Here is a 144,179-nt window from a genome sequence, read left to right as displayed (position 1 = left end):
GAAGTCTTCAAGGAAGACAGTAAGTTTGTGATGGTTGTCCTTTACCTTGTTGTTTAACTCTGTATTCGAATATTGCAGCTGCAATAAACTTCTTCTACAACCAACAAGTTTCGGACTCGCCATATTGGTGACCCCGACGTGATCTGGACGATCACCGACTGAGCAGGAACCCGACGCCTCGTTGACGATGACCGAGCCGGGCACACCGGAGTCAAGCGCGGGAAGCGTTCATCTTCCGTTGTTTTGGACGCACGCACCGCAAGCTTGGTTTATCCACACTGAGGCTCAATTTCATATAAAGAAGGTGTCGGACGAATCCACGATGTACTACTACCTCGTCAGCGCTCTATCGCCGGACACAACCAAGCGCGTGATGCGGTTCATCGTGAATCCACCTGCGGAAAACAAGTACGAGGCCATGAAGAAAGTATTACTGCGAACCTTCGGGTTTAATAAGCATGGTGGTGCGGCAAAACTTCTGCACCTACCAGATCTTGGAGACCAACTGCCTTCCGTCCTCATGGCCGAAATGATGATGCTAGCCGGTGAGCATACGGATTGCCCTATGTTCGAACAGGCATTCCGCGAGAAACTTCCCGAGGATGTCCGACTGCTGCTCACGGATTGTTCTTTTAAGGACCCCGAAGCATATGCAGCGAAAGCGGACGCGCTCATAGCGGCAAAAAACAAGGCAAGTGGTTCGATCAACAAAGTCTCGACATCAGTGACCACGCCACGGCGACGGCAAGATGGCGCCACGTCTCCCGCCAATTCTCTGAAAGCCCGCCAAAAAGATCCGCACAAGCGCGGCTGGTGCTATTATCACCTACAATGGGGTAACGAATCCCGCAACTGCCGTTTGCCTTGTACCTTCGCGGGAAATGCCTCGGCCGATCGTACATAGGGGCAGTTACGATTGGCCAGAACCGGTGCCTCTATGTCCATGATCGATTCACGGACACAGAATTTTTGGTAGACACGGGAGCCATCGTCAGCATAGTGCCGCCGACCGACCTCGAAACCAGATTGGGTAAGACAGGTCCCACCCTCATCGCGGTTAATGGCAGCCCAATTCGCACTTTCGGTACACGGAAGATGTCCCTTGTGTTAGGCCTCCGCACGTACGAATGGCCATTCATCATAGCCAACGTCAAACAAGCGATCCTGGGCGCAGATTTTCTCTGGGCTTTTTCACTGGTTCCTGATGTCCGCGGTAACGACCTCCGACCCTCCGCCGAAGATGAGCACGTCGCTCCGACAATCGCCTCCTCGCCCAGCCCTACTGTCCAGGCCGTCGTCGCGGCCCCCGACTCGTATGCTGCGATTCTGGCAGAGTTTCCAGAGCTGCTCGTCCAACGTTTTGACACGCCTTCGGCTAAGCACGGTGTGGTCCATCACATCCGCACCGAAGGCCCTCCCGTTTTCGCTCGGGCCAGGAGACTACCGCCAGACAAACTGGTGGTGGCAAGGGCGGAGTTCAGGAAAATGGAGGAAATGGGAATTGTCCGTCAGTCTGACAGCCCGTGGGTCTCCAAGGCATCTGGGGGGTGGAGACCATGTGGCGATTATCGGCGTCTCAATGCTGTCACCACGGCTGATCGCTACCCCATACCGTACCTACAGGATTTTTCATCTGGGCTGGAAGGAGCGGTGGTGTTTTCCAAAATCGATTTGGTGCGAGGATACCATCAGATTCCGGTGTGACCGGAGGACATACAGAAAACTGCAACAATTACTCCGTTCGGGTTGTTTGAATGGTTGCGTATGCCTTTCGGTTTAAAGAACGCGGCACAGGCTTTCCAGCGACTGATGGACCGCGTGGGCCGGGGTTTACCATTTTTGTTTATTTATTTAGACGACATCCTGGTCGCCAGCCCCTCCGTGCAGGAACACCAGGCCCATTTGCGGACCGTGTTCCAGCGGCTCCAAGACCACGGGCTCATTATCCAACCCTCCAAATGTCAATTCGGCCTTCCTGCTCTTGATTTTCTAGGGCACAGAATTACCCCTGCCGGCGCCTCCCCTTTGCCCGAGAAGGTGGAGGCTATCAGGGCATTTCCCAGGCCCACCACAGTAAAAGGGCTACAGGAGTTCGTAGGCATGGTTAATTTCTACCATAGGTTCGTTCCGGCAGCTGCGCGAGTCATGCGCCCACTCTTCCAATGCCTTGCAGGGAATCCGGTAGAGTTGTTGTGGTCCCCGACCGCTGAGTCAGCTTTTACAGCAGCTAAGGCAGCCTTGGCAGACGCCACCATGTTGGTCCATCCGAGCCCCTCCGCCCCCACGGCCCTGACGGTTGACGCCTCTGAAGTGGCGGTGGGCGGGGTTCTGGAGCAGCAGGTCGGTGGCCGTTGGCAGCCTTTAGCTTTTTTCAGCCGGCAACTAAATTCGGCCGAGCTGAAGTATAGCGCATTTGACCGAGAGCTTCTGGCTCTCTATTTAGCTGTTCGTCATTTCAGGTACTTCCTCAAGGGCCGCCCATTTGTGGCATTTACGGACCACAAGCCATTAACATTTGCTTTTTTGAAATTGTCTGACCCATGGTCGGCCCGCCAGCAGCGGCACCTGACTGCTATCTCCGAATTTACCACCGATGTCCGTCATGTCGCGGGTAAGCTTAATGCCGTTGCTGACGCCCTGTCTAGACCTGCTTTTCCCCCTATTTCGGCGGTGGACTGCGAAGTGGATCCCCAGGAGCTTGCGGAGGCACAGCTCCTAGCGGATACCGTTTCGGCTTACCGGTCCACCACTTCGGGATTGAAGTTGGCCCAGGTAGCTTGTGGGTCGGAGGGCACGAAAGTCTGGTGCGATGTTTCTCTTCCCCGTCCCAGGCCGGTAGTACCGCCTTCCCTTCAGCGCCGGGTTTTCGATGCCATTCATGGGCTGGCGCACCCGTCTATCCGCTCCACCTCTGCCTTGGTAGCAGCGAGGTTTGTCTGGCATGGCCTGCGGAAACAGGTAGCGGGGTGGGCACGTTCCTGCGTGCCCTGTCAGACCGCTAAAGTCCAGCGCCACGTCCAGCCCCCCGTACAGGATTTCGAGGTCCCGGCTGTTCGTTTTTTCCACATCCACGTGGATTTGGTCGGGCCTTTACCTTCCTCCCGGGGCTACACCCACCTCCTCACGGTGGTGGATCGGTTCACCCGGTGGCCAGAGGCTTTCCCATTGTTTGATATTTCGTCCGCGTCTTGTGCTAGGACTTTGGCCCTTCATTGGGTAGCTCGTTTCGGGGTCCCGGCAGTTATTACCACTGACAGAGGGCCACAGTTCACTTCGTCCCTCTGGGCCGCGCTGGCAGAACTGTACGGGTCCAAGTTACAACCCACGACTGCATATCACCCCCAGGCAAATGGACTCGTAGAAAGGTTCCACCGCCAACTTAAGGCGTCCCTCAGTGCAAGGCTTGAAGGCCCGGACTGGGTAGACCAACTCCCTTGGGTTCTTTTGGGCATCCGGACTGCTCCTAAGCTAGATCTCGGTGCGTCGTCCGCAGAGCTAGTATATGGCTCGACACTTCGAGTACCCGGAGATCTGTTTCCTGACCCTTCAGACCAGCTGCCTACAGTCCCATCAGTGTTAGCATCTCTCCGGGAACGGGTGGGCTCCCTGGCTCCAGTTCCGACTTCACGTCATGGGTGTCCCATGGTACATGAACCGTCTTCCCTGAAGGACTGTGAGTTTGTTTTTTTGCGTAAAGATGCTCATCGCGCCCCGTTGCAGAGGGTCTATCAAGGGCCGTTCCGGGTTTTGCGTAAGGGAACGGCTACCTTCACCTTAGACATGTGCGGCAAGAGTGAGCTCGTCTCGGTGTCCCGGCTCAAACCTGCCCATTTGGATCCGGATCAACCAGTCCTGGTCGGTCAAACCCCTAGGAGAGGCCGACCTCCGTTAGTTCCGCTCAGTCCAGGACCCCCCGTTCCGACAGTTCCTCCAGGACCCCCCGTTCCGGCAGTTCCTCCAGGACCCCCCGTTCCGGTAGTTCCTCCAGAACCTCCCGTTCCGGCTGTTCCGCCAAGTCCGGAACCTCCGGCTCCTGTGGTTCAGGCTGTCCCTCTCCGTACTCGTTATGGTCGCGAAATCCGGCTCCCTGCTAGGTTCCGCACCTCGGGTTCTGGGGGGGGTCATGTAGCGACCATAGAGAATGGTCCAGGTCGTCGAACCCTCGGATTGGCCAGCGAGGTCACGTGGGAACGCGACCATGGGGATTGGTCCAGGGAGCGACATCGCTGATTGGCCAGCGATGTCATGTGCGCGTTTGGCACCCGATTTAGTTAGTTCGGCGAAGTCTTCAAGGAAGACAGTAAGTTTGTGATGGTTGTCCTTTACCTTGTTGTTTAACTCTGTATTCGAATATTGCGGCTGCAATAAACTGCTTCTACAACCAACAAGTTTCGGACTCGCCATACCCTCATACTTTGCTCTCTCTGCTCTAGATCTTGAAGCATCACAGCGTGCTTTTCCAAAATGCTCCCAAATAGCTTTATAAGACTGCCACATTGCCTTTACAGTTTGGTAAGACGAAGCAACCCATCTTACACTGAAAACACGACCAATTTTCAACAGTTGACAGTGAAGAGCTTCAGCACATGCAGTTAACTCATCCTGATTTGTAGGAGACCTATGATATAAGGATTACAATTTATCACAAAATATCTGAAAATGATTCAAACCTGCAACTTCATTTATAGCATCACCTACACTGAGTTCAAGCCTGTGACTGGCACAGTGCCAAACAGTTGCATTAGGGAGTATAAGAAAATAACTGCAGATGATGGTACAAATCGAAGGTATTTATTCACAAAATGCTGGAGTAACTCAGCGGGTCAGGCAGCATCTCAGGAGAGAAGGAATGGGTGATGTTTCGGGTCGAGACCCGTCCTCAGACTGATGTCAGGGGGGCGGGACAAAGGAAGGATATAGGTGGAGACAGGAAGATAGAGGGAGATCTGGGAAGGAGGAGGGGAAGAGAGGGACGGAGGAACTATCTAAAGTTGGAGAAGTCGATGTTCATACCACTGGGCTGCAAGCTGCCCAGGCGAAATATGAGGTGCTGTTCCTCCAATTTCCGGTGGGCCTCACTATGGCACTGGAGGAGGCCCATGACAGAAAGGTCAGACTGGGAATGGGAGGGGGATTAACCAGCCAATCCCCATCTACCAACACTCTCCTCCGCCTAGCAGAGCTGGTTCTTACCCTTAACAACTTCTCCTTTGACTCCTCCCACTTCCTCCAAACCAGAGGCGTGGCTATGGGCACTCGCATGGGCCCTAGCTACGCCTGCCTCTTTGTCGGGCACGTCGAACAATCCCTGTTCCGGGCGTACACCGGCCCTATCCCCGAACTCTACCTCCGCTACATCGACGACTGCATTGGTGCTACCTCTTGTACCCATGCAGAACTCACTGACTTCATACACTTCACTTCCAATTTCCATCCTGCCCTTAAATATACCTGGACTATCTCCGACATCTCCCTCCCGTTTCTGGACCTCACCATCTCCATCACAGGAGACAGACTAGCGACGGACATTTACTATAAACCCACTGACTCGCACAGCTATCTGGACTACACTTCTTCCCACCCGGTCCCCTGCAAAAAGTCTATCCCCTACTCCCGATTCCTCCTTCTACGCCGCATCTGCGCCCGGGATGAGGTGTTTCACACTAGGGCGTCAGAGATGTCCTCATTCTTCAGGAAACGGGGCTTCCCCTCTTCCATTATAGATGAGGCTCTCACTAGGGTCTCTTCTACATCCCGCAGCTCCAGTCTTGCTCCCCCTCCCCCTACTCGCAACAAGGACAGAATCCCCCTCGTTCTCACCTTCCACCTCACCAGCCAGCGGATCCAACAAATCATCCGCCAACATTTCCGTCACCTACAACGGGACCCCACAACTGGCCATATCTTCCCATCCCCTCCCCTCTCTGCGTTCCGCAGAGACCATTCCCTCCGTAACTCCCTGGTCCACTCGTCCCTTCCTACCCAAACCACCCCATCCCCGGGCACTTTCCCCTGCAACCGCACGAGATGCAACACCTGTCCCTTTACCTCCCCCCTCAACTCCATCCAAGGACCCAAACAGTCTTTCCAGATGAAACAGAGGTTCACCTGCACCTCCTCCAACCTCATCTATTGCATCCGCTGCTCTAGATGTCAATTTATTTACATCGGCGAAACCAAGCGCAGGCTCGGCGATCGCTTCGCTCAACACCTGCGCTCGGTCCGCGTTGGCCAAACTGATCTCCCGGTGGCCGAGCACTTCAACTCCCCCTCCCATTCCCAGTCTGACCTTTCTGTCATGGGCCTCCTCCAGTGCCATAGTGAGGCCCACCGGAAATTGGAGGAACAGCACCTCATATTTCGCCTGGGCAGCTTGCAGCCCAATAGTATGAACATCGACTTCTCCAACTTTAGATAGTTCCTCCGTCCCTCCCTTCCCCTCCTCCTTCCCAGATCTCCCTCTATCTTCCTGTCTCCACCTATATCCTTCCTTTGTCCTGCCCCCCTGACCTCAGTCTGAGGAGGGGTCTCGACCCGAAACGTCACCCATTCCTTCCCTCCTGAGATGCTGCCTGACCCGCTGAGTTACTCCAGCATTTTGTGAATAAATACCTTCGAGTTGCATTGGGGTAATCATCAAGAAACAGTTTTGCAACCCCTGCATTTTGTCCTAACATTACTGATGCACCATCAGTTACAAGTGATATCACATTTTCTTTTAGGTACTGTATTGAAACACCACCTCTTTGTAAGCAACTTAGAAGCCCATCATATATAGATTTTGCATTTGCACCAAGTTTCATATGTTCTAAGTCAAAATAGAATGATATAGGTTGGGAAGATTCACCAACTGCTGCTCTCAAGCAGACTCCCAGAACAGTTTTCCCATTAATAGTAGTAGATTCATCAATCATAATAGACATTTTAGATTGTTTTGAAATTATATTTTCCACCACTGTCTTTCGCATCTGGTTCCCTATGTGGTGAGAAACATCTGCACATGACTTACGAGAGTGTAGAACGTACCGTACCCTAAGTCGATGCCGTTTCTTTCTTGCAGTTCAATATCAGAAGACATATGTACAATATTATATATAGTTCTAAAAACCTGTTTTTGCTTTGTCCTTTTTCAGTGACATATACACTACATTTTCGATTGCTTTTTTTTCAGCTGTTTCATTGATTTTTTGGCATCTGATATGAGCTTCACTATTTTTGTGCTTAAAAATCTTTTTTCTTAAACTCATTAACTGTTTTGCTTTGTCATCACTCACTCCTACTGCTTTAACACTGCACTACTCACGAGACTCACGATTCCTTGTGTTCGTTCAAGTCCAAGATGACACTTGCTGCATACACTACATCCTAGTTTTCTGTTTTTAACAATTAGCCAGGGATATTCTTGCTTTTTGTTTAAGTACATTTCTTGTGTCCAACAGTCTAGAAGATCACATTTTTCAATATCTTTTGAAATGTCTTCACATGCAGCATCAGGCGAAACAGCTGCATCAGTGACATTATCATTTTCAAGTAATTTTGCCTTCTTTTCTGGCTGAGTGTTTTCATTATCATTTCTTTCTTCATCGATCTGAAGACGCTGTCTTTCAAAGTTTCTCAGTCTGCTCATTTTCACAGGGGTACACAAATCTGAAATTTATAGATATTTGAAAGTGATTTGATAGTGATATATTAAAAAAATTGATAGTGATATGTAATAAAATATTTCCGCTTGCACTATTGTTTGGCTAAATAAAACCACCCACAATAAAATATTCACCACTCACGATTTAGGCTGGAAAAAACTATAGGTACTACTTATTTAATTTTCTCCCCATCCATTCTAATTTAACTGAAACAACTGAGGCACAGCGGCAGAGAGGCACAGAGTCACAGCGGCAGAGCAGCAAATAAAATAAGGTGGAATAATAAAATAACGTGACTTTACCTGAGCCCGTGCTCACGGTCGGGTAGCCCTGACAGTGAGTTAAAGAAATTCTCCCTTGAATTTTATTCAAAGGAACGTGGTGTCATTAATACATGGTCAAAACACAACTACATTTACTGAGGAATGTGGATCGATGTATTAATGACACATTGTATAACTATTACCTGTTAACTACTGGCAGTTAACAAGTGCTAACAGTGGCAGTTAACAATTCGAATCTTTCTGCAGTACTTATTAAACCTGAGCTGGAAATTGAAAGCTAGGGGAACGCTATCCCCCTGCGTACCCCCCCATTTCCATCACTGGACAGAACACACACACACTAAACTCCAGCTCTACACACAATACAATACAATACAATATATCTTTACTGTCATTATACAGGAGTACAACGAGATTGGAAATGCACCTTCCGTATGTTGCAATACATTAATTAGCTAATCAGTATAAATCACTGCTGGCTGGTTCAACTGGCTCTCAGCCAGAAATTTCACAGCATCAAACAAATGCAACACTCCCAAAACGCAAGTAGCACGTTGACACTTGATGCGGACACATGCCCTAGAACTTGGCTCTGAACAAAGTCCAGTAAAACATATGAGTAAAAAAAAAAAGCCTCTATTAATATCTGATAAATGATTCACAAAGTAGATGATTGGGAAACACAAAGTACAATTACTCTGTTTGTCTCTTTCGTGAAGTGTTATTTGTAAGTGTTGCAGTTGGCACTGTCAGACAGCTGAAATAAGGCCAGAAGACATGGGGCCACAATTCGGCCATTCAACCCATCGAATCTGCTCCTCCATTCAATCATGGCTAATCTATTTTACCCTCTCATCCACATTCTCCTGCCTTCTCCCCTTCATAAATTAGTAAGTTCAAGGAGCAGAATTAGGCCATTTGGCCCATCAAGTTTATTCTGCCATTCAATCATGGCTGATCTATCTTTCCCTCTCAACCCCATTCTCCTGCCTTCACCCCTTAACCTTTGACCCATTTACTAACCAAGAACCTTTCAATCTCCACCTTAAAAATACCCAATGACTTGGCCTCCACTGTCGTCTGTGGCAACAAATTCCACAAGTTCACCACCCTCTGACTAAAGGGCACAGTGAAAGGCGAATACAACAGTATTAGATGAAATGTGTGCATGTGAATATACCATGCAATATTACAAAACCAGAAAGAACAATAAATATCTCGGACTAGCTTGCAGTGCTGGAGAAAGTTATTTGCATTAGTGAAAATAATTGTTTTGAGGTGCAAAGGCCATGACATGTGGAATTTTAAGAACTCTTATACTGGCTAAGAGAATCGGACGGAATATTTTTTACAGAGAGAGTGTGGATTGGGATTGTGGTGATTGGTTCAAAGGTCACACGAGCAAATTGGGCCGTAGGACCTGTTTCCATGCAATATAAGTCTATGGCTCTATCTATGACTCTATAACTGGATCTTGGGTTAGCCTGGGATAAATAATTAGGGTAAAAACTGGACCTCAGGTATTGAAAGAAAGAGGATTATCTACGTATGGAACTCGAATGATAATGAGCCTGGAGTGTTTATTGTATTAGTGTGAGGGTTGACCATGGAGAATTTACAAAGTCCATCTGAAGAATGGACCATGTGGTCCTGAGAGAGGATGAGTATTGGTCCTGGAGTATTTATAGACTGGGTCTGGTACATTTACAGCCCATACATGTATGGGCTGTGGTACTTTGTGAATTAGAGCAAGGATTGAGCCTGGACTACTTATAGCGTTTGGTTGAGGCTTGGTCACAAAGTATTTGGAGAGTTAAGATGAGAATTGTCTCTTGAATATTTATGGAGACTTGAGGGTGGGTTGAATTTCTGTGAAGAGAATGTGAGCATTGGACCTGGAGTGTCTCGGTGTGAGATTTGTGGTTTGAGTATCTGTAAACAGAGGTGAGAACTGAGACGGAATCATTTGTAGAAACAGGGTGTGGATTGGGCATGGTATTTATAGAATCAGCCTGACATTTGGGTTCTGTTTGTTTGAATGCTGGAGGCACTTTTCATCCAGATGGTGAAGTAGGTGATTGGTCGTGTAAGATCTACCCCCTGATAGACAAACTGATTAGTTGATCCAAGGGGGATGTTTAGGGTCGGGACCCTTCTTCATTTCCTTCTCCCCTTGTTGATGGAACTCATTGCTGGGCAGTGTTTGGGTCTGGGGGCGTGTTCTGAGGTGCACCAAGCCAGGCCCACCGGAAATTGGAGGAACAGTTCCTCATATTTCGCCTGGGCAGCTTGCAGCCCAGTGGTATGAACATCGACTTCTCCAACTTTATATAGTTCCTCTGTCCCTCTCTTCCCCTCCCCCTTCCCAGATCTCCCTCTATCTTCCTGTCTCCACCTATATCCTTCCTTTGTCCCGCCCCCCTGACATCAGTCTGAAGAAGGGTCTCGACCCGAAACGTCGCCCATTCCTTCTCTCCTGAGATGCTGCCTGACCTGCTGAGTTACTCCAGCATTTTGTGAATAAATACCTTCGATTTGTACCAGCATCTGCAGTTATTTTCTTACACCATGCCAGCTGAAATCAGTTCAAATCACAGTTCCAATAGCTAGAATATGGCTACTGTTTCTCTGGTGTTTTTTGGGGGTATTTTTCCATTCGCTATTTAACATTTGCAGGGCTTCGTGTTAAAGCTCTCCAGAGGGCGATTGTTTTGTTTTTTCACAGTCTAGTCGCAGAGTCACTGTGTGACAGAATAAACAAGGGTTGTGTCCAGAAAGCTTCTTTGCATTCATTCATTTTTGTTTCTATATCTGAGACACTGCACTGTACTGGATGGTCACCATCTGTACCAGACACCATCTGCCTGGTCGTGGAGCATTTACAATGGAAGAACCAATACATTTTCCATAACAACAACCAAAATTATATGACCATTTTAACTCTTCCCTCTCTTTATCTCCTCCATGACAGAGTAGGAAGAATCTATTTCCCATGCCGGAGTATATGGATTTGTTTAGAAAGGATCTGCAGATGCTGGTTTACATCGAAGATAGACACTAAATGCTGGAATAACTCAGCACATCAGGCAGCATCTCTGGAGAGAAGGAATGGGTGACATTTCGGGTCGAAACGCTTCATCAGTCATCCATTCCTTCTCTCCAGAGATGCTACCTGTCCCGCTGACACTCCAGCTGTGTCTATCTTCTATGTAGATTTGTTAACTGGTGGAAAGATTAGAGGGTTAGTGAGAAGAAACTATTGACCCAAAGAGTGGTGTGTGCCTGGGTCCCACAGTGGTGGAGGCAGAAGCTGTGCTGTTTTTAAAAGGCACTTTAATAATCACTTGCAGTGTCGTAACCGATAAGACTCTGGAAGACACAAAATAGCGGAGTAACTCAGCGGGTCAGGCAGCATCTCTGGAGAACACAGGTAGGCAATATTTCAGGTCAGGACCCTTCTTCCCAACCTGGAACATCATCTATCCATGTTTAGTTTAGTTTAGTTCAGAGATAGTTTTGTTTAGTTCTCCAGAGGTGCTGCCAAACCCGCTGAGTTACTCCAGCATTTTGTGTCTTTCTTTGGTATAAAACAGCATCTGCAGTTCCTTGTTATTTCACGTCAGAGTCTGGACAGGGAACTGGGAAGTTGGAGTAACCTCAGCAGTTCAACCTTTGTCTGCCATTAACACAATGGGCTGAATGGCCTCCATCAGTACTGTATCCTTCATCGTTGTATGATCATTTGCCCAGACTGTCTCTTCTCATCTCTTCTCACTCTCTTGCTCTTCTTATTACTTCCACTTTCCTTCTATCATTTGTCTTTCTCACCTCTGGAACGAGCTGCCAGAGAAGGTAGTTGAGGCAGGTACTTTAACAGCATCGAAAAGGCACTTGAATGGGTACATTGATAGGAAAGGTTTCGAGGGACATGGGCAAAATGTGGGAAAATGGGACGAGCTTAAATGGGCATCTTGGTTGGCATGGATGCATTGGGCCGAAGGGCCTGTTTTTGTGCCGTATGACTCTGTTACCTCTGTCACAAACCCCTTCTCTATTTTAGTTTAGTTTAGTTTGGAGATGCAGTATAGAAACTGGCCCTTCAGCCCACCCAGTCCACACCGTCCGTCGATCAACAGTTCACACTAGTTCTATGCTATCCCATTTTCACTCCACTCCTTACACATGAGGGGCAATTTACAGAGGGCCAATTAACCGACAAACCCGCACGTCTTTGGGATGTAGGAGGAAATCGGAGCACCCGGAGGAAACTCAGGTAGTCACAGGTAGAACACCACACAGCAAATTCCACACAGACAGCACCTGAGGTCAGGATCAAACCCGGGTCTCTTGCGCTGTGAGGCATCAACTCCACTAGTTTTGCCACTCTGCCGTACAACCCAGTTTTTCCTCCAACCCCCACTCCCCTCCTTCCCTCTTCACGACCCCGGTTCCTTTTCTTTCTCCTCCTGGATTCCTCGGTTTGTCTGTTTACAGATCCTTCTTTGTTGTGATTTAGTCTGTATTCACCAGGGATGAAAGGATACAGCCCAAAAACAGTGCATAAACAGAGCATGGACAAAACAAGCTGTGCCTTTTGCATATCGCCCAATGAGGTATAACACATGGGTCGACAGTGTGCATTTATGGAGCTTTGTGACCAGCAGAGATGAGGAAGAAATATCACCTCCTGCTGTTATCTCCAGCACACGGGCAAGTGAACAATCCCCTCCATCGCCATCCCTTCATCACCAGGAGCTGACAAAACCACAGTAGACCAGCAGTGAGATTTTTCCATTCACGACTTATACAAGCCTCCTTGCAGAATAAAAGCACAGAGCACTGCTACTTCTATTTACAAAACCATTGTTGCAAAACCAGGTTTAAAAGGTAGACAAATGTTTTTATGCACAGCTTTCTTGTGGAACCCTGCAACTGTGCGTGCTCTGTATAAACTAAAAACAAGGCACTTCAGTGGACTAACATAGAGACGTGGTCCCATTTGTGTAAACCCCCAAAACTGAATAAATCAGAACTAAAAAGGGCGGCACAGTGGCGCGGCTGTAGAGTTGCTGCCTTACAGCGTCAGAGACCCGGGTTCGATCCTGACTGTGGGTGCTGTCTGTATGGAGTTTGCATCTTCTCCCTGTAACCACGTGGGTTTCCTTTGGGTGCTCCAGTTTCCTCCCAGGAAGGAGTGGGGTAAGGGTTGGGAGGATATAGAGCAGGTGTGTGTGATAGAGGTCATAGAGACACGGGCTCTAGGAAGCAGGCCCTTCTGTCCAACTCATCCATGCCAACCAAGAAGCCACATTCAAACGCCCCATTTTACCATATTTCCCCATATCCCTCTAAACCTGACCTATCAAAGTACCCGTCAATGTACCTGATTTCTGTAAATTGCCCCTTGTGTGTAGTATGCGAGACTGGAAAAACATGGAACTAGTGTAGAGGGGGTCATTGATTAGCGTGGGTTGAAGAGCCTGTGTCCATGCTGGATCTCTAAATTAAAATCAGAAAATGCTGTAAACCGGCATTTTTGGTCCAATTTGTGTGCTTGTTCTTGAGCTAAATTTCCCCTTTCATGCAATTTGCGGTTCCTTTTTAAAATGTAATTTGAGGGATGCCTGTGTCACTGGCAGGGGAAACATTTATTGCCTTTCCTTCTTGCTTTTGATGAGCCTTTGAAACACAGAGAAGACCAGAAGGTAGTGGTGAGGCATCTCATTGAATTCCAGCAGTCCTTTTGGTGATGGTTTTCTCACAGTGCTGTTGGGAAGGGAGTTCCAATGGGTGATATGGAGGGATAACTGTAGGTGATGGTTCTCCCACAGCTTGCTGCCCTTGGCCAGTTTGGCGGTTGTGGTCACAAGTCTGGAGGGAGCCGTCAGACTAACTGGGAAAGTAGAAGCACAAGGAACCGCAGATGCTGGAATCTTGTGTAGAAGTGCTGAAGTAACTCAGCGGGTCAGGCAGCATCTCAGGAGGACATGGACAGGTGACATTCCCAACCCAAAACGTCGCCTATCCATGACCTCCAGAGATGCGGCCTGACCGGCTGATTTACTCTAGCACTTTGTGTTCTGACGTGGAAAGGAATTGCAGTGGATTTGATAAAGGGTACGCACCACAACCAGAAGTGCACCAGTGGTGGAGGGAATAAATGTTTATAATGTTAGAGGCACATCAATGAAACGGGCAGCTTAGCTCTCTGCGGTGCTGAGCTTCTTGACCATCATACAGGCAAGCGGAGAATATCCTGCAATACTTTGGGATTGTGCCTTGTAGATGGTGGAAATGCCTTGGATGTTTGATGGGGAGTCTCTCAATGAAGGATTCCCAGTGCTCGAGCTGTTCTTGTAGCCCCTGTATTAAAATGGTTGGTCCAACTGAGTTTCTGGTGGATAATGACCCCTGGGATGTTAATTTTCGGATCTCGGTTGTACTCTCAACTAACTTGATTAGTAAGTGTGTTAGGGCTTATGGTGAGAAGGCAGGAGAATGGGGTTGAGAGAGAAAGATAGATCAGCCACAATTGAACGGCGAGTAGGGCAGAATGGCTGAATTCTGTTCTGATAACATGAATTGGTTTAATGGTGGCTGTAATTCCATACAAGGTAAAAAGCTCTGCACTTATTTCAGAGAAAAGAATGAAAAACGTCCAGCAACAGCTTGTAGTGAACAGCCGGGGAGTTAATAGAACTCAAATGTGGTGAATGGCCACGGCTAAAATCAGTGCAAAGGGAGGTCAGTGGGTTGGACATTAATCCTGCTGCCCACAATGGCTGCCGTATGGCTGCCCACAATGGCTGCCGTATGGCTGCCCACAATGGCTGCCGTATGGCTGCCCACAATGGCTGCCGTACCTGAGGGATTTGAGTTGGAAGGTTTTGGGTTCAAATCTACTCCAGAGCACAAAGGTCTAGCACTGAGGGAGACTACACAGTTGGAGGTGTCAGCTCTTGAATGGGAAGTGAATAAGAGAGCCCATGAGCTCTCATAGACGTATGTGGAAGGTCCCATTGGAACAACGCGAAGAGCAGCCAATGAGTTATCCCTGGAGTCCTGAGCAACATCGTCCGTGCTCTGTTAATGCCTTGCTGCTTACGGGAGCTCACTGTGCAAATTGGTTTCCGACTGAACGAGAGTGACTGCATCAAACCCTTGCGCTGACCTCCTAATAAGTGCCTCAATAAAAGGGATACTTCATTGTCAAGATTCAAGAGAGAAAATCAAGAGTGCAGGGGGTGAATTACAGACGCTAGTTTATTCCGAAGATAGCTGGAGTAGCTCAGCGAGTCAGGCAGCATTTCTGGGGAAAAAGAATAGGTGACATTTTGGGTCGGAACCCTTGTTTAGACTGAAAATAGAGGTGGGGGGGGGGGGTGGGGTGGAGGGGGGGGTGGGGTGGTTGAACTAGAAGTGGGAAAGGCAGAACAAATCAGCAACACATGACCTGAGGTCGGGCGGAGACCATAATGGTCCATTGCCCCATTGTTGGCTGGAGAAGGTATGATAAGAAGAAGGATACAAGGATGCGAACAGTGAAACTGCTGGGATAACTAGGGTGGGGAAGGGGAGGGAATGCAGGAGTTATTTGAAATGAGTGAAATCAACGTTCATACCGTTGAGTTGTAAGAAGCCCAAGCAAAATATGAGGTGCTGTTCTTCCAATTTGCATGTGGCCTCACTCTGACAGTGGAGGAGGCCCAGGCCAGTGAGGTCAGTATGGGAGTGGGAAGGGGAGTTAAAATATTTGGCATTGCGTAGGCCAAGGCAGACCCAGTGTAATTGTTCAGCGAAACTATGGGCCAGGTTTTGCTGATATATAGCAGTGCCCACACATAGAACAACTGATACCATAGCTGAGGTTGGAGGAGGTGTAGGTAAACCTCTGCCTCATCTGAAAGGATTGTCGGGGTCCCTAGATAGAATCGAGGGAGGAGGTATATGGGCAGGTGTTGCATCTCCTGCAGTTGCAGGGGAAAGTACCTGAGGAGGGGGGTGTTTTGGGTGAGAAGGGACGAGTTAACCAGAGAGTTGCCGAGGGAACGGTCTCTGCGCATGGTGGAAAGGGGTGGAGATGGGAAAATGTGACCAGTGGTGGGATCCCATTGGAGGTGGAGAAAATATTGGAGGATGATGTGTTGAATGCGAGGACTGATGGGGTGAAATGTGGGGACTAGGAGGGCTCTGTCCCTGTCACGACTAGAGGGGTGTGGAGCAAGCGCAGAGCTGCGGGGTACAGAGGAGACACGTATTCGGGCCTGATCTACAATAGAAGGGGTGATCCGACGTTCCCTAAAGAATGGGGGCATCTCGGATCCAAGTGAAGTGGTGTGAATGGGTGATCGATAGTCAGTATGGATTTGGTGGGCCGAAGGGCCTGTTTCCACGATGCATCTCTAAACTGAACCAAAATGAATCACTCCCTGATTTATCCATTTTTTGGGCAGGACGGTAGTGCAGTGGTTGGGAATGCATAGAGCAGCAGGTAACACTGGGCCAGGGACAGTGGCACTTATTGTTTACTCCACCATCTCAGGAGTCACGTATCTGTGTCAGCATCGAGTAGGAATGGGATAATATGTCCACCCCAACCAGCCAAGCCTCAACACGTGCGATCGAGCTGATGAATTGCTTGGCTCGCATCTTGAACGTACGAGCATTTTCTTTATAGTGAACCGCATCATGGAGCTTGAAGAATGCGCGAGGCCAACAAGAGGTGATATCAGCCGTGATGCAGCACAACTGGTGAAGGACATTGGCAGAAGCTTTTGTAAGCTGTATTGTAACAACAAGGAACTTCAGATGCTGGTTTTATACCAAAGATAGACACAAAATGCTGGAGCAACTCAGCGGGTCTGGCAACATCTCTGGAGAAAATGGATAGGTGACATTTTGGGTCAGGACCCTTCTTCAGTCTGATCTATTCACACACCCATTTTTTCCAGAGATGCTACCTGACCAGATGAGCTACCCCAGCATTTTGTGTCTATCTTTGTCAGGTAAAGATGTTTTGTTTAAAGATATAACAACAAGGAACTGCAAAAGACACAAAGTGCTGGAGTAACTCAGCGAGTCAGACAGCTTGTCTGGAGAAAATAGATAGGTGAATAGATCAAACTGAAGAAGGGTCCCGACCCGAAATGTCACCTATCCATTTTCTCTAGAGATGCTGCCTGACCCGCTGAGTTTCTCCAGCATTTTGTGTCTAACTTTCTAAGGTGAAATATGTCTTGTTTAAAGATGTAATAACAAGGAACAGCAGATACTAGTTTACCAAAGAAAGACAAAGTGCTCAAGTAACTCAGCAGGTCAGGAATCATCTCTGGTAACAGTTAGGTAACATCTCCTATCCATGTTCACCAGAGATTATGCCTGACCTGCTGAGTTACTCCAGCGTTTTGTGTCTTTCTCTTGTTTAAAGATGCTGTACAAAAACTTTAAATAGATGCCATGAAAGCTACGAATTTAGGATAAGGAACCAGAAACTGGTGAAACAACCACAGTGTATTATCCCATTTAAAGGAACGAATCTGGCTTTATAATTATATTTTGAGATAAAACATGGAAACAGGCCCATCGGCCCACCAAATCCATGACGATTACTGATCACCCCTTCACATTAGTTCTCTGTTATCCCACCTTCACCCATTACACTAGGGTTAATTTACAAAGGCCAATTAACCTACAAACATGTTCGTCTTTGGAATGTGGGAAGCACCCGGAAGAAACCCACGAGGTCACAGGGCCAACATGCAAACTCCATACAGAAAGCACCTGAGGTCAGGATGGAACCTGGGTCTCTGGGGCAGTGAGGCAGCAGCTCAACCAGTTATGTTTCATTTTTCGACTGCCCTTTGCACAATTGGCTTTTTTTGTGGACGGGGAAATTCAGTCAATGCTGTTGAGCATGCACAACCTGACCCTTGATCTTGCACGTAAAATGACTGTATTGATAGAATTGGTATCCAAGCATGTCAGAGAATTCTACCCAACACAAGCAACTGGTTTAGTTACAAGCAATAAACAACAGCCTGAGACTGCGAAACCGAAGCTGAAGCAAACTGGTGGGACCAGATCAGTCAGATCCTGTCATTCCAATGGCATGCACTCACCTCAGCTCTGTTTGTTTAGAGCAGACAAGAGTTGCAGTTGGCAAAGGAAAGATCACGTTTTGACAGCCTGTTGAACCAAGGGTAAGACGAGCAATGGAAACAATTTAAATGGCAATTCAAAATGACGACAGATAGGAAGACGTCACAGTTTGGGAGCTCAGTCAGACAAGGAAGCCATAACCAGACTTAATTTTGAGTTGAAACACAAATTGCTGGAGTAACTCAGCGGGTCAGGCAGCATCTCTGGAGAAAAGGAATAGGTGACGTTTCGGGTCAAGACCCTTCTTCATAACGAAGAGAAAGAAAGGGATATGATCTATTGTAGGCTCCACCTTTTCCTGGGATATCATGGGGTCCACCTTTCCTGGCCATATCCCTTCATTATCACCTCTTCCACAGCCAACAATGGACCACTGTGGGCTCCGCCTTTCCTGGGTCATTGGTGCTTTTCATACCTCTAGCTTCCCTCTCCTCTCACTCTCAGTCTAAAGAAGGGTCTCATCCTCAATCCTTTTCCCCAGAGATGTTGCCTGACCCGCTGTTACTCCAGCTTTCTGGGTCTATCTTTGGTGTAAACCAGCATCTGCAGTTCCTCCTACACACATGACTTTTGAGTTTAATTTGTTCGTCAGGAACCCATAAATGAACACAGGCATTGACACTGTTGTCTGTTAACAAGTAAAAAAACATTTGCAAATTCGGCGGGATAATGTTAGCAGATTTGCAGCAATCTCTAGTTTTTCCTTAATAGGTTGTAGGCCATGGGCCTCAACCATCACAACATATTCTAGTGAACCCTTACAGGCATTAGTGGCCATGGGATGCCCAGCACCACACCATGGACGCATTACTGTACCAAACTATGAAAACAGGCCCACTTTAGTAGGGAAGCACAAGCTGAGAGCTGCCGAGCTGCTTTGGAAGAATATTTTCAGCACCGACACTTCAACATTGTAAAGGAACAAAGATACATTTGAAGATGGCTCCACCGATGCCACAGACCAAGCCAGATGCAAAGCCAGTCAATTACCGCACAAAAGGACACTGGAGGAACTCAGCGGGTCAGGCAGCATTTCTGGAGAACATGGACAGGTGACATTTCGGGTCTGAAGCAAAGTCCCAACCTGAAATGTCATCTATTCATGTTCTCCAGAAATCCTGCCTGACCCGAGTCACTCCAGCACTCTGTGTCCTCTAATGTAAACCAGCATCTGCAGTTCCTTGTTTCTACAATTGCCATATAAATCCTGTGTGCTTTAATGGTTCAAGGGGAGGAGCAAATGGATTGACTAGAACAGAATGACGTGTTTATGGACATACACCAATGAGTGGGCCATGCCAACAGTGGTTGTGCCTAAAGCAGATTTTTAAAAATGAGGTTATGTGGAAGGTTTTGTTTAGTTTAGAGATACAGCGTGGAAACAGGCCCTTCGGCCCACCATGTCCACGCCGACCAGTGATCACATGTACTCTAGTTCTATCCTATGCACTAGGGACAGTTTACAGAAGCCTATTTACCTACGTCTTTGAAAAGTGTGAGGAAACTGGAGCACCCGGAGAAAACCCATGTGGCCACAGGGAGAATGAACAAACTCCACACAGACAGCAGCCATAGTCAGGATCGAACCCAGGTCTCTGGCGCTGTATGGCGGCAACTCTACCACTGCACTGCTGTGCCACCCTTAAGTATAAAATCACACAAATTAACTTTTAGATGATGAACAATAACTGGTGTTTACTTCACAAGACTTATATGGCCCAAGACTGATTGAGCAAGATCAAAGATAGTCACAATATTGGGCCTATCTTAGTGTAGACTCGTTTGAACTTTGATGAAGATAGTAGGATTTGACCATCAACATATTCTGCTCCACAGGATCAAAGGTTTGCCCAGGATTTTTCAGGTAACAATAGAGAAACTCTTGCAAGGAGTGGGTCATTTTATTTGTAAAGAAGATAATTTTTGATTGCCAAAAGCTCAGAGAAGAAAATGTTCTGATTTTTGAGGAAGTGTTTAGGAAATTATTTAAGCTTAATGTGAAATTGAAGTAAAGGCACGGAGGAATTGCATACCTTGGTGTAAACTATTAACTTTTATGGACTGTATTTGCTTGCATAGGGTTTTGTTTTGCACTGTGGCTATTATTATTTTTTTTGTTATTATATATCATGTATGTGTAATGTGTTTACAGGCCTGCTATGCACATACAAATAAGAAATTCATTTTTCCATTGTCGATAAATTGGTCAATTAAACATTCTTGACTCGTGACTCTCTTGAAGGTTGAGGCCAATAGTCTGTGGTAACTTAGGGTCATAGAGTCATACAGCGTGGTAACAGGCCCTTCGGTCCAACTTGCCCACACCAGTCAACATATCCCAGCTACACTAGTCCCACCTGCCCGCATTTGGCCCATATCCCTCCAAACCTGTCCTATCCATATACCTGTCTAACTGTTTCTTAAACGTTGGGATAGTCTCTGCCTTAGTTACCTCTTCTGGCAGTTTGTTCAATACACCCACCACCCTTTGTGTGGAAAGGTTACCCCTCAGATTCTTATTAAAACTTTTCCCCTTCTCCTTAAACCTCTGTCCTTTGACCTCAATTCACCTACTCTGGGCAAGAGACTTTGTGCATCTGCCCGATCTATTCCTCTCATGATGTTGTACACCTTAATAAGATCACCCTCCATCCTCCTGCGCTCTAAGGAATAGAGTTCCAGCTTACACAACCTCTCCCTATAGCTCAGACCCTCTAGTCCTGGCAACATCCCCGTAAGGAAAAAGTCAAGGAAAAAGTAAAGGCCCAAGCTCGAAACTACGAAGGCCGTTGCTGGAGACGCTATCGTATTACCCACAATTTGTTGCTCATCTTGTGATGGTGCTCATATTATTGTATCACTTGGTGAAAAAGGATGAAAAATGGATGTGGAGCAAAATAGCACCAAAGTGCAGAAGATGACTGCAAGAACAGCTAAGCAAATCATTCTTCCCTTGTTTCATTTTTATACGCTACACACGCTGAACTGGCATATCACAGTGAAGGTGCAGTAATAAGCCATTGATGGATTACGGGCAAAATAAACTATTTGCCTTTGTTTCTCAACCTCCAACAAACAATTGTGCACAATCGAGAGGGAAGTAGCTGGGATAGTTTTACAAATCAAGAAATTCTATCTGTTTTCCCTGGACAAATCCTTTTCCATGGTACCAGATCATAAACAGCCGCAAACGATATTATGTCTCAAATCAGTGATTTCTATTATGGCAGGAATTAGGATGTGAAGGCGAGGAGTCTTCCAATTGCAGCATGACTATAATTGAGTGCAGGAGTTCCATGCAGAATGTCATTGCCAGTGTTCTGTAGCAAATGGTATAGGGTATCATAGCAAGTCGAGCAATTGCCTCACAGTGCCAGAGACTTGGGTTCAATCCCAACCTCAGGTGCTGTCCATGTGGAGTTTTCACGTTCTCTCTGTCACCTCATGAGTTCTCTCCAGGTGCTCCAGTTTCCTCACACATTCCAGAGACATATGGGTTGGTAGGTTAATTGGCCATTTTAAATTGTCCTTGGTGCACGGGTGAATGGTGGGGAGTTGATGCAAATGTGGAGAGGTAAAAAGAAGGAATTAATGCAGAAATAGTGTAAATGGGTAGTTTACGGTCAGCAGGGACTCAGGGGGCCGAAGGGTCTGCTTCATTGCTCTATGTCTCACTGCCTCCGTGACTGTGACTGTGAAAGCAAAAGTGCGATTGGCACCTTATGTGTGGTTGATGAGGCCTCTCCAGTAAACGCATCTGAAAGTACAAGACAATTGGCAGATGCACCCAGTGTTGAGAAAGGTCTATGAACAGACATGGGAAGGATGAACAGAATTAGACCAGATGAGGAATTGAAACTGTTCCACTGTCTTCACTATGAGTTGTCATATGGGAAAGGGTGAAACTAGTGGAATCATGAACAAGCAATTTCAACAGCATTGAGAGAACATTATTTTGACAAAACGTAGGAATGGTTAACTCCAACACTGTCACAGGAAGATAGACACAAAATGCTGGAGTAACTCAACGGGTCAGGCAGCATCTCTGGAGAAAAGGAATAGGTGATGTTTTGGGTCAAGACCCATCTTCAGACTGAGAGTCGGGGGTGAGGGGGGGGTGCGAAACTAGGGATATGAAAAGGTTCAGAATAAATCAGAGCCAGCACCGATGACCAAGGAAAGGTGGAGCCCACAGTCATAGAGTTATAGAGTCTTGCAGTGATACAGTATTAAAACAGGCACTATGGCCCAACTTGCCCACACCGGCCAAAAGTGTCCCAGCTGCACTAATCCCACTTGCCTGCGCTTGGTCCATATTTGTCCAAACCTGTCCTATCAATGTACCTGTCTAACTTTCTTAAACGATAGGATAGTCCCACCCTCAACTACCTCCTTTGGCAGCTTGTTCCATACACCCACTACCCTTTGAGTGAAAGATATACCCCTCGGATTCCTATTGAATCTTTCCCCTTCACCTTGAACCTATGTCCTATCACTCATGACCATATGAGTTACAATTAGGAGCACTCCATCAGTTGATCCGGCACCAACTCTGTGCGAACAAGAGGCTCTTATAAACCAGTTACCATGCTCGAGTTAAAGCTGTTCATGTAAAAAAAGTTATTATTAAGTGAAATGTGTATGTTGATCATTTACTTGTACCTCACTGTTGAAAGTGTATAAAGATTTAGGGAACAGAGTAGTATATCTATACACATGGATGTAACATATTCATATTATACTACATTGACTATCGAGCATAGAAAAGTATAGCACAGGAACAGGCCTTTCAGCCCACAATATCTACGCCGAATATGATCACAAGATAAACTAATCTCATCTGCCTGCACATGATCCATATCCCACCATTCCCTAAATATCTACGTTTCAATATAAAAGCCTCTTGAATTCGACTATTTTATTTGCCTACACCACTACCCCTGACACTCCATTCCAGGCCTCGCCACCCTCAATGTAAAAAAACTTGCCCCACATGTATCCTTTAAACTTTGCCCATTTCACCTTAAAGCTATGCCGTGTGTATCTTTGTGTGTAGATAACCTATACTCTGTATCTATGGGTGTAGGTGAACTGTGATCCTCTTGGGTAAGAGTCATGCGACATGCAGTAATGTAACAATGTAATATTGACTGGAATACTTCAACACCTAGCTGGTACCAGGAGCTTGTAGATTCAATGATCAATCAGGGAGGAGTTCTGCCATTTAAATAAACCACAACCTCTTTTTTATACACACACTATATACACCCATATTTCCACCCTGTACATCATTGCCTTGGTCTGGGTTCTTCAAGCAGTATCTGTTATCTCAAGCTATCTTGAAATTATTGGAGTTTGTTCCCAATAACCTCTTTAAACTCCCTATTCATATCAGTATGCTGTTACACAGGGCAATCATGTTTCTCTTCTCAAAGAAAGGCAAAAAAATGCTGGAATAACTCAGTGGATCAGGCAGCATCTCTGGAGAAAAGGAAAAGATGACATTTCAGGTCGAGACCCTTCTTCAGACTGAAGAATTCTGAAGAAAGGTCTGAAGAAGAGTCTCGACCCGAAACATCACCTATCCATGTTCTCTACAGAAGCTGCCTGGCCCGCTGAGTTACTCCAGCATTTTTTTTGTCTTCCTTTGGTAAAGCAGCATCTGTAGTTCCTTGTTATGATACAATGTTTCTATTCTCCCTGACCCCCCCACTCCCCTAATTAATTAATCAGAAGTGAAAAGAATTTGGGAAATCCTGCGTTTGTTGGATTCTCATGTACCTGGAATCACTCGAAATAATGGATCTGCACAGAGCGATTATGAAGGAGACTTCCCATTTGCCACAAGCAATCTCACTTAAAGGCAATAACAATGTTTTATGTAGGATGTATTGATGAGTAGTGCTGACATCACACACCCTTGTCGAACTCCTGTCTTCACCTGGAATGTGTGGTTACTATTCCCTACTCTGCAAGAGAATTTGGCGTAGAAGCTCTTAATTACTTCGACTATGTGCTGTGGGATCCCATACATTCGTAATATGCCCCAGAGACTGTCCCGGTGGATGCTGTCAAATGCTTTCTCGAAATCAACAAAGCTGATGTATGTCTGTCCCTGCCACTCTGTGCACTGTTCTATAATGTTTCGCAGGGCAAATATCTGGTCAATGCATCCCCTCCCACCACGAAATGCTGCCTCTCATCAATATTGCTATTGACTGGGTGATGCGTCAGACAACCAAAGATCAAGCAAGAGGCATATGATGGCCCCTCTTCTCAACATTGGAAGATCTTGATTTTGCTGATGACATAGGTCTGGTCTCCCACACTCACAAACACATGGAGGAAAAATCATCCCGTCTTAGTGACTTTGCACAATAAATTGGCTTGAAGATAAACCAGAAAAAAATCTGAATTAATGACACTAAATATCCAAAACCCCTTACCAATCCAAGTGAATGGAAATGACCTTCTCATAACTGAGGAGCGTATTTACCTTGGTAGTAAAGTCAGATACGATGGCGGAGCACAAAATGACATTAAGAACCAGCTGAACAAGGCTAGGAATGTTTTCAGAATGCTAAATAATGTATGGTCCCAGCAATACAGCACCAAGACCAAGCTGAAGATATACGGGAGCTGTGTCCTCTCCACCCTCTTATATGGCATGGAATGCTGGAGAATGACAGTGAGTAACATCAAGCAGCTGTCAGTCTTTCATACTACGAGCCTGAGAAGAATCCTTAGATTATTTTGGCCAAACACCATATCCAACCAAGATCTCCTTGCTCAATGCCAGCAAGAGAGTATGGATACCATCATCATGAGAAAGCGCTGGAACTGGATTGGCCATATACTGAGAAGAGAACCAGACAGCATCCCAAGAATAGCCCTGCACTGGACACCAGAAGGGAAAAGGAAAAGAGGGAGACCCAAAACCACATGGCGTCGAACTGTAGAGGAGGAAATGAAAACTATGGAATTGACCTGGGGTAGTGTCCAGAAACTAGCCCAGAACAGACAGGAGTGGAGAACCTTCGTTGTTGCCCTGCATGCCAGGAGGCATAATGGGCAGTAAGTAATAGGTAATGTAGGATGTAGTTCAAAGGTACTGGCAGCTTCTGGGGGATACCTAACCTAAAAGGCCATTCTTTATATGTATGCTGAAACAGCCGTGCAGTAAATCATCGTTATTACAGATCTCTTTTTAACGGATTTTGATTATAGCGCATGGACCTACCGACTTTCAGCAGGCCGGGCTGCTGACGCCAGCCTTGGCCTGCACCATCTCCCGACCGCTACCAGGCTGGACCTACTGCCACCACCACCAGCCCACACAGCTTCCACGGCCGCTTCCAGTCCATGCCTGCCGCCATCATCGCCACTGCCACCCCCTTACCTGCACTCCAGCCGCTCCGCCCATCCTAGCCTCTCCCCCGCCGCTAGCAGGCTGGGGCCGTCAACCAAAGATAATAGAGCAGAGCCAGACAGACCACTCGACCCTGAAAACCGTAGTATGTCACGGCGCCATTTTAGTAGGCAGAAACTTGCAGAAACATTTAAAAAGAATAATAACAAAAATCTGTGAATTGATAGATGAGATGTATTCTGCATTTTTATGGTATCATCACACATACTGTTCCCCCAAAACACTGATTACACTGCGAGAGGCATAGCGAAAGGCAGATTTTGCCTACTAAAATGGCGGATGTTTGCGTACTACACTTCAGTATAGGCGATTTCAAAGGAGTGGTCCATCTTGTTCCTCTAGTGTCTTTGACGTCAACTCACCTGGATTCCAGTTCCAAACCGAGAGTCGGAAGTAGGGTCTTGATTCGAAACGTCATTCATCCATGTTCTCCAGAGATGCTGCCTGACCTGCTGAGTTGCTCCAGCACTCTATGAAACGTCATTCATCCATGTTCTCCAGAGATGCTGCCTGACCCGCTGAGTTACTCCAGCACTCTGTGGCCTTTCACATATTAACCAGCATCTGCAGTTCTTTGTTTCTACTTATGCAATGAAACTCCAAGACTCGGTAACTCCCTACTCGGTTATAGTGGACAATCAGCAACAACGGACACCATTCTTCCATTATAACGATGGTTCACTGCTTTCACAAATGATGGATTAATATGCTTAATCATAACTCCTCCCACCAACTTGGAATGCAGCGCAGTCCAATGGAAATCACTGACCGTAAACAAGAAAGCAAGCAACATTTTCCATCCCTAGGCCAGAAACAACACAACTCATTGCAACATTGGCAATAGTCCACTGACTGAGGTTAGCTATTTGGGAAATAATTGGTGTTGAATTCAAGACATCCTGAATCTGCTGGGGAGTCCAGTGATAAATGTGTGCAAGACAGTCAGCTGCCATTTGCAGTCACATCCAGCAGTGAAATTAGTGGAGATAAATATGCCGAGGGAACACTGCTGGTGCACCCCAGATTCTCCTCTGCATTTCTTAGTATTTACTCCATTCTGGTGTCCGATCCTAACTCTGAGTCAACTTCAGTCAATTAAGGAGATTGCTGATTCCACAGCCACGTACCAAAACTCGAGTTTAAAAAACTCAGTCTGAAGAAGGGTCTCAACCCGAAACATCACCCATTCCTTCTCTCCAGAGATGCTGCCTGTCCTGCTGAGTTACTCCAGCATTTTGTGTCTACCACTTGAGTTTATACCCTGGGGTGCCAGTCCAGTTCAGTTAGGTCATATTAGGCCATTCGGCCCATCAACTCTACTCCGCCATTCAATCATGGCTGATCTATCTCTCCCTCCTAACCCCATTGTCCTGCCTTCTCCCCATAACCTTTGACACTTATACTGATCAAGAATCTATCTATCTCTGCCTTAAAAATGCCCACTGACTTGGCCTCCAAAGCCTCCTGTGGCAAAGAATTCCACAGCTTCACCACCCTCTGACAAAATAAATTTCTCCTCATCTCCTTTAAAAATGACCGTCCTTTAATTCTGAGGCTGTGGACCTCTAGTCCTCGACTCTCCCACTAGTGGAACCATCCTTTCCACACCCACTCTATCCAAGCCTTTCACTATTCTGTATGTTTCAATGAGGTCCCCCCATATCCTTCTAAACTTGAGCGAGTAGAGGCCCAGTGCCGACAAACGCTCACCATAAGTTAACATTCTAGTCACAGCAAGAGTTCTGCCAGATTGCTCCATATCTGGGTTGTTAGCCAGCCCTCGACTGCTTATTCTGCTGATTCAAATGGACATCGAAAGTACCATTGCTTTCAGATGAGAATGGGGAATTTGTCAAGTGTTCTGACTAATATCTTTCCTTCATTTCATAACACAAGAAGCTTGATGTCATTGATCTTGTTCCTGGTTGTTGGAACTTGCCAGCAGAGAATGGCTATCATGTTTACCTGCAAAACAATAGTCGCAGGATTTTATAAAGCAAGTTGTTAAGACAGTCTAAAACCAGATATTATCATTCAAATGAAAAGCACAATTGAATTCATAACCACATCCTACAACGTGGGGTTGCTATGTGGGACTTTGTTTGTGTGCGCAGTTCATTGACGAAACCATTGTTAGAACTTCTCCGTAGGTTTGATCCCAGCCTAATTTCAAGCTCAGAATTATACTGCGGAAGAAAGATAGAAACATAGAAACTTAGAAAATAGTTGCAGGATGAGGCCATTTGGCCCTTCGAGCCAGCACCGCCATTCATTGTGATCATGGCTGATCATTCACAATCAGTAACCTGTGCCTGCCTTCTCCCCATATCCCTTGATTCCGCTGGCCCCTAGAGCTATATCTAACTCAAAGATGGACCATGGGTTTCTAAGGCTTTTGCACCTGAAGGATCACAAATGTATGCATTGTTTAATTAATTTACCAATGTTATGTTTTCAGAGCTTTTACCAATCACATATCAAACACAAAAGTCTTCTACTTTGTACAATTACCGCACGAACCACCAGACTTAGGAGCAGCTTCTTTGTCTCTGTTATCAGGCTTCTGGACGGTCCTTCCAAAAGCTAAGTTACTGTCTGATTCATCTCTGTCCCATTGTGGACCTTGGACTTTATCTATAGAACTGCTGCACTACTCTGGTGAGGTAGACACAAAAAGCTGGAGTCACTCATCGGGAAGGGCAGCATCTCTGGAGAAAATAAATAGGTAACATTTCGGGTCAGAAGAACGGTCTCAACCCAAAACATCACCTATTCTTTTTCTCCAGAGATGCTGCCTGACCTGCTGAGTAACTCCAGCTTTTTGTGTCTATCTTCAGTGCAAACCAGCATCTGCAGTTTCTTCGTACAATACTAAGAACTATATTCTGTATCTTCGTCTTTGCTCTACTTAGTATACTTGAGTTTGACTTGATTGTATTTGAACTGATTGGATAGCATGCAAAACAAAGCTTTTCACTGTATCTCTGTACACGTGACAATAATAAACCTAAATACTAAATCTAATGTTTATTGCGGTGGAAACTCCAGGTCACAGAGACGTAGAGAGATAAAGGAAATGGACCCTTCAGCCCATCAAATCCATACCAATCATTGTACATCCATTTTAGCTAATCCTTCATTAATCTTACAAAGTGCTGGAGGTACTCAGTGGATCAGGCAGCATCTCTGGAAAACATGGATAGGTGACATTTCAGGTCGGGATTCGAAGAAGGGTTCGGACCCGAAACGTAACCTATCCGTGTTTGCCAGAGATGCTGCCGATCCATGTTTGCCAGAGATACTGAATTCTTTCAGCACTTCGTGTTTTTGCTCAAGGTTCAAGCATCTGCTTGTTTCTCCTGCATTAATCCTGCATTAATCCTATTTTTTAATGCTTCCCATGTTCTCAATGGGCATAATTTGTGGTTGAAATCCTGCCCCAAATAAGGATAGGCAATAAATCTGGCCCTTTTCAGCAATGCCCACTTCTGAACAAAAAACTGAGAACTTAAAGATATTGCAGTATTTAATTCAGGTAATTGTCATGGAGCATGGAAACAGGCCCTTCGGCCCAGCTTGTCCATGCCAACCATGGTGCCCTGGGAATCTGGATGGGTGATCATATTAATGAGGCCGGCCACGTACTGCTATTTAACTTGAGTTTGAGTCTGAGTTTAGTTTATTCTCACGTCTACCAAGAAGGGACAGTGAAAAGCTTTTGTGTGTTAACCAGTCAGCGGAAAGGCAATACATGATTACAAATGAGACGTCCACCATGTACAGATACATGATAATGGTAATGACGTTTAATGCAAGATAAAGTCTAGTAAAGTCCGATCAAAGATAGTCCGAGGATTTTGCATGAAGTTCACAGGGCACTAGTTGAAATACTTTTTACTGCTTATTTTAAAGGTTTAATTTGATAGTCTTTGACATTCTGCTTCTTTTGGCCACAAACATTTTGCCATAACCTTTCATATAAAATATGCACATGAGCCCTAACCTGTCAGTGCAAGCTGTTGTGTGTTTATTGAAGAGCTTTTAAAATAATTTGTCCACCGTTGCCTTTCATTATCCCATGGGTAGTGTCCTCATTGACACACTTACGTATAAAATGCTGCTTGAATCATACATTTACAGAGATGCATCCATGTTATGTGTAAGAGCCAGAAATATAAGCAAGTGTGTTGCAATATGAAAGAGCATGGCACAAGAATTAGTGAGTAATACATTAAGGCATTGAATTGCCCAGAAAATGCCTGGCAGTGAAAATCTTCAGGTATTTCATAATGCTGTGAATTTAAATATCTGCAGAAGTTGTAATTCGATCAAAACTTCAAAACCGAGTTGGCACTAAAAAACAATCAGTTCATCTAATGAGTTAAATATATTTCCGATCAATACGATAACAATGAATCTTGTTTGTAAGACACACCTGCAAAAAAGGCACTGCAAATCTGTCCTTCTGAAGGAATCATGACGAATTGATTATTTATGAATGTGGCTGGCTGGAAATGATTACATTCCAATAATCTCCTGTAGCAATTTAATGAGATACCACAGCTGTTTCATCACTGAAATGTGTGTTTGTTTTTCGAAAATCTCTGGGATGGAGAGCGTCACCATTCCAATACTTGTTCCGATTACACGATGATATTCACACTGAGACAATGAGTAAAATTGAATCACTTAGTGTAAATTATTCAACAATCCACAATTAATTATTTGACATTAATACCTTTATGTAAAGAGATATGATGTCTATTCAATGGGCATTGAAAGGAAAACACAGTGCAGATCTGTCAACTGGACAATACAAGGGGTGAGTTATTGTAAACTATACTCTTCCCCCCCACCCCCCCCCCCCACCCCCCCAAGAAAGTACGGTTAGAACTTATTTTAACAATATAAATATGGCATCAGTGAATCACAAAATGTTAGTGGCGCTCAAGCATTTCTGCAGTGTCACACGACACAAGATTATATAATATAGGCTCATGGAGTCATAGAGCACTGAAACAGGCCCTTCGACCAAGATGCCCCATTTACCCATGTGTGGCCCATTGTCCTTTAAATCTCTCCGATTTAAATGTATTTTAAGTGTTGCTACTGACCCTATCTCAAATGCCTCCTCTGGCAGCTCGTTCCATCTTCATACAATCCTCTGTCTGAAATAGTCACCCCTCAGGTTCCTATGAAATCTTTTCCATCTCACCTAAACCTATGCCTTCAACTTCTCGATTCCCATATACTGTGCATTTGCCCTATCTATACCCCTCAAGATTTTATATACCTCTATTAGATCACCTGGCAAAATTTTCTAAATTTTCTGTGCACCCTTTCCCGCTTAATGGCATCTTTCTCATCGCATGGCATCTGTGTGTGTTAAATATGTTTAAACATAAATAACTAGATCCCAATTCATACCAGAAATCATTGTTTAACCTTGTAGCCATGACCCAAAGAACATGGCAGCCAACAATCTAATTTAGCTTAGTTTTGAGATACAGCGTAGAAACCAGATCACTGGGGGAAAACCCACGTGGCCACAGCGAGAATGTACAAACTCCATACGGACAGCACCGTACTCAGAATTGAACCCAGGTTTCTGGACGGCAGCAACTCTACCGCTATGCAACAGTGCCGCCAATGTAAACAGAGCAGCCAATATGTACATTATATCTCAGAAGTGCTGAAACAAGGAACTGCAGCTGCCGGTTAATACACAAAAGGACACAGAGTGTCGGTGTAACTCTGTTGGTCAGATAGCATCGCTGGAGAATGTGGATAAATGACATTTTGGGTTGAGACCCTTCTACAGATTAAATATCCCAGACATACTACTGGGGTAATCGCCAAATTGATTTGAGTGACAATAATCATGTGTCTATATTTGTGTCATGTTGGCTGAACAATAAATGTTCATCGTATGGGCATAGGAAATATGGTATAAATGTAAATTGTCCCCGGTGTGTGTCGGATAGTGTTAATGTGCAGGGTATTGCTGGTCGGTGCCGTGTGCTGTATCTCTAAACTAAACTAAACTAAACTAGAAGGCATAACTGCAAGGTGAGAGGGGGAAAGTTTAATGAAGATATAAGGGGCAAGTTTTTTTTTACACAGAGAATGGCGGGAACACATTGCCAGAGGTGGTGGTGGAGGCAGATACGATAGTGGCATTAAAGAGGCTTTTTAGATAGCACATGGAAGTGCTGGGAATAGAGGGATATGTGCAGGCAGATGACATTAGTTGAACTAGATATCATGTTCAGCATGAACATTGTGGGCTGTTCCTATGCTGTACTGTTCAGTGTACCCTATGTTTCCTGTACCGCCCCAGTCATCAATCTGTGAATATGTGGAATTCTTTTGGTGGTAAATCTGTGGAATTCTGTGGAGGCCAAGGCTGAGGATCTTTTTAATGCAGATATAGATAGATTCTTCATTAGTAGGGGTGTCAGAGGTTAAGGGGAGAAGGGAGAAGGGAGAAGAATGGGGTTAGGAGGGAGAGATAGATCAGCCATGACTGAATGGTGGAATAGACTTGATGGGCCGAATGGCCTAATTCTGCTCCTATCACTTATGAACTCATGATCTAATGATCACCATCTGTTTTAATCCAACTTCCCCTCCTGTTTCCATCCACTGACATCACACCCACAGGCTTCTTCCCTCTCCACCCCTCTTCTGGTTCCACCTACCATTCACCTCTCCTCTAATGGATCCCATTATCACCCTCCCTATTTATCAGATTCCAACAGCCTTTGTGTTCCTGATTTTCACCTTCCAGCAGTTGTCTCCACCTTCACACTCCTCTCCCCTCACCTGTCTCCATTTCCCTTCCTATTTCTCCCCTTTCTCTTCTCTTCTACCTGTCTCCATCCATCATCTCCTGCCTCTTCCTTCCAATTCCACCCCTTTTCCTCAACTACTGTGCTCCATTTGCCTAAGATTTCGGTATTCACCGTATTAATGCTTTTTGTTAAACATCCATTTTTTTCTATTTTTCTCCTTTCTTAATAGTGAGATAACATTTGCTACCTTCGAATCCGAGGGAAGTCTAGAATCGGCTGAATTCAAATATTGGTACAATCTGCATACGTTCCTAGTTTTGGCAACTTTAGAAGCCTCTCCTTTGATTTAATACTGTCTTTAACTTTTCAATTCATGGACGACTTTTCTTTGAACTCAATCTTCTATTTTTTACTCTCACATTTTAAAATTTAATTTCGCAATCTAGTTACCTTGTTATCTTCGGCCTTCGTAATTTGCTTTAATCATATTCAAGATTCTGGTTTCAGGTACAGGAAAAACCACCAGCTATTCTTTCCATAGTGCTGCAGGCTTCTTTAAACTTGCCGAAGAGGCAGATGTAGCCTGAATATGAATGTCTCATCTAACAGGCATTGGAAAAGAAAGTCAGCCTTGTTTTAGAGCACATGGTATTGGGGGTAGGGTGTTGACATGGATCGAGAATTGGTTGGCAGACAGGAAGCAAAGAGTAGGAGTAAACGGGTCATTTCAGAATGGCAGGCAGTGGTGAGTGGAGTGCCGCAAGGCTCGGTGTTGGGGCCGCAACTATTCACCATATATATTAATGATTTGGATGAAGGAATTAGAAGTAACACTAGCAAGTTTGCGGATGACACAAAGCTGGGTGGCAGTGTGAATTGCAAAGAGGATGTTAGGAGGATGCAGGATGACCTGAACAGGTTGAGTGAGTGGGCAGATGCATGGCAGATGCAATATAATATAGATAAATGTGAGATTATCTACTTTGGCGGCAAAAACAAGGAGGCAGATTATTATCTCAATGGTGTCAGGATAGTTAAGGGGGAAGTGCAGCGAGACCTGGGTGTCCTTGTACACCAGTCACTGAAAGTTGGCATGCAGGCACAGCAGGCAGTGAAGAAAGCTAATAGCATTTTGGCCTTCATAACGAGAGGATTTCAGTATAGGAGTAAAGAGGTTCTTCTGCAGTTGTATATGGCCCTGGTAAGACCATATCTGGACTATTGTGTACAGTTTTGGTCTCCTAATTTGAGGAAGGGCATCCTTGTAATTGAGGCAGTGCAGCGTAGGTTCACGAGATTGATCCCTGGGATGGCGGGACTGTCATATGAGGAAAGATTGAAAAGACTAGGCTTGTATTCACTGGAGTTTAGAAGGATGAGAGGGGATCTTATAGAGACATATAAAATTATAAAAGGACTGGACAAGCTAGATGCATGGAAAATGTTCCCAATGTTGGGGGAGTCCAGAACCAGGGGCCACAGTCTTAGAATAAAGGGGAGGCCATTTAAAACTGACGTGAGAAGGAACCTTTTCACCCAGAGTTGTGAATTTGTGGAATTCTCTGCCACGGAGGGCAGTGGAGGCCAAATCACTGGATGAATTTAAGAGAGAGTTAGATAGAGCTCTGGGGGCTAGTGGAATCAAGGGATATGGGGAGAAGGCAGGCACGGGTTATTGATTGTGGATGATCAGCTATGATCACAATGAATGGCGGTGCTGGCTCGAAGGACCTCCTCCTGCACCTGGAATAGTCTCCGCCTGCACCTATTTTCTATGTTTCTATGTTTGCATTTGCTGCATCCAGAAAATGATATCTTAGAAGATAGACACAAAAAGCTGGAGTAACTCAGCATCTCTGGAACGAAGGAATGGATGATGTTTCGGGTTGAGACCCTTCTTCAGACCTGCACCAGAGAAATATCCTTGCAGTATCTGTCCAGTGAAACTGGTCAGAAACTATGTTTCATTGAGTGAGTAAAGGTCTAACCTACGTTTATCACAAAATGCCCCATTCATCGTGAACCTAGCAAACATTCATCCAATGCTTCTGAGATTCTGTTCTATTTAAGTCAATAGAACTGAATGGAACTGAATTTTGGAAAAGGATTGCCAGTATAATACACCAAATGGCAGTATATTACACCTATATATTGTAATATATGTAGGTGTAAAATATATTACATTATATATAATATATAATAGGTATATGTTATATCCATATGTAATACACACACACACATGCGTGTGTATTACATTATATATATATATATATACATGTAATATGCCATTTTATGTAATATGCCATAATATATATATATGCCACCAAGAATGAAATGTCACCCTGTCTTCTTTACTGGTGCTGCCTACTTCTCTGGAGTGTAATTTGAACCTTTGAATTCAGAGGGGAGAAGGCTACAGAGTCAGAACTTACATAGAATGTAAGAACATGTTGTAGGTACATCCCAAATAACCCCTCAAGCCTGCTCCACCCTTCATTAAGATCATGGCTGATTTGATTGTTGTCCTCAACTCTATTGACCCTTTGTAGCCCTGTAGTCCAAGCATATCTATTGAACATATTTAATGACTCAACATTCACAACTCTTTGGGGCAGAGAATTCCAAAGATTCATAAACCTCTGAGAAACAAAATGTCACCTTATCTCAGTCTTAAATTGATGTCTCTTTATCCTGAGGCTAAGCCCATCTTCCTGCACCAGAGAGATATCCTCACAATATCTATCCAGTGAAACTGTTCAGAAACTATGTTTCATTGAGTGAGTAGAGGTCCAACCTACTTTTATCACAAAACGTCCCATTCATCGTGAACCTAGCAAACTTTCTCTGTACTGCCTCCAAGGCAAATATATCCTGCTTAAATAGAGATAAATGGTAAATGTTTAACAATTAATACTGATAGAAGGTAAATACCACAAGTTCCTTTCACAACACATTGTATTTATTGAATGTAATTTTACTCATTAAAATATACAAGGTGTTGATCTTGTAAATTGATTTCATTAAATCCAACACGTTTGTGAATTATTTGCAAAAATAAATAAATGGGTGGCACAATGGTGCAGCAGCCAGCCGAGATGCTGCCTCACATCTCCAGCAACCCAGATTCAGTTCCGACCTCCGATGTTCTCTGCATGGAGATTTCCTGCTTTGCTTATGACCATGTGGGTTTCCTCTGGGTGCTCCAGCTTCCTCCCACATCCCATAAAGATGTAGGTTGGTAGATTATTTGATCTCTGTAAAATACCCCAGGTAAAATAGAATGGGATTAGTGTAGGTTTAGAGTAGAGGGCCCGATTTTATCTTCTCCCCAAAATCCACAAACAGAACTGTCCTGGCAGACCCATTGTTTCTGCCTGTTCATGTCCCTCCAAATTAATTTCCACCTACCTCGACTCTATCCTATCCCCACTGGTCCAATCCCTCCCTACCTTTGTCCAAGACACCTCACATGCTCTCCGTCTCCTCAATAACTTCTGTTTTCCAGGCCCCCACTCCCTCATCTTTACTATGGATGTCCAGTCACTCTACACCTCCATCTCCCACCAGGAGGGTCTTAAAGCCCTCCGTTTCTTCCTTGACCGCAGAACCAGCCAATTTCCATCCATCAATACTCTCCTCTGCCTAGCAGAACTGGTCCTTACCTTCAACAACTTCTTCTTCGACTCCTCCCACTTCCTCCAAATCCAAAGCGTAGCTATGGGCACTCGCATGGGCCCGCCTATTGCCTGCCTATTTGTAGGGTTCGACGAGCAATTCCTGTTTCAGACATACACTGGCCCTATCCCCAAACTCCATCTCCGCTGCTTTGATGACTGCTTTGGTGCTACCTCCTGCACCCATGCAGAACTCACTGACTTCATCAATTTTACCACTAATTTCCATCCTGCTCTTAAATATACTTGGACCATCTCCGACATCTCCCTACCGTTTCTGGATCTCACCATCTCCATCACAGGAGACAGACTTGTGACCGACATCTACCACAAACCTACTGACTCACATAGCTATCTTGACTACACTTCTTCCCACCCTGTTTCGTGTAAAAACTATATCCCCGAGTTCCAATTCCTCAATCTACGCTGCATCTGCGCCCAGGATGAGGTGTTCCATACAAGGGCATCGGAGATGGCCTCATTCTTTAGGAAACAGGGGTTCCCCTCTTCCATTACAGATGGGGCTCTCACTAGGGTCTCCGCAATATCCCGCAGCTTCGCTCTTGCTCCCCCTGCCCCTCTTCGTAACAAGGACAGAGTCCCCCTTGTCCTCACCTTCCACCCCTTCAGCCGTTGCATACAACATATTATCCTCCAACATTTCTGCCACCTCCAACGGGATCCCACTACTGGCCACATCTTCACCCCTTTCTGCTTTCCGCAGAGACCATTCCCTCCGAAACTCCCTGGACCACTCGTCCCTTCCCACCCAAACAAACCCCGACCCAGGTACTTTCCCCTGCAACCGCAGGAGATTCAATACCTGTCCCTTTACCTCCCCCGTCGACTCCATCCAAGGACCCAAACAGTCTTTCCAGGTGAGGCAGAGGTTCACCTGCACCTCCTCCAACCTCATCTACTGTATCCACTCTTTCAGGTGTCAACTTCTCTACATCGGCGAGACCAAGCGCAGGCTCGGCGATCGTTTCGCTGAACACCTCCATTACCAGAGTGAGGCCCAGCGCAAATTGGAGGAACAGCACCTCATATTTTGCGTGGGTAGTTTACACCCCAGCGGTATGAACATTGACTTCTCTAACTTCAGATAGTCCCTGCTTTCCCTCTCTTTCCCCTCCTCCTCCCAGTTCTCCCACCAGTCTTCCTGTCTCCAACTACATCATATCTTTGCCCTGCCCCCTCCCCTGACATCAGTCTGAAGAAGGGTCTCAACCCGAAATGTCACCCATTCCTTTTCTCCAGAGATGCTGCCTGACTCGCTGAGTTACTCCAGCATTTTGTGTCAACCCAAGAAATTGCAGATGCAGGTTTAGACCAAAGATAGACACAAAGTGCTTGAGTAACTCAGTGGGTCAGGCAGCATCTCTAGAGAAAAAGGATGGGTGATATTTCGGGTCTGAACCCTTCTTCGGGCTGGCAGTCTGAAGAAGGGGTTCCCACCCAACACATCACCCATCCTTTCTTTCCAAAGATGCTACCTGAGCCACTGAGTTACTTCAGCACTTTGTGTCTACTGGACACTTGCACATGGTCTCAGTGGGCTATTTTAGACTGAGACTGAGAGTCAGGGGAGAGGGAGTCTTGAGCGATATGGAGGGGTAAGGTGTGAAAACGACAGAGCTCGGTTTCTTGTCCCAACATTTAGTCTATGGCGACTGGAAATTCTGGAGGCATCTGTGTGCAAGGGAGGATAGGACGGATGTTGGGTGCTGAAGTTGGGGGCATGTTGCCCAGGGTTGGTGCTGAAGTTTGGGGCATGTTGCCCAGGGTTGGTGCTGGAGTTGGGGGCATGTTGCCCAGGGTTGGTGCTGGAGTTGGGGGCATGTTGCCCAGGGTTGGTACTGAAGTTGGGGGCATGTTGCCCAGGGTTGGTACTGAAGTTGGGGGCAAGTAGCCCAGGGTTGGTGCTGAAGTTTGGGGCATGTTGCCCAGGGTTGGTTCTGGAGTTGGGGGCATGTTGCCCAGGGTTGGTACTGAAGTTGGGGGCATGTAGCCCAGGGTTGGTGCTGAAGTTGGGGGCATGTTGCCCAGGGTTGGTACTGAAGTTGGGGGCATGTAGCCCAGGGTTGGTGCTGAAGTTGGGGGCATGTTGCCCAGGGTTGGTGCTGGAGTTGGGGGCATGTAGCCCAGGGTTGATGTTGTTGCGGGGCAGGGTGGGGGGGGTCAATGTGTCGGGGGCACGCTTTGGGCGGGTTCCCGCGGTGGGGAGGCGGGCCGGCCCGAGTCAGGTGCATGTCGGCGTCACAGGCTCATTACAGCGAGGCAGTAGCAGTAATAGTAGTAGCAGCGGCAGTGGAATGCGAGCGGGTGAGGTGAGTGCGGGGCCAGAGCACAGGTCGGCGGGCAGCAGCATCGGACAACACACACACCTCGCCCACATGGAGAAGCGCTACTTCAGCATGGCCGAGGTGCAGCAGCACGCCACGGCCGAATCCTGCTGGATCGTCCACGAAAGCCGGGTGTACGACGTGTCCGCCTTCATCCCGAGGCACCCGGGCGGGCAGCAGCTGCTCGTTCAGCGGGCGGGCAGGGACGTGAGCCGGGACATGGAGGGGCCACCGCACCGCCACAGCACCAACGCCCGCCGCTGGCTGCAGCAATACTACATCGGGGAGCTGAAGCGTGAGGAAGAAGAGCTGGAACAATTCAGCCAGAAACAGAAGGTAAGGGATTTGTATATATATTTTTTAGAAAAGGATAAAAAACAGTTATGAGGTCCACTATGAATATTGTCACTAATATTCCCCATTCCTCCCCAACCCCATTCCTTCTACACAATGTTATCTTTCTGAGGGAATGACATCTTTCCGAGGTCGGATTGACTATTTCAAAGATATTAACTCGCTCCCTTCCACTTCTGTCTTCGCGCCACAAAGTAACGCAAGTATGGATTAGAAAGTAGCAAAAAGTAAACACTCCATGTGGAGCAGCGTTGGTGGTGACTGCAGAGAGACGTGTTAACACTGGCACAGCTGGGGTGTGTGTACCTGTGTGTGTACCTGTGTGTGTGTGTGTGTGTGTGTACCTGTGTGTGTGTGTGTACCTGTGTGTGTGTGTGTGTGTGTGTGTGTGTACGTGTGTGTGTGTGTGTACCTGTGTGTGTACGTGTGTACCTGTGTCTGTGTGTGTAGCTGTGTGTGTGTGTAGCTGTGTGTGTGTGTAGCTGTGTGTGTGTGTACCTGTGTGTGTGTGTACCTGTGTGTGTGTGTACCTATGTGTGTGTGTACCTGTGTGTGTGTACCTGTGTGTGTGTGTAGAGGTCTACCGGGGGAAGAACGCAACTGAAGTAGTGCACTTCTGTAAACAACATACATGGAAGTTCTAGTTGTTCTTTTGTAACCTTTCGAGACCGTCAGCGTGTTATTTCTTTTTTTGTTGTTGTTGTTCGAATAAAAAAAAACCCGCACCTGCTACAGAGTACCTGGAATGGGACGGGTCCAGGCTACGTGTGGGGAAAATAGACGAGAGAGCAAGCTTTCCTGAGCTCTCGATCAATGCAGATGTTTAAAACCCAAATGAAGTGGGCGAGCGAGTTTTGATTTGAATTTTCAGACCGAAAGTATCTCGTCAAGGGGAATAAAAACTTAAGCATGTCATACAGAGAAAAGGGGAAATTGGATTTTTTTTTAAAAAGCAGCAGCAAACCGGGCTGCATGACATAGCCATGCTCTGGGATGAGTGGATATGCACTTGTTCAGGCTGTGGAGAAACAGGTGCAGTAAAAAAAAACAACTGCTTTTTTATGAAAGGGCGTTGACCGGTACAACTAAACCGGTTCAGCAAGTACGTGGTGGGGCCCACGGCTCACATTTAGTTTCCCCTCCCTTTCCTTGTCCCCGTCAAGTTTTTTTTAAAGGGGAGGGAGAGAGAGGATAAGAGAAGAGAAATTTAAAGCATTTTATAATTGCCGTGTCGGAATCGGCGGTATCGAAATTCCAAAGGATCTGGTCACAGAATTATAACTATAAGGAATTGGAGTCAAGGGCGTGGGCTACTGCTAGTTTGATTAAATGTATCTTGGTCTTGAAGTGTCGCTGTGTTACACTTGAGCTGTTTGCAAGTCTAGGTGCGAGAAATTGATTCCCAGTACTTGCGTTGGTATCTCCCGCCTTAGTTCGTTATACTTTTATTGTAGAGCGAATTTTAACACGGGGGCGCTGTATAATTTTACGGCCCTTTGATATAGTTAGACTAACGCTTTGTGGATTTTCCCAAATTGATTAAAACTAATAAGAATTGAATGTGTAGGTTATTTTATAAAACTTTTATGGGTACCACATTCTTGCTAAATTTGCAAGTATTGTAACATTTTTCCTTGAGTATCCAATTCCAAACTTTATAGTTAACTTACTTTTTTTTCAGGCAGAGCATTGAAAATTGCCAGGTGTGTAGTAGGAAAGAAAACTGCAGATGCTGGTTTAAATCGAAAGTAGACACAAAATGCTGGAGTAACTCAGCAGGTCAGGCAGCATCTGGAGAGAAGGAATGGGTGACGTTTCGGGTTGAGACCCTTCTTCAGACTGATGTCAGGGGAGGGGGCGGGACAGAGATGGGATGTAGAAAATTGCCAACGCGATTGCTATTTTAAGTGTTTTTCTTTTCGGACTTTGGTTATTGACACTCTGTTACTGGTTATTGACACTCTGTTTCTCATTTATTCCACGCATTATTTACCGTTTTTGATCACCCCTATCGAATCTGTTCCGCCAATGTTCAGGAGAAAATAATGCCAGCTTCTCTATTCGGTCCACAACTTATCCTCGGAGCATTTTATTAACTTAATTCTGTGTTCCATCTGAGGCCTTGTCATGCTTTTTTCTCCAGGTGAATTGAACCCCGTTTCACCAGCTGGTTGAAGGCGCGGTTGACCGACAGAAGTTGCTTAGCGTCAATTAAAGCAACAGTCAAACTGGTGGAATGTGTTTGACGGCAACTTCCATCCTTTCTTTCCCAATCCTTTACTGGTATTGCTAAGGAAGTTGCCTATTTTTAAAAAATTTTAGTAACACCAATCCTTGAACGTGGCAGAACTTTAGCGTAAATCCAGGATTCTCCAGGCTCCTGCTTTTTAAAATGAGGTTAAATTCAGGTGATATACGGCATCTCCTCATTGTTTCTATTGAAATTGTTGCACTACTCTGCCACAGATTTCTTCTGCATGATCGCCCAATTTAGTAGTCACATGAAACCCGCTTGAAGTAGTTGCTCTCCTTGCAACTGATACCTTTTGATGTGTGTGTGCGCGTACAAGGAATGATTCAGTTCAAACCCAGAAATCACTGCTGGCAGTGGGCCAAGCTATAAAATGTACACTTAGACCAGCAGAAATAAAAGACAGGTTGTTTTAATATAGAATGGAATGCAGAAACTAGTCAGCAGCTCATCTGATGGGGACGAATTGACGTTTCAAATTGGTGACTTGTGAAAACTCATTGTTTCTGATCATTGCCCTATAACATAAACTCTTTATCCACAGATGCTGCCTGACCTGCTGAATATTTTTGTATTCTCAAATCTGGGTGTTTATTTTGCAGCCTTAATTCGTTTTAAGGAGGCAGTATTAAGTATTGAAATCAGGGTGGCATAGCGGCAGAGATGCTGCCTTTCAGTGCCAGGGACCCGGGTTTGACCCTGACTGCGGATGCTGTCTGTACAGAGTGTGTGCGTTCTCTCCGTGACCTGCGTGGGTTTTCTCTGGGAGCTCGGGTTTCATACCACGCTCAAATGTATAGATTTGTAGGTTAATTGGCTTGGTATAATCATAAATTGTCCTTAGTGTGTTTGGGATAGTTAGTATGTAGGGACTGTTGGTCGGTGTGGACTCGGTGGGCCAAAGGGCCTGTTTCCACGCTGTATCTCTAAACTAATACAAAAGACATTGGGGCAAGTTGCCATGAAAAGCTCACTGGTCCATGTGGTGAAAGCTGGTGGATTGACGATAGTAATTTGGTGACCAGTTGCTGCTTTGTGTAATGGAAGCATGTTCTCCATTAATATTTTTTTGCTTTGCAACACTAGCCTCAAAATACTGAATTTGTAACTAAATTCCACAATAAGGATAAGATGTGCAACATACCTACTCGCTCCTGCTAATGTAGAAACAAGGAACTGCAGATGTGGTTTACAAAGAATGACACCAAGTGCTGGAGTAACGTAGCAGGTCAGGCAGCATCTCTGGAGAACATGGATGGGCGGCACGGTAGCGCAGCGGTAGAGTTGCTGCTTTACAGCGAATGCAGCGCCGGAGACTCAGGTTCGATCCTGACTACGGGTGCTGCACTGTAAGGAGTTTGTACGTTCTCCCCGTGACCTGCGTGGGTTTTCTCCGAGATCTTCGGTTTCCTCCCACACTCCAAAGACGTACAGGTATGTAGGTTAATTGGCTGGGTAGATGTTAAAAAAAAAATTGTCCCTAGTGGGTGTAGGATAGTGTTAATGGGGATCACTGGGCGGCACGGACTTGGAGGGCCGAAAAGGCCTGTTTCCGGCTGTATATATATGATATGATGATATGAGACACTTTAGGTCGGGACCCTTCTTCAGACTGAGGTTTAGATTCGACAGTCTGAAGAAGAGTCCCGACCCAAAACATCACCACTCCATGATCTCTGGGGATGCTGCCTGACCCATTGAGTTACACCAGCACTTTGTGTCCTTCTTCACTACTGCTAATGGCTGTGCCACATATAACATATAACATATAACATATAACAACTACAGCATGGAAACAGGCCTGTCCGGCCCTACCAGTCCACGCCGACCATTCTCCCTGACCTAGTCTCATCTACCTGCACTCAGACCATAACCCTCCAATCCCCTCCTATCCATATACCTATCCAATTTACTCTTAAATAATAAAATCGAGCCAGCCTCCACCACTTCCACCGGAAGCCCATTCCATACAGCCACAACCCTCTGAGTAAAGAAGTTCCCCCTCATGTTACCCCTAAACCTTTGTCCCTCAATTCTGAAGCTATGTCCCCTTGTTGGAATCTTCCCCACTCTCAAAGGGAAAAGCCTACCCACGTCAACTCTGTCCGTCCCTCTCAAAATTTTAAAAACCTCTATCAAGTCCCCCCTCAACCTTCTACGCTCCAAAGAATAAAGACCCAACCTGTTCAACCTCTCTCTGTAGCCTAAGTGCTGAAACCCAGGCAACATTCTAGTAAATCTCCTCTGTACCCTCTCCATTTTGTCGACATCCTTCCTATAATTTGGCGACCAGAACTGCACACCATACTCCAGATTTGGCCTCACCAATGCCCTGTACAATTTCAACATTACATCCCAACTTCTATACTCGATGCTCTGATTTATAAAGGCAAGCATACCAAACGCCTTCTTCACCACCCTATCCACATGAGATTCCACCTTCAGGGAACAATGCACAGTTATTCCCAGATCCCTCTGTTCCACTGCATTCCTCAATTCCCTACCATTTACCCTGTACGTCCTATTTTGATTTGTCCTACCAAAATGCAGCACCTCACACTTATCAGCATTAAACTCCATCTGCCATCTTTCAGCCCACCCTTCCAAAAGGCCCAAGTCTCTCTGTAGACTTTGAAAATCTACCTCACTATCAACTACTCCACCTATCTTAGTATCATCTGCATATTTACTAATCCAATTTGCCACACCATCATCCAGATCATTAATGTAAATGACAAACAACAGTGGACCCAACACAGATCCTTGGGGCACTCCACTAGACACTGGCCTCCAACCTGACATACAATTGTCAACCGTTACCCTCTGGTATCTCCCATTCAGCCATTGTTGAATCCATCTTGCAACCTCACTATTAATACCCAATGATTTAACCTTCTTAATCAACCTTCCATGTGGAACCTTGTCAAATGCCTTACTGAAGTCCATATAGACAACATCCACAGCCTTGCCCTTATCAATTTCCCTGGTAACCTCTTCAAAAAATTCAAGAAGATTAGTCAAACATGACCTTCCAGGCACAAATCCATGTTGACTGTTTCTAATCAGGCCTTGATTATCCAAATAATTATATATATTGTCCCTAAGTATCTTTTCCATTAATTTTCCCACCACAGACGTCAAACTAATAGGTCTATAATTGCTAGGTTTACTTTTAGAACCTTTTTTAAACAAAGGCACAACATGCGCAATGCGCCAATCTTCCGGCACCATCCCTGTTTCTAATGACGTTTGAAATATTTCCGTCATAGCCCCTGCTATTTCTGCACTAACTTCCCTCAATGTCCTAGGGAATATCCTATCAGGACCTGGAGACTTATCCACTTTTATATTCTTCAAAAGTGTCCGTACCTCCTCTTCTTTAATCCTCCTAATTTCCATCACTACTCTACTTGTTTCGCTTACCTCACATAATTCAATATCCTTCTCCTCGGTAAATACCGAAGAAAAGAAATTGTTTAATATCTCCCCCATTTCTTCCGGCTCAGCACATAGCTGTCCACTCTGACTCTCTAATGGACCAATTTTATCCCTCACTATCCTTTTGCTATTGACATATCTGTAGAACCCCTTGGGGTTTACTTTTACATTACTTGCCAAAGCAGCCTCATATCTTTTTTTCGCTTTTCTAATTTCCTTTTTAAGATTCCTTTTACATTCTTTATATTCCTCAAGAACCTCATTTACTCCCTGCCGCTTATATTTATTGTATATCTCCCTCTTTTTCCGAACCAAGTGTCCAATTTCCCTGGAAAACCATGGCTCTTTCAAATTATTATTCTTTCCTTTCCACCGAACAGGGACATAAAGACTCTGTACTCTCAAAATTTCACCTTTAAATATCCTCCATTTCTCTATTATATCCTTTTCATAAAACAACAATTTCCATTTCACTCCTTTTAAATCCTTTCTCATCTCCTCAAAATTAGCCTTTCTCCAATCCAAAATCTCAACCCTTGGTCCAGATTTGACCTTCTCCATAATGATATTGAAACTAATGGCATTATGATCACTAGACCCAAAGTGCTCCTCAACACATACCTCCGTCACCTGACCCATCTCATTTCCTAACAGGAGGTCCAACACTGCCCCTTCTCTGGTAGGCACCTCTACGTATTGCTGCAAAAAACTATCCTGCACACATTTTACAAACTCCAAACCATCCAGCCCTTTAACAGAATGTGATTCCCAGTCTATATACGGAAAATTGAAATCACCCACAATCACCACTCTGTGCTTACTACTAATATCTGCTATCTCCTTACATATTTGCTCTTCCAATTCTCGTTCCCTATTTGGCGGTCTATAATACACCCCTATAAGTGTTGCTAAACCTTTCTCATTTCTGAGTTCCACCCAAACAGCCTCCTTAATCGAGCCTTCTAGTCTGTCCTGCCAAAGCACTGCTGTGATATCCTCCCTGACAAGCAATGCAACACCCCCACCTCTTGCCCCTCCGATTCTATCACATCTGAAACAATGAAATCCTGGAATATTTAATTGCCAATCGCAACCCTCCTGCAACCATGTTTCACTGATCGCCACAACATCATACTTCCAGATGTCAATCCAGGCTCTAAGCTCATCCACCTTTCTTACAATGCTCCTAGCATTAAAATATACACATTTAAGGGACCCATCATTTCTTATTCTCAGTTTATTTCTTTTCCCTTCTTTCTCTCCTACATATTGGGTCTGAGTGTTTCCCTTTTCTGCCTCCTGCCTCACACACTGCCTATTAGCTATCTGTGTTTGAGTCCCTCCCCCCAACCGTACTAGTTTAAAGTCTCCGCAGTTATTTTAGCAAATCTCCCCGCCAGGATATTGGTTCCCCTCGGGTTCAGATGCAACCCGTCCTTTTTGTACAGGTCATACTTCCCCCAGAAGAGGTCCCAATGATCCAGAAACTTGAAACCCTGCTCCCTGCACCAGTTCCTCAGCCACGTATTTATCCTCCACCTCACTCCATTCCTATTCTCACTATCGCGTGGCACAGGCAGTAAGCCTGAGATTATTACTTTGGAAGTCCTTTTTTTTAACTCTCTTCCTAGCCCCCTGAATTCTCCTTTCAGGACCTCTTCCCTTATCCTACCTATATTGTTGGTACCTATATGTACCACGACCTCTGGCTCCTCTCCCTCCCCTTTCAGGATATCCTGGACACGCTCAGACACATCCCGGACACCGGCACCAGGGAGGCAAACCACCATCCGGGTCTCCCGACTGCGTCCACAGAAACGCCTATCTGACCCCCTCACTATAGAGTCCCCTATTACTACTGCTCTCCTCTTCCTTTCCCTACCCTTCTGAGCAACAGGGCCGGACTCCTTGCCAGAGGCCCGGGCACCGTCGTTGCCCCCAGGTAGGCTGTCCCCCCCAACAGTACTTAAACAGGAGTACTTATTTCCAAGGGGTACAGCCACCGGGGTACTCCCTAGTCCCTGCCTCTGTTCCTTGCCCCCCCCTAACAGTGACCCACTTGTCTACCTCTCGTGGTCTAGGAGTGACCACCTCCCTGTAACTCCTATCTATAACCTCCTCACTCTCCCTGATCAGACGGAGGTCATCAATCTGCCGCTCCAGGTTCCTAATACGGTCCCTTAGGAGCCCCATCTCGTCACACCTGGCGCAGATGTGGATGTCTGGAAGACTATCAGACTCCCAGATTCCCCACATCTGACACCCAGAACAAAAAACTGCCCTGGCAGTCATACTCTCCAAACAAAGCCCCGCGCTCGGTTACTAAACCTACCGCCCGGCCGCTACTCCAACCGCTCCAACCGCCCACCCAAAAGAACTGATTGATCTCCTGGGAGAGGCGAAAAACCAGATAAAAAACCCAGGCCAATTTGGGAAAAAATCCGGGAAATTCCTCTCCGACCCCAAGCTAGGCGATCGAAACTAGTCCGGGAGATCACACAGGTCTTACTCCTTACTATCCCCACACAATCCCCACACAGTACTTCCCAAGCAACACAGCTAGGTGCTGCTTGCTGCTACTGCTGATTGCTGCTGCTGCTACTGCTGATTGCTGCCTCTGCTGCTGCTGCTGATTGCTGCTGCTGCTGCTGATTGCTGCTGCTGCTGCTGATTGCTGCTGCTGCTGCTGATTGCTGCTGCTGCTGCTGATTGCTGCTGCTGCTGCTGATTGCTGCTGCTGCTGCTGGCAGTTACATAAATTGTAACTGGTTCTAGAAAGCTTCTCACTTTACTCTTGGTGTTTATTGTCAAGTATTTATTGTAAAGTGCATAGTGAGATACAGGTACAATGAAAAACCTTGCTTGCAGGCGCATAGACTCATTCAACACAGGAACACATTATATACAAATGATCCAAGACTGGGGAAAAAAGGTATACGTGCAAAAAATCAATATCTTTAATTTTAAATAGTGCAAATAGATGATAATTTTCTGATTTTTCTAGAATTTAATTTGAAAATGATAACTTAAAGGGATAGACTAATATCTGAACATCTTATTGACTACATTTGTTAAGCTACAAATATCTTGTAAAGAGCTTTGTTTGCATGCTATCCAATCAAATCTGATAATACTATACATAAAGATCATCAGGCCAAACTCGAGTATTCATTCATGGCGAGGGGATTTGAGTATAGGAGCAGGGAGGTTCTGCTGCAGTTGTACAGGGCATTGGTGAGACCACACCTGGAGTATTGCATACAGTTTTGGTCTCCTAATCTGAGGAAAGACATTCTTGCCATAGAGGGAGTATAGAGAAGGTTCACCAGATTGATTCCTGGGATGGCAGGACTTTCATATGAAGAAAGACTGGATAGACTCGGCTTGTACTCGCTGGAATTTAGAAGATTGAGGGGGGATCTTATAGAAACTTACAAAATTCTTAAGGGGTTGGACAGGCTAGATGCAGGAAGATTGTTCCCGGTGTTGGGGGAGTCCAGAACAAGGGGTCACAGTTTAAGGATAAGGGGGAAGTCTTTTAGGACCGAGATGAGAATGTTTTTTTTCACAGAGTGTGGTGAATCTGTGGAATTCTCTGCCACAGTAGGTAGTTGAGGCCAGTTCATTGGCTATATTTAAGAGGTAGTTAGATGTGGCCCTTGTGGCTAAAGGGATCAGGGGGTATGGAGAGAAGGCAGGTATGGGATACTGAGTTGGATGATCAGCCATTATCATATTGAATGGCGGTGCAGGCTCGAAGGGCCGAATGGCCTACTCATGCACCTATTTTCTATGTTTCTATAATGGGTAGAATGAGGGGAAAGATAAAGTGCACAATATTGTTCTCAGCATTGTACCATAACTGTATCAGTGGCAAAGTCCCATGACTGCAATGAAGTAGAGGAGAATTGGAGTCTGCTCTATCTTATGAAAAGACTGTTCAGAAGCCTGAATACAGAAAGGAAGAAGCTCTTCCCGCTTTTGGTGGCACTTGTTTTCAACCTTTATCTTCTACCCGATGGGAGTGGGAAGAAGGAATAATCGGCTTGGAAATGGTACTTGATTATATTGGCTGTTTTTCCAAGGCAACGTGAAGTGCAGATGGAATCATTGGTGAGGAGTCTTCTCTGTGTGGTGGAGTCGACCGCATCTACAATGGCCTGCAATTTCTTGCGGTCTTTGGCAGAGCTGGTACCAAACCAAGCTGTTATTTCTTCTGCAATATGCATCATGAACCTTGTCTACTATTGCTTTACCTTCTCCCCCTCCCTTCTGGCTTATCTGATAAAGTTAATGTTCTCTAGATGTTTGCATCTTTTTACAAAGATTTTGACTGCCATTCTTACCATGGTGCTCCAGTTATTTGCAGTACCAAGGAGATAGTTGCTAAGCCTTTCTCGGTAGGTATGTTTCATTGTTCAACAATACGTGTCTTCAGCCTTGTGGTAACAGCATGACACATCAATACTTTTCTATGACAGGCTTTCATTTTCCTACCATTATATAATAGTGATGATTTATGTAGATGTGGGCGTTTCACACAATGATAAACATTTTCAAGTAATTCCAGACTTTGATGTCTATCCAGGCTTAAATCCTTTTCTTTTATCAGTTCTGGTAGAATATGCATTGTTAATAATAAATGGTGTCCGATGAAATGAGTCCTTTTGGCACTTGATCTGTGATCAGTCTTGAACGTCTGAGCATCACCTGATACACCAACTGGGTGGGAGGATGTGATCTACAATGGCACTCCCTAAAACTGCTTTGGTTTCTTCCCACAGCCCAAAGATGTACAGGTTTGTAGGTAAATTAGCTTGATACAAATGTAAACTGTCAGCCAAAAACACTCCCAACAAGCCAGATTATCTACCAATGGTAATGTTCCAGCATCCCAAACGTCTGCCATTGACTGGAAACTCAACTGGATTAGCCACTTGCACCGGTTATGAGTAGATCAGAGGATGGGATATTCTGCAGGGAGTGTTTTCTGTCCCTCCACCAAAACCTTCCTACCATTTACAAAGCAAGCTGGGAATGGGTGGAATATTCCAGTTCAGCACAATCAAAGCTCACATCATCCAGTGCAGCAGGCTACTTGATTGTCACCCCCTCCAATACTCTGTATTCACTCTCCCTGACACCTCTAGAGCTGCAGTGGGTGCAACCTGCAAAACTGCCCTTTTCTCACAGCACCTTCCCAAAGCCATAACGTGTATCGCCAAGAAGGTCATAGGATCAGGTTTATGAAATTATCATCTGCAGGCTTCCACTAATTTGTGTGGGAAATAAATGATAACTAAGGCATTCAAAGAGACTTTTTGTGTGTGTGGGGTATGTGTGGATGAACTTTCATTTTTTACTCTGGTCTGCATATTTTTATTGGTTCATTGCTGAACTTACCCCCCCCCCCCCTCCCCCTTGCTGCTTTGTGAGGACTGGAAGAAGTCTGAAAAAGGGTCCTGACCTATTTATGTTTTCCAGAGTTGCTGCCTGACCTGCTGAGTTAGTCCAGCACCTTATTAAGAAGTAAATTCCTGAGGAGTTTGTAGTGAAAATTGTAAAATCCACATTCACCTTCACTGTCTTGGCAATTTTATTTCTTTTGACACCTGTACTTGTTTCTTTTGACAACTGTACTAATCACCCAATTTTATTTGGGTGAATGAGGGCAGGGCAAGGTGAAGAATTTGAAGCGGAGCATGAAGATTTTAAATGAACTCATTTAGGTGCAATTGTCAGACTGCATTTAATTATTACAAAGAGTCCACTTTGCCCTTGAGGGGATTCCCAGATAAGGTGATAGGATCAGTCACTATAGAGCCTGTTGTTGGTGAAGCAATGGCTTTTGCTGAAGAGAGCCAAAACCCATCAACTGAATCTTGAGCGGGTAGGTAGATACTTAATTCATAGTCAGAGATTCATGGAGGAATGTAGCATGAAAGCAGGCCCTTTGGCCCAAAAAGTCCATCACACCATCAAGCATCCATTTTCACACTAATCCTCCCCTAACCCGTTTTATTCTTGCCTCGTTCTCTTCAATTCCCTCCAGATTTACCACTACCAATTTACAGTGGCCAGTTAACCTACCAACCCACTTTATTAGAATACGGGAGGAAACCATATCAACTGAAGAAATAGGTGCAGCTAACAGAGCTGCAGTAACCCCAGTTTATTTCTGTCCTTCAACACCGTGCCTACGTGGAGTTTGGATATTCTCTGTAATCTTGTGGGATCTTCAGGTGCCATGGTTCTGACGAAGTTGTCAACAGTGCACATGGCTAAGGGTTCATGTGGACAATGAGCTCTATTCTGGGTGACTAAGATTCTGACTGATTGAAACTATGATGGCATTATAAGGGGCACATGGATGATGTGATACCAATTTGGTAGCCTTGCCCCAGTATAAATGTGACAGACTTATTCTGCTCATTAGCTCAGGGGCTGATGTGTTTAGGGTTGTTGGCGGGAAGAGAAAATACTCGGCATACAATGCACGAGATCACACTTTTTGGGGCATCCTTGGGTGCACATGTGTAGAACTACACGCAGTACCCCAAGATGATCCTGAACTTCCAGTGTCTGTAACTAATTCCCATTTCATTTCCAATTAGACCTTTGTCTTTGACTAACAGTGGAACAAATTTAGGAACCGATAATAAGCTTGGAGATTATTGCCTTGGAGCAATGCAATCTTCAGTGCTTGACAATCCATTATTTCTCCCAAACACCATTATTTTTCATTAGCCTTTTATCAGCAAGCACCATCACCTCATGCTACTCACGTCTGCCCTCCGCCTCATTGCAGAACTTTCTGTTCTCCACCTGACTTTTTTTTCCTGCAATTTTTATTTCAGAATTTTGTTTTTTTTTAACCTTTTTTCAACGGGGTTGCATTTTCATCAACCCAAAACAATTCTTTCCATACAGATGTTGCCTGATGTGAATTATTCCACCATTTTGTTTGGTCAGTCATCATACTTCTGCTTTAAGATTGTTTGGAGAACTTATTGTTGCTTGCAGATTTAAGTCAACCTTTAGACTTTCCCCACCAACCCTTTGACGAAAGGTTTTATCTGATTTTTCTTTTTGCGTTTGATTGGGTTTATCTTGATTAGAAGTCTGTGTAGATCTGTTGTTTGAATTGCTTGAATTTTTGTGGTTCTATAATGGGTTTGTTTCTCAGCACTGCGGCATCTCCCATTTTAATCCAACTAAATGGGAACGTGAACCCATCAGTGAAAGATTGGCAATAAATATCCGGGTTGAAATTGAGGCTCAGAGCAGTTGGTGTTTCCTTGTGTAAGAAAATAACTGCAGATGCTGGTACAAATCGAAGGTATTTATTCACAAAATGCTGGAGTAACTCAGCAGGTCAGGCAGCATCTCAGAAAAGAAGGAATGGGTGACGTTTTGGGTCGAGACCCTTCTTCAGACAGTGTGGTGGATATTGCAACTTCAGGAGAAACAAATTGTCACAATATTGAAGCTGGTGTGCACAAGGATCATGGTGTGTGGTTATGACGATAGGTAGCCCAAATGGGCTGCTTTCCTGCATGTTATTGTGCTGCATTTGTTATTGGAGTTGCTCTCGTAGAAGTGTAGTGTATTACACACTGCAGCACAGCTTATGGTTGCTGCTCGCCGAACCTCAGACCTGGGTTCAATCCTGACCTTGGGTGTTGTCTGTGTGGAGTTTGCATGTTCCTTCTGTGACCACATGGGTGCTCTTCCTGCCTCCCACAATTCCAAGGGCATGCGGGTTGTGTTGGCCGCTGTAAATTGCCCATTGTGCGTAAGGAGTGGGTGCATAAGTGGGATAACGTTGAACAAGTGTGAGCTTGGTCATTATGGATGTGGTCAAGTCAAGTCAAGTCAATTTATTTGTATAGCACATTTAAAAACAACCCACGTTGACCAAAGTGCTGCACATCTGACTAGGAAAAAAAGAAACATACAGTGGCAGGCAGCCAAAACACAACGGCGCGGCCATCTTGAACAAAATGTTAATTCAATCACCCACAGTCCAACAATAAAAGCACTAAACAGGCACCCAAATTACCCAACCCCAAAAACCCCCCAAAACACAGTCCAACAATAAAAGCATTAAATAGGCATTCAAATCACACACCCTAAAACCCCCCAAAACACAGTCCAACAATAAAAGCATCAAACAGGCACTCAAACCACCCAACCCCAAAAACACACAAAAAAGAAACATCCATCAAAGAAACATCCATCACAGTGAGTCTCCTCCAGTCCTCTCTCTCCTCACTTGGTGGGTTGAAGAACCTGTTTGCATGCTCTGCTCTTTCAATCATTTATGTGAATGTGCCCTGTGAATGAGGAACACCTTTTTTAATCTTCGAGCAAGTAGCTGAGTCACTGAATGCCAGTTATAGACCTGTCCTTTCCACTGAGTTTATTGAGCAGGCACAGTTAAATGTCATGTTAATAGTGACTTCTTCAACCTTCTGATAATATCTATGGTATCAGCAGCATTGCTTAATGTCAAGGGGAGATGGTCAATGTCCAGGTTCAGGAATAGCTTCTTCCCTACACAACCATTCAGCTGTTAAACACTACAACCTCGAATAAGCTCTGAACTACATAGACTATTATTGTATGTGTTCGATATGTATATATGTGTATTTGTGAGTATGTATTCACACACGCTGAACTTTTTAAAATTCTCTCATATTGTTTACAGTGTACTATGTTTACATATTCTGTTGTGATGCTGCAGGTAAGAATTTCATTGTTCTATCTGGAACATATGACAATAAAACATTCAACTCTTGACTCATTGCCTGATCCTTGTGCCATGAAAATATTAATGACCACTTAAACCAGTCTGAAAGTTGTCGAGATTTTGCTGTGTCATGGCACAAATTATTTCATTGTCAAGAGCTGCACATTGTGCAATCCTCAATGCCCCTTTTAACTTTTTTTTTTATGGAAGGAGGGTCATTGAAGTTGTAGCACCGTGAGCTTGGAATGCAATTCTGAGGAAACTTCTTGAAAGTGACATTTTGTTTCCTGACACAACTATGAAACAATGTTGGAAGTACTCAGCAGATCATGCAGCATTGGATAGAGTGGGTGTGGAGAGGATGTTTCCACAAGTGGGAGTGTCTAGGACCAGAGTTCATAGCCTCAGAATTAAAGGACATTCCTTTAGGAAGGAGATGGGGAATTTCAGTGGGAGGGTGGTGAATCCGTGGAATTCATTGCCACAGAAAGGTGTGGAAACCAAGTTGATGGATATTTTTAAGGCAGAAATAGATAGATTCTTAATTAGTACGGGTGTCGGGGATTATGGGGAGAAGACAGGAGAATGAGGTTAAGAAGGAAAGATAGATCAGTCATGATTCATTGGTGGAATAGATGATGTACCAAATGGCCTACTTCTGTTCTTATAACATGAATATCTGTGGATGGAAATAAACTGACACCGTTGCATGTATGCTGGGTTTGACTCCCAAGTTCCCAACCTTATCAGTTTATTGATTTAAATTTTATTTGTCCAGGTGTGGCATTGAGAGAAAAATTATCTTTGCTGTTATTCTAATTTTCCTCTTTGGTCCAGTCTTTAGACTAACATGTAAATTGTTCTGGAGCCAAGTAGCTCTTTATGGAACCAAATCTGAGCAAGTGAGATAATGATTAATTATAGTCATCAAGTGATTGCTGATGATATCTTCCATGTTCTCTTACTGTGAATAAAGCTGGGCAGTATTTTGCCATCTAAAATTTATCCACAATGAGCAAGATAAAATGATAAAATGGGCAACTTTCCACATGTTGTTGGGTACCAGAACTGTGTTTGCTGGAATGCCTTTCAGTGCTGTTTTTGGCAGTTGCATCTTGACTACTTAATAGGTCTAGATGCTGAACTGCATTTTCATCTAAATATGTCTATCAACACTAATGTATTTGAAGAAGGGTCTCGACCCGAAACGTCACCCATTCCTTCTCTCCCGAGATGCTGCCTGACCTGCTGAGTTACTCCAGCATTTTGTGAATAAATCTAATGTATTTGTTCTTGGTTGTAATACATCTTTGGAAAAAAATAGCATTGTGTCGTTTGCAGCTTACTTCACGTTGGGCAAGGATGCAAAGAATTGGCTTTCTTATCAATTTAGAAAGCACAGCAACAAATTCTCATCCCTTTTCACGTGGCAAACACTTTCCATTGTGCTTTAGGAATACTGTAAAAAAAATACTGGAATTAAGAGGACGTGACTGAAAGCTTGGTTTGATTTACGTTTTAAAAAACCTACATGATGCAGTGGGATAGTTTGTCATTTTTGCAGTGCGTGGTATTAATATTGGACTGATTCTATCTTTGAATAAGCAAGTATTCCAAAAGTACCAATTTCCGGGATGATAGAGATCAAGGAAGCTGGACTCCATAGAAAGATTTTAAAGTTAGTGAGAATTTTTAAGTAAACTTTGTTTGCCAAATAAAAGGCTGAACAAGACTTGATGTGTTTGTGGGTTGTGGAGATGCACGTTTGTTTTTTATCCTTCCAGAGGATAGTTACTTGACTGACATTGTTATCTTTCAGATTACTAAACTGTGCAATGATTGAACAAGTTGAAGAATCCTCTCTACTCTATGGCCCCATCTGATGCACACTGATTCATTTCCTCTGGCTTCACATTTCACACCTTCTGTCCGTGTCTCCTCATCTTACACTTTTCTGTCTTTTCATCGCTTGCCTTTGCCAGCTCTCCGCCCATCAAAAACAGTCCTCGTTCTGTATCCATCTACCACTTGCCAGGCTTTGTCTCTCCCCAAGTAGTCCAAGCTTCGGAGGGTTATGTTGTGCAAGAATTATTACTAACCAGCTTGGTTTAAGGTTCTTGCTCTTCAAACAGCCTTTCCCCATTCATCCAAAAAGCTCAGCTGCTGCGGTGAATGTGCCAGTGCATATGATACGTCTGTCTCTGAAAGGTGGCTCACTAAGTCGTGTGTGCACGTGTTTATTGCATTTATTCAACGATGGCATTTATTGAATCTGTAGCTTACTTGCCATTAGCTAGTGCCTCGCTCGTGTTGTTTCAGCAAACTGATTTGAAAGCCTTACTTCAGTAAGTACATTTTTCACGCTGATTGGGATCATGTTGCTCATGAAATGACTTTGTTTTGCTGTGGCTTCTTTTGGATTAGGGCGTTAAAAGCAGCCTTTATTCATGCAGGGACAAAATGCCACGATTTGAAGGGCAGTGATCTTTACCCTGAGTCCTGTTTATACTGATTCATCAACTGACTCCAATCAGGTGGCTCCTGTGAAAGATTTGTGGGCTGCGATATGGTGATTTAGTTCTGGCAGCTCATGCAACACTTGCAAATCATTCTAGGTGGTTTATGTTTGGAGTTCCACCATGTGGTAATCCATCAGGTACTCTGTTTTGATTTCCCCCTTATCCAAAAGACCTGTTGCTAGGTTCATTGACTACTGTAAGTTATCCCAAGTGTAGGTAAGTGGCAAGTGAACCAAAGATAAGTTGATGGGGATGTGGGACAATAAGATGTAAATCTACAGGGAAATGGAGGAACAGGACTGATACGAGTGGTTTGTTGGAAGCTGGAATGGTCCAAGTGAAGCTAATGGTCAATGCCTCAGTAGTGAGTAAATAAGACGTATTGTAACGTTTTTGGGACCAGTCTTCAGCAGAGCACTAAAATTAATATTTATTTTGTTTATGTAAATATGTGCAGTGCAGATAATGGTTGGTAAATATTTTTAATATTTACTGTTCTAGCTGCATACTCTTTGAATAATGCTGGATATTGTCACATTGTTGATGCTTCTGGTGCTTTGCATTTGCCATCTCTTCCCGATGTTGGTATTCTGACTCTTGTCTCAGCAGACAAAAGCAACCTTTATCCATCTGGCCGCTGCAGTCGGCCTCTGAATTGGAGCCACTGTTGAAAGTTGTTTACAGGCCCCTTGCAGATCACAGATCGGGCATCAATATATCAAAATGGCCTTTATTTCAAAGGCAGCGTCTTAAAAGAATCAATTGTGCTCTGCTTAAACTGATTCTTCATTTGGTTGCTAAATTCCCCAATTTAATGCCCCCCTTTCCAAAGAATCAGCCCCCTTGTTTTTGTCCCAAATGTGGGCGATGCCTTTCAAGCATCTGACAATGCACCAGTTGTAAGTCCTTCCATGTTATTCACTGTTTACCACTCAGCCATTCTGCAGTGGCTGTAGACTTTTGAAATGGAAAATGCATTTGTCTGAAAAGCATCATTCACATTATTTGGGACGCACAAGAAAATGCTAGAATATTGAGCAAAAAAATCTGTGCTGAGGGAAATTGGGCGGGGATAATGTGTCGAGCAACATCTGTGTGGACGGAAAGGACAGATGACAATTTATATCAGCACTTCAGCCAAGAACGGTCCCAACCTGAATTGCCATCCGTCCATTCCCACTGCAGATTCTGCCGAGTTCCTCCAGCACTGTTTTGCCCATCGTATTTACTCTGTTCTCTCCAATAATCAATTTCTGTATTAATTTGGGTTTGTTTTCCTCGTGTAATATTTTTCTAGATGAGCCTCAAAGGTGTATTTAATTTGATATTCATGGAATATCACATAAATGTGATCCATGAGTACTCTAGTACATATATTTTCTTTGTAGTTAAAACCTGTCCTATGTACCTGCTATGTCCACAGAATTAGTGTTGAACACATTAATTTTCTCCTTCTTCACAAACTTTCTCGAGGTTGAGCCCAGATTGGATGTTTTGCAATTGAGAGTAGAGTAATGCTGCCTGGTTCTACATTTGTACCATGTAATTGGGAGAGTTTTTAGAATGTTATCAGGATCGTATAATCGAAGGCCAAAATCTGGTATTGACTTGGAGTGGAGGATGGTCGTGGAGAATGTAAGAAGTTGTAATGACCACAAGTCGTTTATCTTCATATAAAGTTCTTTATTAGCCATGAGCATTGGAGACTGCAGAGAAAGAGTCCCACGTTCACAAGCATCTCGATTGTTCCAACATCTTATCAATAAAGCTACGTCCACCCATGTGCAAAACACATACCACAGGATGTCAGTCTGAAGACCCGGCCTGGATCAGGAATATAGTGACCGATCTATAGAGGGGAGGAGAGAATGGCTAAATTAATACAGTTGTGTGGATTGGTACAGAAACCTAATGGGTCAAATCGCGCAAGATCTAGCAGATAAACTTTGCAGCTAACAATTCTTTCAATCCACAACATCTTGTAGGATCTTGTGTGCAGATTGTCCACCTGCCTTGGTAACGAGGTTTAAATCTAAAGAGAAATTCATCTGAAGGTGTTGAATTCAAATGTCCATAAAGCTGTTCAAGCTTTGTTTTTCTGAGTTGGAGGAGGTGCTCATTAGATTTAACATAACCCCTTGTTACCCTTGTAAAACGTGCTTCTGTTGAACCCTACTTTTTTTTTGTTGCAAGCTATGCCCCATCCTCCCATCGATCTGCTTTTTAAAAATTTAAACTGGTGGTGCTTTGTTTATTTAACAGCAATCAACACATGATTTGATTCAGTCTAATAAGTGCGGCACAGTGGCGCAGCGGTAGAGTTGCTGCCTTACAGCACTTGCAGTGCCGGAGACCTGGGTATGAAGCTGACTACGAGTGCTGTCAGTGCGGAGTTTGTACGTTCTCCCTGTGACAGCGTGGGTTTTCTCAGATCTTCGGTCTCCTCCCACACTCAAGGCGTAGAGGTTTGTAGGTTAATTGGCTTGGTATAAGTATACATTGCCCCTGGTATGTGTAGGATAGAGTTAATGTGCGGAGATTGCTGGTCGGCGTGGACTCTGGGCTGAAGGGCCTGTTTCCTTGCTGTATCTTTAAACTAAACTAAAAATTTGAAAGGGAGCATTTTAAAACTGGTAACATAATGTCTCAGGCCACACGCATAACATTTAAAACAAAGTTGACACCAAGCCATAAAATTTACTGCATACATGCAGAATCTTCATAAAAAGTTGTTTTTTTAGGAAGCGTGTTGATCGCCTTGACCAGTCATTAGTGATTAGAAATCCCGGATGATTGATGGCAGAATTGGAAAGGCAAGAGTTATTTTGTCGGTGCAGTAATGTTAAGTTGCAAGTCCATTTAAAATACAATGGGTAAGGTGAGAGTCAACTAGTAGCTGATGTAGATCATTATACAAGGAGGGATGACTGAATAAATCTTGGGGGAAGGAGTGGGGGGGGGGGTTGTTTGTGAGATCAAAGGGTTTTAACCAATAAAATGCAATAAAATAATCGAGAGGTTAACACTCAAAGGGATTTCATTTGCAGATGGACCACAAATTGGGATTATTGTAAATTGTTGTTTCATGGTCCATGTGGACACGGGGCCAAATGGTCTGTTTCCACGCTGTATCACTGATTTATTTTAGCATATACACAAGAGGAGGATGCTGATATACTGCAAATAGACATGGTGTGAATTTATGGTATGTTGCTTATCTGCAGCCTGGTATTTCCCAGATAGTTGCAAGGCAGAGTGAAGGAGTTGGTGGTGAGATAGGGGTGTGGATGGGATGAAAGACGGGATTAGATCTCAATATTTTAGCATTTCTGCAGAGCTATAGAAAGAAGGAGGAATTGGGCAGATTGGGAAGGATACATGGTTGAAAATGAAGGTGCTGGTAACTTAACGAACTGACATGTTTTTGAATGATGCTAAGCTGTGACCTGCAGATGTAAATGACACCAAGAATAGACCTTTGGTTGATACAGGAATATTGTGGGTGAGGAAAGTATACTCATTGCAGGTTGTTCTTTATCTGCTTATGACTAAGAATAGGGTCTGACCCTCTGATTTGGAATGATGTTTAAGCTTCAAAGCTGTAGTTGACGGGAAACTGATTTTGCTTGAGATAGTCTGGAATATAACATTGCGGTAAGATAAAGAATGCTTAAATCCACCAGCTGCCTATGTGCATAGATCAAGGCTAGTACCACAGCAGCATAAAAAATAAATTTGGATGTTGTAATCTGTATTTATAACATTTTGGTTCAGCTTGATATAAGGGTTCAAAAGGTTCAAAGGTCAGTTTATTGTCACACGTACCAATTAAGGTGCAGTGAAACTGAAATTACCATACAGCCATACCAAAAAAAAGCAACAAGCCACACAACTACATAAGTTAACATAAACATCCACCACATGTATAGCAGTAAATTGGATGAAATCTGTGTTCCAAAGCTGTTAAACTGGGAAATGTAGAAACTCTTTGAGTAATTTAACTCAACTGCAAGGTCCTCTGTCATCTTCCCTGGACTAATGCTGAGGAATCAATGATTTGTGAATTTGGTCGCATGAAATGAGGGATCTTTTGAGCAGATTAGAGTATGATTAACAACCCCGGATATGTTAGTGCACAGATAATCCAGATAAGCATTTACAAATTCTAGTTTCATATTTCATCATCATTGTATATCCTTTGCTGCATACCATGTCTTTAATATTTTTTTTATTGTTTATTTAACTTTCTGTGAGGCAACCTGGCGTGATTGCTGTTCAATTAGCTTGGTGCTGCCATTGTAGCTGGATGCTGAAATCAACTGATGCCAGGAAAGGGGGAGGCAATAGAGGTTACTGGCTCATTGTGCACTTCCTTCAAGGTTACTTGTGTTGGCTGTTCTGTTTGCTATTTAGTCTGATCCTGTAGTAATTATCATTGTCCATTCACCTACTTTGGTTATGCTTGTTTACTAATTGCACTGTAGACTTGTATTCTTATGTTTGGTAAATTAGGTAGTTGGATTGTAAAACTGCCTTCGCTTTAACTCGGTGGGCATAAGCAATATATTTGATGCTGTAATGCTCATTTCAGAAAGCAAAATGGTTTGTTTGACCCTTTTTTTTAAAACTAAACATGGGTAATTGTACGTTCAAGATAATGGTCCATAGAGAATTACAGAACAAAAATTGGCCGTGAAGCTCACAGAATCATCAAGCATATGAACACGGAAAATGTGGACAAATAAATAGTTAACATTTCAGATTCCAGATCCTTCAGTGCTTTCAATCTGAAACATTGCTGTCTCTCTCCTGCAGATGAAGTCTTACTCGCTGAACGCTTCCAGCATTTTCTGACCTTCAGATTTCAGACATTTTTTACAATCGTTCTTTAGTATGTTAACCATATTTTATTCTCCCTACTTTCCCATCATCTCTTCCCCTTACCTTGATTCCAATGCTCGCTTAGTTGGGACAATTTGCACTCTCCACCTAACACTGATCTTTGGGATAGACACAAAAAGCTGGAGTAACTCAGCAGGTCAGGCAGCATCTCTGTAGAAAAGGAATAGGTGACGATTCGGGTTGAGACCCTTCTTCACTCTTCCTTTTCTTGGGATGCTACCTGACCCGCTGAGCTACTCCAGCTTTTTGTGTCTATCTTTGGTTTAAATCAGCATCTGCAGTTCGTTCCTACACATTAATCTTTGGGATGTGGGAAGCAACAGGTGAAAATGTACCAAATGCGATCAGGATCATATTGGAGTGACTGGAGCTGTGAGGCAGTAGCTGTACAATCAGTGCCCTGGTATCACTCCAATCTGGATTTGTATGATTATTGGCATTTTTCCAATTTGGGGAGTGTAGAGGATGCAGAAACTACGTATATACTCTGGATGCTCAGCGGCTAAAAATGATCAATAGCAAAATATTAGAACAGCACGACTAGTTTGGTGGGTAGTCAGTTTATCTCCACTTATGAAGTAATATGTTGCTGTGATATGAACACTGTGGTCTGGATGCTGGGATGCTTTCAGGGCTGGGTAAAGAATCTGTACCTGGAAGAAACATCTTAATTTTGCTTTGCCCTGACTTTGAATTGCACAGCCACGAAGTTGACCATCTCCAGTGCAACATTGATCTTGCGTTTTCTGAGGCAAAGTGATTTGGATCGCGATCCCGTCCTTACACAGACCTCGTCCACTGCACTAGCTAATGGGCAACAATGATTCCCTACCCTCCTGTATGCTTCAAAGACCACCTCCAACAGGCACTGCAAGGTACCACTGCGGTATGTTTCTGTAGGCAGTGCCTAACACAAGGCTCTTGGAACATTGTTCAGTCATGGCAAAAGATTACCAGGACGACTAAAATTCAAAAGTTCTCAACACTTCAGGGGGAGGAAATATAACACTCGCCAACTTGTGGGTATCTTCTTTCATGACAATGTGCAAATCCTGTGATGGTCTCAGTAGCCATCTCTGAACATATCTGTGGTGGCCGTCACTGGATATTTTTACGGCAGAGATTGACAGATTTTTTATTAATAAGGGTGTCAGAGGTTATGGGGTAAAGGCAGGAACATGGGGTTGAGAGGGAAGGATAGATCAGCCAGTATGAATGACAGAGTAGACTTGATGGGCCGAATGGCCTAATTCTGCACCTAGAATCTATGAACCCAGAACTGACATGGAAATAAATCATCTGAAGATTGTTCATTAAGCCATTTATAAAATTGAAAATGGATTGGTTGAGGGCTTCAATTATATTTTTGGTTTCATGTGCAGAACATTTTGTGATCCTTGTTTGTAAAGTGCTTCTGTGCTCATCTCAAAGCAAGCTTTACAACGCTGCCAGGATAGAGCCTTTACAATGGATTGAAGGATTCTTGAGTATTCGGTCAATGCTATCATTTGCAAGTCTGTTACTTACTGGGTGTTTTATTGAATTTTTAAATATGTATAAAGTAGAAGTAGGTGGAGAATGCAGTGGGTGTATTTATACTCTAGCTCTGGTATGCATCTGTTTCCTAATCAGTTTGCAAAAGCCAGTTTGGTTTGTGTCTCCAATTAAATGTTTGGAATTTTTGGAACTGTATAAACATCCAGCATTTGAATTGAAGCGTGTATTGATCCAGTATAACGATATAAATGGTTTTGTTGCCTTGTGTAAACTGCTGCATATCTGTGATGTGATGGGTAAATATTTGAATCTTGGTGATAATGAAGGTTTAAATTTTTGTAAATACTGTTCCTCCGTTGCATCGTTCTAAAAAATTGTTTCTTGTCTAAGTAGACCTAAGTTGCATTATAAAGGGCCATTGTTCACTTCTCAAAGGGCAAGGGATGAGGGGGAAACAGTTTATGGCTTTGTAATTGTGTGGTCATTTAAGTTTACTTCAAAGAAACAATGCAGAAACAGCCCCTCCGGCCCACCAAGTCTGTGCTGACTAGCGATCCAGATACACTAACACTATCCATCACACAATTAGGGACAATTTATAATTGCACCAAGCCAATGAGACTACAAACCTGTACATCTTTGGACTGTGGGAGGAAACCCGAGCCACCCGGAGAAAACCCACGCAGGTTGTGTGGGAGAATGTACAAACTCTGTAGTGATAGAACCCATAGTCAGGATTGAGCTTGGGTCTCTGGCGCTGTCAGGCAGCAACTCTACCACTGTGCCAGCGTGCCGCGGCCTTTAATAGTTTTGGTAACTCAATGTTTTGGACAGTCTCTCAGGATCAGCAATAATTGAGTTCTTCTCATTTGGTGTTCTGAAGTGACTAATGATTTCTACGCCAGATGCGAAGATTCTTGAGAGCAAGTGTTGGCTGTGGATGGATGGAGCAGTTGGATGGATTGTGTCGGATACATGGGAAACAAACGATCCATCTCCACCTGCCCCTGTTTAGTTTTGTTTAAATCCAGCATGGAAACAGGCCCTTTGGCCCACCGATTCCACACCAACCTGTGATCCCCGCACACTAATACAACCCTACACACACACACACACACACACACACTAGGGACATTTTTTACATTTATACCAAGCCAATTAACCTACAGACCTGTTCATCTTTGGAGGGCTTGGTGGCTTCTCGGGTGTATATCTATCAGTTCAAGCAGCATTGGCGAGGGATTCCTAAGCTGAGGTTGCAATGAGAACTGAGTCTCATTGTTCAGGATGTTGCCAGAAGAATGGATGATATCAGTAGATAGATGCAAAACGCTGGAGTTACTCAGAGGGTCAGGCAGTATCTCTGGAGAAAAGGAATAGGTGACCTTTCCGGACAAGATAACTTCATTCTCGCCAAAGATAGATACAAAATGACGGAGTTAGCGGGTCAGGCAGCATCTCTGAAGAAAAGGAACAGGTGATGTTTTGGGTCGAGACCTTTCTTCAGATGATATCAGTCATCTGGCTATGTTGCTGTGGATTTGGAGGATTCTGTGGAGGTGGTGTTGGTAATACTTTTCCACTACTTTTGACGTGCTTGCTGCAAATTCATATCCCTGTTAGAGAAGAATGGAGTTTTCTGCTACTTGATGTGCCTTCAAATCCATGTTGCCTAAGTTGGCAAAAAGATGGTGTTGTATTTCCTAATTTCTTTCTTTACCAGCTGTGACGTGATATCTTGTGATATGCAAACTAATGTAGGTTTTCCAGGGTTTGGTTATCAGGGTGGGGGCGGTGTTATATGGCAGGAGGAAGTTGAAGGACTTTGGTCTTTCGGAAAGATATGTGGTTTTAAGCTTTGGATGCAATTTAGGGGTGGTGCCTGCCAATTACAAATGACTAAATAGCCAATAAAAGTTAATTTGTAATAAATACTCCTTGGACTTATCAAACATCAGCCCATCAGCCTGAAGAAGGGTCTCGACCCGAAACGTCACCCATTCCTTCTTTCCTGAGATGCTGCCTGACCTGCTGAGTTACTCCAGCATGTTGTGAATAAATACCTTTGATTTGTACCAGCATCTGCAGTTATTTTCTTATAAAACATCAAGACAATGGAGATGGCAGATGACATTCATTAATACCGCTTATTCATGCAATCTTCATGAGATCTTCAGGACTCTTCCTCCCATCACAAGTGTAAAATTGTGTTGAGGTTATGATGTTAGAGCAGTTCAGTCTGATTTTATTGTTGCAGATGTAGAATCCAATAACAAGTGTATTGGTAAATAAAGAATTCTCTCTGGTCCATTCTAAGTCCATGGAGCATAACATGTTCCCAATGGGGACTGTTTCTGCTGAGCAAATGTGGGTGAGGGGGTGGGTTTGCTGTTCACAGTGCTGGGCCAGATGGGACCATTCTGGCTGCTGGATAGGGCCCACTGTCTGCTTTTGGTTCCAAGTTGGTACTCCAGTCATCAAAAGTCATCGCTCGGCCTGGATGAAATGCACAGTTAATTGAAAGTTGATATTCTATGTAAACAGTACTTTGATCTGGTGCACATCTTGTAGATTTACTCCTTGAATACTATTTTTGATGTTGCGTTCGGTAGTTTGGCAGTTTGGTTTTGAGAAGTGATCCTCTTAAGAAAAGGATATGACTGTTTTTTTTTAAAAGTGAAAAGGACTTGCAACTGAAGCTCATAAGTTCAAGGAGCAGAATTCAGCCCATCGAGTCTACTCCACATTCAATCATGATTAATCTATCTTTCCCTCTCAATCCCATTCTTCTACCTTCTCCCTCATCCCCGTGACACACAGACAAATCTGGACACATGGTCTGAAGAAGGGTCTCGACCTGAAACGTCGCCCATTCCTTATCTCCAGAGATGCTGCCTGTGCTGCTGAGTTACTCCAGCATTTTGTGTCTACCTTTGATTTAAACCAGCATCTGCAGTTCTTTCCTACACACCCAGACTAATCAAACCACTTGATATGATGATGGGCATGATTTTACTTGTTCATGTCATATCCTCGTCCACTGCATGAGAGTTCATCAGGGCTTTTGAGCTTGGAAATCTAACATTTTGTCGGGTTCCCCTGATCCTTTTGGCACATGTATCCTGCCACATAATGTCTATTTTGCTCATTGAAACTAGCATTGAAATACATTTAGTGATCTGAGGACAGACTTGGCGGCCAACAAAAATAAAGACCTGGCGGTCTACGGGAACGATGATCCAAGGCCACCTGTGGCAGCAGTTTTGTTCGCCGCTGCGAAGGACCTGGCAGGCCACTACCTGCAAGGGAAGCCCTGAAGACCAGAGGGAGCAGCTGGCAGCGACAGACGTGAGGAGTGGACCGGCAGGAGAGGGACTCTCCAACACCTTCAAGGTCGGCTGCAGGAGGCGACTCCTGGGGCACTGAGGCGGTCGGCAGAGCAGAGGGACAGACATAAGGTCATGGGCCTGCAGCAGCCTGGGGCTTACCTGGAATGGAGGCACTCTGGTACTTCCAACACATGGACCAGACTTTGGACCTGGACTGTTTATTTCCCTTGTTAAAGGCGTCAACATTTGGTGACTGTGCATTTATGGTTGTGCAAAAGAATTCTGCTATGCATGTGTGACCATGAACAACCACTGAGTGAGGTGATTGGAGTCTGTGACTTCTACTTTGCACAAAAGTGGCTAAATCTTGTCACAGCCATTGGCAGCACACACTTGCATTTTCAAAGGTGCAGTGAGCTCTTGTATCCTTAATGTGCAGTAATCCTAAAGACCAAAGTGGCAGGCAGGCTGAAATAATGGAAATGATCAATTGGTGCTGTTGCAGCAGTACATAAGTTCTCAAATGAAAAGGCTCTGTTGTCCTGAAGAATCCAAAACTGAATTCTATGTACAACTAGTTACAATATCGGTATTCTTGAAGGACACATGTGGCAATAATTGCAACATGTTAAATAAAGTTATTCCAAGGATAAAATGTGATCAGGGTCAAAACTATTTGCGTACTAATTGGTTCTACGTGCATTTCAAATGTTCATAAATGGCTTTTAAATAGTTTTAATTCTATTATGAATTGATGGTGCTCTGTATTCTACCTCCTAAGATTTGGAATTTCTCCACCTACTTTTCTCATTTAGAGTCGTAGAGTGATGCAGTGTTGAAAAAGGCCTTTCAGCCCAACCTGCCCACACCGGCCAACACTAGTCCCACCTGCCAGCATTTGGTCCTCCAAACCTGTCCTATCCATGTACCTGTCTAACTGCTTCTTAAATGTTGGGATAGTCCCATCCTCAACTACATCCTCTGGCAGCTTGTTCCATACACCCACCACCCTTTGTGTGAAAAAGTTACCCCTCAGATTCCTATTAAATCTTTTCCCCTTCACCTTAAAACTGTCCTCTGGTCCTTGATTCACCTACTTGGGTAAGGGATTCTGTGCATCTACGCGATCTATTCCTCTCATGATCTTATACACCTCTATAAGATCACCCCTCATTGTCCTGTGCTCCAAGGAGTAGAGTCCCAGCCTACTCAACCTCTGCCTATAGCTCCGACCCTCTAGTCCTGGCAACATCCTCATAAATCTTCTCTGTACCCTTTCCAGCTTGATAACATACAGAATAGTGAAAGGCTTGGATAGAGTGGATGTGGAGAGGATGTTTCCACGAGTGGGAGAGTCCAGGACTAGAGGTCATAGCCTCAGAATTAAAGGACATTCTTTTAGGAAGGAGATGAGGAGAAATTTATTTAGTCAGGGTGGTGACTGTGGAATTCTTTGCCACAGAAGTCTGCGGAGCCCGTCAGTGCATATTTTTAAGGCAGAGATAGATAGGTTCGTGATAAGTTCATGTGTCCGAGGCTATGGGGAGAAGGCAGGAGAATGGGGTGAGGAGGGAGAGATAGAACAGCCATAATTGAATGATGGAGTAGTCTTGATCGGCTGAATGGCCTAATTCTACTCCTATCACTTATGACCTCATCTCCTCTTCAATACTTTTAAAAACATGCACATGATCAACATTCCTCCATTTGCTGCCTGTTCATGTTGCAGTCTATATGATTCTTAAACATTACTATTGCATCTGTTTCCAGCACTTCCAGAGTATTGCAGGCACCTGCCACTCTGTTCTTAAAAGTAAATTACCTCTTACATCTCCCTTTTAACTTCCTCCTCTCAGCTTAAACGGTGCCTTCTAATGTTTGACATTTCCAACCTGGGGGAAAAAGACTCTATCTAGGCTAAGTATGACTCATCATTTTATGTGCTTCTATTAGGTTGCCTCTGTCTCTAACGCTCCACAAAAAAACCAATCCAACAACCTCTTGAAATATTTACTCAGTACCACAAATTAACTTTATTGACCATCTAGTTATGATCAACTAATTTTAAACAATAGAATAAGCAAATGGGGCTGTTTTAATTTTTAGCTGACTTAGTTTTGCACTTGGGCACCTTTTAGGACAACTGATAGTTTTGAGCCTTGTATACGTATGTTTTCAGTAGTGAACTATTTGAATCTTTAACCTGTTGAATCTCAAATGTGCAAAACGTTTTTAAAGTTTCAATAAATTATAGGAATTTGTGTTTGACCTTCATTACCCGTTGTGTCCAACCTTAGCAAAGGAAATAGGACCAAATGGTTTGTTGAGATACTTCCAAATTGGGAATGAGCTGGGGTTAATAACCCCACCATTAGGAGGGGGGAAAGAAGCAGAATAGATGTCTGGAGAATTGAAGACAAAGGAATGTTGTGAATATTGGGAGGCAAATGTATGAAAGGGCTTTAATTGAGATTTTGGTTATTGCTCTGACTTTGAAGCAAATCTGAGAGAACTGTGCAGTGAGCACATTGGTTTGCTTCTTTGAGTAATGTCAACCTTGTCTTTTGGTGGCCATGTCAGTTTAGATAATACAGTTTGCTAGAACATTACCTGCAGCCATTTGAGGTTAAAAAAAGGTTTGACCTTTTGGTGGACGGTCAATTGCCAGTATTCTGACACTTAGAATTGAGGCTGCAAATTGGAAATCACTATTTACTTTCTGCCTTTGAAAGTGGCATTGCTTGTGGCTTGTTCGATCGTGCTGGCGTGGATTAAACTTGCAGTTAGCCATCGTCTCTTTGGATGCTGACCTTTTGCTTTGTGGTTTTAAATTTAGAGCTGCACTCTGAGTGATCACTCTGGTCTTGAAAGGTTTTTAACAGCAGGTGCCTGACGTCGTGTTGGAAGTCTTATCTGTAAAAGGGTTCTGTTGCATTGACGTTTGTCATCTTGAATGCTAGGCTAAAGCTGTTCAAGGTGTGGCTCGCTGGCTTGTGGCAAAATGGGTTCGATTTGAACAGGCCAGAGAGTTTCAGCTGACGTGTAGCTCACAAACAAAAAGGTTAAGCAAAGCTTTCTCAAAATAACTTAAGGACCAAGATCGGTGCTGTACATCTGTTGGAGTCTAATTGTGGTCCCTCTGCTTCCCAGTGTAATTCCCTTGGCAAATCAGATTTTTTATTAAAGTCTATGCAGCTGATATCAGCTCATTAGCATTTGTTACCAGGCAATCAATCCTGCAGTATGCTTGGATACATTTAATAGTTTTCCAATAGTGTTGCATGTAATCTCATGCTTGGAGTGATTTGAGTAACATTTTATATGACCATGATGCTGGACAAATCCAGATATTCCATTCTAGATTTCTAGTTGAATAGTCCTAATAGGAACAACGCACAAGGGGTGCATTTTCCTTTCGTTGGAAAGCGAAGACAATTTGAGCTGTCTGATGTTTTTGAATGCTGATTCAAAGGTGAAAAGTTTCCAAACCCGTCAGGAATGTATTATTTTTATTGTGAAACCTTGAGGTCATGCAATCTCTAAATCATTTACTTCGTAAAATCTTTCCTCGCCCATGTATAAGATCATGAGAAGATTAGATGTGGTAAATGCAGAGCCTTTACCCAGACAAGGGGAATCGAGAACCAGCGGACATAGCCTTAATGTGAGGGGGAGAAAGATTTAATGGGAACTTGAGGGACAACTTTTTTGTGCAAAGGATGGTAGGTATATGGAATGAGCTGCCAGTGGAGGTAGTTGCGGCAGGTATTATCACAACATTTTAAAAACATTTGGCCAGGTACATGGATAGGATAGGTTTGGATGAATATGAGCTAAACGCAGGCAGGTGGGACTAGTGTAGATGGGGCATGTTAGAAACATAGAAAATAGGTGCAGGAGTAGGCCATTCGGCCCTTCGAGCCTGCACCGCCATTCAATATGATCATGGCTGATCATCCAACTCGGTATCCTGTACCTGCCTTCTCTCCATACCCCCTGATCCCTTTAGCCACAAGGGCCACACCTAACTCCCTCTTAAATATAGCCAATGAACTGGCCTCAACTATCTTCTGTGGCAGAGAATTCCACAGATTCACCACTCTGTGTGAAAAAAGTTCTCATCTCGGTCCTAAAAGACTTCCCCCTTATCCTTAAACTGTGACCCCTTGTTCTGGACTTCCCCAACATCGGGAACAATCTTCCTGCATCTAGTCTGTCCAACCCCTTAAGAATTTTGTAAGTTTCTATAAGATCCCCCCTCAATCTTCTAAATTCCAGCGAGTACAAGCCGAGTCTATCCAGTCTTTCTTCATATGAAAGTCCTTCCATCCCAGGAATCAATCTGATGAACCTTCTCTGTACTCCCTCTATGGCAAGAATGTCTTTCCTCAGATTAGGAGACCAAAACTGTATGCAATACTCCAGGTGTAGTCTCACCAATGCCCTGTACAACTGCAGCCGAACCTCCCTGCTCCTATACTCAAATCCCCTCGCTATGAATGCCAACATACCATTCGCTTTCTTCACTGCCCGTTGCATCTGCATGCCTATTTTCAATGACTTGGTGTACCACGACACCCAGGTCTCGTTGCATCTCCCCTTTTCCTAATCGGCCACCATTCAGATAATAGTCTGCTTTCCTGTTCTTGCCACCAAAGTGGATAACCTCACATTTATCCACATTATACTGCATCTGCCATGCATTTGCCCACTCACCTAACCTATCCAAGTCATGTTGCAGCCTCCTATCATCCTCCTCACAGCTAACACTGCCCCCCAGCTTCGTGTCATCCGCAAACTTGGAGATGTTGCATTCAATTCCCTCGTCCAAATCATTAATATATATTGTAAATAGCTGGGGTCCCAGCACTGAGCCTTACGGTTCCCCACTAGTCACTGCCTGCCATTCTGAAAAGGACCCGTTTATTCCTACTCTTTGCTTCCTGTCTGCTGATTGGCGTGGGCAAGTTGGGCTGAAGGGCTTGATTCCACACTGTTTGACTCTGTCCTCCTCCTACCTCTGTTTTCTCCCAAACATTTCGTATCTTGACAGCATTGCGCTCTTGCCAGTTTTCTGCCCATAGGCCATCTTCTCCAAATGAATTAAATCTGACTTTTCTGAGGAAGTATAACGCTGGGAATTTGAAACCACCTTAAAAATGTTTGTTTCACCTGCATGTAGATTTCAAGGGTTTGACGAAGAGAATACTTTGACCTCAAAAGATTTGTGGCGTAGAGCAGTTATAAGTTGTGCGGGGACATCTTTTAGTGCGATGACTTGCAGTGTGATTTATTGTATTCTCTATGCCTTAATGTGTTTACAGTAGCATTTGTATTTTTCCATTCTACTCAAACACGTTTCCATGCGTCTTCAGCGAATATGCAGAGTAAACAATTGTTTTAATATTTTTGAATTTAGTTCCAATGTGATTGAAGACCCCCGGGTGGCATTTTAGCCGTACGGGAACACCACCGATTTTCCAGTAACTGATGGTCCGTCACTCCTAATCCTGACAAAATTACGAGAGCACACTTGAAATTCATACAATCGCCAGCGGCCACAGCCTCAGAATAAAAAGAGGTACCTTTAGAAAGGAGATGAGGAGGAATTTCTTAGTCAGAGGGTTGTGCATCTATGGAATTCATTGCCACACACGCCGTAGAGTCCAAGCCATTGGGTCTTTTAAAGGTGCAAATTGACAGATATTTGATTAGATTGTCAGGAGTTATGGGCAGAAGGCAGGAGATTGAATTGAGAGGGAAAGATAGATTAACTATGATTGAATGGTGGAGTAGACTTGATGGGCCGAATGGCCTAATTTTGCACTTATAAACCTGTGAACTATTTCACTGGTTGGCCACGCATAGCATTGTGTGTGGTACACGTTCTTTCAGGAGTACAACTTTTGCTGTACCACCTAAATTCCTTTTGCCATCATAATTATTTTCCCCCTGAACATCGTATAGATGATGGTTTTTGTTAAAACGCAATATTGTTGAATATGAAGCATTCAATGGTTACATTTTAGCCGTTGTACTTTGTTCTATGTTTAAGGTAATGCAGTAAGTTCATCCATTACCTGTTGCTATGTTGGCGCAGAATAACTAGTTCCATACATTCTTGTAAATTACTTGCTATGAAATCCATACTTTGACGTTGCTCAAACATCATAACCAAACGTGTGAAGATCTATTGCCCTAAAGCCCCAGAATTGTGCACAGACGGTCGATCACAAAATTCTGAAAGAAGCGTGATTGAACTCACACTGGGTGTGAGTTGCAGACCTGTTTCTTGGGCCTTCTGAAGATTTCATATTTAGTTGGGCATTTTAAAACAATGACATTAAGAGTAATCTTTGGCCGATGACAACTCTGGTAATGTGTTTCACTGAGTTGGTGAAGTGAGCTCTGAAGCCCAACTTTTGCATTTGACAGGTATCCCAATCCATTAGGTGAGGCCACTCAAATGTAAAGAGAAATTGCAAAATAGTCGCTTTAGTTTTTGCAGTATGGAAATGCACCAGTACATGGAAATGCACCATGTGGCGCGTGCCCTTTTGGGACACGTTCCTCTGTCCCGAGGGGGTTAATTGTTTACATCTGCGGCGGTTATCATTACGTGATCTCTTTTGGTCCGGCAAAACAGATAATCCAACAAAGATCTGGAAACAAGGGTGCCAGAAAATCAGTGGTGTTCCTCCCAAATAGAGGCTTCATGTCTTAAACCTAAAAGTTGTTATTGGCTTTTTGGGATTTAATTCAGAAAACTATTACTTGCGTGAGAGGTGCATGGGATAACTGGAGTTTCCTCTTTAGCTGAAACTCTGTCTTTGTTTCTCACCACAGTTTCTTAAGACATTTTCTTCTTGGGCACTTCTCGAGAACTAGAAGTGTTTTTACAACCGCAGACAAAAGTTTCGTTTTATTGGTACTTGTGATTGAATGTTATTTACCAGTGGTTATCGCCATGTACCAGAGTACTTGAATATGAATCATCTCTTGCACCTGTGCCTATATAATGGAAATATCTACGATCAACTTGTTTTTCCAATTTGTCAGCCCTGGAGTATTAGAATTTCAATAAAATCATTTTGCAAGCTTCTGCATGTCCCTGTGCCTGTTGTATGTTGGACCTTGCAAGCGGAAACGCTTGCATGCATGTCATTTATTTGGTAGGAAAACTGTCCATGGTTCTCTAAATACAGTGCTGGGCTCTAGGGAAACTAGATTGTGATAGCAAATTGGATGCCTGCATAAAATCTGCGAAAAATAAAGGAACATAAAGTCATCCCCAAAGTAGAAGCGGTTTTCTTTGTGAAAAATCAAAATAATTAGGTGTTGAGAAGATCAGGCAGTATTACCTAGAAGAAGGCCCTTTGTCAGAAATTGGTAAAGAAAAAAAACTAGTTTTGAGCTGCAGCAAAGGAAAGGAGTGGGATGGATTGGATAGGGACATCCAGTCAATGTGATGTTGGGGGTGTTTGGGTGAAAAATGGGACCAGACGTAAGACGAGAATGCAGACATCTTATTCACTCTTGAGACCATGGCTTGATCTTTGACTTGCAATGTAACTTTTCAAAGGCTGACAGGATCATAATTTTGAACAATTCTGGAGACTACATCTTCAGACTAACGGGATGTACTGTGTGCTGTTTCTTGTATGATGTCTTAACGAGAGGACAAATATTTTGAGGGGGAGACTATCTAGAGTGGAAATGTTCTCTTTTCGTCAATTTTAGTTTGCACGAGCTAAGAAAAATTTAAAGCCTGAGCTTAAAGGTTCATCACTTCAGTTTTACACTCCAATGTCGAGAGATAATTTTATTGTGCACTTATTTCCAGGCAGTATTCAGTGAGCAATTGGAGTAGTTACCAGGGCAAGATTGGGCACTATTCTCTTGAACACAAGGATGGATATTCAGAAGTGTTTTAAAGGACTATCCAATTTTTAGTACCTCAAAGTCACTGATGAATTGGGAATACACAGTGCAGCAAACCATAAACACCTGGAGATACAACAGATTTTTACACTGTTACTAAAATGTGATTGCTGAATGCGAACAAAAAAAAGTCATTGGTAACTCATCTGAATTTTGACCTATTTCTCAAAGTCTACCCATCAATCTAGACAATTGAAAAATCATTGCCCACATAAAAGTTTAAAATTCCATTCAAGTTACACAGACACAAGTGTGGGCACTGCTACCACAGAGCAAGAAGTTAGATCCTAGTAAAGAGATTTGTTTTCATCTCTAGCTAGTTACTGAATTGGGCAACAAGAATGTATTGTCTGCATCTTTTGAGAAAATATTTCTGGTTAATTCATTACGTGTTGCTTCATTGAAGGGCGAGGCATTTTGCCTGTAAACTGACCACAGGTGAGTAGTTCAACAGGTTCTGGACAATTCTGGAAAAGCGATGATTAAAATAATTATATAGATATCTAACTTGGGTATTTCCTTTTAAAGGCCAAACAGCTGAGTAATTTCACCAAACTATCAACAGGGAGTTAGACGGCAATGGTCTTCAGCCCAACAATAAATTTCTCCTTTGCCACAAATCCTTCACTCTGACTATTTCAGTTTGAATGAAGTGCAACAAAAGCATCTATTTTGATCCAGAATCCATAACCACTATCACAAGGACTCCCTATCGCCACAGCACCATATCCTCAGGAACTTTAGATAGTTCCTCTGTCCCTCTCTGTTTCTCTAGCAGTCAAATTGTCCCCTCCCCTTCCCAGTTCTCCCTCTATCTTCCTGTCTCCACCTATTTCCTTCCTTTGTCCAGCCCCCCTGACATCAGTCTGAAGAAGGGTCTCGACCTGAAACATTGCCCATTCCTTCTCTCCTGAGATACTGCCTGACCTGCTGAGTTACTCCAGCATTTTGTGAATAAATATCCTCAGTTGTATCGCAACCCTCTGGTCAATGCAAATCGACCAGCCCTGGAGGGTGTTACTGGTGGGAACATGATATTTGACAATGAGAATGACGTCACTTCACCTTTCGGCTCTATCTTGACAGCAGCATAAAATACAATAAACCCACATTTTTACAGACTCCTTTATAACTGAGGGACTGGTGCAGAGAGCAGGGATTTAGATTTCTGGACCACTGGGATCTCTTCTGGGCTAGGGGTGACTTGTACAAAAGGGACGGGTTGCATCTTAACAGCAGGGGGACAAACATTCTGGCAGGCAGGTTTGCTAGTGTGACACCTGTGGCTTTAAACTAAGTAGTGGGGGGGAGGGGTTAACAAATTGTGAATATGAAGATGAGGTAAAAGGGAATACAGGAGATATTGCAAAAGACTCTCGGAAGAATGGGAACAGAAGTTCTAGAGGGGAAAAGAAATTAAGGGCAGGGCCAATTGTGAACGATGTGAGAGGGGAGATAAATACAGAAGTTAAAGTGTTGTACTTAAATGCGCGTAGTATTAAAAAATAAAGTGGATGAGCTTGAGGCTCAGTTAGTCATGGGCAAGTATGATGTTGTAGGGATCACTGAGACATGGCTACAAGAGGACCAGGGCTGGGAACTGAATATTCAGGGGTACACAACGTATAGAAAAGACAGACAGGTGGGCAGAGGGGGTGGGGTTGCTCTGATGGTAAGGAATGATATTCATTCCCTTGCAAGGGGTGACATAGAATCAGGAGATGTTGAATCAGTATGGATAGAAATGAGAAATTGTAAGGGTAAAAAGACCCTAATGGGAGTTATCTATAGGCCCCCAAACAGTAGCCTCGACATAGGGTGCAAGTTGAATCAGGAGATAAAATTGGCGTGTCAAAAATGTAATGCTACGGTGGTTATGGGAGATTTCAACATGCAGGTAGACTGGGAAAATCAGGTTGGAAATGGACCCCAGGAAAGAAAGTTTGTAGAGTGCCTTCGAGATGGATTCTTAGAACAGCTTGTACTGGAGCCTACCAGGGAGAAGGCAATTCTGGATTTAGTGTTGTGTAATGATCCTGATCTGATAAGGGGACTAGAGGTAAAAGAGCCATTAGGAGGCAGTGATCACAACATGATAAGTTTTACTCTGCAAATGGAAAGGCAGAAGGGAAAATCGGAAGTGTCGGTATTACAGTATAGCAAAGGGGATTACAGAGGCATGAGGCAGGAGCTGGCCAAAATTGACTGGAAGGAGGCCCTAGCAGGGAAGACGGTAGAACAGCAATGGCAGGTATTCCTGGGAATAATGCAGAGGTTGCAGGATCAATTTATTCCAAAGAGGTGGAAAGACTCTAAGGGGAGTAAGAGACACCTGTGGCTGACAAGGGAAGTCAGGGACAGCATAAAAATTAAGGAGAGGAAGTATAACATAGCAAAGAAGAGTGGGAAGACGGAGGATTGGGACTCTTTTAAAGAGCAACAAAAGTTAACTAAAAAGGCAATACGGGGAGAAAAGATGAGGTACGAGGGTAAACTAGCCAATAATATAAAGGAGGATAGCAAAAGTTTTTTTAGGTACGTGAAGAGGAAAAAAATAGTCAAGGCAAATGTGGGTCCCTTGAAGACAGAAGCAGGGGAATTTATTATGGGGAACAAAGAAATGGCAGACGAGTTAAACCGTTACTTTGGATCTGTCTTCACTGAGGAAGATACACACAATCGCCCAAATGTTCTAGGGGCCGGAGAACCTAGGGTGATGGAGGAACTGAAGGAAATCCACATTAGGCAGGAAATGGTTTTGGGTAGACTGATGGGACTGAAGGCTGATAAATCCCCAGGGCCTGATGGTCTGCATCCCAGAGTACTTAAGGAGGTGGCTCTAGAAATAGTGGAAGCATTGGAGATCATTTTTCAATGTTCTATAGATTCAGGATCAGTTCCTGTGGATTGGAGGATAGCAAATGTTATCCCACTTTTTAAGAAAGGAGGGAGAGAGAAAACGGGTAATTATAGACCAGTTAGTCTGACATCAGTGGTGGGGAAGATGCTGGAGTCAATTATAAAAGACGAAATTGCTGAGCATTTGGATAGCAGTAACGGGATCATTCCGAGTCAGCATGGATTTACGAAGGGGAAATCATGCTTGACAAATCTACTGGAATTTTTTGAGGATGTAACTAGGAAAATTGACAAGGGAGAGTCAGTGGATGTGGTGTACCTCGACTTTCAGAAAGCCTTCGACAAGGTCCCACATAGGAGATTAGTGGGCAAAATTAGGGCACATGGTATTGGGGGTAGGGTACTGACATGGATAGAAAATTGGTTGACAAACAGAAAGCAAAGAGTGGGGATAAATGGGTCCCTTTCGGAATGGCAGGCAGTGACCAGTGGGGTACCGCAAGGTTCGGTGCTGGGACCCCAGCTATTTACGATATACATTAATGACTTAGACGAAGGGATTAAAAGTACCATTAGCAAATTTGCAGATGATACTAAGTTGGGGGGTAGTGTGAATTGTGAGGAAGATGCAATAAGGCTGCAGGGTGACTTGGACAAGTTGTGTGAGTGGGCGGATACATGGCAGATGCAGTTTAATGTAGATAAGTGTGAGGTTATTCACTTTGGAAGTAAGAATAGAAAGGCAGATTATTATCTGAATGGTGTCAAGTTAGGAGGAGGGGGAGTTCAACGAGATCTGGGTGTCCTAGTGCATCAGTCAATGAAAGGAAGCATGCAGGTACAGCAGGCAGTGAAGAAAGCCAATGGAATGTTGGCCTTCGTAACAAGAGGAGTTGAGTATAGGAGTAAAGAGATCCTTCTACAGTTGTACCGGGCCCTGGTGAGACCGCACCTGGAGTACTGTGTGCAGTTTTGGTCTCCAAATTTGAGGAAGGATATTCTTGCTATGGAGGGCGTGCAGCGTAAGTTCACTAGGTTAATTCCCGGAATGGCGGGACTGTCGTATGTTGAAAGGTTGGAGCGATTGGGCTTGTATACACTGGAATTTAGAAGGATGAGGAGGGATCTTATTGAAACATATAAGATAATTAGGGGATTGGACACATTAGAGGCAGATAACATGTTCCCAATGTTGGGGGAGTCCAGAACAAGGGGCCACAGTTTAAGAATAAGGGGTAGGCCATTTAGAACGGAGATGAGGAAGAACTTTTTCAGTCAGAGGGTGGTGAAGGTGTGGAATTCTCTGCCTCAGAAGGCAGTGGAGGCCAGTTCGTTGGATGCTTTCAAGAGAGAGCTGGATAGAGCTCTTAAGGATAGCGGAGTGAGGGGGTATGGGGAGAAGGCAGGAACGGGGTACTGATTGAGAGTGATCAGCCATGATCGCATTGAATGGCGGTGCTGGCTCGAAGGGCTGAATGGCCTACTCCTGCACCTATTGTCTATTGTCTATCGTCTATAACGGATTTTGCTTATAGCGGATGGACCTATGGATGCCACCCAGCTTGCACCGGCACCCCATTCCCAGGTTCTGACGGCACCCCACATTAACAAAGAGCACCAGGGAGCCCATCTCCACTTGTCGCACGGTCCAGTTAGCATGGCTGTTGTTGCAGCTCGCGTTGTAGCCCTTGGGGACAGACACAAATTTTGACCCATTTGCCACTCTAAACTCAGGCTGCCAAAATCAAACAATTCAGCACAGATCAGACCAGAAATTGAAAACACTCCTCTATGTTCCTCCTTTACTAATTTTGCAGATTCTATCCTCTACCTAATGTTAACAGGGTGATCAAAATATTCGTTTGCGGCATGGAAAAATTATGCAAGTAAAGGAATGGAAAAGAAAATTCAAACAAATTTATAATCAAGCAAGATGCAAGGCTGTACAATTAAAGGCAAATTGAGAAGGATAATCAATAAGTCTGAAGAAAGGTCTCAACCCGAAACATCACCCATTCCTTCTCTCCAGAGATGCAACCTGTCCCGCTGAGTTACTCCAGCTTTTTGTGGCTATCTTTAGTTTAAACCAGCATCTGCAGTTCCTTCCTACACAATTTTGCAGCATTTTAATATGCTGGTATTTGTGGTGGTGTCACTTCTCTGCACTATACATTGCCACAGCTAAGATTACAGACAAAACGGAATGAAGGCAGGAGATTGCAGGTTGGATATTGAGTGATAATCTAAACAAACTGCTGGAGGAACTCAGCTAGTCAGCTGGTCAGGCAGCAGCTGTGGAGGGAAATGGGCGCATGATGTTTCAATCGGGACGTGAGACCCAAACTGAAACTACCATCCATTTTCCTCCACTGATACCGCCTGCCTTGTTGAGTTCCTCTGGCAGATTAAAGAATTGACTTCATTTGTATTTCTACCAATTGCTCCTTATTTGCTTACACTTTGAAAGTGTAGACGTGCTATCACTTTTTTTGAGAAACCATTGCTTTTAACCCCTAAAAGTTATATCAAGTACACACTTAAGTGATAGTTGGAAAAAATATCACTTTTAAGCATTTGCATTCATTTCCACACTTGAGGGAAAGACAGCATTCTTAAATTTCTACCAATTTGCGTGTCCTTTGTTTAGATTTATTGTCGAAATAGTGCAAGTGTGGCCCTTTTTGTTTTTTACAGCGGTAAATATGAATTAAGATTAATATTGATATCTAACCTTTTTGTACCTACAATTAAGATGTGCATTTGTGCAAAGCTCGCAGCTTAAACCTATTTAAAATTGTATTAATCACTGGTGTTTAAATCAGGAATATATCCGTTCCTAGTCTAGTAGTCATATTTATTGTGGATGCAGACCAATTTGCTGATTGTGCCTTTCTACCATTTGCTTCTCTTCAAATTCTTGTGAAAAATAATTATTTGGCTAAATATGGGATCATATTGTCATGTGTCAATGAACTGCTTGATTTTGGTGGAAACATTAAAGTCCAGTTACTGATTCCATTGCCATAAAACCTTGCTTTAAGCATCACTGGTAGTGGGAGCTCCAGATGAAGTTGGGAGTCTTCACTTCCACTGTCAGGCAAACTGCAGTCTGCTTAATCAACACAGATTGGAGATGTTAACATGAAGATAGACACAAAGCTGGACAGGCACAAACTCAGTGGGACAGGCAGCATCTCTGGAGAGAAGGATTGGGTACTCCAGGTTTTTGTGTCAATCTTTGATTTAAACCAGCATCTGCAGTTCCTTCTGACACCGATGTTAACATATTCTGCCTCACCCAGTACCATGCTGTATATATTTACTTAACAACAAAGGGATGCACAAGCAAAGTTTGTTTAAAACTGAAGAGTGTGGTTTCATATATATATCATATATATCATATATATATATATATATATATATATATACAGCCGGAAACAGGCCTTTTCGGCCCTCCAAGTCCATGCCGCCCAGCGATCCCCGTACATTAACACTATCCTACACCCACTAGGGACAATTTTTACATTTACCCAGCCAATTAACCTACATACCTGTACGTCTTTGGAGTGTGGGAGGAAACCGAAGATCTCGGAGAAAACCCACGCAGGTCACGGGGAGAACGTACAAACTCCTTACAGTGCAGCACCCGTAGTCAGGATCGAACCTGAGTCTCCGGCGCTGCATTCGCTGTAAAGCAGCAACTCTACCGCTGCGCTGCCGTGCCGCCCTGTTGACTCAGTTGAAATGCCCCACCTGGTTGGAGTTTGATCCCTGCACGTTCGGAATTAGCTCACTTTGGCTGCAAAGGTGTTAATTGCTTTCTGTTGCATTGGTCGTGGGTTAAGAATTGACCAGTAGTAAATCATGGCCCAAAAACTGCAAATAGATGTCTATATGAGCAATCCATTGTCTAAATAGCTGTGGATAGGTAAGTTGACGAACAAGAAATATTTGCGACATTAGAAGACCCTTGTCTGGTGAAATAGTACAAAAACTCGGGGATTAGCGGGGAATTAATAGATTTTCAACAAGATTTAGGTTAGATCGTTTAATCTGGTGAAAGGTGAAACTAAATTGAATGTGTAAAGATAGATAGTTTGCTGCATGCAGTGGGCAACTATGTTTTGCTTTTTTGTACATTCTCTTAAAATATGGATAAAACTTTGCATTGCGTTGTCATCTGTGGAAGGGGAGCCTTTTAATTTATTGTGCCTTTTCAGGTCAGTTAATTTGTAAAGTACTAAAAAAAATACAGCAACAAAATGCATGGCAAAGTTCCAAACACAACTGCAATGAACAGTTGAACTGTTTTTGTAACTTTGAGGAATGAATATTTGATAGGATACCAGAGGTAGCTACCTGCTCTTGATTGAGATTTTAGTTTAGAGACACAGTGTTAAAAAAGGCCCTTTGGCCCACCATGTCCATGCTGACCAACAATCCCCATACACCAGCACTATAATAGCACTAGGGGTAACTTACAATTTTGCCGATGCCAATTAACCTACAAACCCGCATGTATTTGGAATGTGGGAGGAAACCAGAGCACCCAGAGAAAAGCCATGCGGACACAGTGAGAACATACAAACTCCATACCGACAGTCCCTGCAGCCTGGGTCTCTGGCACTGTAAGGCAGCAACTCCACATCTGTGCCATGTGAGATGTGGCCTTATTGGACCATCTGTGCTTTGTGCCAATTCCTCAGAACTGCCCAGAGTGGACAACAAGGCCACATCGCAATCTGGTGTCCTATCCAGTATTCGCTCCTCATCCAAAGTTACATAAGCTGATCAAGTGGTTATTGCATTTGTTTGAGATCTAATATCGCATGCATTCTAAATTGAATATAGTCACAAAATGCTGGAGTAACTCAGCGAGATAGGCAACGTCTCTGGAGAGAAGCAATGGGTGAATCTAGAATGGGGCATTCTCTATTCTTGGGCTCAGTTCTCTTTTGGGACTTGAACCTACTAAATTGGATCATACTGCTGCTGGCAGAAACAAAGCTGACAAGTGTATGAATACCGTGCATTTTTCTCAAATACCAAGAATGCTGTGGCTTTCTTTTTGCATTACATTATGGTACTTAAGTTTACAAATAAAGTGAATGAATTGTATAATTGACTTTGGTGCTTACAGATTTGAATACGTGAAATGTAAAGCAGCTTGTTTGAGTGGCCTATACTAACAATTTTTAAAAAAATAAACGTTATTTTGTTTAGTCAATGAGTTTGCACCACGCTACTTCCAAATTAGTGTTTAGTTTAGGGATACAGCACAGACACAGGCCCTTCGGCCCATCAAGTCCGCACCGACCAGCGATCCCTGCACATTAACTATCCAACACACACTAGGGACAATTTATATTCATACCAAGCCAATTAACATAGAAACCTATACGTCTTTGGAGTGTGGGAGGAAACCTGCACGGTCATAGGGAGAACGTACAAACTCCGTACAGACAGCACCCATAATCGGGATCAAACCTGCGTCATTGGTGCTGTAAGCACTGCGAGGCATCAACTCGACCGCTGCTCCACCGTGCTGGCCTTTTATTCTGTTTTCTCAAGACTTCTGATCTTGCCAAAGTACTGTACTGGGTCCTTGCTCTTTTACCATTCTGAGAATTGTTGATTCTTGAACCCGTGTGTGTCTTATGCACAAGTTTGGATAATTGGGAAGATATTTTGCCATGGAGATGTTGCCGAACTCTGTCACTGCAGCATGGAAGCACATGCAGACAATAAAAAATATAACCCCACAAAATGCTTACACTCGCAGCTCGGTTGATGAAGGTAAACCTAATTCCTTGAAGCAAACGGCACAGCACCAATATTATGCACCCTAAATGGCTTGAATACAGCTCTTCCATGCATTGAGTGCTGCTGCTGTACATTGGGCAATTTGCAGGAATTGAACTAAAATAAATATGATTATAAACCATACTTCAAAAATTTGAAAGTAGAAGCCTCCTGAGTGGGGCTGGTGGGGTCTTCTTCTTTTGTGTCCATCATCCGTGTTTCAAATGTTACATCATCACTGTCTAGTGGCCACACATCTCTGAGCCTTGTCCATATTGATATCCAGTTTTTACCTCTTTTTTTTTTTTGGACCAGAGTTGATCTGAAGAGTTCTGTTAATTAATGTATTGCTTTCCATGACATTAGAGTGGAAGGTATGTTGATAAAAGAACCAGTGTTCTATGACAGGTATTCCAGAGGAGGGTGAAGCTAAACCACATGCTGTAAATGTAACAGCAGAAATATGCAGGTCCTCCCCAGCTTACTAGCACCTGGGCTGTACACAAACCATACATATGAACGGACGTTTAGCTTAGAGATACAGCATGGAAACGGGCCTTTTGGCCCACCCAGTCCGCGCCGGCCAGCGATTCCCGTACACTAGCACTATCCTGCACACAATGGACAATTTGTTCCGAAGCCAATTAACCTTCAAACCTTCACGTCTTTGAAATGTGGAAGAAACTGGAGCACTCGGGGAAAACCCACATGGTCACAGGAAGAACGTACAAACGTTGTACAGACAGCTCCCGTTGTCATGATTGAACCTGGGACTCTGGTGCTGTAAGGCAGCAGCTCTACCGCTGCCCACCTTGTCACCCACCAACATTTAGGAAACCGGATGGGTTGATTTGCTGGCTGCTCGGGTGACTAGTTGTGATACTAGCTGGAGTGTTGCCACACAAACCTGAGAAGAATACATTCTAGTTACCATGTTGATGTCCATTTTGTGAATCGTATGATTTCAGCAAAGGTGCCTCGTAGTCAGGGCTCGCTGCATTGTCCCGGGCATTTAAAACCTTGGCAGCAGCAAACATCTTTTAAACGAGTATCATTAACCCAAAAGATTTGGGCTAAATTTGTTAATATCAGCTTCATTAAAATTGACAAAACAGATTTGAGATGCTTCTCCAGACTACATCTGAGATATCCCCCCCTGTAGCCATCTTCTATCGTATGGGAACTTGGTTCCAGTTACCAGCCGTTCTCAGGAGTGGTATCTTATCACAACCTGGGGTTGGCCTATATATGAGTGCACTTGTGCAGGTTATAAGGAATAGGAGTAGTATTAGGCCATTCGGCCCATCAAGTCTACTCTGCCATTCAATCATAGCTGATCTATCTCTCCATCCTAACCCCATTCCCCCACCTTCTCCCCATAACCTCTGACACCTGTCCTTTCATGTGTTTTATGCTTTATTCTTAATTGTTAACTGTATGTTTGTGTTGTCATGTGTGAGTGGAGCACCAAGGCACATTCCTTGTATATGCAAATACTTGGCCAATAAACTCATTCATTCATTTTAATATGGTTTGATTTAGAGTTGAGGCTTAAGTTTTAACAGTTTTAGTTTCCAAGAGTTGGCTATTATGCTTAATTCCTATATAGAAAATTTCTGCTTAAATTGTCTATCATTACGCTGTAAGTAGTTTTAGATTGTGCTTCAAAGAGAAACTTTGCATTGAATGTATAGACTTCTAATAGCCAATAAAATGCACTGAAGACTGGATTACAATGTGCAAGATATAAAATCAAAATACCACAGATATTAAAATAGACAACAGAAAATGCTGGAAACAAAAACGGCATTGGGGCAGGAGTATGCCCTTCGATCCTGCATTGCCTCTCAATATAGTAATCATTTGTCTCAACCAAAAAATGTATTTTTCTGGAGGCTCTGGTTAGACACAAAGCATCCTTTCATTTGGCTTCAGTGAGGCATATGGCTTTTAAGAGTATCAGAAAAACATATTGAGGGCAGATTAAATAAACTTGGCTGGTTTTCCCTTTATTTAGATAGCTGAGAGCTGGTTTAAATGATTTTTTTACAAATAAAAGGATATAGATGGGGTAGTTTGTTTTCCCCCCCAGTGGGTAATCTAGATTAAGGATGCGGCCTTAATTATAGTACGCTGTTCAAGAATGGGACGGAGAACACCCAATGTAAATTAGAATTTGCGAGGCGAGGGCTGATTAGATTTGTTGGTCGAAGTTATCCAAGGATTAGGAGCAAAGAGATGTGAATGGAACTGAGATACCAACATACTCTGTGCTGTGACCAACCCCAATATCCTCACACTTGGAGATCTTTGTGTGTAAATGAATACACTAATTTTAATTCCGTTTTTATCCTTTCAGTTGTTAAAATGGGGAAACATTGCTGGAACAATTCAGAATAAACACTGTAGGGGTTGCTGTGGAAATAGGCTTTGTCTAAATAAAGTGCACCAAAGTGGTGCAAGGCTCTAACAAGTACAAAACTAATACAACCAGTTTCCTATCCATGTGGTATTGAATCGTGCCTTTCTATAACATTGTTAATGTGGTGCAGAAAATGAATGTTTGGTTTTACACTGGTTAATCTTAGACCTGAGGTTTGAACTTTATGTAGTGGTGCTGTGTGTGTGTCTCAGTTGATGTGTTGAGCACTCTTGACTGGACACTGTAACACATTTCACTCTGCTATTGAAATGTCTGAAGGTAGACACTACTTCTTGCGTTTGAGGCAGCAGAAATTATGTAACGCCCTCCAGGCGCTGTAGCCAGTGCAATGTGGTGTCAAGGGCCGTGAGGTCTACCCCTCCACCAGGGGGACGGAGGACAGTGCAGTCGAAAATGCCGTGCTGCGCTGTTTGTTGGTCTGCTCCACACACGCAGGCTGCTGATGGACGCAACCCCCAACGATGCATGTTGGCATTGAACCGGCCGACCTCTGTGCGGAGCCGGTTCAGGGCGACCCACTCTTTGCGGGGCATGTCCGAGCCGGGTGGGGCTGTGGTGTTCGGTGCGACAGTGAATTGAGGAGGTCGCGATGTCTGTTTCCAGCTGGTTCTCCATGCTCCTCGTATGTTGAAACCGGAGCCACAGAGGGGCGCTGCATGGTGGGAGAAAGGGTGACGAGATGACAGGCGTTGAGGTCCCAGTTGCTGTGAATCCTGGGCGAGGTGGTGCAAAGGATGTTTGGCATCCGATGGGGCCTTGCACACCAGCCAATGAGTGAAGAACTCTCTGCGAATCTTGGCGGGTGCGATACCTGCGAGCACCGGCAGGAGATCCATCGGAGTAGGGCGTAGGCAGCCAGTGATGATCCGCATGGTGTCGTTGAGGGTGGCATCTGGCTTGCTGGTATGAGCGCTGCGGCACCATGCTGTTGCGGCGTACACAGCTGCGCTGTACACGAATGCAAGAGCACTGGTTCGAAGAGTAGATGTCCTGGCGCCCCATGACGATCCGGCCAAGCATCACAGGAGTTTGTTCCGTGCTGAGACTTTAACATGGAGAGCTTCAAGGTGTTGCTTGTAGGTCAGCTGCCGATCTAGTTTCACCCTGAGGTATGTAGGAAATGGGTTGTAGGGTAGGGGTGACCCATTGAGGGTGACGGTTAGCTGGCGCTGAGCTTCCTTGTTGTTCAGGTGAAAGGCCGTTGTGGTGGTTTTTGCCATACTCAGTTTCAGTCTCCAGGTCTTAAGGTAGCCCGCGACAAGTTCCATATCCGCCAAGAGCACATCCTCAACATTTGACCAACTCCTGTCCGAGTGCAGTAGGGCCAAGTCATCTGTGTATCCATACTGGCGCGAGGTCGTGCGTGGCAGATCGCTGATATAGAGATTGAAGAGCATGGGGGCCAGTACCGAACCTTGGGGGACTCCGTTTCTTAGGCGTCGCAGTCGGCTAGATTGTCTATCGCTGGTCTTGAGTACAAAACTGCGGTTGGCAAGGATGTTGGCAAGGAACCGCACTAAATGACGGTCAGGGATGGTTCGGAGGAGCTTCAAGATCAAGCCCCAGTGCCACACAGCATCATAAGCGGCGGTGAGGTCCACCAGTGTGATGCCCGCCTTGTGACCCTTTTCGAAACTGTCTTCGACGTCATTGGTCAGTTTGACTATTTGGTGGGTGGTGCAGTGTCCACGCTGAAATCCGGCTTGTTCAGCGGGTAGTTGAGGGTCAATGATTGGATCGAGCCGGGCCAGGAGAAGCCGTTCGTGGAGCTTGTGCGGGACACAGGGGAGTAAGATGGGCCGATAGTTCCTTGTATTGTCCGCAGGCTTGGTTGGTTTTGGTAACGCAATGACGGTGGCTTTCCGCTAGATCTTTGGAATGGACTGACCAATGAGGCAAGAGGAGTAAAACTCATGGAGCCAGGCCAGGCATTGAGGACCACAATGTTTCAGGAATTCTGGGGGGATGTTATCAGGACCCTGAGCTTTTCCACATTTCAGTTGAGAGATGATAGAAGAAAGTTCTGCAGAGGAAAAGGGTGCTGACAGGTGCCCATCAGCGCCTGGAGCTTTCCAAAGATTAGTGGATTCCTGGTTGACAGAACGGGTATGGTTCTTGTCCGCGTCTTTGGAGTGGCCATTGGCCAGGAACTGGTGGGCGATGGAGTTGGCCGTGACAGGGCAAAGGTTTGGGCGGGTACTTCGACCGGTGAGGCGATTGAAGGTCTTCCACGCCACCCTACTGGAGTGTGTGAAGTCGATTCCTTGGACTGTCTCTTCCCACCGCTCCCTGCGCTTCTTGTCAAGGCAATTTGTCAGTTCCGCAGCCTTGGAGGCAGCCTCTTCGCCAGGTTCAGCGTACAGGAATGCATCATAGCATGCGTCACACTCTTCGTCCCATGTGGGGATGTACTGGCGATGATAGCCGCGAGGAATGGAACTCTCTGCTGCCCTGATGAGGAGTTTGCAGAGGGCTGAGTAGGCATTGTCCGGGTTGGTGGGGTTGGGGGATGGGATGGGGTGAGGGTAGGGATGAGGAGTTTGCAGAGGGCTGAGTAGGCATGGTCCAGGTTGGTGGGGGTGGGAAGGCTATCGATCCAGAGCTCCACCAGACTTGTGAACTGGTCCCACCTGGCCGTGCAAAAATTCCCCCTCTTCGCTGGTTTGGTTGGGACCGGCTCATAGAAACATAGAAACATAGAAAATAGGTGCAGGAGTAGGCCATTCGGCCCTTCGAGCCTGCACCGCCATTCAATATGATCATGGCTGATCATCCAGCTCAGTAGCCTGTACCTGCCTTCTCTCCATACCCCCTGATCCCTTTAGCAAAAAGGGCCACATCTAACTCCCTCTTAAATATAGCCAATGAACTGGCCTCAACTACCTTCTGTGGCAGAGAATTCCACAGACTCACCACTCTCTGTGTGAAGAAATGTTTTCTCATCTCGGTCCTAAAAGACTTCCCCCTTATCATTTAAGCTGTAACCCCTGGTTCTGGACTCCCCCAACATCGGGAACAATCTTCCCGCATCTAGCCTCTCCAACCCCTTAAGAATTTTATATGTTTCTATAAGATCCCCCCTCAGTCTTCTAAATTCCAGCGAGTACAAGCCCAGTCTATCCAGTCTTTCCTCATATGAAAGTCCCGCCATCCCAGGGATCAATCTGGTGAACCTTCTCTGTACTCCCTCTAAGGCAAGAACGTCTTTCCTCAGGTTAGGAGACCAAAACTGCACACAATACTCCAGGTGCGGTCTCATCAAGGCCCTGTACAACTGCAGCAGAACGTCCCTGCTCCTAAACGCAAATCCTCTTGCTATGAATGCCAACATACCATTCGCTTTCTTCACTGCCTGCTGCACTTGCATGCTTGCTTTCAATGACTGGTGCACCATGACACCCAGGTCACGTTGCATCTCCCCTTCTCCCAATCGGTCACCATTCAGGTAATACTCTGCTTTCCTGTTCTTGGGGGTCGCTGGGCAGTGCGGACTCGGTGGGTCGAAGGCCCTGTTTCCACGCTGAATCTCTAAATCTAAATCTAAAAATTTACACCAGTATCTGCAGTTTCTTTCAACACTATTGAAATGTCCATTGACTGCTGAAATATGCATTGTCCCGCCCAATCTGAAAAAGGATCTGGACTGAAACATCACCCATCCACGCCCTCCATAGATCTGCCTCACCCACTGACTTACTCCAGCACTTTTTTTTCTCCTGTCACTGTTGCCTGACCTCTGGATTATTAGCTTTAACTCTTTTAGATTTTCAGTGTTTGAAGTATTTTCCTTGTACCAAATTTCACTAGTTGAGATACTCGTTATTCTGTAGATTCCTGGAATTTTACAGCATAGGGGGTCAGTATTTCAGTCTGTGTTGGCTCTTTTGAAAAGCATCCTAAGTGATTCCATGGTTGTTGGTTACATTCCAAACTGCAGTGCCTAGAATTACTGAAGAGTTGGTGTGATTCCCTTGGTTTTATGTTTTGCCATGATTGTTAATGCCAATGTGTTTTTATGTCCATATCAAATTACCTTGCCACTTTAAAAATATTTGAGGATCTGCTTATTGGGCCAAACTGTGAAAATGCATGGGTTTCAACTGTAATTGAAGTTATTGACTGGAAAATATATTTCTATGAAAATATAAACAAAACTGCAGATGTAGGAAATCTGAACTAAAGCAATGCTAGAAGCCCACAGCAGGTCAGTGTCTGTGGGCAGCATCTGTGGAAAGCAAAACAGTTAATGTTTTAGATTGAAGACCCTTAATCCAATGGTGGTCTATCTACCTTATCTTGGAATGAAGCCCTAGGTCGAATTCATGCTGGTTGGTCGTATTGTAGGCGCTGGACCTCACTGGAATAGATGAGTAACATGTGGTTTTCGTTGGAGATATTGCATGGAAACAGGCCCTTCAGCCCATTGTGTCCACACTGACCAACCACCACCCATTCACACTAGCTCTGTTGCCCCACTTTCGCATCCACTCTCTTCATATCAGGGGCAATTTAGAGGCCAATTAACTTACAGACCCGCACCTCTTTTGAGGTGTGGCAAGAAAACTGAATACCTGGAGGAAATCCATGTGGTCACAGGGCGAAAGTGTGAACTCTATAGTGGCAGCACTAAAGGTCAGAATTGAACACTGGTCTCTGGCACTGTGATGCAGCAGCCCAAGTCTATGTCAACTGTGGGGGAAAATGAAGACTGAGTTTAGTCAGTATTCCCCACTTCGAAACGCCAATGAAGTCTAAGGGTAGGTCTAGGTCTTGCTGAGATCTCCAGGAATTTTGCCACCTGTGAGGCTGGTGTGGGATCTGCAGACTGCCACTGTGCCGCACGAGGAACCGGGAATGTTTCATGTGATGCGAGGGATATTTGGCAGATACTGTGATCTTCTATTTTGGGCTTTGATGTTCTGTGCCAAACCTACTGCACCTTCTCTATTTTGGTGGGGAAGGGGGATAGAGGGTTTTGTGTGCTACGCTTTGAGGTCTCGTTGGTGGAGAAATTTGATTTGGAAAAGGCAGAGTCCATTCTTACAAATTTGGAAGGGAATGAGATAACAGTGATTAGTTATCGGCCACAGATGCTGATGCTCAATTCATCTCAATGGGTTTGTAGGTCAAAGATTTAAGAGGGAAGGAGGAAGATTTTTCATAATTGTTTTTTGCTTTACACCTCTTATTTGTGAGTATAGGTTTTACTGCCGAAGACCATTTTGTGTTCCTTGCACACACAAATCTTTTTTATCAACTGCCTTTTAAGAATTGGATGGAAATTAATTGAGAGAATTCCATAATTACCAAAGTTTGATTTTGGTAAGGTGGTATGGACCCTTTGAATATTTGACAATTTACCAAAAAAAAGTTGTCATTAAAATTGGTGGTGGCCACCTAACGTCAATGATGGTAATTCTAATTCCTTGATTATTTCATCCAAAGAAACCATTTTGAGTTGAAGTGCTTGAGAGACCAACAAAGACGCACACGAGCTTGTAGTTTCATGTCAGTCTTCAAAGGTGACAGACTTATTTACTCAAGAGACCATATTTTAAATTGTAATTCATAGGCTTTGAATCTACATTTAGACTTTTTAGTGTTACATAAATGCAAGATTTTTTTCCTCGCTTGACATGACATCACCTTAAAGGTTTGTGGTCTGCGAAGATGCCTATGGGACCACTCCCTTTTATGTTAATAGAGAAAAATGCCTGTTGCCTTTGAACACTTTCTTCAGCACTCCTATTTTTTTTATGCTACTCCCCTCCCACCTCTTCAGCTTCCTGCTTTGAGCAGACTTCTTGGCAGATGGCTGGTTTATCCAGTAACATGAGTTCGGCTCTGGTGCGCTACATGAACTCAAATGTACTGCTTGCAGACCACAGTCTCTTTGCCGCAAGAGTGCCTGGACCCTGGCAGATGTGTCATTCCTGTTCCGTGTCCAAGTCAAAATTCACCTTTCTGTCCTGGGTCTCCACTGTCAAAGTGAGGCCAAATGCAAATTGGAGGAAGCGCACCTCATTTTTCGCTTGGGTAGCTTACAACCCAGCGGTATGATATTGATTTCTCTAACTTTAAGTAACTCTTGCTTTCTGTCTTTCTCTGTCCCCTCCCCAACCTAGTTCTACTGGTTTTGCTGTCCTCCTGATTAATTTTACTGTTTGTACGCCTCGTCATCTTCCCCATATCCGGCAATGAACCATTGTACGTTTCTTTGATCTGTCCTTTTCACACCTTACATGGTCTTTGTACCCTTCCATATCCCTAGTTTCCCTCTCCACAGACTCTGTCTGAAGGGTCTCGACCTGAAATGTCACCCATTCCTTCTCTCCAGATATGCTGCCTGTCCTGCTGAGTCATTCCAGCATTTTGTGTCTATCTTGAGTTTCAAGAATGTTTAATTGTCATATGTACTGACGAGAGAACAATGAGATTCTTTCTTGTTACAGCTCAAGTGGCATGTAAACGCAACACATACAATATACTGTAAATAAAAATGCAATCAATTAATAATTCCAATACTAGTGCAGTAAAACCCCAAATCTTTAGTGCAACCAAAGACTGTTTATAATCGAGGTTAGTGTTGTACAGTGTTCGAGAGCCTGATGGTGGTTGCGAAGAAGCTATTCTGGTAGTTGTGGTTTTTAGACTGCAGGAATAACTAGCTGCATGAAGGTATAAGGTCTCAATTGAAATGGTGAGAGGGGGGAGGAGAGGGGGAAAAGTTCTGTTTTCCCCTCCCAAATCTTTAACTAGCATTCTGTTTTTGGCTCGCCTGTGAGAAACTGTATTTGGAGCACTAATATCCTCCTATCCCTGATTATATTTCCCCTACACACACGCCCACCTCCTTTCCTTCTCCATGCATTAAGATTATAATCAAATATATCTGAGAAAATATGTTCTTCCACTGCCCTTCTGAGTGAATTCCAAAAAATGATGGTCCCCTCAGTTTTGAATAATTTCTAAAGCAGTGACCCCTTATCTTTAAATCTGACCCTTGGTTCTCCTAATGGCCTTGCTGGCCCCTTATCTCTGCACTCTCCTCAAACCTGCTTCTGCTCCGTGAAAGTAAAGATCTTTTATTTGCCAATATCTTAATCTTTGGAATTCCATTGCTTTCACCCACTTGGCCATTCGTTAATTCTTCACCTGATAATACTTTGCCTTTGAGGCAAGTCAATGTGGCTCCTAATCTCCCAAGTAGGGATATGGGAAACCTTTTATTAGAAGCGATTGAAGAGAAAATCACACTCTGTACCAGAAACGTGATTTTTGCTCGTTGTCATTTGCATTGGATATTCGCACAGTTATGGTGATTTTGGTTCCCATCTATTTTCTCACATATTACTGGTTTATTATTTTGCAGTAAATGGCCTTTTTGCCAGTGTTCCATGTTGTGCAAGATGCTTCACATTCAAAGCTGTTTTTAAAATAGATCAGTGCTTAAAATATAATCAATCTATCTTTAGTGAATACTAGACCAAGAGGACCCATTGGGCCCAAACCTCTCCTGCATTGGTGCAGCCCCCTCCCCTCCTCTCCCCTCCCCTCCCCACTTTTATATTCTATGTGTGGGAAGGAACTGCAGATGCTGGTTTAAACCAAAGATAGACACAAAATGCTGGAGTAACTCAGCGGGACCGGCAGCTTCTCTGGAGAGAAGGAATGTGTGATGTTTCGGGTTGAGACCCTTCTTCAGACTCGGACTCATCTTACAGACCCTTTACTGAATGTTTTCCTTTTTCATCACAAACCCAAGGCTACAAGCTTCCAATCACAATACAACTGTGGCTAGGAACCAGAATTTCCAGTCTGGCTTGGCTTAATGTAAAAAATGCTAACCTGGTTTCTCCTTATGTTGTAAGTATTGTGTTTTGTGCTTTAAAAATCCAAGTTGTGGATCTTGCTGTTTGCCTTTGTTGTTTAACCACCTGACCTCAATAGGAAAAATGTGGGAATCTGATGGAAACCACTCTGGTGGGGACCTGGAGTGAAAATGTTCAGGTCATAATTCAGGAATTGAAATGTTCTGTAGCACCGGAAATGTCGACCTATTGTTGTGGATGGCAATATTCAAGGCCCGCTGATCATTTTGTATTGCATTCTCCCCACCTTTTCCCTCCCAGGCTAATACACTCCCCTTTCTCTTTCCACCCCACCTTTAAAAGGTCATGCGTTGAAACTGCTTAATCTGATGAGTCTTCAGGGTCCCAACCAAAAAGATGCTGCCTGAGTTCTTCCAGTACTGTTTTTTGCTCTAGATTCCTGCATTGGCAGTTTGCTTGTCTCCATTAGCATGATACTGGTAGTCATAAACTATTTTTCCATGTTGTGCTGAAGATTCAAATTCTGCATTATCTTTAAGGTAAATTGGTACGTGAAATCCACTGCATTTTTAATTGAGACCAGAATCCAGATTTCATCAGCCTACACTCATTTGTGCCCAGTATAAGATTGTGCCGTGCCCTCTTCATTAGGGTGGTATGGTGGTGCAATGGTAGAGTTGCTGCCTTACAACGCCAGAGACTCTGGTTCGATCCTACCACGGTCTCTGTTCACAGTGCATCTATTGATCTTATTCCTCTAGAATTGTCTGCAGTCATTGAAGTCATTCTGTTGATCAGCTAATGCAGAATCTCATGTCTAGGTTCTATTCTTGCCTGGACAATTGTAAACTGTCTCCAATAGGTTTTTGCTATCTTTATTATCCTTGGAGCTCGCCCTCCTCCCTTGGGTCCCTCCTTAAGACTCACCAATTAATCAAGCTAAACCTTATTAATATCTCCTCCTTTGGGCGATACCAATTTTTGTCTGTGCTGTGAAGTGCCCTGGTATTTTACATTGTTGAAAGTACCGCATGTTGCTGTTCATAAAGATCTGGGTTTTTAAAAAACACGAAGTGCTGGAGTAACTCTGTGGTCAGGCAGCATCCCTGGAGAACATGGATAGGCAATTTTATTTGGGTAAGATCCCTTCATATTGTTGTAGTGGTGGGGAGGGGGGTTAAAGCTGGAAGAGAGGTGGAGGCAGGACAAAGTTTGGCAAGCGATAGGCGAGGGGGGGTTGATTGGCAGATGGTTGAGTAAAGGCCAAACAAAACCTCCTTCACTATTTACCGACACTTGTCAAACTTTGTTCTGCTCCCACATCTCTTCCAGCTTTCACCCCCCCCCCACTACAATCAATCTGAAGAAGGGTCCCAACCCAAAATAGTTAGGGTGGTGAATCTGTAGAATTCATTACCACAGATGGCAGTGAAGGCCAAGTCAATGGATATTTGTAAGGCAGAGATAGATAGATTCTTGATTGGTACGGGTGTCAGATGTTATGGGGGAAAAGGCAGGAGAATCGTGTTAGGAGGGAGAGATAGATCAGCCATGATTGAATGGCAGAGTAGACTTGATGGGCTGAATGGTCTAATTCTGTTACTATCACTTATGAATAGTGCCTATCCATGTTCACCAGAGATGCTGTCTGACCTGAGTTTTGTCAGCACTATCTTTTAATGTAAATCAGCATCTACAGTTTGCTTACAGTAAAAAAAGCTTGATGTTTATGTACCTTGCCATTGAAGTAATTGATCTTGAAAGCCGTTTTAACGTCGAATCGGAAGTGCTTAGATTTATATAGCACAGAGTGCTCTGCAGGGGACGTACAACATGATCTGGGTGTCTTAGTGCATCAGTCACTGAAAGAAAGCATGCAGGTACAGCAGGCAGTGAAGAAAGCCAATGGAATGTTGGCATTCATAACAAGAGGAGTTGAGTATAGGAGCAAAGAGGTCCTTCTGCAGTTGTACAGGGCCCTAGTGAGACTGCACCTGGAGTACTGTGTGCAGTTTTGGTCTCCAAATTTGAGGAAGGATATTCTTGCTATTGAGGGCGTGCAGCGTAGGTTTACTAGGTTAATTCCCGGAATGGCGGGACTGTCATATGTTGAAAGACTGGAGCGACTAGGTTTGTATACACTGGAATTTAGAAGGATGAGAGGGGATCTTATCGAAATGTATAAGATTATTAAGGGGTTGGACATGTTAGAGGCAGGAAACATGTTCCCAATGTTGGGGGAGTCCAGAACCAGGGGCCACAGTTTAAGAATAAGGGGTAGGCCATTTAGAACAGAGATGAGGAAAAACCTTTTTAGTCAGAGAGTTGTGAATCTGTGGAATTCTCTGCCTCAGAGGGCAGTGAGGCCAATTCTCTGAATACATTCAAGAGAGAGCTAGATAGAGCTCTTAAGGATAGCGGAGTCAGGAGGTATGGGGAGAAAGCAGGAACGGGGCACTGATTGAGAATGATCAGCCATGATCACATTGAATGGCGGTGCTGGCTCGAAGGGCCGAAGGGCCTACTCCTGCACCTATTGTCTATTGTGGGACATCTCTCATTTGAATGAGCCTTTTATCTTTACATTTAAATGGATGGTGCTGAGTTATTATTTTAATCTGTACAGCTTGCTGAAAGTTATTTAACTCTGCACAGCTTGCTGGTATCAATTAAGTTGCTCTCATCTATTTACATGCTGTTCTAAGGTGTGGCTAAATTTTCTTCATTCCATTGTATCAATTGTAAGACTGGTTTGCCCAGAAAAGTTGAAAGTTTTAAATGTTAAAGGTGCTTTAAAAATATATGGTGATTTCATCAAAGAAAATTGCTGTGCTTTTCCATTACCAGTTGTAGAAACTTGTAGGTTTCAGTAACCTCCTTTTTAACAGTGCAATGTTGCAAGATGCTTCATGTGAGAATTGCCAAATGCATTATTACTGATGCACCTGAATAGGATTTAAGACGAGTAATGTTTGTTAAGATGCTTCAAGAGGCATTAGGACTCCTGAATGTTGCAGCTAGAGGGAGCAGTGAAACTCAAACATGAACAAGGATGATTTTCAAATTCCAATTATAGTGTAAATTGAAACTTGTCCTTCCCAGTGTGGGTGAAGCATTCAAGATCTCTTTTTTTTTTCCTCTGGTAACTCATTGGTCTGATCAATATTTAAATCATAAGATCAGTGTTATGAGCAGAATTAGGCCCTTTGGCCCATCAAGTCTACTCCGCCATTCAATCATGGTTGATCTATCTCTCCCTCCTAACTACATTCTCCTGCCTTCTCCCCATAACCAAATGAGTCTACAGTCAGAATCCATTATACAAAGGCCTTTTGCATAGTTGGTCCAGCCACCAGCTACTATTTGGGAGGCAAGGATCTGCAGATGTTGAGTAATAGTGCTGGAGGATCTCAGTGGTCAGGCAGTACCTATGGGGGAATGTACAGGTAATGCTTTGGTTTTTTGCTACTATGGAGCAGATTGATTTCGATTTTGTAAACTACATCATGTCATTCTTACACATTTTAAACATTATTTTTCATAGCTTAAATTTGCTGAAATTTTTCATTATAAACCAGAACTGCCTTTAAAAAATCAGCCATAAAAAATGATGAAAGAATAAAAGATGGACATTTGCCTCCTCTTGCTGTAACTTGGTTATTTGGATGATAGTGCAGAATCTCAACTGCTTCTGTGGTGACACAATCCACTAAATGAGATGGGCAAAGCTCAGGTAAATTTATAATGGTGAATGTTTTTAATTTGCAATGGCTAATTTAGCTTGTAAAATACATCCCAAGGATCTCTAAATCTTGGTGGATTCAACGGCAGAGCCTTTATTTTTGAAAATCCAGTATCATCATTGATGTATTCTTAGCTGCCATGATGTTACATTACAGTGTGTGTGTGTGAATCGTGTCAGCTTATGGTGATACACAATAGTCATCTGGCTCGTGATGTCTTAAATAAGGTTTGGATATTTAACCAGATATTTGTTGGTGGCATACGAGATATTTGGATAGCTTCCTTGACTCATTGATTCTTTATTGTCACATGCACTCGGTAAAGTGAGATTCTTTGTTTGCATGTCAAGTCAGGTCAATTTTATTTGTATAGCACATTTAAAAACAACCCACGTTGACCAAAGTGCTGTACATCAGTTCAGGTACTAAGAACGGACATACAATGGCACACAAACATAACAGCACGTACATAAACAGTTCACAGCACCCCCTCAGAGGGCCTCAAATGCTAGGGAGTAGAAATAGGGTTTGAGCCTGGACTTAAAGGAGTCGATGGAGGGGGCAGTTCTGATGGGGATGCTGTTCCACAGTCTAGGAGCTGCAACCGCAAAAATGCGGTCACCCCAGAGCTTAAGCCTAGACCGCAGGGTAGTCAGTAGCCCCAAGTCGGCCGACCTGAGGGACCTGCAGTACAGGCATGCGAGAGCTGCCACGTAAAGCGCACTGACAAAGTTACAAAAGTAATCAATGCAGTCCCTCTCCCTTCTCTTCCCCCACCCCCACGCCAAGCTAATGGCGCAACATTTCCAGCATAAAAAGATGACATTACATTATAAGCTAAGTAGTTTTTTAATGATACTTCTGCATATTTTTACTGCTTCCTACTCCAAAGGACTTTAAAAATGGACTTCTGTGGAATCAGTTTCCTGATCTAGGAGTACGCATAGTCTGATTGGCCCTTCAAATTCGTTTCACCATTGAATGAAATCATGGTTGATCAGTTTCCACATTTCGCCTCCTTTTTGATGACCTACCTCTACTTGAATCACCGCCTCAACTGCCCTTTGAGAAAGAGTTCCAAAGACTCATGGCCCTCAGCTGAGGCAAAGATTTTGTCATAAATAGGCGACTTTATAATCTAGATTCTCCTGCAAGGTAAACATGGTCCCCACTCACTCTGGAGCAAGCCCCCTCTCCAATCCGAGCAGATGCAAGCCTAGTCTGGCCAACCTATCCTCATAAGACTGACTACCCATTCAAGGTATTAGGCAGGCAAACATTCAGCAGACTGGTTCAAGCTCATCATACCTTAAATGGTGCCTGTGCTTTTTTTTTTTTTACAATAGGTGCAGGAGGAGGCCATTCGGCCCTTCGAGCCAGCACCGCCATTCAATGGGATCATGGCTGATCTCTCAATCAATACCCCGTTCCTGCCTTCTCCCCATACCCCCTGACTCCGCTATCCTTAAGAGCTCTCTCTTGAATGTATTCAGAGAATTGGCCTCCACTGCCCTCTGAGGCAGAGAATTCCACAGATTCACAACTCTCTGACTGAAAAAGTTTTTCCTCATCCCAGTTCTAAATGGCCTACCCCTTATTCTTAAACTGTAGCCCCTTGTTCTGGACTCCCCCAACATTGGGAACATGTTTCCTGCCTCTAACATGTCCAACCCCTTAATAATCTTATACGTTTCGATAAGATCCCCTCTCATCCTTCTAAATTCCAGTGTATACAAACCTAGTCGCTCCAGTCTTTCAACATATGACAGTCCCGCCATTCCGTGAATTAACCTAGTAAACCTACGCTGCACACCCTCAATAGCAAGAATATCCTTCCTTAAATTTGGAGACCAAAACTGCACACAGTACTCCAGGTGCGGTCTCACTAGGGCCCTGTACAACTGCAGAAGGACCTCTTTGCTCCTATACTCAACTCCTCTTGTTATGAAGGCCAGCATTCCATTGGCTTTCTTCACTGCCTGCTGTACCTGCATGCTTGAAATGTGGTTTTACCAATGCTCTATACAATTTAAGCACAACCTCCTTTTGTATTCAATTCCACTAATGATATTTGGTTAGCTTTCCTAACAGGTGTATGTAAGCTTTTGTGAATCATGTAGGATGCAGAGAGATCTCCATGTCAGCTTCTGGCTGAAGACCTTAACCTGTCAGAGGTCTTTAAGCACTAATACAGAGAGGCATCTGCCAGGTAGAAAGCTGAGGCAAGTTATGTCCTGTGCTAGATAGAACTCCTAAGGATAGCAGAGTCAGGGGGTATGGGAAGGCAGGAACGGGGTACTGATTGAGAATGATCAGCCATGATCACATTGAATAGTGGTGCTGGCTTGAAGGGCCGAATGGCCTACTCCTGCACCTATTGTCGATGTGGAAGGGGATGGTTATTCTGAGTTAAAACTGTGCTAAAAATGCTTCATTGCTTGCGGCTCTGATTTTAAAATGAAGATTAGTTTTAGGTAAGCTATTGAACGTGAATTGTGTTCTGCTTTTGATGTGGTAAACATGAGGTGTTTGGTAATAGTCTTTATATCAAAGGGACTTAATTTTGTAGCAACCAGCTGAGTTGCCAAAACACGCTTTGTTTCAGAACTGACCTGTTGTGCAAACTGCTTTTAACCAGGTGTTTTACTTTTGTTTTGGCTTTTATTTTTCAACCTATTATCTTTGTTGCCAAGACAGTTAATTTGGAGTCTTGTTCTCAGCGTTGTTCATTGGATGGTGGCGTCAGGAGATTGGTACCACTGAATACAGGGCCTGTCATCATGTATGCTCTCATGTGCAATCAGAATTTAATGCCACCATGATCATAAAAAGTTAAGAAAGTATTTTCAATCTTTCTCGTTTAAAATATTTGGATGCGTGCAAGGATTAGTTGATGTGGACTTTGCTGTTGCTGATTGTGATTGCTTGAAACATTTCATGGACAGATTAGCCCACCCTTGCAATATTGTGCTCATTTCTGGGTGTCAGATTTTAGGGATGTTTTGAAGGCTTTGGTAAGTGTACGGAAAAGATTTACTTACATTTATGCCAGGGATGAGGAAGTCACCAGGGTCTATTTCCTCCACAGATTCTGCCTGGCCTGACTTCCTCCAGCATTAATGGGCGGCAGTGATGGAGATGCTGCCTTACAGCGCCAGAGTCCTGGGATCGATCCTGACTATGGGTGCTGTCAGTACGGAGTTTGCATGTTCTTCCTGTGACCAAGCGAAATTTCTACCGGTGCTGAGATTTTCTCCCACGTTCTAATGACATGCGGGTTTGTAGGTTAATTGGCTTCTGTAAATTGTCCTTAATGTGTGGCATAGAACTAGTGAATGCGGTGATTGTTGGTCTGTGCGGACTTGATGGGCCAAAGGGCCTGTTGACATGCTGTATCTCTAAACTAAATCTACAGTTTCTTGTCATAATGTAACCAAGGAGGTAGATGGGTGTAGGAAGGCAGACGGTCTGTGGACTTTAAGGATTTGATAAAATTCCACAATTCGGGATACTCTGGAAGGTTCGATCACATAGGATCTATGGAGAGCTTGCTAAGTGGATGCAGAATCGACGATGGTAGGAAGCTGTCCTAAACACAGTGAATTATTTATTCATTATTCAAACATATAAAATTCTTAAGGGGTTGGAGAGGCTAGATGCGGGAAGATTGTTCCCGATGTTGGGGGAGTTCAGAACCAGGGGTCACAGCTTAAGGATAAGGGGGAAGTCTTTTAGGACCGAGATGAGAAAACATTTCTTCACACAGAGAGTGGTGAGTCTGTGGAATTCTCTGCCACAGAAGGTAGTTGAGGCCAGTTCATTGGCTATATTTAAGAGGGAGTTAGATGTGGCCCTTTTTGCTAAAGGGATCAGGGGGTATGGAGAGAAGGCCGGTACAGGCTACTGAGCTGGATGATCAGCCATGATCATATTGAATGGCGGTGCAGGCTCGAAGGGCCGAATGGCCTACTCCTGCACCTATTTTTCTATGTTTCTATATTCAGGTGCTTATTGGATTTGCATTTTTTTCTTTATAATTCAGAATAAAGTATGAAGCGGAGTCCAATTTTTAAAAATAGGTTTAGTACCACAGATTAGAAGTTGTTTCCTTAAATAATAAGACGTGATGGCAATGTTTGTCCAACCGTACTCAACATATAACAAAGACCCACTAAAACCTGCAAACACTGCAAATTGTTTTTCTTTGTGCCTGAAGAAATGAACGTTGTTCTCGCTGAGCTGTTGGTTCATGGGACCTGTCCCCTCCACAAATAAATTGTCACCCATTCCTTCTCTCCTGAGATGCTGCCTGACCTGTTGAGTTACTCCAGCATTTTGTGAATAAATACCTTCATCATTGAAGTTTGTTTTCTGAACTGAATTAGAGAAGAGACAGGATGGAAGCATGGCCATGGGAGCAGGACAGAATGATTCTGCACACTAGCACGACAGAAAAATGTTGTCCATTGTTTTGACATTGCCACAAAAGGGCAGCTGTGCATAATTAGCAGGTACATGATGTCACACTATTGAAGTGTATTTGGGGCCTTTGATCGGCATTGTGATCATAGGGTATTGCATTGAGTATTGCAGGTTACTTGGGCATGATCTTGATTGGTACGTTGTATGCGAGGACCAGCAAAATACAGATGCTCCCCGCCTTACGATGCTTATGATATTTTGATTTTGCGATGGTGCAAACAGCAGAGACCTGTAGTGAGCCACAGCCTGCTTCCAGCCATGTGTTCAGGTGTATTAAATGCATTTTGACGTACGATATTTTTGGTTTCCGATGAGTTTCTCAGAACCTAACCCCATCGTAAGTTGAGGAGCACCTGCACTGATTAAAATGCAGCAGTTCAATATTTACCATGTTGTTATTTTGAATTTGTTTGGTGCCTGTATTATTTTTGAGGTTGGTAATGAGACTAAGCGACAAAGGCTTGAAGGAATTTGAACACCATTGTGAGAGTTCAATGGACGATAGTTGAGCAGGAGCAGTTGGGGCAAGGACAGCAGAGCTTTGCATAACCTCTAGTTTGTGAAGGATAGAGCAAGAGATGAGAGTTGAAAATGGATGGAAGATACTATGCACATGGATGGAGATGGGAATTCTGGCAATATTAACTGGAGATGTCCAATTTGTGGCTGGAGGTTCATCTCTGCTAACTATGGTACCAAGGGGTGCATATTATGGACTAGGTTCTGGGTGTTAGAGAGACAGATTGAGTCTATGGCGAGAGAAACTCTACTGGGATTGTAGAATTAGTTACAGGAAATGTCCGCACATTAGTCAAGTCAAGTCAAGTCAATTTTATTTGTATAGCACATTTAAAAACAACCCACGTTGACCAAAGTGCTGTACATCTGATTAGGTTCCAATGGGGAAAAAAATGAAGCATACAGTAGCACGCAAACAGTTCACAGCGCCTCCTCAATGAGCCTCAAACGCTAGGGAGTAGAAATAGGTTTTGAGCCTGGACTTAAAGGAGTCGATGGAGGGGGCAGTTCTGATGGGGAGAGGGATGCTGTTCCACAGTCTAGGAGCTGCAACCGCAAAAGCGCGGTCACCCCTGAGCTTAAGCCTAGACCGCGGGATAGTGAGTAGCCCCAAGTCGGCCGACCTGAGGGACCTGGAGTTAGAGAGGGGGGTTAGAAGATTTTTGATGTAGGGGGGGGAGTGTCCATTTAGGGCTTTATACGTGAATAGGAGGAGCTTGAAGTTGATTCTGTACCGTACAGGGAGCCAGTGGAGAAAGGCCAGAATCGGGGTGATGTGGTCCCTTTTACGGGTACCCATCAGGAGTCTCACTGCGGCGTTTTGGACCAGTTGCAGGCGGGACAGGGAAGATTGGCTGATCCCAGTAGATACTAGATGTTGCACAAATGACAATCTGGAGAAAGGATTGATCAATGATGTGGAATGGATCAGTGTACACCCAAAATTAAGTGTTTTTTTGCAAAGGAGCTATGTATATTTAAGAAGAAGGGCTGGCCAGAAGGATTAGCCTTTGTGTATTGATGTGGTTTAGAAATGTTTGTTCAATTGTCCTTTCACATAGGAAAAAAAGTTGCTTTTTGGTTAAATTAATAAAAGGAACGTTACTAATCCTTGACATATTTGTTAGATCGCTATATTAGTAAGGCATTCTTTCTGTTTCCACCATTCCCCATTTGTGTTTATGAATCATTGATTACCTCCATCGCCTTGCTATTTATTCAGCTCTTCATCTATGATTATGGTTTGCCAGAAAATGTAGAAATTGGTTACAGGAAGATTGTGGTTGAAATGTATTCAATTAATGTAACATACATAATGATTCCACTGGTTGTAGCTGATTTTGTATCAAAGTAAACCAGCAATAACAACCTGTTGGGTGTGCTGCAGTAATTGAATGTATCCCATATTCAACCATTGGAAATTGTATGCCTGTGTAAGTAGGATGCCTACAAACAGCTAACAATGGCCTGTTTCCTTTATCATCGTTACTTTTTTGCTTATCTTTTATTCATTGTTCGTTATCTCTCCAAATCATCATCTATATCTCTCGTTTCCCTTATCCCTAACCAGTCTGAAGAAGGGTCTTGACCCGAAATGTCACCCATTCCTTCTCTCCAGAGATGCTGCCTGTCCTGCTGAGTTATTCCAGCTTTTTGTGTCCATCTTTTGTGTAGTATATTGTTTCTTTGGCGGAGATAGGTAATGATGCCAGATATCTTCGTACAGGAATTTACAACAGGGTTATGTTCCTCAGAACTATTCATAACCTGTACCAGCATAATTTGTACCAGCATCTGCAGTTATTTTCTTATTCATAACCTGGGCTGTTTGTAGGCTGGAAATTAACAAAGACAGTATATAGGAGAGAATCATAAGCAGTTGTGTGGTGAGGGAAGAACGACTATAATGGCAACTTCCCGACTTTTCCAGTGACCTCTTTTCCACTTGCCATTACTACACGGGTAAGTAGGAGTGATCCTACGCAGACCGAATAGAAGAGACCTTCCAGTCATTATTTCTAGTTTAATTGGTTGTTTATTGAAGCAGTTGTACAAACAAGGAGATGAACATACCAGGCTTTCGTTATTCTGCATGCAAGTTGTAGCTGGCTGCTCTGTCCCTGGTCTGGTGAGAACCGTATGCTTTCGCTCCACATGCCTGCCACTTCCTGTCCCCTATGCCCATATATATATATATACACCACCCTGTGCATACAATGACTGCCCCCAAGTGTCCAAAATAATACTGCAAGATATATCTGGACAAAATAATATAATATGCCAACAGTAGCTAGCCTAAACATAAATGGCTCCTAAAACAACTTTGCTCGCTCAGAGTTGGTGAGTCTCCTTGGTGCTCCGAACTCTGCTCAGCCTGACCCGGCATCCCGATTGTTGTTGGTGGAGATGGAGTGAGGGCACCTCAACCCAGCAGAAGGTGCTTGCAACCCCAGCAAATCCATCCCGTTCATCTCACCAGAGCTATTAGATTGGCAAAACGAAGAAACAAATTTCTCATTATTTAGATGTATGGTGCCCATCAGACATTCGTACGTACAGTCCATTAGTTCAGTGTTCATAAATTCGCGAGGGCCTGTAGGCTGATATTTAATATTTGTAGTGGTAAGAGTGGACTATGGCTGCACAGTTTGCCCTGCCTTTGTATAACATTGTTCTGCCCTATTGGTTCCACTTTCCATGTAGCTTTTGATTCCCTGATAGGCCAAGTATGTGTTGGCCTGAAAGTAATGACTGATTAAATCTGAGCAGCCCTAGAGTGGCGGTGTCTCAAAGATTCACTCTGAGAAGCAATTCCTCAGCTTTTTTTGCATAACATTTTGCTGATTGGAATATAAACTTTGTTCTGAGGGTGAGGGTGCAAGTGATATTTAGTAAGTTAATGAAGTGTCGAGATCGAGGTCATGATAAGATGAATGAGATAACAGAGCATAAAATGGCATTAGCACAGCAGCAAAAGGGCTCAGGATAGGAATAACAAGGTTAAAGCGAAACTATCTGTTTTTTTACAAAGACACTTAACGGTTATTGGAATGAGTGTATGAGTGGATACTGAATTAATTTGTTAGATGGAAATTGAAGATTCTTAAACAAGGGATCATATTAAGGGTATTAGCCTGGGCAAGATTTTTAATGAGGACATGAAATAGTGGTAACGGGTCATTTTCTCCATGATCTGGAACTGAGATCTTCAGATCCATGCTGGACCCTCGGCTGTGTAGAATCTATTTTAATAATTTTAATTGCTTAACCAGGCTTGTGCAGTGAATGGAAAGGTCGATCACTTGCATGTTGGACCATAGTGGTCTCCAGTTGCACGCTGGATGTAAGCAGCCGTTGCATATAAAGCTGCAAATGCAAACTTTGCAACTAATTTTCCTAAGCTGTGCTGACCCAGATTCAAAGTCAGAACCAACTGCAGGACTCTGAAAAGACTGGTAGTAGTACCTGCACGTGTATATTACATGGGCGCTTTGCTGCTTTCTTCGGTTCCATTGCAGGTACATACCATGCATGCGTTGGATGTGAAACTCTGCACTTTGCACAATCACGTAATAAAACTTTCCATGATGGGTACTTTCTTGTGGACAAGCTCTTTAATATCAAGAAAGTATACCCAAGGATACGTTGTTGATAAAGTTCAGTGCTGCCTGGATGTTATTTTCTCCTGTAAGGTTTTATTATCAAATTGACTGTTTCGAATCTGACCGAGATTCAGCAGTTGTCAGTTTTCTGAATTTTGCAAAATGCTGACAGTAATCATTTCAAACTGATGTGAGGGCTGAGCAATCTTTGCTACAAGGCGAGGTTAGAGAAGCTTGGAGTCCCCTGGAGGAAATGAAATTGATGGGAGATTTTATGTAAGTGCACGAGGTTGATGGTCAGGACAGGAGCCCTGCATGACCTGAAGGCTTGAAAATTGCGCCAGGACTTGAAAATGGCGCCAAACTGGTGAGACTGTATGCTGTCTCAGTGTACTACTGCTTTACGCTTGTATTGTATCTGAGATACTTATCTAAGATGTATCTAAGTGCCTATATATGGTGATACTTGTACTGAACTGTATACAACAAAGAATTTCATTGTACCTCGGTACATGTAACAAGTGAAGTGTCATTGCGGTTATGACTGAGGTTAGGTAGGTTTGACACAAGCTGTTGGCATTAGGTTATGACAGGACCAGAAAATGCGTTCAAAGTGTCGAAGAGATGGGGGGAAATCTTCATGCCATGAGTTGTCATGCACCAGAAATTGCTTATTTTGAGGAACATGGAAGTCAATAATTTTAAAAGAAAATCTGATAGGCACGAAAGAGAGGTTTGTTATGGTTACGGTGATAAAACCTGGAAATGAGACAACGACTGGATTGATGAATGAAACTTGTGGTTCCGAAGGGGCAAATGACCTGACCTAGAACACAGAACCGTACAGCACAGGAACGGGCCATTCGACCCACAATGTTTGTGCCAATCCTGATGCCAAGTTACACTGATCTCATCTGCCTGTACACAATCTATATCCCTCTCTTCCATGCCTTTCCATATGCTTAACTAAAAGCCTCGTAAGCACCCCTATTGTGGGATATGATTGCCAATTTAAAATTGGAAACGTTTTCTGTCATTGGATGTGATGTATATGGAAAATTGACAACACTGTTTCCATCAATCCCTACTGTGGTACTGAAATTTGCCCGTTGTACGACACCTTCCCAACCTTATCACCAAGACACCGAGTCTTTACAGCTATTTACAATATACATTAATGACTTAGACGAAGGGATTAAAAGTACCATTAGCAAATTTGCAGATGATACTAAGCTGGGGGGTAGTGTGAATTGTGAGGAAGATGCAATAAGGCTGCAGGGTGACTTGGACAGGTTGTGTGAGTGGGCGGATACATGGCAGATGCAGTTTAATGTAGATAAGTGTGAGGTTATTCACTTTGGAAGTAAGAATAGAAAGGCAGATTATTATCTGAATGGTGTCAAGTTAGGAGGAGGGGGAGTTCAACGAGATCTGGGTGTCCTAGTGCATCAGTCAATGAAAGGAAGCATGCAGGTACAGCAGGCAGTGAAGAAAGCCAATGGAATGTTGGCCTTCGTAACAAGAGGAGTTGAGTATAGGAGCAAAGAGGTCCTTCTACAGTTGTACCGGGCCCTGGTGAGACCGCACCTGGAGTACTGTGTGCAGTTTTGGTCTCCAAATTTGAGGAAGGATATTCTTGCTATGGAGGGCGTGCAGCGTAGGTTCACTAGGTTAATTCCCGGAATGGCGGGACTGTCGTATGTTGAAAGGCTGGAGCGATTGGGCTTGTATACACTGGAATTTAGAAGGATGAGGGGGGATCTTATTGAAACATATAAGATAATTAGGGGATTGGACACATTAGAGGCAGGAAACATGTTCCCAATGTTGGGGGAGTCCAGAACAAGGGGCCACAGTTTAAGAATAAGGGGTAGGCCATTTAGAACGGAGATGAGGAAGAACTTTTTCAGTCAGAGAGTGGTGAAGGTGTGGAATTCTCTGCCTCAGAAGGCAGTGGAGGCCAGTTCGTTGGATGCTTTCAAGAGAGAGCTGGATAGAGCTCTTAAGGATAGCGGAGTGAGGGGGTATGGGGAGAAGGCAGGAACGGGGTACTGATTGAGAGTGATCAGCCATGATCGCATTGAATGGCGGTGCTGGCTCGAAGGGCTGAATGGCCTACTCCTGCACCTATTGTCTATTGTCTACTGTCTATTGTCTATTGAGTCATCACAAAGATATGATCCATGTTAAATGTTGATATCTTGACTCTGTGCTTGCTCTTTAGTACCTGCCTTTTCCTTTACACTCAGTGTTCTTGAGGGAGACAATGTAATTATCTCGTATATAAAAAGTGCTTGAAGCACAAAAGAAATGATCATAGCTGGCAGCATGGAATTAAAATAATTTTCTTGCAAGATTTCATCAGGAGCAGGATCTCTTCATGCAAGGCATTTAGTGGTTGCTTTCCGGTGTTTCTCAGTAACCTTATTCATGGGAAATTTTATTGTTAAACATTGAAGGCTTATTAGTCAATTTGATGGTTGAATTTGATGCACTGAATGTTCATTGTCCCCCCCCCCCCCCCCCATCTCCAAACCCCACCCAAACAAAGCAAGGCTTTTTTAGCTGACAGCATATCAGGATACTTAAGACTTCCTTTCAGGAGGTCATTTCTCTGTGGCTTGAGTTCAGGCTGCAGGAATGCATGCCAAGCAATCCAAGGGGCAGGAGGACAGTTCTCTTGAACTACCTACCTGGTCTACCACACTGATGCAGCAGAAAGCCAATTAAGAGACTGTAATTATAATGGAAAAGCAAGTGGAGGTGTGCAGAGAAGTAAAGGTAAGATTAAAAAAAGCTAAAAACATTTATTTTTTTAAAGCAGAATATGGTAGCCAATTAAAGCAGGGTTCAGTGTGGTACCCAAAAGCTGATTTTAATGAATACGTCAGGTGTTTACGCGAGAGGTTTGAAGCCGTTGTTGTGGTTCAGGGGGACAATATGGAAAATTTTCATTGGGATAAATATAGCAAAAGAGGAAGTTTGAAGGGTGTAGAATTTTTGGCAATAAAATGGGTAAATCGCTGTGCCCAGGTGAACCTGCCTGTGCTAGGCTGTGTATCTAATCTGAACAATTGTGCATGTTTTGTATTTTCTGGTTGCTACCATTTGAGCTGGAGTATATTTCCTCTTGTAGTGTTGAGCTATTTGCTCAACCAGAAAGATAGCACCAAAGCACTTCTTAAAACCTAGGCACAAGAGTGGAATGTCCCACCAACTATGAATGAAATCATCCAGTATTAATAGCCGGTTCTGTTAATAATGCAAGTCTGGGGTTGTGGTATGTTTGGTTTAAAGATTCAATTTGAAACGGGCCCTTCACCCCACTGTATCCATGCCGACCATTAATCCCTCATTCACACTAGTTATGTTATCCCACTTTCTCATCAACCCCCTACACATTAGGGGCTCTTTACAGAGGCCAATTAATATACAACCCAACACATCTTCGAGATGGGGAGAAAACCAGAGCACCCAGAGGAATCCGACACGGTCAAAAGGAGAACATACAAACTCCATGCTGACAGCACCCGAGGTCATGATCAAACCTGGATTTCAGGTGCTGGGCCACTGTGCAGCCTAGAGTACCATTCCTTCAAATTAGTTTTAGTCCAGCTTCAATATTTCAAAGCTGTCTATGCCATGAACCTTGTATTGTAATGTCCTTGTGTACTAGAGGAAGTTAATCTCTTGTACTGGGTTCTGAACAGTTTCTGACAGCAAATGTAGCTGGGAAATGGCATTTTTGTTGGTTGCTTTGATTCTGCAAGCATTGTTAAATTAAGAGAAATTTCAAAAACAGTGAAATACATAGACAATCTGCTTAGACCAAATTATGACCAAGATGTTTTTTTGCTTCCACAGGCATTTAGAGAAAGACGAATAAACTGTCAAGCATCGGATTTCATGGATGCGAGGTGCAAGTCGGTGAATCCAGAATATGTAAGGATTTGAGCTTCTGAGGATTGAATCACTGCAGCTTTTATGAGCTGTGCATCCACTATTAGTTGCAAGGAACAGTTTTGCTGTCCTTTAGTTTAGAGAGTGTGAAAACAGGCCCTTCACCAGCGATCCATGCACACTAACACTATCCTACACACATTAGGGACAATTTACAATTTTACTGAAGCCAATTAACCTACAAACCTATATTTCTTTGGAGTGTGGGAGGAAACCGGAGCACCCGGAGAAAACCCACGTGGTCACGGGGAAAATGTACAAACTCCGTGCAGACAGCACCCATAGTCAGGATTGAACCCGGCCGGGTCTCTGGCGCCGTAGGGCAGCAACTCTGCAGCTGTGCCACTATGCTGCACTAAGCCCACATTTTTAGGAATCCAAAGAGAAAACATCTGAACAAATTTGAACTAATGTAGCGTTATACATAAAGGCGACAAATTGTTTTTTTGATTCCTTTACTCAATACTAACGTCAACATTTTGGGGTTAACAGCAGCATCGAAAGACTGGAGTTGATGCACATGGATCATTATTGGCCTGATACCAAACTGCAAATCGGCCCATATAATTGAACGATCGGTTAGCTATCCTGGCACTCGTTCTATTGAACTATCTGCAAACTAGAACGATCACAATTGTCTGCCTCGTTGAATAATTTCAATATCCTTCTTAAAGATTTGTATCTAATCTCTAACTTTATGAATTATAAACAAATTTGTATTAAGTTAGTAAATAGGGAAACACCTGTCTGACATTTCTCGTGCTTGGGAACAGGTCCATAAATTTTAAGTATGTGTTCTGATGACCTCAAATTACTGCTGGATGTTGATTCATTGGTCAAATGAGCTCTCAACTAAATCGGATCTCATTTTTTGAGGCTGGTGTATTAACGTCAATGTCCTGTGTATATTTAGTGTGGGAAAATAACTGCAGATGCTGGTACAAATCGAAGGTATTACAAAATGCTGGAGTAACTCAGCAGGTCAGGCAGCATCTCAGGAGAGAAGGAATGGGTGACGTTTCGGGTCGAGACCCTTCTTCAGACTGTATATTTCATCTCCAACAAAGATTAAATAAAGACCCGGTCCATGTATTGATTGGGCATTAAAGAATATTGATGAACAGAAAGGCCGCTGGGTTCAAGTTCTTAGTTTCCTGAAAGTGGCAATACTGGTAGTTGGGCTAGTGAAGAGGTGTAGCATGCTTGCATTGATAAGTCAGGGCATAGTATATATGGGTCTCGAACCCGAAACGTCACCCATTCCTTCTCTCCAGAGATGCTGCCTATCGTGCTGAGTTACTCCAGCATTTTGTGTCTATCTTCGGTTTAAACCAGCATCTGCAGTTCCTTCCTACACATAGAATATAAAAGTTGGGAGGGTTATGTTACAACTTTCCAAAATACCAGTTAGAGCACACTGTGAATATTGTTGGCCTTCTGGGCACACCACAGGAATGGTGTGATAGCAGAGAGGAGATTCACCAGGATGTTGTTTAGAACGGAGGCCTTTGATTCTGGGGAGGGATTAGAGAGGCTGCAGTTGTTTGCTCTGAACCGAAGGAGATCGATCGGTGACCTAATGGAAGGGTATAAAATTATGAGAGGCCCAGGACCTGTAAAGGTAGTCCATTTTTTTCCCCTGGTAAGGGTTTAAAAAATAAGATGGCATAAGTTTTTAAGATGAGAGGAACGAGTTTTAAAAGTAAATGAGGGAAAATAAACTAACAAGTGGGTATCAGGAACAAGTTGCCAAGGAGAATTAACAGTCTCTAATTCTGTCATGAAAACTTTACTGTTGACCAATAGACATCAGAAGTATGTTTTACATAGAGATTAAGAAATTAAAATAGATTTAAGTTCTCATTGAGGTCAATGCTCTTGGTTTTCTTTAATTGTCCTAACACGTTGATACGATACTGATTTTTCTGATTCTCAGGATTTAGTGGACTGGAATAAGCCTTTGTTGTGGCAAGTTGGTCTTTTACGTGAGAAGTATGATGAATGGGTGCATCAACCAATAGATCGGCCTATACGCCTCTTCTATTCGGATCTTGTAGAAGCGTGTTCAAAAACAGCCTGGTAAGGAACTGAAATCATCTCTTGGTCTATTGAACTCTCCAGTGATGAATTGCGGGATAATTCTTCTTGTTAAAAGTAGGTTTTGGATTTGATTATTGGATCTTTGAGTTATTATATTTGATTGTACAAGTTGCATATCTACATGCTATATAATTTACTTGTGGCGCATAATTAATTTGAGCAAAGAATATTACCTTTTCTACTAATTCCTTGGTGTTAGAAACATTGTAACACAGGAGGAGTTCACACTTTTCAGACAGAACTGCAACCGCATACATTTTTGATTATTCCTTGCAATTAGTGATGGACTATGTCAACATTCTGCATTTAGTGTTCTGCTGACCGAAGACGCAAGTATTTGATGCCAACATTGGTTGCACTTTTAATGTGGATTTTTATGACACAGACTGAATGCAAAAACTAGTGTTAAAAGTTATCAATCTAACATTTTTTCATTCTATTTAACCACATCCTACAGGCTTATGGTAGCTGAGCAATCAGATTCATGATGTGTAATTGAATCTGAAATGATCAGTTTGAAAAACACTATCTTGTTGAATATTTTTGTGACCTCTTGATTCTTTTAAATAGAAATCTACCTTTAATTTATTAGAAACGAAAACAGCAAGAGAAAAGGAAAATTACCAAATGTGTCAATATCCTCCACGGAATATTCCTAAACATTTGGAAAATATAGAATGGTGAGGTATTGGTGAATATTAATTGCTTGGAGGTGGATTTATTGCTGCACCGTTGAAAAAAAGTTGCATGATTTCCCACATAGCATCTACCATTCCTTCAAGGTTCCAATTGCATTCAGAGATTAGTTCATTTATATAATCTCCATTGAACGCTGCTAGTTGCAGTGGATTTTGAGTTGAGTTTAGTTAACCGAGTTTAGTTTATTGTTACTCTTGGGCTGACTGACCAAAGGTGGCCAGTGGAGTTAATTTAACTAGCTAAAGAACTACCCCAATGCATTCTTTTATCAATATTTTGTATACTGGATTTGGAAGGGTGGGGGGTTCCCAAAACATTTCATTAGTGTATCTCTTTTAGAGCTGTGAAATTATCAATGGATCTGTGGTAGAACTGACCAAATTCTTGATCCTTCCTTGCCTTACAAAAACCCATTTATTTCCACCATCAAGGATAGTTGCAAAATTGTTGTCGATTTGAATCAAAGTAACAGACTCTTGAGGAATGTTCTGCTCATTCAATTCCTAAATTAAAGTTTATTTTTTAATGTATAAAATTACTGTTTATCTGCATGCATTTATTGCATGCTGTCTGCAGCATGCTGCGACTGTTTAAAGCATGTTTTTAATTCATTGTTTGGACTGCTGTGTGTACTGCAGTGGAAATTATTATCTGACCACTATTTGGTCTTCTTTTTAAAAGGGGCACTGAAACGAGAAAAAAATTAGAAATAACTCAAATGCATTGAAAATTGTGTCAAAAGAATAAATCGTTGGTACTACATGGTATCCCATTTCCAGACTGTTGTGCAGCAATCTTTGCCTGGACCCATGAAGTTGGCTAATAAATGGCCTGCTCTGATACTGTCTTATGCCACTTCAAATTCACTATTTTAATGATCCAGATAGAATAAACATTAACATTATTCATTGTTGGTTGGCGAAGTTTTACTTCTCTCCCTTCTTTCTCTCCCAATTTTTTTTTGTTGCATCTTGCTATGGTACTGAGAATTAGTGGTTCTGTTATTGGACTTCATTGTTTTTCTTAAGGAATGGTAAACCTACATACCCACATTTGGGGGAAATATAGTGGCTACAGATTTAACTGGTAGGGGGCCGCATTTGTTCATGAATGTTGCACAACACCGTTCCCCATTTTGTCTTAAACACTTCATACAAAATTGTGTATATAATACTTGCTGTTAAACAGAGAATCATGCATAAATTTCAGCATCTCAAACAAATATGCTGTCGTCCAAAACGATGGGCAGCACATTATGCCCATGTTTGATGTCAGGTGGTTTCTAGGCCAGGGGGTTGTCTTTCTCAAGCCAGTTGTCCTTAAACTGGTTTGTTTTCCACTATTCTGAACATCATCCTGGCTTTCAGCACATGGAGGCATTTTACCGTAAAGATCTGCAACTTCATTAAATCGCTCAGTTGAGAAAAGTTATCTTAAATTTAAATTATCGGCAATAAATCACTGGAGTCCGTGATGCCACTCTCCTCTTCCATAATCACGAGAGTCCTTCATGGGCCAAATCTGTTCTGCCAAGGGTTCTCCAAATTTGTAATTGCTGTTTAAAACAAAAAGTGCTGGCTCAGCGGGTCGGGTGGCATCTCCAGAGGGATTGGATCAGGCAATGTATTGGGTTGGGACCCTTCAGACGCATTGGGTCCTGGCCTGTACATCACCTATGCATTCCCTCCACATATTCTGCCCGACCCGCTAAATTCCAACAGCACTTTATTTTCTAGACCAGCATCTGCAGTTCCTTATCTCAATTGTAATAGCTGTATCTTTGCATTTGGCTGCATGGTCACATAACAGAGTAATGAATTTGAGTGAATAGCTGCCACCTTGTTTAAGACTTGCTGCACACACGTGTGGCAAGTTCCAAGCTTACCGTCGCTGTATTAAGAAGTCTTGGTCTTTCCCCACAAGATTCAGACCATGTTTTATTCAAGTTGGAACTGGAGCAGGATTTGAGGTTCCAGTCATCTGGAATGCAAGCTGTAAGCAGAGGGTAGAACTTGAGTTACATTTCTTTGCAAATTTTCCAAAAACTAACAATGACACAGGAAATTTAGCATCTTGATCATTGGTGCAAATGGTGCAAATTTCGAAGCAGAATTAAAGCCAGGAGCATAGGGATAAATTGGGAATCATTAACTAAAACGTGTGATTGTGGGGGTGGAAGGTGAAGGGGAAAATGAACAGGCTGTGAGCTTGACTCTCATGCGTAGTTTTGTGGTCAGTTCAGGGACATTGGTGCATGGATGAGGAGGGGTGGCTGTGGGAGTTGATAGCTGATGCCATGTTGATGCCATGGTTGCAGTGGCTTCAGGTCATGCTGCTGCAACAGAAGACAAGGCTTAATATAGCGATGAGGTTGACGAAAGTACTACATCAGCCGAGTGGGCGATCAAATCGAACCCAGCTTGCAGCAGCATGAGCAACATTGGAAGGAACCAACAGCATCATGTTGAGCCTTCCCTACCCCTTAAAGTGAGAAAATAATTGCCTATCTCCTTTGGCCAAGATCAGACCTTTCAGAGATTTGAGACTTGCGTTGCAAGATGGCACTGGAATGTGGCAACTCTGGTGTCCCAGGGGAGAATCTACCATTACTTCACTTGCGCATGTTTGTACTCGTGGTATGATTTGTCTGGGTAACATGCAAACCAAAGCTATTCATCTGTATCTTGGCACATATGACATTTAAACGAGCTAATGCTAGCAGGTTTAAGATGCCATTACGGGGAGAAAATGCTTAATTGATAAGAGGTTTTTGTTTAAAAATTGTTAAAATACATCATAGTTCTCAACCATTGTGATACATTAATGGATTCCCATTGCCTTTTTTCCCATTTGTAAGTGATGGTTGCATGAATAATAACATTTAAGACCCGGGCATCTTCATTTCACATGCAGGGGAGCACTATTTACAGCTTCCTGCCTCTGACTTGCAGTTTGGGTTTGCTGGTATGTATGCATACAGGTGGATAGTCCATCCTATTTTCGACTCCAAGCTCCATCCGGAGAATTGTGCTGTGGCTCTAGTTATTGTGTTGACTGTTCCATGAATTGGTAAAACACTTGACCAAGGTAGCTCCTCTTGATGTGAACCTGTGGATGTTCTTGGTGTTATGCGTTGCTTTGTATGTGAAAGGTGAGAAGGAACAGAGCATATTGCACCTGCAATGCCACCGGTCTCCCCTTTGCTCGCTTCGCAGTCAGTTGTTGAGCTACTTGGGAAGCCTTTTAACCTGTGTCCTTCCCTCTGCAGGTATATGGTGCCACTGGTTTGGATTCCCATTGTGATTCTTTGTAGTTGGTATTGCTACTCTGACCTCGCGCAAGGCAATACCCGAATTTTCACATCTTTCACAACAGGTATTCTAATAGTTTTTAATTGGCAAGTATTTGTGCAACAGTCATAATATTTAAGATAATGGACACAATCTAAACCAGCATCTGCAGTTCCTTCCTACACATTTAGTCATAATATTTAGTTGACTGCTAATATGCTTTCAAGGCATTTTGCTATCATAGATGTGCAGGATTTTATAGAAGGTGGACACAAAATACTGGAGTAAACTCGGTGGGACAGGCAGCATCTCTGGAGAGAAGGAATGGGTGACATTTTGGGTCGAGACCCTTCTTCAGACCCGTTTCAGGTCTAGACCTGAAAAGTCACCTATTCCTTCTCTCTAGAGATGCTGCCTGGCTCGCTGAGATACTCCAGCATTTTGTGTCTAGCTTTGATTTAAACCAGCATCTGCTGTTCTTTCCAAGGCTTTTATAGATCTATGCATTGCTATTTTGCAAAAGGCAAATGCTTAAATGTATCTTTGTTCTTGTACACTAGTTTTTAAGAGGCATTGTGATAATAATGGTTCCTCCTAAAGGCTATTAAAAATTCAGATGGCTTGTGATCATTGGCAGGAGAAAGGAAAATAATTTGCATTTTTTCATGCTGAACATCTCCAAAAGAAATGATCATAGCTTTGAGCAGTTTGGAATTTCCAGTTTGTCTACATCAATTAAATGAATGGTGCACATCTTTTTAGGTGTGGAGAGGGCCACTTAGTCCGCTCATGGGGAAACATCTTATTTTATGTGTACAGGCACTCCGTGACTTGCATGAGGGTTACGTTCTGTGAACTCTTGCGCAAGTCAGTTTTAGGTACGTTGGAATCCCCATTTCCCCCCCCTCCCCCCGTGTCCGGGGAATTTCTGCGGTGCACGACCTTCTGGGTAATACCGCCGCCTTTGCTGGCCTGGGTACGGTCTCGTCGTTGGGGCACTTTCTGCGCTGGGCAGTGTTCTGGGTATGCACCACTGCCTGCTTTTTTTCGATGTAAGCTTGAGTGACCATAGTGTTGTGGAAATTACAAACTGCTTTGGGACTATCACTAGGGACTGAGTACAGAATTGTTTATGTAATCGAGAGTTTGCCTAAGTTGCCTACAGCGTAGGTAGGGGAGTGTCTGTACATTGATGATATATTGGTATTTCTAGTCATGCTTAATGATACATGCCTGGGTTCTAACTCTTGCTCACTCCCAATACCCAGTGTAAATGACTCTGGATTCAAATGGGAGTAGAGGTCATTCCTATATTGGGTCTACACCTGCAGCCTCCCACAGTGCTTCTGATCTCCATGTGGTACCCCTAACATCAGAAGCCGTTTTTCATTGATGCAATGATTCCTGTATCCTGGGGCAAGCTTCTGCTGGGCAAGTTGTGTGGCAAATGACGAGGCTGACATGCTTGGTGTTTGCACCAAGTCATGCTTGTTTGTGTAGATCTGAGGTTCGGGAATGGGCTACTGTAATTGACGGCTGTTGGATAAGCAGCAACGATTCACTAATTGTTTCTCTTTCTATGTAGAATACTCCATCCGTGTCCACAAGTACTGCTTCCCTCTATTATTCATATCTGGGATGTTTCTGTGGTCCTTGGTCGAGTACCTGATCCATCGATACATTTTCCATATGAAGCCACCTGCTAGCAATTACTATCTCATCACTCTTCACTTCATGCTTCACGGACAGCATCACAAGGTGATTGGAGAAAGGATGGATGGTGCCTGGTGGTGTATAAGTGAGGCTACAGCCTATTCATTGCAGTGATAACATTCTTATTCACAGTTTGAAATTTCAGTTTTAACATGGCATCTTAAATTTATTCTCACACTCACAGGGATTTGAGTGTCATTATCAACTAGCTTGTCACAGAGTGTTACACCATGGAAACAGGCCCTTCAGCTCAACTTGCCCACACCGGCCAACATGTCCCAGTAACATTAGTCCCACCTGCCCGTGTTTGGCCCATATCCCTCCAAACCTGCCCTATCCATGTACCTGTCTAACTGTTTCTTAAGTGTTGGGGTAGTCCCCACCTCAAATACCTCATCTGGCAGCTTGTTCCATACACCCACCACCCTTTGTGTGGAAAATGTTACCCCTCAGATTCCTATTAAATCTCTTCCCCTTCACCTTAAACATATGTCCTCTGGTCCTTGACTCTGGCCAAGAGACTCCGTGCATCTATCCATTTTTTCCCTCTCTTGTGTGGGTACATTGATACAATGAACGATAAAAGTGACTTCCAAAGATTTTTCAGTGGGGCCTTTTGTAATAAATCCACTGTCCTTGAGTTTTGAATGTCTGATGGGCAAGCATCTCTTGGCAAACACAATGCGGTGTTCTCCTCTTGACAATGACAGTCACTTGGGCTGATGGTCAAAATGTGGAGAGCAGGCGTGGGAGGGAAGCAGTTGTGCCCTTATTTAGCTCATAGAATGATGTTTTTAGTATTGCAGTGACATGAAGTTTTTTAAATTAATGCAAACGTGGAGTCAATAGGTTACTGTCGGGTTCCTTTCCTGGGAACTCTTGGTAGAGTTAACTGGGTCAAGTAAAAAATGATCAAAAACTATGTATGGGTGACAATCACAGGAACAACTGTGACAGGAGAGCAGAGCAGTGGCCATGGGCTGGCCTCACTGACCCAGAGAGTCAACTCAGTGCTCCCAGCTCCTCTTGGTTCGATTCAGCTCTGAAGCAGTGAGAAGGCATGAGAAAATGCCTCGGTCCCACCCAGTAGATGTCTGCAGCCCTGGTAAACCCTTCCCACTGGTCTCCCAAATACTTGGTGTCCATAAATCAGGTGTTCGTAACTAGGAGAGGACCTGTGTTAATATTTTTCTTAATAGAGGTGTAGCCAATTCCCCTCCACTTTCTGGCCTTGCACTTCACATTGCCTTCAATAAATCAAATGTTAATGGTGCTACAGTTCAATTATCTGCTTATTTTCCACCTGTCATTCTTTTATCATTTATTCCACCATATCCCCCTAAGAATGAAAATGTGCCTGGGGAGATGGTGGTGGGGCTGAGGGAGAAAAAAGACACGGGAAATTATTGTGAAGACAGCGCACTAAATTCCATTCGATTGACCTGATGGGTAATTTTAGAAGTGCCCTCGATTTGTCATTTATAATATTTGACTCTTCCAATAGTTCCATATTTTGATTAGAGGAGTGCAGCATCAGGTGTTCAGCAGGGAATGAATTATTTGCCTTGTATGTCAGACAATTTTTGAGAATCTTTAGACAGTGGGGATGGTGAATCTGTGGAATTTGTTGCCACAGAAGGCTGTGATTGAATGGAGGAGTAGACTTTAAATTGGGCCATTCGGCCCATCGTCTCCTATCACCTATGAACACGTGTCAAGTGATTTTTCATTTTTGCAGTCTAAAAAAAGTTGGTCCCACAAGATGCATTATTTATTTTGTCTCTAATTTGCAATAATTTTTCGTTTAAAAGAATGAACAATTTGTGCTAAACGTGCACGCGCACATTCTGTCAAGAGCCTGGATACTTTGATCATCACTGTTCCCTCTTTGTTCAGTGAAAAGTAAATACCAATGCATATTTAGAATTATTGCAAGTGATGCCCCAATACTCCTTCCCTAAGGGATAAAATGTGGATATGTTCCTTGCATTTGAAGCTAATGGGTTATTGCAAAGTAGTTATGATACTGTGACGGACAAATTGGGGCTGTTGAATGTTACATGAAAATTGCATTTAAATGTAAAGTATTTACATGTGTCCTCTCTCTTATCTGCAGTCTCCATTCGATGGCTCCCGGCTGGTCTTCCCGCCTGTTCCAGCATCACTCGTCGTAGCTTTATTTTATACTGCTTTCCACTTGGTTGCTCCAGGAGCAGTTGGCAAATCCATCTTTGTCGGAGGTCTTGGTGGTTATGTCATTTATGATATGATACATTATTATCTGCATTACGGATCTCCAAAGAAGGGCAGCTACCTTTATGGACTTAAAGCATACCATGTAAAGCATCATTTTGAACATCAAAAATTAGGTACAACATATTTCTTTTGACACGTTTGTTTTAATACTAACAAAATTCTAGAACCTGTAATTTATTGCTTTTACGCCAAACTTCAAGTGGAAGTTAGTAACCCTAAAATCTTTATTTATGAGCCGTGCTCTAGTTTATTAATGCAAACCTCTATTCGGGATTTGAGGCAATGCTCCATGTTAATGCTTTCATTATGTGAGGAACAGGTGGAGATGAGGTGGAGGCCAGTACGGCTGTATCTTGTTTTAAGCATCAAAGAAAATATCTGCTCTCACTGAAGAGCTAAGAAGTCGTCTGAGTGTGCTGTCTATTGTTCACTTTCTGTCCTGCCACCTCTCTGCTTCCTCCAGCCCCAACCTGCTCTCACTGCCAAAATATCATTCATTCACCAGGTTTGAAGCACTGAGAGGTAAACACCTCTCCCTCTCGCATTGTCGTTACTGGAAAACATTATTTTGGAACCCAGCATTGAATGCCAGCATTGAATGTGGCGGATTTTGGTGAAATATTCTTGTTTTCTCCTAATAATATCTTAATTCCAGTTTTGGATAATTCCATACTCAGCTCATGTGGGGAAAGATTACATGTAGGAATCTTTCTCTTAATTTTAGTGCAGGGTTCCTACCCATAACAAACTAACCTTTGTCTCGTGGGTGTAATGTATCTTGTTTTGGTAATCCATGCTGTTTTGAGTTGGGTAGCTTTTCACTAGTTTGGTATGTATTTCTTGAGGGGGAAACCTACTTTGAGTGAGTTTTTTGAGTAGATATTTCTGACGATTAAGTTATTTGTTTAGTTTATTGCCACGTGTACCGAGGTACAGTGAGTGAAAAGCTTTTGCGTGCTAACCAGTCTGTGGAAGACTATACATGATTACAATCATGTATTTACTTCAAGAGGACCAGAATCCAAAATTGGGATATAATGCTGAGGATCTAAGGCGCTGGTGCGGCAGCATTTGGAGTATCGTGAGCAATTTTGGGCACCACACATGAGGAAGATGTGTTGGCCCTGGAGAGGGTCCAGAGGAGGTTTACAAGAATGATCCCAGGAATGAGTGGGTTGAGCGTTTGATGGCACTGGGCCTGTACTCGCTGGAGAGTAGTAAAATGAGGATGACATAATTGAAACGTACCAAATAGTGAAAGGCTTGGATTGAGTGGATGTGGAGATGATGTTTCCACTAGTGGGAGAGTCTAGGACTAGAGGTCATAGCCTCAGAATTAAAGGACTTTTCTTTAGGAAGGAGATGAGCAGGAATTTATTTAGTCAGAGGGTGGTGAATCTGTAGAATTCTTTGCCACAGAAGGCTGTGTATGCCAAGTCAATGGATATTTTTAATGCAGAGAAAGAAAGATTCATGATTAGTACGGCTGTCAGGGGTTATGGGGAGAAGGCGGGAGATTGGGGCTAGAAGGGAGAGATAGATCAGCCATGATTGAATGGCAGAGTGGACTTGATGGGCCAAATCGCCTAATTTTGCTCTTATCACATGACCTTAATCAAACCGTTCACAGTGTACAGATACATGATAAAGGGAATAATGTTTAGTGAAAGGTAAAGTCCATTTAAAGATAATCTGAGGGTCGCCAATTATTTAGATAGTAGCTCAAGACAGCTCTTGTTGTTGATCGCATGCATCTGTGGCCTGTTTGTTTTTCATCCCTCTGGGATGTGCCTGGCCTGCCAGGCATATCCTCCTACTCTGAATCTCACAACTCCCACCTTTTGCCCCGGTTCTTGCTCTCTCACTGCACCCATTGGCCAGATAAACTTGTTAACAGTTTATCCCCATGGTCACCCCTGTTTAACCCCAGAGACATTCCCTGTGATGCAAAATGAAAGGTGTGTTGATGTGATCATCCGTGTTCTGACAAGAGCAGGGTACAATTTTCATTGACTTTCGCACTTAAAGTTTGGACAGCAATGGGGTGTGCTGGGAGAGAGAGACTCTATCCTTGTGTGTACCTGGTGGGCAAAGGATTGAAAAACAACTTTGACCAGCAGCTAGCTAAAAAAAAAAAATGGGGAACCGGTATTTTGAGTGAGGAATAAATTTTGTGATGAGGTGCTGAGTAATGGGTAAGTCTACTTGGATTTTATCTGGCTGCCTTTTGCGTTCCCTTGTGCTGCTAATGTATTCTGGCAAGCACTTCCAAAGTGTTGAGAGTTGTCTGATTTCCACTTCGCCCTCGCCAGCAAGTAGCCATTTTGTAGAAACAAGGAACTGCAGATACTGATTATCAACAGAGAAGAAGCAGGACAAAGCACGGCAGGTTATAGGTGCATTTACTATCTCAACTGTAGCAATGAATGTCTAACTGGTTGGGATGGGATAGATCATTAGACTACAATGTATGGAGTTTGTAACTTCTCCCCATGACCTATGTGGGTTTTCTCCGAGATCTTTGGCTTCCTCCCGCACTCCAAACACGTACAAGTTTGTAGGTTAATTGGCTTGGGATAAATGTAAATTGTCCCTGGTGTGTGTAGGGTAGTGTTGATGTGTGGGATCGATGGCCGGTGTAGACTTGGAGGACCAGCACACTGTATCTCTAAACTAAACTAATCGAAGGTATGAATATTCTGCTTCAATATTTCAAACCTGGGGAGAAATTCCAATTGAATTGGTCGGCTATTAATTGGAATAAATCAATTTATTATCAAGATTAATAAATGAGCCCATTCCATGAGTTGTTATCATTCTTCATGGATTAATTGGAAATTTGCCTGTTCTAATGCAGCATCTAAACTGTGTTCCTTTATTTATCTTTTCCCTTTTTAGGATTTGGAATTACTAGTAGGATGTGGGACTACCCATTTAAAACAGTAATTCCAGAAGAAACATTTGAGAAGAGTCACTGATGTCTACAATTGATCTTCAGATCCACACAATTAATGCCTCATCAATCAGCCAACCTCTTGAGAATCTCTATCCCATACTTTCCTACTTGTGGCGAGATTCGAGCCTTCAACCCGCCTCTTCAGCTACATGTAGGATTCCTTCCATGTCTGGAAAAGCTAAAAGCTTCACTGTTTTCTGAATCTGTCCAAAATTTTGTACCCCAATCTTTTTCTAACATAAGTGCCTGATCTCAGAACCGTATTGCCTGTTAATCAATATTTATTACTTAATTGTTAAATATATTTTTTTGGACCTTTGTCTATAAATCTTGTGAAAGCAGTTGTGTATTGTAGGAAGTATTAACACTAATGTTTGGGCTTTGAATTTTAAGCAGTTTGTGGTTAGCAAGCACACTGAAAAGGGGGAAAAAAATTAACCTGCACAAATTAATTATCATGAGTTTGCTAAGTGTTAATTCCCATATTAACAGATCTGATGAACAGTGAAAACCACAATCCAAAGTTTTTACTTATTTTATCGCCTAATGACTCAGAATTTATCTCTAATTTCCACACCTCAAAGCTTGCCTGCACAAAGAATTTCCTCTGGGTATAGTTAAGGTTTTTACAATTATGTTGCTTTATTCCCACATATGTGGTGTGGATTCCACATTATTTCCTGTTATGTAATCCCTTAAAAAAAGGCAGGGCTGGAACACTTCACTTATGCAATCAAATTACACAGATCCCACCAGCACTGGCAGGGCAGATGCCAAGTACTGTGCATGAATTCGCTTTACATATGACACTCCTGGCTACAATGCTTTGAGAGTAGCTGCTTTATTTGCACCAGTATTTAATAAGAACCTAGGCCATGAAGAATTTGCTCCTTCAGCCTTTTAGGGCATTGAATAAATTGTGCTTTTTCCCTGTTGCAAAACCTTCAACAAAAATGCAGTGAAACACTGAAGATCTTTCATTGTAATTTTGAATCTCTTATCTACAGGTAAGCGATTTGCTTTGAAAGAAATAGTTAGGTCATCGGCAGATCCACAGAACAGCAATTGGAGATTCGTTTCTCAAGGGTATTGCAGTGAAATTTGGTGGGAAGATGTTTCAACTAACTACAAATGGGGCAATTAGATGCTGAAGACATTCTTTGCCCTTTAAGTCTGCTGTTTTGCAACAGAGAGACTTAGCATTTTAACGGTAATTTTTTTCATTAGCTCAACCCCTTAAATTGTACTTTACAGTTTGTTTCTCTTAACACTCGGATCTTCTACGTTTTTTTGACACTGATTATATGGTATAAATGTAGCCTGGATGGTTTAGTTCCATAACTTTCTCGGACTGAATGCTGGCTTAACTATGCAGATGAAGAAATTTTAATTTCTATTTTACTGCAAAATGTTGATTCATTGTGAATGCTGAAGAGACTCTTTTCAAGGTGCAATGTAACTGTAAATAAAGGTCTGTATATTTTGAAAGTAGTTTTTATCCAAATTCTCTTCCCAAGAAATGTATTTGTAATTTCTCCAGTTTCAGCATTCTAATAAGGATATAGTTCTTTAACCAAATTTGGGAATTGGATGACGTTACTGTTTCAAGTCTCCCTAACTGGTGTATCGCCACTTATGCTGGTGGATACCTGTTGATCAAAACACAGTAGGAGTTTTTTTAGTCCAGAGATGTTGAAGTATGTACGGCATTATTTTTATACTCTGCTTATACATCAGTTTATCTTGCATATTTTTGTGCAGTGATTTTAGTTTAGAAATTAAATCCATGTTAATCCTTAGAATCAGTGGTACGATTTGAAAGTTTTTTTCCCCCCAACTTGAACCAGAACCCCAGATTTATGGTTTAATATCCTTTGCAAAGGAGTTGTCAGTTTTGGTGACCCTTGTCTGTTAATTGTTTGTGGCCCGGTTGAGCCATTAATTTGGTCGCCACCATTGATGCACCTAGTAGATGAAACACTAATTGAAGGGGAAAATTAAACGTAACAATTTAAAACTTAACGGTCTGTTCTGTCAACATAACTCTCTCCTTTCTCAATGCTGAACTTGGGAATAATGTTCCTCATGTGGAATGTCATGTAAAATGCAAATCTTAAACCTCTGTCCAATTGGCCATTGCTGAAATGTTTACTAGGCCTGGTGTTTTGAGAAAATTAGAACTTTTTTTATTGACAAACAATGATGAACTCGGCAACTGAGGGATATTGTAAAATGGTCTTGCTCGAATGCTCCTGTTGGGGACCTGTGAAACTACAATTTACTTTGCAGAGTGGAACCTACCCCTTGTACAGCATTGCCCAGGCAGTAGAATCTTGTGTAATGTTAATAAATTTACATCTGAAGCATTGTATCAATTTGCTTTTGATTGACTAAATGTTAATACATTTCTAGTTTATAAAATGAGCCAATTGGAGATCTATAAAGAATTTTGTTTCAGAATACGAATTTGTAACCATAAAATTAATATTTGATTTACTGAGCACTCTAAGTTGTCAGTTTGCAATTTATTTCTATTTAATAAACTTGCCTTTTCAAATGATCGTGGTAACTGGAAGCTGTAATCTGTGGCTGCCAGTTGAGGTTTTCAACTTCTACGGAAGGAGGAGTCAATTTGCCACTGAATAGATCTGTGTTGATCTTAAAGTGAGTATTGAATGTTGTATCTCCAGATTTCTCATGAAAAGTTGGGAAGATATGAAGTTGTGTTAAAAATTGAATTGCCAATGTACTGAGGGTGAAGGATCTCACCACATGTTCCAGACAGCTTCACAATCTGGGGGAAACTAGGTGTGCGTTCATAGTCATAGAGCATGAAAACGGGCCCTTCAGCCCAACTTGCCCACTCTGGTCAAGAAGCCCCATCTCATCTAGTCACACCTCCCTGCATTTGACCCATATCCTTCTAAATCTTTCCTATCCATGTACCTGTCCAAATATTTTTTAAACCTTGTGATCGTACCTGCCTCAACTACCACCTCTTGCGACTCGTTTCATGTACCCACTATCTTTAGCGTGGAAAAAGTTATCTCTTGGGTTCCTATTAAATCCTTTCCACCTCAACTTAAACCCGTGTCCTCTGGTTCCTTGATTCCCCTACTCTGGGTAAAGATTCTATGCATTTACCTTATCTATTCCCCTCATGGTCTTAAACACTTCTAAAATCATCCCTCATCCTCCTGTGCTCCAAGGAATAAAGTCCTATCCAGCACAACCTCTTCCTATAGCTCAGGCTCTCGGGTCCTGGCAACATCTTTGTAAATCTTCTCTGCATCCTTTCCAGTTTAGCATCTTTCCAATAACATGGTGACCAAAACTGAACACAATACTCCAAATGTGGTCTCACCAGTGCCTTTTACAATTGTAACATGACCTCCCAACTTCTATGCTCAGTACTCTGAAAGCCAAAATGCCAAAAGCTGCCTTGACCACCTTATCCACCTGTGGAGCCATTTCAAGGAACTATGTACCTGCACTCCTAGATCGTTCTGCTCTACATTTCTCAGGGCCCTGCCATTCATTCTGAAGGTCCTGCCCTGGTTTGACTTCTCAACATGAAATGCATCATATTTACCTGTATTAAACTCCATTAACTGTTCCTCAGCCCAACTGATCAAGACCCTGCTCCATTTTTTGATAACCAAATAATGGTGATGCATTGGATCCATGATGCTGATAGGGGTTTTTCCTTCTGGAAATATGCTGATAAACCATTGAGTGGAGTATATTAGAATTGAATGAGTTGGTGAAATCCCTGTGTTACAGGATACATGTGGATTAATCCAGATGGAGCTGCATAAATCTAGTAATGTGTATACTCTTAGGTTTGAGGATAAAATTATCTTCAGTTGCTCTGTAACAATGATTTATTTTCACCTTTGATCTATAGCCCAATTGTTTCCTGCAGTCCAATTGGGATATTTCCCATAATTTTTTAATGTACAAAAAGCAATGCTGTAGTAACTCAGTGGATCAGGCAGGATCTCTGGAGAACATGGATTGGCAACATTCCGGATTGGGATTCTTCATATTGATTTAGGCCCAACCCATAATGTTGCCTATCCATGTTCTCCAGAGATGCTGTCTGACCTGAGTTACTCCAGCACTTTTTTTGCAAACTAGCATCTTCAGTTCCTTGTGTTGACATTTAATGCACATTTGTTTCCCATTCACAGGTCCAAGAACATAGAAACATAGAAAATAGGTGCAGGAGTAGGCCATTCAGCCCTTCGAGCCTGCACCGCCACTCAATATGATCATGGCTGATCATCCAGCTCAGTAACCTGTACCTGCCTTCTCTCCATACCTCCTGATCCTTTTAGCCACAAGGGCCACATCTAACTCCCTCTTAAATATAGCCAATGAACTGGCCTCAACTACCTTCTGTGGCAGAGAATTCCACAGACTCACCACTCTCTGTGAAGAAATGTTTTCTCATCTTGGTCCTAAAAGACTTCCCCCTTATCCTTAAGCTGTGACCCCTGGTTCTGGACTTCCCCAATATCGGGAACAATCTTCCCGCATCTAGCCTCTCCAACCCCTTAAGAATTTTATATGTTTCTATAAGATCCCCCCTCAGTCTTCTAAATTCCAGCGAGTACAAGCCTAGTAGTCTATGCAATCTTTTTTCATATGAAAGTCCTGCCATCCCAGGGATCAATCTGGTGAACCTTCTCTGTACTCTCTCTAAGGCTAGAATGTATTTCCTCAGATTAGGAGACCAAAACTGTACACAATACTCCAGGTGCGGTCTCACCAAAGCCCTGTACAACTGCAGCAGAACCTCCCTGCTCCTATACTCAAATCCTCTTACTATGAATGCTAACATACCATTTACTTTCTTCACTGCCTGCTGCACCTGCACGCTTGCTTTCAATGACTGGTGCACCATGACACCCAGGTCACGTTGCATCTCCCCTTTTCCTAATTGGCCACCATTCAGGTAATACTCTGCTTTCCTGTTCTTGCCGCCAACGTTTGCTTGCTCTTGGATTATGGCATGGTGTCTTAAGCTTTCCTTTATAGGTTAGACACACTTTTTGCAACTTCAAACCAAATGCTGAAAAGACTTGATGGCACCACCTATGGAAAAAGGATGGTTATATTTTTGGTCTGGCATCCTTGTCAAACATTTGTTTGCCTGATCCACTGAGTGTTTCCAGCATTGTTTTATTTCACATTTCAGGCATCTTCATTTTTATTACTTTCATATCATAGAACATCAAAGAGTGCAGCACAAAATCATGCCCTTCAGCCCACAATGTCTGTGCTGATCATGATGCCAAGACCATTACGTATCTACCTTCACATAACCTTTATCCCATCATTCTCTGCATGTCCAAATGCCTATCATATCTGCTTCCCTGACAGTGTTCCAGCAACAAATACTTGTCCCGCACATCTCCTTTAAACTTTGCCCCCCTCACCTATGCCCTCTCGTATTTGATTTTGCCATTCTGGGTTCGTTCGCTCGTGTGTCAGACGACATTCTGCCATCGCTTTGCCATAGCCAGTGCCACATCTGTGCCTCTGCAGAGATTGTCCGCAGTGCATGCCTCTCTGCCGCAAATCAGTAGGTGGGCCATTGTCTGTACCTCTCCACGAAGCCCCACTTCAGGTTGAGTCCGCAACATCCCCTCCAGTGCGGAGGTGGTTTAGGGCTTTCCAGGTAGTATAAGGCAGGTGGTGTCCTGGTGTCATCTGTTGTTTGGTTTTGGTACCTGGCACGGTTGGCTCTAGTTCCATGATGCTGTTCCGAAGTGTTTCTTGGCATGTTGGTGATTGTGCAAGGGGTGACGGGGATCTGTCTCCGCATTGAAGCGTTCTACTGCAGCTGCTCGATCACGTCTTCGAGATATTTCGTCGATGCCAGACAGCTTGTTCAGATGTTCGACCTTTGTTGGCTTCAGGCATCCAGTAATTTTCCTGCAGACAGTGTTGAATGCAGAGTCCACCATGCATGCATGTTTAGAGTGGCTCCAGACGGGGCTTGCATATTCTGTCACTGAGAAACAGAGTGCCAGCCAGGGCTGCAGTGTGGGTGGTTGTTGGGTCTCTTCCAAATGAGCTGTTTGCCAGTTTTTCGATGCCAGATTACGCATTCTGGGTAAAAGATTCTAACTACTCTATGACACGTTATTTTATATTATTCTATCGGGTCTCCCTGCAACCATAGGAATTCCAGAGAAACCAATCCAAGTCTATCCAACCTCTCCCTGTGGCTAATGCCCCCTATTCCAGGCATCATACTGGTAAACCACCTCTGCACTTTTCCAAAGCCTCCACATCCTTCCTACAAATGGGCGACCAGAATACACAATGCTTAAAATGCAGCCTAACCAAAGTCTTATAAAGCTGCCTTTATCCTGGAGTATTGTTTCCAGATTCAATGCTTGGGACCTTCCACATCCTGATTTGATGGCAACAAGAGTGGGCTGTTAAAGTGGCCTATTAAAATATTTTCATCCCCCACCATGGCATTTTAGCAATAGTGGTATGAAGGAGACCTTTTCTATCCAGTGCTTTTAACACTCTACATCTCCTGCAGAGTGTAGATGAGAGGGAGTGCTGTCATCCAAGTGACTAAATGTCTGGAGTTTGATGTTCAGTAAATGTTGCAGCAAGCACCTGCACAATCCTGACTGATTCTCATTTCTTTTTAAGTTTGTGTTGTTCTGAAAACCGAAAGTGAACTCGGTACAGTCTTATGATGGAGAAAGTAGTGCACTGACATTGGCACAAGTCTATGCACAAGCATTGGGTGTGCATGAATGGAGGGAGAATTATTTTCTAAATGGGCTAATGAAGGAATAGTGTAAATAAACAAGTGGTTGATGGTTAGCACTGACTCAGTGTGCTGCAGGGCCTGTTTCTGAGCATATGACGAATGTGTACTGCATAAGTTCCCTTCATCCATATTCTCTGACAGCTGTGGAACTGGCACCACCCAAACAGGCATTTTTAACGTCCTGAAACATTCCTTTGTCCATGCTCTCCAGAGATGTTGTCTGACCTGCTGAATTACTCCAGCACTGTCTTTCTTTTGAAACAATTAGTTTGTTTCCACTTCTCCCAAGCCATCACCTACTTCATCCAACACATTCACATACATGTAGAAACAAAAGAACCACAGATGCTGGTTCATACCAGTGACACAAAGTGTCTGGAGTAACTCTGCAGGTCTGGCAACATCTCTGGAGGGAAAGGAGGGATGGCATTTCAGGTCAGGACCCTTCCTTGGATTTTCATAGAAGTCTGAAGAAGGGTTCTGACCCAAATTGTCGCCCATTCTTTTTCCACTGATGCTGCCTGATCCGCTGAGTTACTCCAGGACTTTGTATCGCCATTTGCGTTTATAACCAACAAGCATTGACAAGAAAAATCAAGGTTATTTTTCTTAAATTATTTGCACCCATTTGGGGGTAGGGCAGAGGGATGTCACCGGGACGAAGGTGGGTGTTAGTTTATCTCGTGGTGCACAATGTTCAGGCAGAAACAGCTGACGTGAGCTCTTGGTCTCCCGTGATTCAATTTATGCTCGTGTTTGTGTCCCCAAAGAAATGTGTTTTTGTATAAATGTATTTTCCTCTTGCGTGTTCTGGAGGCTGCACATGCGTGTTTAACATCCGCACTTATCTTTCCTCTATTCTGCTTGCAACTCAAGCGCTTTGCATTTGGAGATGAGCATAATGCTATTTTGTTGACATTACCTAGTACTGTACATGCTTGCTTGCATTTAGCAAATTCACCCCTGCCCCTGGGGTCGGTCATGGTCATGTTTTATTTCGAGGAAAGATGATAATAATGTTTGTTTGAGAGAGGTGGGAAGGGGATGATGTTTGTTCAGGTTATGTTGCCAAGGAGACTAATCATGCTGTCACCATTTGCACTCCCTCTCAGCAACATCTGAGCCAGCACTGCCATGAAGTGTTGTTTTGCACAATGCAAACAAATCAGTGCAGTACACAGTAGAGTCTATCACATTAGCAATGTTAAACCTTTAAAGTTTTCTGATAGATTTATCCAGTTTTCAAGGTTAACATTTGTGTGCTTATGACTACCATTCCAAAACATAGGGTTGGGGGTGTTTTTACAGCAATATATGGCATAATTAAGGGGAATTAACAGCCTTGAAGAGACGTGGAGATGATGTTTCTACTGGTGGGAGAGTCTAGGACCAGGGGGCACAGCCTCAGAATAAAAGGACGTACCTTTAGAACAGATGAGGAGGAATTTCTTTAGCCAGAGGGTGGTGCATCTGTGGAATTCATTGGCACAGGTGGCTGTGGAGGCCAAATTGATGGGTATTTTTAAAGCAGAGATTGACAGATTCTTGATTAGTATGGGTGTTAAAGTTTATATGGAAAAGGCAGGAGAACGGAGTTGAGGGAAAGATAGATCAGCCATGATTGAATGGTGGAGTAGACTTAATGGGCCAAATGGCCTCATTCTGTCCCTAAGATTGAGCTTTAAATCCATCAGCTCTCAAAGTTGAAGTGCAGACACTTTGACCCATCGTATGTGTTGACCATGAACTACCAACTTCCTCTAATAGGAGGAGAAGAACAATGGAGCACCCAGCGTGGGGGGACCGCCGTGAGGGGGGAGGGGAAGAACAATGGAGGACCCAACGTGGGGGGACTGCTGTGAGGGGGGAGGGGAAGAACAATGGAGGACCCAGTGTGGGGGGGGGGGGGGGGGAGAACAATGGAGGACCCAGTGTGGGGGGGGGGGGGGGAGAACAATGGAGGACCCAGTGTGGGGGGGGAGGGGAAGAACAATGGAGGACCCAGCGTGGGGGAAGGGGATGAACAATGGAGGAACCGTCGCGAGGGAGGTGGGGGGAGAACAATGGACAATGAGGGGGGGGGGAACAAAGCACAATGTGGTCACGGTGCGGAGGGGGGGGGGGCAAAATGGGAAACTGTTGGTGGGGGGGGGGGGGCAGACAAAAGTCAGAGCCAGCTTGCTTTGTAACTTCACAAGCTGCCACACATACAACCACCATCCATACTTTTGATACACACACACACACACACACTCATTTGCACTTAGTCTCACACAAGTATCAATGTTGTTTACTGCTTTTAAAGTTGCCTCAGTTCTAGTTCAGTTTAGAGATACAGCATGGAAACAGGCCTTTCTGCCTATGTCTGTGCTGACCAGAGATCCCCGTACACTAAAACTATCCTACATATACTAGGAACAATTTACAATTTTACCAAGCCAATTAGCCTGCAAACCTGTACGTCTTTGGAGAGTGGGAGGAAACTGGAGCACCCAGAGAAAACCCAAGCAGGTCAGGGGATAATGTCCAAATCACTGCTGCGCTACAGTGCCTTCTGTGTTCTGCCATGTTGCCATCAAATACCAACTACTCCATCCTCCCCCCATAATACTATAGGGCAGCACAGCGAATGAAGCAGCTACCTCATGGCTTCCAGGTTTGATCCTGATATCTGATATGTGGAATTTGCACGTTCTCCCTGTGACCACATGGTTTTTGCCCTGGTGCTCCTATTTCCCTTCCCAAAAGGGTGTGGGTTAATTGTCCACATAAATAGCCCCGATAGGCAGGGGGGTTATTGATGGGAAAGTGGGGAGCATTATGTGGATTGGGTTAGGATAGTATAGCCATGGATGCTTGATGGTCCAAGGATTGGGTGGGCAAAAGGGCCCGTTTCTGTGCGATATCCCCTTGGTTATACTTAAATAAGGAGATATCGCACAGAAACTGGCCCAGTCTCTTTGGAAATCTTCAAGATGGTTGGCAAGTGCTGTTGAATTGAGTCAGGAACCTGTGCCATGAGTAGCTTGGCGAAGTTACTGTTGATATTTGCATTAGAAAACCAGACTACTTGCAAAGTTCTCTGCACAACGGGTAACAACCACTGCCACGGTTACATCGGGCAGTGCTCATGCAGGCTGGATAAAGCGGAGGTGTGATGTACCATTGATCTCTTCCTCTGAATGTCCCAAACCACTGAGATGGACTGAGTACTTTTGTGAAGTCGTCATCGTCATCCAGCACCGAAGCAGGCCCTTCAGCCCAACTTGCTCATGCCGACCAAGATGCCCCATCTACACGAGTCCCGTTTGATCCCCATCCCTCTAATCCTTTCTTATCCATGTTCCAGTGATAAGTTGGACAATTACAGTTCTTTACCCAGTGCAATCCTATTGCTAGCTTTATCCAATGAACATGTAATCTCAACTATCTTAGGGTCGGCATGGTGGCGCAGAGTTGCTGCCTTAAAGCTCCAGAGACTCCGGTTCAATCCTGACCACAGGTGCTGTCTGTACGGAGTTTGTATGTTCTCCCCATGACCACGTGGATTTCCTCGGGTGCTCCAGTTTCCTCACACACTCCAAAGACATACAGATTTGCAGGTTAATTGGCTTCAGAAAAAATGGTAAATTGTCCCTAGTGTATAGGATAGTGCGAGTGTATGGGGATTGCTGGTCAGCACGGACTCAGTGGGCTGAAGGGCCTGTTTCTGCACTGTATCGGAAGGAGTTACTCGATTATAACTCCAAAATAAATTAACCGAAAATAGTGCAATCCCTCATTGCCATTTGGAAATTACCCAGAAAACGAACCTGCTGAATCTTTTCAAAGTATGATCCTCTACAATACTCCCATGATGATGGGTTTCTTAATTCTACTTTAGATTTCAAGCTGGTGACTAAGTAACTTACTCATTCAAGAGGAGTCCTGCAGGTTAAACTGGTTCTGTGGAATGGCAGCTCTGGAAACAGCAGTTGTTCACGCCCGAGGTCGGCCGTGATGATGTGCAGAAAACACTAGAGTGAATTAATTTCGGAAAGATGTTTCCGCAAGTGAGCTCTGTGGGCTCTGCTGCCCGTTCCCTTCCGATATTGGACTCCCTGATTATCTTTGCGTAGGAAGGAACTGCAGATGCTTGTTTACACCGACGATAGAGACAAAATGCTGGAGTAACTCAGCAGGTCAGGCAGCATCTCTGGACACAAGGAATATGTGGCGTTTCGGGTCGAGACCCTTCTTCAGACTGAGAGTCGGGGAGAGGGAAACCACAATGGCGAATTGACTCTGCATTAAGTTGCTTGATATCAGTTGGGATGATGCAGTAAAACTCCAACAACCTGGCATGTTGAATTCACTTGTTTTAGATGTTGCAGTATTATAATCTGCCAGTGAATGCATTAAGTATAAAGATAGCATATGACCAGGGCACAATTAGTTTAAAGGGAGAGTAGGAATAAAGTCATTGATTGCAAACGTCACCCAGTGATCTCGATGCCAAGCCAGGGTTCCAACCTGAAATATCTCCTGTTTCTTTTCTCCAAAGATGCTGCCTGACCCACTGAGTTGCTCCAGCACTTTGTATCTATCTTCGGTATAAACCAGCATCAGCAGTTTCTTCCAACACATTTCATCTGCTCCACTGCAAAATCTCCTCAAGGTATGCCTACTTTGAAGAAGTTATCGTTCTCTCTCTGACAGAGGTTCTGCAACAATTTATTTATTGATCATCAGGCCCTAGAGACTTATTTATCTTCATACATTTTAAGACATCCAGCAATTCCTCTACTGTAATACAGACCACCTTCAAGACATCCCCATTAACATTCCTGAGTTTCCTAAATGTCATGTCTTTCTCCATGGTAAAAAAACAGGAGAACTATTCATTGAGGATCTCGCCAATCTCCTCCATACATGGATGCCCATTGTACTTTGAAGGCCGCTATTCCCTCCCTGGTTACTTTTTCCTTAATATAAAATCTCTTTGGATTCTACTTAATATTCTCTGCCAAAGCTTTCTCATGCTCACCTTTTGCCCTTCTGATATCTTTCCCTTGTACGTCTCTGGGGATTCAGTTCCTAAGTCAGCTATACCTGACCCATGCACTCTCCTTTCTGGACAGAGCCTCTGTCTCTTGTCAGCCAGGGTTCCTTACTCCTGCCTGCCTCTCCCTTCACTCTGACAGGACCATGCAGATTTTGAACTCTACCTCGCTGTTAAAAGCCTCCGACTTGCTCATGGCCCTTTTTAAACAGCCCATTTTAATCAACTTTTGCAAGCTCCTCTCTAAAACTGTCAAAATTTGCCTTGCCTTAATTTAGAAGTTTTTTCTTCAGAACACTTTGTTTTGTCTAAATGATAATTCTATCTCTGTTTTACCCAATCCTCTATCACTGCTCATGTTATCTCAACCCCACAACTTTATGTAACAATCTTCTATGTGGTACCCTTTCCTCTAATTAAAAAAAATCCGACTTAATCCACATCTGCCGGTTCCCTTTATCTACCTTGCTAATTACAACCTCATAAAATTCTTCAATTTATCAAACATGATTTTCCTTTCATAAGGAAGATCTACTCTGTCTAATCATGCTGTGATTTCCTAACAACTTCCAACATTCTTAATAGACTCCAGCTTTTTGCAACAACTGATGTCAGTCCAGTGTTCTGGGCTTTCATTCCTTAATTCTGATTAATTTGAACACAGCAAGACAAACAAAGCAGATGATATCAAAAAGTATCTCATTCACTTGTGCTGAAAGGTTCACCAACTAGCCGATTACCTAGCGATCAATCTATTACCTCCCAGGCTCTGTCCTGCCCATCCTCTCTTCCAGCTTTCTTTCAACCCCCACCCCCACAATCAGTCTGAAGAAGGGTTCTGACCTGTCCTGCACGGTGGCGCAGCGGTTGAGTTGCTGCCTTGCCAGAGACCCAGGTTCAATCCCAACTATGGGTGCTTGTCTGTACGGAGTTTATACATTCTCCCCTTGACCTACATGAATTTTCTCCCAGATCTTCAGTTTCCTCCCATACTCCAAAGACGTACAGGTTTGTAGGTTAATTGACTTGGTATAAAATGTTAAATTGTCCCTAGTGCGTGTAGGATATTGTTAAAGTGTGGGGAACGCTGGTTGGGCGGACTCGGTGGGCCAAAGGATCTGTTTCCATGCTGTATCTCTAAACTAAATTAAACATCACTAATTCTCCACAAATGCTACCTGACCCGTTGAGTTACTTCAGCACATGGTGACTTTTCACCGACTTTGAGTTGGTCTTTGGAGCCCATTGGCCCCATCAACACCTGAAGTGCTAATGGATGCCTGAAGTGGCCATTGTCAGTGGTGGAACCGATCTCATGAAAGACCCCTCAAGAGTCTGGGGTCATTTGCAACAGTGTGAAGGTGAGAAATATGCAGCAATGTGGTACTAACAACAAACTTGTGTTCATCATTGCTGAGGATGTTGTGGTCCATTGACAAGCAGCAATGGCATCGTGAGGCATACTTATCAGCAGCCTGAGAGGCTAGTGCATTTACAAACGAGACGAGCAGGAGTCTCCTAGGCCACACCAGGAAATTCATTGCCTTAAGGTTGCTGGTCACTGCTGCTGATAACCTTGCAAAAGATAACCCAATTTCAAGGGAAGTTGAAGAATTCTTGCATTTGTGTATGTTGATAACAATTGGAGGTATGTAAATGGTAAAGGATGAATCAATTCAATGGCACCTGATTTGATGAAGGTGGTAACTGTAAGGCAGTAGGACTCTTTGTGCAACAAAAGCTTTTCATTGTGCCGCGATACATGTGACAATAAACTAAGACAGACACAAGATGCTGGAGTAACTCAGCGGGCCAGACAACGCATACATGGTAATGTAGATACAGCATTCAATAAAACAACAAATGCAAAACAGTAGAATGGTTCAAAGATTGTAGTGCAATCTGAAGTAGTGCAAAAAATAAGTGCACAGTGGTGTAGCTGATGAGCTGCTGTCTCACAGCCCCAGGGACTCAGATTCAATTCTCACCTCGGGAGCTATCTGTGAACTGTTTGCACATTCTCCCTGTGACCGATTGGGTTTCCTTCAGGTGCATTAGTTTCCTCCCATATCCCAAAGGCAAGTTTGTAGGTTAATTGGCCTCTGGTTACCCTTGGTGTGTAGGGAGTGAATGAGAAAGTGGGGCAACAGGTGATCGATGGTCAGCATGGATACAGTGGGCTGAAGGGCCTGGTTCCATGCTGTATCTTGAAACAAAATGAATAATTTAATAAGGTAGAGTCAAAAGTGGCACCACCTCTAGGAAGTTGAGTGTGAAAGCGGTGATTGGTTCAGGAGGCTGATTGCAGAGGGGAGGAAGCTGTTCTTAAACCTGCATGTTTGAGCTTTCTAACTCCTGTATCTTCTCCGAAAAGTAGTGGGGAGAAAAGGGATGTCCAGGGAAGACAGGCATCCATGCTGATACTTCCTTGCCTTCCCGATACAATGCACCATGGAGATGGACTGGATGGAGGGAGGTGACGAGCTTGTGATGGACTGAGCTCCATTCACCACTCTCTGTAGGTTCAGGCGGTCAACAGCAGACCAGTTGCCCTATCGGGCTGAGATGCATCCTGTCAGAATAGTTTCTATAGCGCATCTGTAGAAGTTTGAGAGAATTCTCATGGATGTGCGTAATTTTCTCGGTTGCCTAATAAAGTAAATATACTGATGCACTTTCTTGATCACCACGCCAGCGTGACGTCACCAGGGCAGATTACTGGCGATATGGATGCCGAGGAACTTGTAGCTGCCAACCATCTCTACAGTAACTCTGCTGATGAGGATAGGGCTGTGTTTTCTGGGCCTAGAGTTGTTCTGGGCACTGTGACAGTTCCAATGAGATGGTGGGGTATGTGGTTACATCTGGCATGGTCTCTGTTGTCAGTGCGGGCATCTCTATCAGAGTACGTGGTGTAACAGTATATACAATCGTCCCCCTTATAGTACTATCGGTGTATATCAAGATAGATTACCCAATCCACCAGATGTACCTGGGATTAGAATGAATATAATGAATATGAAGCAATATCATGTTGCAAACAAGGGCAATTCATACAAAACAGCACTTGTGTTTGGAAGCAGATATTCGGAAAAATGGTGAAGACCTTTGTAAAACAGTGACATTTAGTTAACACTTATTGCCAAAGGGTAGAAATTTGAGCTGACAGCAGTGTCTATGTTTTGTTTTAAAAGATGCAACATGGAAACAGGCCTTCAGTCCACCGAGTCTACACTAAACATTGATCACCCGTTCACACTACTTCCATGCTATCCAACTTTTGCATCCACTAGCTGCACACAAGGGGCAATTTACAGAGGCTACTGAACCTACAAACCCACACATCTTTGGGATGCGGCAGTAAACACGAGCACCTGGAGGAAACCACACAGTCACAGGGCAAACATGCAAACTTCCTCCTCCCCCCCTCCTCCCACACACACACACACACACACACACACACAGCACCTGAGGTCAGGATTGAACCCGGGTCTCTGGCGCTGCGGGTTTTCTGCTTGATTGGGTAATGACTTGTCAAGGTCAAGAAGCTTGGACAAAGTCTGAGATACATGCAACCCGAGGACTTGTGCATCAAAACAAGATATTTTACTGCCATATGTACCTACAGTAAGTACAGTGAAATGCTTTGTTTGTACATACAACCTGATAAAATCATACAGCAGACCTCACCTAGGCAGTACACAAGTGTTGCCACGTTTTGGCACCACAACGATAGAATCCCATTCAGGATAGACTACCCCAAAAGTTGCCAGACAAGAGAGAATGTAACAAGTAATGAAGAAGATGAACAAATAGAGTGGCGTGCATTGGTCTGAATGGTTGTTAATTTTATGTTTGGATGTGATGTATAAAGGGCTCGTGAGTTGTTCCTCTGGGAATGAATCCCTAGTGGTTCCAGACATTGTGTCTTTCCCACTGATGGAGAGACTGCTTGAGCTTTCACCAAAATACCTTGCTTTGAATGTTGGTGTAAAATATTTCACAGTCACATTTTAAGGCAGAATTTAAATATTTCTGGTTATTTAGAGCTTCAACGTGCCTATTATAAATGTAAAATTATTTTGTTAGTGCACAATGGTATCAGGTGCTGATTAAATGCTTGTAGAATAGGAATATTGCCTCAATGTGATCAATAAGATTTAGGGAGTTTTTCCATTGTATTAACCAGTGTGCATCAATTGTAAGCTTGCTTCTATTGACAGGTATGTTTCAGCTGATCTAATTCCAAAAGAATTTGCAGCCCAGTCACCTGTACTCCACCTTCCCTCTCCTCACCCTCCACCCCAGCTGCATTCCATTCACCTGAACAGGTGAACGTATTTCACATGAATGTAAGAGTTGGCTCTGGTGCTGTTTTTCTGTTGACTCATTGAGAAGCATAGTTTCTGCACTCTGTATCTTTCCCTTTGCTCTACCTACTGTACTGGAGTTTGGCCTGATTGTATTTATTTATAATATTATCTGCTTTGATTAGATAACATGCAAATGCAGCTTTTCACTGTACTTTGGTACACGTGACATTAATAAACCTAAACTTAAAAGTTATGGACAGAGGAAACCCAATCCTACTAATCTCCGGTATTTATTCACAAAATGCTGGAGTAACTCAGCAGGTCAGGCAGCATCTCGGGAGAGAAGGAATGGGTGACGTTTCGGGTCGAGACTCTTCTTCAGACCTACTATTCTCCTCTCCCTTCCCCGAGTTACATCCAAACGCAAATATCAAATTGCATGTAACGTGTGGTGAATCTCTGGATTTCTCCACCCTAGTGATAGTAGAGGTTGGATCATTGGGAATACTTAAAGAGGAAGTAGATTTTGGAAGTACATTTGTGACGGTCCAGGAATTGAGGATGAAGGATATTTGTATGGAAGAGGAGTAGCCCACGACAAATCAGCCATGATCATGTTGAATGGCAGGGTGGGCTTAAGGGGTCTATGGTCCGCTCCTGCTCATTTTTTAATGTTCTTGTGACCATCTCAGGTCTGGGTTAAAGTCATGCATTGACTGAGCACCTGGAACCATGAATGTGAATTTGAAAGGTGGGAATGTGAAGTGCCATGGGATTGATTCACTGTGAGAACCCACTGAATCCACATATTCATCTCGACGACAGTGGAGGCCAAGTCATTAGGCATTTGTAAAGCAGAGATAGATGGGTTCTTGATTAGTAAGGGTGTCAAAGGTAATGTGGAGAGGGCAGGAGAATGGGGATGAGGGGAAAAAATTATTGAATGGCAGAGCACACTCAATGGGCCGAATGGCCTAATTCTGTTCCTATGACATGATCTTATGATTATGGTCTTGTGTGACTCTTAGTGATGTGTCCATGTCTTTTTCCTCCTCCTTCCCTCTCTGCTATTATCCAATTGAGTGAGAGCATGCGACCTGCTTCTATTCTCATTGATCTAGTCATTGACAGAGAATCACCAAAGTTGAGGTGCGATGATGGTGCAGCAGTCTCGACCCGAAACGGCACCCATTCCTTCTATCCAGAGAAGCTGCCTGTCCCCTGAGTTACTCCAGCATTTTGTTTCTATCTCCACAGTAGTTAGTGCCCACATCCAATGGCGCCCCCTGGCAGCTGTACCCTTCAGCTGCAGGTGTCTGTCAGAATCACACCGCACTCAGAATCTTCCTTTAATTCCATAAAAGGAAAGAAATCAAGGTATTGGGCACGATGAGGCAGTTTGTTTACGGTTGTTGCAAGTAAAAGAAACTCTCTTCGACTCTGAGGCTGCTCAGACTATCAAGCAGCCATTTATACTAATCCCATGTTACTCTGCCCACATTCATATTAATTCCCAAGATAGACACAAAATGGTGGGGTATCTCAGCAGGACAGGCAGTATCTCTGGGGAGAAGGAATGGGTGATTTTTCAGGTCGAGACCCTTCAGACTCTCTGGGTTGAAACGTGGTCGTAGAGTCGGAGAGCAGGAGGTATGTCTACGCTGAAAAAGTTCTCCTCTTTTCCTTCTTTCACATTAATTCCCCCAGATACTACCACTCTTCTATACACAGGGTATTTAACAATGATCGATTTGCCTCGAAACCCACACATCTTTGGGATGTGGGAGGAAATCGAAGCACCTATGCGGTCGCAGAGAGGACATGCAAACTCCACGTAGCTCCTGTGTGTTTCTGACTGGTGAATATGTGAGTCATAATTCCTCATGGATCACCTAATAGTATTCCCTGTGAAGCAATAAACTGGCAGCCCAAGAATTCCTGTGATTTAAAAAAAGCATTTCCTCCTTCATGATGACAAATCAGATTCCATCGAAATTTTCTTTCGAGAATGGATGTCCTTTTAAACAGTATTCAAAGAATTCTGCATCATCTGGGAATGTTCACCCCTGCAACACAATGGTTCATTAAGACAAATTCCACCCTGAGACTGTAATGTGATTGAGAAATCCGCAAAGTGTAAAATGCTGGTGATGTGCAGGGACACGACGAACAGACAATGCCTTATGTAACCCAGCAACAAAGATAACTCCAATCCATACTAATGATGCTATCCCAGTTAAACTATTGCACAGAGCAGTCCCTTGCTTAACTATCTTGTAATATGAATACAGAAATTAGGAGTGGGCCACCCAGCCCTTAAACCTGTTCCGTCACTCCCGAAGATCAGGGCTGATCCAGTTGTAACCTCATTATGTACCCTTGCATACGTGTACTAACCTAATATCCCTTGCTTATGAACTATCTATTTATCTATCTCCGCTTTGCATATGTTCAATATCTTGGCTTCCAGTATTCTTTAAAGAAAACTCACAACCGTGCGCTCTTCTCTACTTGGTGGAACTTGTCCTCAACCTCAACAACTTCTCTTTTGACACCTCTTACTTTCTTCAAGCGCATCTGTGGGGATTCACATGGGCCCCAACTATGCCTGCCTTTTTGTTGTTACGTCAAACAATCCTTGTTCCAGGCGTGCATTGGCACCATCCCCCGACTCCTTCTCCTCTACATCGATGACTGCATCAGGGCTGCCTCTGTCCAGAACTTGTTGATTTCATTAACTTTACCATGAATTTCCACCTTGTCCTCAAATTCATCTCTCTCACTTTCTTGATCTCTGTCTCCATTACAAGGGATAGACCATCACCCAATGTCCACTACAAGCACACCGACCCCACAGTTATCTGGACTATACCTCCTCCCACCCTGCATCTTGAAAAAATAAGTGAATACCCTACTCTCAATTTCTCCATCTTCGCCGCATCTGCTCCCGATATGAGGCTTTCCATTCTAGGACATCGAGATGTCCTCTTCAGTAGATGAGGTTTTTGCCTTCCTGTCATAGATGGATCCCTCATCTGCTTGTCCTGCAGTTCTGATCTGGCACCCCAACACCCCATATGGACCGAGGATAGAGTTCCCCTGGTCTTCACCTTTTACCTGATCAGCCTCCAACATCTAAATCAGCTTCTGCAGTTCCTTCCTACACATATCTTTCTCCTGCCATCTGCAACTTGAGCCTACCACCAGTCACATCTTCCCATCCCCATCCACAATCTGCAGACACCACTTCTTCCACAACTCCTTGGTTCACTCATTCATTCCCACTCAAACCAACCCCTTCCCAGGTACTTTCCCCTGCAACTGCAGATGTCACTCCAGTCCCGATGCCTGCTACCTCGCCTCCATCCAGTGACACCAGCAGTCCTTCCAGGTTAGGCAGAGGATCACGTGCACCTCCTCTAACCTCATCTACTACATCTGCTGTTCCCAATGTGGCCTCCATTACATCAGCGAGACCAAGCATAAACTTGGCGACTGTTTTGCTGAATATGCGGCCTGCGCACCAATGCCTACTGGATCCCCCAGTTGCTAAAAATGTTAACTCCTCTTCCCATTCCCATGCTGACCTTTCTGGCTTGGGCCTCCTCAATCGTCAGAGTAAGGTCGTGCGCAAACTGGAGGAACAGCACCTTGTATTCTGCATGGGTAGCTTACAACCCAATAGTACGAACGTTGAATTCTCCAATTTTAGGTAACTTACCAAAATCACTCCCCATCCTGTCTTTCCCCCCTCTCTCTTCCCTGTGCCCCATCTGGACTTGCACCCTTTTCTCTCCTCCCCTCTCCATCCACGTACATTCCTTCCTCTGCTTCACAATTCACACAGTCTGACCTATCCAAGTTCTCAGAGATGGACACAAAAAGCTGAAGTAACTCAGAGGGTCAGACAGTGTCTCTGGAGAAAAGGAATAGGTGACATTTTGGGTTGAGACCCAGAAGCTCTCAGTCTGTAAAAGGGCCTCAACCCGAAATGTCACCTATTTCTTTTCTCCAGAGATGCTGTCGAACCCGCTGAGTTACTCCAGCGTTTTCTGCCTATCTTTGGTTTAAATCATCACTTGCAGTTCCTTCCTACTCAAGTTCTCCGAGATGCTGCCTGACCTGCTGAGTTACTTCAATACTGTCTTTTTTTTGTAACCCAACATCTACAGTTCCTTGTTTTTACATAGAAGTATATTTGGTCCATTGATTTTGTGCCAGCTCACAGAGCAATCCTGCCTACTAACTAATTTCCCAGTAGTCTATTCTCGTGACATTCATAAAAAACTCTTCCAGATTCTATCAGTTACCTCCACACTTGGGGGCAATTTACATTGGCCAAATAACCTATCAACCTGAATATCTTTGGGATGTGTGTGGAAACTGGAGCACCCCGGATGAAACCCAAACTGTCACAGAGAGAATGTGCAAACTGCACGACCACAGCACCTGAGGTCAGGATTGAACCTAGGTCAATGTTACTATTCTCCTGGCTGCACACTGAGTATTAGCAATAATGTTTTCCCTTCTTAATTATTCTTTAAATATATGACTTGAATTCTTCACGGTGACTTTTTCCAAAACCATTGCCTTTGGTTTGACCTGTTGCGCTTTGAGTTTAGTTGGATTATGCATTCATACAGGCAAGTGCAGAGCATTACAACTTCCCTTACGTCTCAAAACTCGTCATAATCTTGATAATTGTTTCAAGAAGATGAAACCCATCACCTCCAGTTTATAATTTAGCTGAGATTCCTTGTCTCTGGAACCATTCTAGTGCATCTCTCCTGCACTCTCCCCAAAGAGCGTAAACCAGAGTGGCTCACAATATTAATTTGCGTTGTATCCAGTCTTATGTTGTGCATTTTATATATATATATTTATTTAAATCCTTGTGAGATACACTCTTGGTATCATCTACAATATCCACAGTGGCATGTGGAACCTTTGAAGTGTAGTCAGTGTTGCACAGCAGCCAGCTTCTGCATTGTGCAAGTCACCAAAGACTGCAATGAGATCGTGACAAGATAATTTGTATAGTGGTAATTGATATGAATTATACATGAATGTGTGTAATTTTGTGCCTGCTGTGCCATTATCTCAATCATCTGCAGATAAATGGACCCCAAAATATTCCCACAATCCTAATGTACACTGTGTTTCGGTCTGTCAGGGTATAATGTTAGAGGCACAGAGCTCAGGCAGTTAAGTGATGGCTCTGTTGTACTTCTGTGGTAAACGTAGACCATAACATCTCAAGTTAATTTTAAGAATCAAGAATTAAATGCCAAGAGTAAAATGCACATGCTTCGTTAGAGAAAGTTGAACAATAAAAAAAAATAGGATGGTGGCACTGGGTATTCTATTTTTGGAGTAGAGTATGTTCCACCAGACTCCCTTCGATTAATGTTTGGATGCAATCACAAAGTTTGTTGGATGCACTCAATTGGATTCCAGCAAGTTGTCAAACGTGATACAAAATACCAACAAGCTGTTCGTAATCCATCATGGTAACAATCAGAGGGAGACAGTCTTTTTGAGTCAAAAGCTTTTCCAGAACTGATAGCACGAAATAAAAGTCCTCTTAAATCTATGTATAACTGATTTACAGCAGTTTTAGTAAAGACAGTGGGTTCTAGGCCAGTTCTGTTGCATAATTTTAATTTGATGAGGCACAGGTTATCTCAAGGGGCCATTGCCTGACTGCCATCCTGGAAATGTTGGAAAGCTAATGATTCTGGAAAATCAGAAGCTGTAGTTGAGATTGGTTGTTAAAGTTGGTGATGGGAGGGAGGGGGGAGTGGGATATAACTTAATGAGCAGAAATACGAGGATTATTTTTAATATCTGCAGTTTTGTATTGTTATGTTTTCTTTGTAAGTGAAAGTAGTGATTTTCTTTTAATAATTGGGCAGCGAATCTAAACAAAATACCCAATATCTGCAGCGGGGAAGCATTAAAGCTTCCATTTGCAAAATTTCATTGGGTTATAAGTAATTTAAGATAAGTATTCAGAGAAGTATTTTATAAAGAGTTAAAATTGAGTCTTGTCATTTCAAGGTAATAAATATTAGATAATTATCAATAGTTGGCCATGAGTGTGATGCCGTAATACTGGAGGGTGGCTAATGTGCTTTTTATTAAGAAGGGTTGCACAAAAACCTGGGAAATATGGACTAGTAAACTGGACATCTGTGGTAGATATGTTACTGGATGGGATATGATGTATATGCATTTGGAAAAGTGGGTTGACTAGGGACTGTCGGCACAGCTTTGTGCGTGGGAGATTGTGAGTCATGAATTTTATTTTATTATGACAGTGAAGAAGGTTAGGCGAAGGAATGGCAAAGTGAGTTTACTTCAGATAAGTACAAGGTGTTGTATTTTGGGACATCAAACCAGCATAGGGATTTCACAGTGAACATAAAGACTCTGGTGGGAGTTGTAGAAAGGA

General features: G+C 43.6%; 1 protein-coding gene and 1 long non-coding RNA gene across 2 annotated transcripts; one reads left to right on the top strand and one right to left on the bottom strand.

Moving 5' to 3' along the window:
• Positions 1-35,289: 35,289 nt before the first annotated feature.
• On the bottom strand, positions 35,290-40,506 carry LOC144594250 (uncharacterized). The gene is made up of 3 exons (XR_013547373.1): positions 40,352-40,506; positions 38,370-38,636; positions 35,290-35,562 (listed from the first exon to the last, which is right to left on the bottom strand). It is a non-coding gene; the product is annotated as an uncharacterized LOC144594250 (long non-coding RNA).
• On the top strand, positions 38,274-124,052 carry fa2h (fatty acid 2-hydroxylase). Its single transcript, XM_078400489.1, has 7 exons — positions 38,274-38,663; positions 108,457-108,534; positions 110,489-110,631; positions 114,620-114,726; positions 116,227-116,399; positions 118,471-118,723; positions 121,509-124,052. Exons 1-7 carry the CDS (start codon positions 38,298-38,300, stop codon positions 121,586-121,588), a joined length of 1,200 nt encoding a protein of 399 aa, XP_078256615.1. The 5' UTR covers positions 38,274-38,297; the 3' UTR covers positions 121,589-124,052.
• The last annotated feature ends 20,127 nt before the right edge of the window (positions 124,053-144,179 follow it).

The sequence above is a fragment of the Rhinoraja longicauda genome, chromosome 6, assembly GCF_053455715.1.
Source record: "Rhinoraja longicauda isolate Sanriku21f chromosome 6, sRhiLon1.1, whole genome shotgun sequence".
NCBI classification, from domain to species: domain Eukaryota; kingdom Metazoa; phylum Chordata; class Chondrichthyes; order Rajiformes; family Arhynchobatidae; genus Rhinoraja; species Rhinoraja longicauda.
This window is presented reverse-complemented; position numbering and strand designations above follow the sequence as displayed.

Excerpts from the sequence above, each read along its gene's own strand:
- fa2h (XM_078400489.1), top strand. The coding sequence starts at position 38,298 with ATGCGAGCGGGTGAGGTGAGTGCGGGGCCAGAGCACAGGTCGGCGGGC. Across the intron at positions 38,664-108,456 it reads AATTCAGCCAGAAACAGAAG|GCATTTAGAGAAAGACGAAT; the intron begins GTAAGGGATTTG and ends TTGCTTCCACAG. Across the intron at positions 116,400-118,470 it reads TTCACGGACAGCATCACAAG|TCTCCATTCGATGGCTCCCG; the intron begins GTGATTGGAGAA and ends TCTTATCTGCAG.